The 121,896-nt window shown below is 42.3% G+C and overlaps 1 long non-coding RNA gene across 1 annotated transcript; it reads right to left on the reverse strand.

The window, feature by feature from the left end:
- Nucleotides 1-32,995: 32,995 nt before the first annotated feature.
- Nucleotides 32,996-117,566, reverse strand: LOC123343332. The gene is made up of 3 exons (XR_006572202.1): nt 117,309-117,566; nt 53,383-53,431; nt 32,996-33,558 (listed from the first exon to the last, which is right to left on the reverse strand). It is a non-coding gene; the product is annotated as an uncharacterized LOC123343332 (long non-coding RNA).
- Nucleotides 117,567-121,896: the final 4,330 nt, after the last annotated feature.

The raw sequence follows: 121,896 nt of genomic DNA on the forward strand, positions 1-121,896 counted from the left end.
TGCACAGCTTAGAAAAACATCCAATCTTGATTTCAAAATTGGTCAAGGGTTAATGACTCTCACTGTTACAATTGCAAGGCCTCTGCTTCCTGGAGCCATAGAACTTGAGCAGCGCACATCCGTTTGTCCCTGCTGGAGTCGGGTAGTGAGAAGCCCACGAACTCAACCCAACATTCTACTATGGGGGAGGAAGGGAGCTATCAGGGATGTGATCGGCAAGGAAAGGAAAAATAGCCGGAAAGGTTTCTTAATGGCATTGATTAGATCAGGCATATGGAACGGATTTCCATGGTAAGCCATGGGAGCTCTATTGCCTGAGCCATTTAAAATTGCGCCAACTTGTGATAACTCCATTTTTGAAGCCTAAAACTATATTGGCTTTTTCTTTGCCACCAATTTGCACTGATAGCCCCTCTCAAGTTTGCTATCTACAATCACCTCTAGCTTTCTTTTGGCTTTACTGCATTCCAAGTACGGCCCTTCCTTTAAATGCCTGTGCTTCATATTCTTTCCCTATAGATTTATTAGCCTGCAGTTTTCCATTTTGTTGCTTACTCCCCCTGTTTCAGCCCTCTATGCATCCTTTTGTGTTATTGCTCTGTCTTCACTTGGGCTTTCAACACCTCCCTATTTAGTTTCCTCCTCAGATTTAATTAACACAGTTTACCCTTGTTTCCAAACCATTAATAAAGATGTTAATTAAAACCAGGCCCAACAAAGAACCGACACCACCACACTGCTTACTTCCCCCTGCTTGAGTCATTGCTGTTAGGCATTACCCTTTATTTATGATCCTTAAGATAACTTCCAGTCCATCTGACAATGCTCCTACTCCAGCTAATTTGAAAGTGTTTTTCAAGTATTTCTTAGTGCTGTACAGCTGTAACTTTTGCTAATTGTTCACGAAATGACTTTAAGTAATATTTTTATTGAAAGGTTGAATGAAGAAGGATCACAAATGAAGTCCAAGACTAAAGGCAATTTAATAAAATGAAGAAATAATTGACCAGTTTAGACTCCTAAATCCATATTTTGGTTCTTTCAAGCAGTGGTTTGATTTTCAGAGGGGCTGCAGTTTCCATGACTGAAATAGCAGGCCACGGTGCAAACATAATGCCAGGCTGAATAGGGATGGAGAATACTGACAGTGTTGAGTTGTTAGGGAAGTCAACAGTATCTCTTCACCAGGACTGTTCAGTTTTGTTACTATATTTTTAAAAAGGATATAGCCAAGCAGGTGTTTGGAAGTGTGTGATGAAGATGACTACAGGCAGGCAAGGAGAGACTTCAAGAGAAACTGAGAACATTGGAACTGTTCAGAGAGGAGACGAATAGATGAGGAGATGATAAAGGTAAACAAAACCAAGTTATCCTTTATCAATGCTTATCCCACAGAATTCATTCCCACCAGATACCTGAGGCCAACAGCTTGTCAGGATTCAGAAACAGGATCAGACATTGATATGGTTAGACAGTTACATTACATAGGGGAAAAATTAGAAAGGATATAAACCTCTCGTGATTCTGGGCATATGCCAATCTCAGTACTGTTTTCCCAATGAGCAGGTTATTCCCCAAATGTTTACCACAGGGGTTTTTGTACCTTCCTCTGAAGCAGCTGATGCTGGCCTCTGTCAGAGGGAGAGAACGCTGAACTAGATGGACCGTTAATCTGATGCATTCTGGCGATTCCAGTGGGAACTGCAATGCAAAATCCAGCCGCTTTTACTGAGAATCCTAAGTACAGCAATAATAATACTGCATTGAGGAGTTTAACTGTAGGCTCTCAAATACTACAGCGATGAGTGCGGTGGAAGAACCTATATAGAATGAAAATTGAAGCCAGCCGTCTCTTGCTAATCAATTACAAAACATCTAGCCCTGTTTCCAGGACCATTTCATTCAGAAGCCTTAGTGTTCTGCCATGGGAGGGCAAATTGAAATCCAACTGGGACTCTGGGTAGGATCCCCACTGATGGGTGGTCCAGCCCCTGGTCAGACACCACCCTGGAGCAGGAATTGCAGACAGCTTGTACCTCTTTGCTATTTCTCTTGGCAAATCTTCTGCCACTAGCACCCAATTAGTAAATCTGGCCCTGCCTTTGCATCACTTTTGCTTTCCCCCCCTTCCCTCCCAAGTACAGATCTTCCACTGGAACCTTACTTTTTGGCAATGTGCTATTGTCATTGTTGATGAACCAATGCCATGTGCCACAAGAGGTGCTGTCTTTCAGATGACACTTGAATCCAAGTCCCTGTAAATTTGATCTAATTTAAGATCGTGTTTTACAAGAATACACACGCTAATCCTGATCTTCTGGCCAAATTCTTTTTTTGGGTAATTACCTTCCCTATGAAATTATCCCTGTGACTTGAATTTGAGAAAGAATTGTTCGTGTTCTTTACAACTGTTCTGTAATGGTTTTGATTGCTAGTGAACTCATGATGTGTTTCACTACAAATTGCTGCATTTCAGTGAAATAGGAAGGTTAGGGTATGTGAAGTGATGCCTATATACATAAAACCAGATTTTCCAAAGAAGTCTCTAAATATATGCCCATAATTTTGGATGCACAAATTTGTGTGTTCAAAAACCCCACATTTGCATATGCAAGGAGGTGTTGGAGCTGTGTGTTTTTATGGAAGCCAGTAAGTGGCGGGTGTAAGATTTTTAAACCAGGTTGAAGCCACATTGAAGTCAGTTTATGAATTAGTGTGCGAATTTTTAGCTATACTACTGTAGCGGCCAGGAGCCCTAGTCAGAGCCTAGGACCCCTTTGTGCTAGCTACTCCACAAACGCAGAACAAGACAGATTACAAACTGCTTTGCTGGGGCAGGAACTATCTAGTTGAGAGGTATTATATACTGTACATGTAAGTCATTAAACTGTATCATTTTCTGTATTCTAATCTCTATGCCTTTTCAGATTGCAGAAAGCGATAGCCAGGCTGGTGAATGTACAACAAGCTACCGAGTAAGAAGCAGGGTTCTTACTTGGTCACTAGGCTGGAGAAGGATGCATAAATCACAGTGGCAAATTGTTTAGATGCTGGTATGGGAGAGAATTTGTGCCTTGTACAGTGGAATCCTATGCAACTTGACAAAGAAAGCATGTGTCAGCTGCAAAGACAGACACTCCCCTTGTCATCCTTATTGAAAGAAGTGCTAGTTACCAAGCAATATATTCTGTACAGCAAGAAGTTGAAGGGAAGCATCTTCACGGGAAAGCAGGTTAGAAAAAACACTAATGCTCACTGAAACAAAAAAAATGTATTTTAAAATACAAGCAAGATATTTTGCTGGGCATACACAGTTAGTCAGCATACCCCCTCTTGTGCATGTTGCACATTGGAAACCTCATGCAAGATGTAAAAAGCTCTCCTGTCTAGCTATCTACCTAGACAGATAGATGGTACATGGTCTAGGATTTAAAAAAAAATAGTGATTTTTTGATACTGTACTTGGGTCTCCTTTAAAGGGCCTGATTTTTAGTGGATTGTCTCTGTGCTTTCTGAAAAATCAGGCTTCTTTAACACATCTCAAGTTGGGCACCCAGAAACTGAGTCACCCCAAATTACTCATCTCTTTTGAAAATGTAGATATTATCTTTCTCTCATTCGTATAGAGATAACTAAGTGGTGGATGGTTGGGGAGAGAGACAGTGGAAGCAGGAGCATATCCATCTTCTGAATCTATAGAAAAGGGCTCTCAGCTGGTTGGTTAATATCCCCATGCTTTCTGTTTATCTACAATGGATGCAGTGTAGGTAGATATCAGCCATTATTTGCAGGACTTAGAAGATGATATCATAACACAAGTGGTAGAGCAAAGTGGAGTGACAAGAGGGTTGTGAAGTCAGCTATTCACTTGAGCCAACTGATCTGATAAACACTAGGCCCATTGTGTTTTGTTTATAAAACAGTAGTCTGTCTATTGTTGAATTCTTGTTTGAGTGGAACAAAAATGTCACCAAAGCATGAGGAAACATGTTATGGAATCCTTATCCTGAAAGAGACTGGTCCTTTAGAGCGTGGTAAAACAACATTATTTAAACCTCATGAATCGGGCACTTCAGTGTGTAGGTTGAAGTTTCCAGTTCTGGTCACCCCATCTCAAAAAAGCTATATTAGAATTGGAAAAGGTGCAGAGAAGGGCAACAAAAATGACTGGAGGATGGAACAGCTTCCATAGGAGGAGAGAGTAAAAAGACTGGAACTGTTCAACTAAGTCAAAAGATGACTCGGGGGGGATTTGATAGAGGTCTGCAATTATGAATGGTATGGAGAAAGTGTATAAGGAAGTGTTATTTACTCAGCCACATAACACAAGAACAGGCTCACCCAATGAAACTAACAGTTAGCAGGTTCAAAACAAACGTAAGGAAGTACTTCACACAACACACAGTCAACCTGTGGAACTCATTGTCAGGGAATATTGTAAAGGCCAAAAGTAAAACTGGGTTCAAAAAAGAATTAGATAAGTTCATGGAGGGTAGGTCCATCAAAAGCTATTAAACAAGATGGTCAGGGATGCAACCCCATGCTCTAGGTATCCTTAAACCTCTGACTACCAGAAGCTGGGACCAGATGTCAAGGGATGGATCACTCAATAAACTGCCCAGTTCAGTTCATTCCCTCTGAAACCAGTCACTGTTGGAAGACAGGATACTGGGCTAGATAGATCATTTGTCTGACCAGTATAGCCATTCATATGATCCAACTGGAAAAGAAAAAAAAGCAAAACCTAGAACCTGTATTTCTTGCAAACTAGAGCCCTGATTCAGGAAAGCATTTAAGACATTACCAGGACTTAAGTGCCTGTTTAACATTAAGCACATCATTGCATGCCTTTCATGAGTAAGGATGGCTCCCAGAACTGGGGCTTAACATTGTTCCAACTTTTAGTTTGATTTTACTTGACTATAGCCTTGGACATTTCCTAGGCATGTAAATCTACCTTCTGTCATCTCTGAGGCATCAGATGGATAATCCTAATCCTAAACCTCCACTAATGTAACTCATCTTCACTCTCAAACTTCCCTCCTTTTACAGTCTCTCTAGTTCAACTCTCCAAATTCCAAAATGCAGCAGCTCATTTCTTTGCTTTATCTAGAAAGGGGAACATGTTATCCCCAGCCTTGGAAACCTGTATTGATATCTCCTTCATGTCAGAAACAAGCACAGTGTCTCTCTTACTGTCTACAAGATCTTCTACTTTTCTTCCTATTTTTTTCAGGCTGTTCCCTACACTCTTCTTCGTCACAGGAGTGGATCCTTCTGCCACGTTACTTCCACCACCTGCAACAACTTCCTTGCACCTGTGCAAGTCCCTGGCTCTCCTTCTACTCCTTTTAAAAACAATGTCTTCTGCTTGACCTATATTACTCCTCTACACTCTGACAATGGTTTCCAATGTCCTTGGACAAATCTCCATAATTTCCCGAGTTTGATCGCTGAATTTCTTGATACAGACAGGCCCACGATATAGCAATCAGCTTCCAAAAAAATCACAAGCCTGCTCTTTCACTTCCTCAGTCATTATGTTCAAGGCTGAATTTTCTGTCACTTTGTTCTTTTCCTTCCCAGCGACACGCTGACTTGTTTTCATAACTGGTCAATGGGTGGTTTGTTCCTATTGGGCTTATTGCACAGTCCATTTAGACTCTATTTTGTTCAGATACTGGTAAATTGTTGCATCCACTTTTATTTCTGTAGCTAGTTGCAACTCTAATATAGACGCTGCACACATTGACTATCTAACGTTGATATACTTTGGACCAAATTCTGGTTACTCAAAACCATATCCTTGTAACATTGGCATAGGCATGCACAACCAATTTGTGGTTTACACTAGTGAATTCAGGTACAAATAACAAAGCCATCCACAGGAAGTTATCCAAGATCCCTTTATGCTGCTTTGTACCCAGGCCACGCCCAATGGTGGCCAAAATAAGCTGCTTTTCTCCACACATACACACCTTGCTCACACAAATGTGTATTTCCTTAGCCCATCCAGAACTATAGCACTAAAGGTGAGTAGCAGATTTTGACTCGTTCCTGCTCTCAATAAAATCAGTGGCAAAATGCCTATTGGCTGTATGAATGGGAGCAGAAATGGGGCCAGTAAGCTTCTGGGTTTATGGACATCTCTGTGACTCACCTACCTGAATCTGACGCCTTACAGTTTATAATTTTAAAACTGTTATTTTAAGTGGTGAATTCAGTCCTCCTGCATGGTAGATGATGCATTTTTTGAGATGAGTGGTGTGATTTCAGGGGGAAATATATAGTTATAATTTTACTTTTAACGAGCAACGCATGCTATACTAGTCACATTTTTTCCTTATGGCTTATTTGGTAGTTTTCTGTAACTATACTGTTATATGGCAGAGTTAGACCAACAAAGTGTCACACTCTTGGGCTATTGGCAAGGCCCCTTCACCCTAACAGCTCCCACATAGGAGAACACACTTGGCATAAAACAGTCCCTGGAATGTCTAACTTGCCACTGGGAAACAAGATCTACCATATACGTTAATTCTTCTTCTCTGCCCTAAGCACAAGATATAAATCAATAGTCCCACCCTTTGGGCCTCAGTGTACTGCCTGCCTCTGTGCGGCGCTTCCATTGACATTGATGGGAGTTGTGTGTGCAGAGTGACAACATGGGATGGCTCTAGACATTAGTCATTTTACACTAGTAACCATAGCAAAAGAGAGGGGAGGGGAAGAGAGTTCTAACAGGCACTTTAGTGTTGCCATTCCTTATCTTCGTTTACTAATTAGAGGCTCAGCTCTGCTGCCCCTACTCACCTTAACAGCCCCTTTGACTCTAACAGGGTTACTCCTATAGAAGGTCTCCAAACTGTCTGTCGTTCTCAGGCAAAGTACTGTATTGCTTCGAATGGAAATGTTTTCAACTAAATGTGTCAAATATTGAACAAGGAACTATCATATGGTCTGGTATTAAACACAACCCCAGTTGGGCCCCACACTACAAGAAGGATGTGGATAAATTGGAGAGAGTCCAGCGGAGGGCAACAAAAATGATTAGGGGGCTGGAGCACATGACTTATGAGGAGAGGCTGAGGGAACTGGGATTGTTTAGTCTGCAGAAGAGAAGAATGAGGGGGGATTTGATAGCTGCTTTCAACTACCTGAAAGGGGGTTCCAAAGAGGATGGATCTAGACTGTTCTCAGTGGTAGAAGATGACAGAACAAGGAGTAATGGTCTCAAGTTGCAGAGGGGGAGGTTTAGGTTGGATATTAGGAAAAACTTTTTCACTAGTAGGGTGGTGAAGCACTGGAATGGGTTACCTAGGGAGGTAGTGGAATCTCCTTCCTTAGAGGTTTTTAAGGTCAGGCTTGACAAAGCCCTGGCTGGGATGATTTAGTTGGGTTTGGTCCTGCTTTGAGCAGGGGGTTGGACTAGATGACCTCCTGAGGTCCCTTCCAACCCTGAGATTCTATGATTCTATGATTCTATGTATAATACAGGAATAATTCTGTCAGTTAGGCTAGTTGAAATAATAAATCAAGGGACTGCAGCTTGACTCGCTGGTTACTACAATCCTACTATGTAGAAATCCCTGTATTAGAGAGCGGCATATTTGTTACATGAGCAATATGGAAAGAGACATTTGATTGCTTGGCAGAGATTCCACTCCAGATCTGCAGCTGGTCTAATTTGGTGTAGATCCATTGACTTCACTTCATTTACACCATCTGAGGATTGAGCCAAGGAACAATCCTGGTAGGTATAAGGTATAACTACACAATTATGAGCTCTTTCGTCTTAACAACGCAAATCCCTTCACACTATTACTTGTCCTTCCCCATGACTTTCCCAATATCCTGCAGAAGGAAATTAAGAAATCTGTCCTGCATACCTTACTCGTCTTCAACCAATTCCATTAACTCCCATGGGACTACTCCCATGAGTAAAAGTGGTGGGATTGGGGCTGAAATTTCTAGGAGAAATAATTGTGGCTCCAAAGTTCACCAGTTTTAGAAAGCAGAATAAAGAAAACCCAATACAAATGAAGTGCAACTAGTAGGCTGCTAACAGAAAAATAAGCAGAAATTAAGAAGGCATAGAGGAGCATAATGGCAAAAATCTACCAAGGCAGGTTTCGAACAGAGCTAGTTCATCTAGTGCTGAAATAACTAAGATAATGAGAAAATGCACACCCACAAACCACTGGGCCAAATCCAGAGGTCCATACTAATTCCTCCATTACCAGGGACTTCATTGGATGTTTGCCTGAGTAAAAACTGAGCTCCCTGTTTTGATCTTACTTTGGAATAACTTTGAACATTGCATTTGCTTCCTTCAGATGCAGCCCAAAGAATCTCTCAGATCTATTGAAGACAAGAGGCATCCACACAGAGAGTCTTGTCTCCATTCTGCTGCTCACAATCCCTTCCTCGACTTGCAGCGGGCTGTGCACAGCATAGAGCCTGCAGAAGCCCTTCTCCCCGTGTCTCCTCAGATTCCACAGGCTACCCCAGCACCTCGCTCAAACTGACAAATAGGACGTGGCGCCGTAAATTGCGCAGACTGTTGGGTTGTGAGGAAGGAATTTGGTGGAGACCTAATGGCTCCGTGCCCCACCCACTTTGTTTTCTCCCAACCCACAGATGGACTTACACAGGATAATAGGGATGTTCGCCCTGCTGCAGAGACGATACTCTTCCATCCACGCTCCACCCCAGCAGGGATCCACAGGCATAGACACCCTGGGGCCCAAGTCTTATTTACATTAAGGCTTCCTTACACTGCCTGATAGCACCTCTGATAGTAGACAATCCATATATAAAGTTATAACCGTGTGAAAAAACGTTTTTGGTCCAGATCCTGCAAAGTTCCCATTATGTGCTTAGTCCCTGCTCACTTGAGTGACTCCATTAAAAGTAAATGGAACCACGTGCGAGAGTAAGGTTCACAACATCAGCATATCCTTTCTCAGCATATCCTCAAATGCAAAACCATGGGATCAATTCTTCTTCCCCTGTTGGTCTTTGCATTCTGCCCACTAATCTATGCTGGGACTAGTTCTGAATATCCAAACATTTGAGTTGCTTTCCAGTAGCTACCATATATTAAATATAAATATAAATCTGCCACAAAAATATTTCTTGGTCCATAACTGGAATTACTACACAGCTACCCATTTTCCCTTGCAGTTACATGGAATTTAAAATGTTTACTCCCTAGCTAGTAACATGTTTTAGGTCAGCAAGCATTCCAGCTAGAAACATCAATGGCATCTCATTGGAGAATCTTAAAATTTCCCCCTTAAAACGATATCAGGAATCTCTCTCTACCTCTGATAGGTTGTTAGACTGCCAACCTTAATTTCAAAATACCTGATTTACAGAAAAGCTAGTTTGCTATTTTTGTGATTTAAAATCCATTTGTTCTCATTTTTTTCTCTCTGCAAGGCCAGGAACCTTGAATGTGCGGTAAGGCAATTTAACTTAACAAGCAGAGACTATGAAAAATAGTACCAACATTTTTTTAAAAGTTCCAAGATGTTTAAACTCTTGGCACGAAAGCCCCCTTTAATGAAAACAAATGTCAGATAGTATGTGATAGTGTGTAGGTTTTACTGGCTCTCATTTTGGATAGCCATATAAATCACTCATAACTTTGCTATTCATAAGAAATTAATCAGTCCTCAACTCATGAAATGCAACTAACACTGCTATGTACCAGCATGTAAAACATGTGATCATGCTGTAGGTGTCATAGGAATACCCATGGGATAAGCTGAACAGGCATTGAGACTACCAATCTCTACTAATAATGTGAGAGTTGCATTAATTATGCACGTTTGACGGTTTCACCTGCACTCTGCCCCCTAGTCAGTCTTCCAAGTTAAACTCTGAACATTCAGAACTTCAAACATCTTTAAAATATAAACTTCCTTCCTCTCGAATGTGCTCCCATCCCACAAAGTTATAATGGTCAGAGGTGCAAAAAAAATCAATCCTTGCACATGTGGGATTTATGAGATTGATGTCTCACAATCTTGTAAGGTGTGAAATAGGAAGTTTATGCCATGGGAAGGAGTGATTTCCAGCCTCCCAAAGGGAGGCACAGAATTTACTAAGCCTTGAATAGTTCCAAGATACCAGGCCATAATACTGTGCCCTCAGTATTGGTCTGGCTCTGCTCCCATTGAGGTCAATAGGAGTTTTATCATACTCTTCAGTGGGATCAGGTTTAGACCAATGTTGAGTGCTTTTGAAATGTCCCTAACAATTGTGAAATTGTTGTGTATAGAAATAGTATATTAGGCCCTGATCTGGCATCTGGCTCCAGGAGGGCAGGGAGGTGCATCTCTACAGAGCCATTTGCAGGATTAGGGCTTTAGGTAAGTTTTGGAAATCTTGTGTGTGTACTGATCACAATTTTCCTCTTGCTGGACACCAAGTCAGAACCAAGGGACCTGGCACGAGAAGTGGATAGGATAGCTTTTTTTCCTGGTACCCAACATTTACAAAAAAACCCTCTCCAGTGTTTCCATATTGACTTTTTTTGGTCAGATGCAGACCACAGGATGGAGTGGCATGATGCAAAGAACCACTTGTTCAGGATAATTTGTACAACTCACTCATGGTTTTGCCAGTTGAAGGATTTACGGTTGCTGTGTATCAACAGATCATTGTAAAACAGCCAGGGTGTAACAGTGAATCTGACCCAGGCTTTTTCAGATATTTTTCATAATATTCCTACATGGTGTATCCTTGGAAATGCCTGTAGTGATTTCCATCAACTCAGCCCAACAAAATATCTGCTTAAATCTATGTCAGTCACACTTACAAACCTGGGCCTCAATCCAGCAAGGAGTTAAGCACATGCTTAACTCTGAAGTCAATGAGTGAAATTCTGGTCCTATTAAAGTCTCTGTCAAAACTCCCCAATGGAAACTTCACTGTGCTAAAGTTCTTAGAGTTAAGCAGGTACTTAAGTCCTTTGCTAGATCAGGGGCCTTTAAAGCATATGTGCGCGTGCGCTTGCTAGATGAATGCACACAGCCAAGTATAATAATATCTGTTTAGAAATCATCATGTTAAGATCAAATTGGCCAGATCTGCTCTTCTACTCATTCAAAGCCAATGAACGAACAAGTGTAGGTCCTTAGAGAAAAATCTGTATTTTTATATGGGCAAAAATTTAACATCTCATTTGAAACTATTTGTGTATAATTTAAGAATTATGTTAAGCTGGTATTTACTCGGATACTCTCTCATTAAGTCTCCCTCCATTGGATAGATAAAGTTTTATTTTTATATAACATTTTTCCCCTCCCTGTAGCAATGTCATGTAAATAGCTTGCTTATTTATGATTGTAAACGAGATGCAAAATCCAGTGAATCTCAGTATTAAAAAGAAATAGCTGTAGTTACTGCCTTATAGAATAAACTTGATAAATTTGAATAATCTAAATTTTTATTGCAGCCATCTTTAAAATAACGGGCTATGATTTCTTTTCATTTTTAATAATGCACAAAAATTCCAACAATTTAATCTGAACTACAGGGAGAAACGAAAGGCTATTTAGAGGTGCTGACTCAATGGATTGTTGAAAATGACTATATGCTGGAAATACTTTGGCTTGACACTAAATCTTTTTTTCTTTTTATTAACAGGATCATTGTGGAGCTTTTATGGAAAGTGAAATGTCCCGTTTGCCGACAGAAATATTTATGTGCTGTGAGAAAAATACAACTAAGACAACCATCACTTTGATGAGAAAAATTTAAAAAAAAATCCGTAACATGCACACTTCTTAGATACATGAATTGTGAAACTCTGTCTTTATCTTCATGCTAGTTTCTTTATCAGTGTGCTTGGCTTTCTTTCCCCAGACTAACTGCTGATCAAATTTTGTGTGTGCTTCTTCATTAAAAAGCCTCCCACAAAAATGAAACATGAGGTTTGTAATTTCTGTGGGAATCTCTGCTGCCACTATGTATAAAACAGATGTAAATTTCAGTGCTGCATCTTCTGTTCTGCTCTGTGACATTAACTAGATTATGCCTCCCACTACACAGAAAACCACTACCGTCAACATTATGCCAATTTGTTAATAGTCAGCTTGAATTCTGTTTTAAAAGCATATTTACTCTTAACCACAAGACAGACAGCTGAGCAATGTTTCCCTCTAACTGAAAGCACATATAGCCATGCGGACACCTGGATTGTATCATCTCTAGGCGTATAAAGAAAAATCTAACCTTGCTAATTCACTTGCATGTAATCTGATTTTAAAACAACTTCATTGATGGAATAACGTTTTCTTCAAAAATAATCAAGGATTGGCTGCTGGGTTCAAAATGAAAGTGCTAGTATTTATGATCAGTTGTCGTGGAGAGAAGAGACACATGAAAAATCTTACTCTGTGAGCAAAGATGTATCTGTTGATAAAGGCAAGAATTTCAGAAATACACTAGTCTCAGTAAATTGTGTTAATTGATGAATCCTGGTTAGTTAAAATTTCAATAGAAACAAAGTTTCACTGAACCAGTCCATTAAATTCCTCCATTTGCTGATCCAGACTCCAAGGTCTGTTTCAGCAGCTGTTCTGTCATGTGGTTATCATGTATATACTACTCTTAATTATTGACTGATACGACTTATTAATTCGGCATTGCCCAATTTGAAGATTTACTACGTGATGCAGCTGAGGTGGATGTTTCGTAACAGTCAAACCTCATTTATAACCCAGAGAACATTAACAGTTTTATTATAATGCTCAATTCCTTTAGTAACGTTGAGCAAATTGCCCAGTGTTGAAAGCACTTTCCTCTAAGGTCTCAGTTTTGCTGGAGTTGTGTTGAATCACCACTGAAGAGAATGGAGTTGGATCACCTTGTTGACATGGTCCATGTTGCTCAGTACAGAAGAATAAGGCAGACTACTCTATTATTAATAGGATTACTAAACATCATATTAGACCAAGACACAGCTCCACAGCATATTCCATGGAAAATAAACCACCGTCTATAAGCAAGTCAGACTGCCATGAAATACAAGCTGTTTCTGCAAGGGACTTCTTTCTGAGAAGTCTTCTGAGACTTCAAACAGGGAGGAGCCAAGAAGCCTTCATTGCTCCTGACAACTACTCAATCTTGAGATGTTTTACAGGAGCAGGAGTCTTGCCTTGGGCAAGCCCTGAATGTACATTCAGAGTACATTAGTGCCACCAAGCAGAAGACATTAATTGATAGCACCCACTCTAGAGTATTACTTAAGATGATACATCTTGCTAGACCACTGCTTTTTTGCTTTCTAATTTTCACAAAAGTATGATGATTTCAGAAGCATAGGAATGCAGAATGGGAGCTAGAAAGAGGGGATGAGTACTGCTTTTGAAGGGTTTATTCAACTAAGGAGTTGCACAGAAGCAGAACTTGGTCCAAATTCTCAAAGGCTAACCCAGAAGAATGTAATAATCCAGGATAATTGTTGTCGTACTTGGCTAATTCATTCTGTTTACCTTAGCAAACTTTCTGGAGCAGGAGGCTTATAGCAGTATAAGCTTCAGGTATTAAATATTTCCTAGACTCCCTTGAATCAGAGGTTCACATTCTGGCAGGGTCCACTTAATCCTTTATCCTTTCAAGGTACTGATGAAAGACTTCCACAGTTTTCTATATAGGAGAAGATGAGACCTGCTTTTGCAATCTTGAATGCATTATACATCAGAAAGCGTGGGAGTTGGGGGCTAACCACTCATTGTACCTCGGAAAATGCCACCCTATCTGTGGCAAATATGTTCACTGATTGCAACTATCTAGAATTCTAGAAGTAGTTAAAATCTTATCCTTCCCTCCCCCTCCCTAAATGTCAGTGTCAAAATACTGCACAGGAGGCGTTCAAAATGTAGCATCTAGGGCTTTGCAACAATGTTCTAAACACTTTATGCCACTCAAATTACACATTTATTCACAGCCCATTTGCTCTTCTTCTGTGGCTGATCTCATGAGGCTCTGAGCAACCTGACCTCCAATTTTGCCAGATTTTGATTGCATTTGAACCCCCATAGATCAGGAGCAATTTTTCCTAAAATAGAGTTACGCCGGATTCATACTGGTGAAAGTCAGATCAGTCTGCCCCACAGCCTTCAATAGAAATTGAGGGCAACTCAGCATCTTACAGGACCAGGTCTTTAAAACTGCTGGAAACTTTGAGTGCAAGGAAATAAAAGGGAAACTAAGGGGAAAAAAGGGAGATAATAACTTTTGACCATCTAATTTGAAAGTGAGTGACAGTAAGAGGTTCATATGCTAATGTAATGGCACAGACATGCTGCATGAGCTAAAACTAAAGAACGGGTTATAGAATGTTTATTTTGAGGTGCTGTAGCCAGTAAGGCTGTTTGAAACAATATTGTTATTGGATCAAGGAGCTCTTGTGAATTAACTCATTTCAAGTGCAACTCAAATATACTGGGCCAGACTTTGATGGTGCTGTGCCAATGTGTAAAGAAGCCCAATGACGACGACTGTGGTCCTGAGGATTTTGCTCATTGCTAATTCACAGGCATGCAGTATGTGGCTTTGTATAGTCTACGTCTCTCATAAAATATGGGCGTGCCCAGGATTGGCAGTTTAAAGAACATATTCAATTGCTAAATAAATATACTCTTCTCAATTGCTCTGTAAAAAAACCACCCTACAGCTTTTAGACGCTATTTCTTAACATTGCTTTTATATGGGTGCTGCTGGACAGCTTTTCTGCTGAGAAGTTCCTTCTACCCGCAATCCCCATAATAAAATTAAAACAAAAATTCTTCAGATATTGTTGTTGAATGTTGACCTTAGAAACCATACCAGCAATTTTGCTCTATTCTTAATAAACTATTGCACTCATGGTATTTCACTGCTGTAACAGACAAATCAGTTCCTGTTCCAGTGCACTATAGATAGGAACATCCTGGGTTGCTGGAAAGATAATTTCTAGTGCAAAGTACAACATTGTCCCCTAGTGGGCTATATGCTGAAACACAAAAACACCACACCACCATCCTTTTGGATACATACAGCAAACCCTATGAAATAAGGTAAAAATGTCAGCCTGATTTCTGTTCAAGGTTTTACAGTAGTCATATGCCACAAGCGGTTTTAAGATTCAGGTCTAAATGAAGAGGTGAGTCTATGTGAACCTAAAGAAGCCTGAATTGGTGTAATTTACACCTTATTCCAACTCGCTCTATCTGTAAATTACACCGCCTTAGACTCATACCCACTTAATTACTGTGCAACTTGCACCCACTTACAGTGTGATATTTACATTACATGTCATCCTCTGACTTTAGCCCATGGAGTGCAGAAGAGCATAAACAGGTGTAATTTACATGCTAAGGGTTCAGAAGAGCAGAATATCAGGACACGGTGTAAGAAGGTATACATTAAAGTTATCTACTTGAGTGATGTGTATGAGGAGTGTAAATCCAAGGGCACCAGAGGTGGCGTAACTTACAGGAAGAAGGTTCACATTCCAGCAACCTACTAGTCCCTTCAATTCATTTTGGCCTTCAGTGTTTCATAATGACTGAAAATTTCAGTTAGTGTATTTTATCCCAGTAAATAGATACTGGGAGTAAAATCCTGCTTGCCTTACTCACATAGACTTGGGCCCCAATCCAGCAGCTCTGATTCACATGAGGCATCCCCATGAAATCAATAGGATTTCTCAGATGAAGAATGGCTGCAGGACAGGGCCATTGGCACTATGGGTTATATTCTTTGTGGCTTTATAATAGCAACGGCTTAGAAAAATTATTCTTAAAATTAGAGACGGGCCAATTTAGGACCCAAAGGAACAAAGCATGTAGGTCATATTTACAGGATGGGAAGCATTATCCTGGGAAGCATTGACTCTGAAAAAGACCTGGGGGTTGGTCAGCTGAACATGAGCAACCAGTGTGCCTCAGTGGCCAAAAGAGCTAATGCAATCCCGAGGTGCATAAACAGGGGAATCTTGAGCAGGAGGTTATTTTACCTCTATTTGGCACTGGTGTCAAAACGATGTCCAGTTTCGGTGCCCACACTTTAAGAAGGATGTTGATAAATTGGATAGGGTTCAGAGAAGAGCCACAAGAATGCTTATAGGGTTAGAAAACATGCCTTGTAGTGATAGACTCAAAGAGCTCGATCTATTTAGCTTCACAAAGAGAAGGTTAAGGGGTGACTCAATTACAACGTATGAGAAAGATACAAGTCTCTCAATATTTAATAATGGGCTCTTCAAACTAGCAGAGAAAGGAATAACATGATCAAGAGGGTAGAAACTGAAGCTAGACAAATTCAGATCAGAAATAAGGTGTAAATTTTTTTTACAGTGACAGTAATTAACCACTAGAACAATTTATTAAGGGTTGTGGTGAATTCTCCATCACTGACCATTTTTAGATCAAGATTGGATATTTTTTCTGAAAGATCTGCTGTAGGAATTATTTTGGGGCACTTCTCTGACCTGTGTCATACATGAGGTCAGACTAGATGATCACAATGCTGCCTTCTGGCCTTGGAATCTATAAAACAATACTATAGAAGAATTTAGAATCCCTCCAAGGTGCCAGTAGCGAAGATGGATTCAGGTGACACCAAAATTTAAAGATGACCACAGAAAACCACAATCATTCCAGGTTTGACCTTCTTTACTTCTGAGTCTGTCCCCTTTAAAATCTCCTTGCTCCACTTAACAGCCAATGAGATAAAAAATAAAAACAAACTACAACTGTTTCCTTGTTTCTACTGCACACTTGTGACTTTCAAACTGAAATACATTTGTTAGTATCACTTTCCCAATCACAGAATCAATCTCTATGCACCATAACTCTGATTCTCCACTCTGTTTGCCTGGTTTTTCAATTGAGTTCAATATTCTAGGATAATCTTCATCCTAGAATATTAAGGGAATTGGCGAGTGAAATTGCAAGCCCGTTAGCGATGATTTTTAATAAATCTCTAAACTCGGGGGTTGTATCGTTTGACTGGAGATTAGCTAATATAGTTCCTATATTCAAGAAGGGGGAAAAAAGTGACCCGGGTAACTACAGGCCTGTTAGTTTAACATCTGTAGTATGCAAAGTCATGGAAAAATTTTTAAAGGAGAGAGTGGTTATGGAGCATGAGGCCGATGGCAACTGGGACAAATTACAGCATGGATTTACGAAAGTTAGATCGTGCCAAACCAACCTGATCTCCTTCTTTGAGAAAGTAACAGATTTTTTAGACAAGGGAAATGCGGTGGATCTAATATATCTGGATTTCAGTAAGGCGTTTGATACGGTACCGCATGAGGAATTACTGGTTAAATTGGAAAAGATGGGGATCGAAATGAAAATCCAGAGGTGGATAAGGAGCTGGTTAAAGGGGAGACTGCAGAGGGTCGTATTGAAGGGGGAACTGTCGGGTTGGAGGGGGGTTACCAGTGGAGTTCCTCAAGGTTCGGTTTTGGGTCCAATTTTATTCAATCTATTTATCGCTGACCTGGGAACCAAGAGTAGGAGTGGGCTGATAAAGTTTGCGGATGACACCAAGTTGGGAGGTATTGCAAATTCGGAAAAGGATCGGGATATCCTCCAGGGAGATTTGGATGACCTTGTAAACTGGAGTATTAGTAACAGGATGAAATTCAATAGTGAGAAGTGTAAGGTTATGCATTTAGGGATGACTAACAAGAACTTTAGTTATAAGCTGGGGACGCACCAGTTGGAAGTAACGGAGGAGGAGAAGGACCTAGGAGTCCTGGTTGATCGTAGGATGACTATGAGTAGGCAATGTGATGTGGCCGTTAAAAAAGCTAATGCGGTCTTGGGATGCATTAGGTGAGGTATTTCTAGTAGGGATAAGGAGGTGATATTCCCGTTATATAAGGCGTTGGTAAGACCTCATTTGGAGTATTGTGTGCAGTTTTGGTCTCCCATGTTTAAGAAGGATGAATTCAAACTGGAACGGGTATAAAGAAGGGCCACTAGAATGATCCGAGGAATGGAAAGCCTGTCGTATGAAAGGAGACTTGAGGAGCTCAGTTTGTTTTCCTTAACCAAAAGAAGGATAAGAGGAGATATGATTGCACTCTTTAAATATATCAGAGGGATAAATACCAGGGAAGGAGAGGAATTATTTCAGCTCAGTGCTAATGTGGACACGAGGACAAACGGATATAAATTGTCAGTGAGGAAATTTAGGCTTGAAATTAGACGAAGGTTTCTAACCATCAGAGGAATGCAATTCTGGAACAGCCTACCGAAGGAAACAGTGGGGGCGAAGGACCTCCATGACTTTAAGATTAAGCTAGATAAGTTTATGGAGGAGATGGTATGATAGGATAACGGGCTTAGTCAATAGGTCAATTAAGTGCCACACTGGTAATTAGTACAATGGGTCAATGAGAGGATATTGTTAGCCTTTTTCCAGAGGGTATGGCTGGAGAGTCTTGCCCGCATGCTCGGGGTTCAGCTGACCGCCATATTTGGGGTCAGGAAGGAATTTTCCTCCAGGGTAGATTGGCAGTGGCCCTGGAGGTTTTTTGCCTTCCTCCGAAGCATGGGGCAGGGGTCGCTTGCTTAAGGAGTGGGTGGATCGGCTTATGTGGCCTGCATCTTGCAGGAGGTCAGACTAGATGATCATAATGGTCCCTTCTGATCTTGAATTCTATGATTCTATGATTCTATGATCAGTGAGTGCAGAATCAGATCCCATGAATCCAAAACCACTACCTAACTGAATTTTGCAAAAAGAGACTAATCCATCTTGGTTTTGGCCCCTATTAGAATACTCATAACACAAAGTGAAAGGTGATTTTGCAGAACAGAGTTCTGTTCAATGTTACCGTTCTTCCTCTTCATTTATTTTCAGTGCGTGTGGTATAGCAAAGAAAATAGATTGTGAACTAAAGGGTAAGCAATACATATCCTGTTATAAAACATATTTCTCAAATTATTCATTGACATAAGTTAATATTCTCTAGCCAAAGATTTTTAAAAAAATATTTTTAAAGAGAAATGCACAAAGGAAATCAATTTGGAACTCAAGAAAAGGAACCCTTTTGATCAATTTTCCCCACCAAGCAGTCAGTACATTTATGAAACTCTTCAAGGAAAATTATAGCATTTGTCAATCAATTTCAAAACCATATTTGTGAGCAAGATCAGATTGATTACATAAATGTCCTCCCCCTTTAAAAATGAACTTTTCTAAAAGGTCATATCTGGAGCTCAAATGACTTATGCGTTATTCTTATGGGCTTGCTTGCAGCTAAGTTAGAAAGTTATAAAAGCGAAGTCAATTTCTGACTCCCAAAGTGTGGATAAAGCAATGTAATCCAGTGAATCAGGTTGTAGATTGTGAGTTGGGAGATTTGGGTTCTATTCCTGCCTCATTCACTGACCTGCTATGTGATCTTAAATGCATCATTTTAACTCTGTGCCTCTGTCTCCCCTCTTCGTCTGTTTAGATGGCAAGATCTCTTATTATATGTTTGTTCAGTGCCTAGCAAAATGGGGCTTCCCAGGACTATTAGAATGCAAATAATAGTCAACCCCCCATTCTCCCTGTCTCAGTAAGGGCCTTTTGGCTCTACTGAATTTCAAACAAGAAAGTTTAATAGATCTTGAACTTGATAAAGCTTCTTCGATAAGCAGGTGGCTACACTGCTGCAGAGAAAAGGGAATATTACTTCTTGGGTGTGTAAAAAAAAAAAAGACTCTACAAAATTCTATGTATTTCGGCCATTGTCTTGCCTAAGAGCAGAGCTCACCAACAGTTCATGAACCTCAGTGTTGGTAACAGAGAAAACAAACCTTCCCTTTGGGCAGCATTTGAATTCCGACAATCTGTAAGAAGAGTATAAAATTGTTGAGACATGCTTTGTGAGGTTCTCTCCCACTCTCATTTCTGCCAATAAATGTATTTTGCAGATACAATTATTCAGTGGCAGAGTTTAACCCAGTGCTCAGAAGTATGAAGGTAAAGTAATTGACCATATTAATCCTTGTATGTCTTTTGCTGCTCTCTGGGATCATAAATATAGGGCAAAATATCACCCTGGGACACCAGTGTTTGACAAAGCACTGGGGAGGCGGCTTATTTTTAAAGCTAATTAGAAGGGGTGATATGCCGGAGGAGGATATTTGGGGCTCCCAGGATCCCCTTGTTAAAAAAGTCCCATCACCAAATTTAAGGGTGGATTGGGATGATTTCTCTGCATTCCCTGGAATTCACCACCTCTCCAGATGCTACTTAATCATCCTTGCTGGCTCAGACGTATCCCTGGAGCTCATCAAAATACTTCTGAGAAGGCAATAGCCCTTGGAATTAATCAGGGTAGGCTGAGCTGTGTTAAAAAATAATGCGGCGTCAATACAAAGCATTTCATTTCAAGGTTTTATAGACTTTCTTAAAAAAAATTTGAGGGAAATTCAGAAACACAAACATCGTTCCAAATTGAAATGTCAAATTGTTTCATTTCAGACACGCTGAAACAAACCATTTTGATATTTCTGAAATTTATCTCCCCCCGCCCCCCCCTACACACACACACACCCGCCACCAATTTGCCAGAATCAGCTCAAGTTAGGGAATTGTTTTAGTTTATCTGAATCTGTATTTTTCAGTGGGGGAGGGGAAGAGATTCCACAAAAAGATTTTTGCCCAACTCTAATTGGGAGCCTCTTAAAGGTCTTCTCCCTCCTCCAACTCATTTCCAGTTACATAAACGGAATGCTAGGGATATTGGAATTGCCAGAATGTCTCAGACCCAATGCCCATCTAGTCCACTGTCTTGATTTTGACAGTAGCCAGTACAAGATGCTTCGAAGGCTGGTGAAAGAACCCCATCTGTGTTATCAGTACAGGTGAACCCATGACCTTCCGATCCATACCGCAGACCTATTCCAGTTCTCTTTTAGGCCTAATTAGCTCTTAAACTAGATTATGCAAATGTGATATCAGAAAGAGGCCCACAGTTGGCAGCTGTGGGATAATCTGCCTCTTAGGGATAAAAACCTTAGATTAAAACCTAACTATTAGAGAGCAGGAAGAGACCTAAAGCACCTGATTTAATATCTTCCAACATTTTCATTGTCAATTATAACTCCTCGGGATAGTCTTGAATCCCATAGAATTATCCAATCCCTTTTTGACTTTTGTTAAGTTCTTGGCCTCAACCGCTACCTGCGGCAATGAATTCCAGTTTAGTTACACATGGCAAATTGCTTTTGAATTTCTCATCTTTTAATTATATTGGAAGTCCTCTTGTTCTTGTATTATGAGACAGAAAGAACAGAAGTTCCCAATCTACCTTCTCTATCCCTTTCAATATTTTATACACTTTTACCACATCCCTTCTTATTCATCTCCTTTCTCAGGCAAGCACTTGGTTTTTTCACTTCATATGGCCCTTGAACATACTAATTGTCCTCCTTTGAACCCCGCTCTAATTCTGCAATATCCTTTTTGAGATGGGGTGCCCAATATTGCAGAAGAGGACACACCATTGATTTACATCATGGTGTAATAATATTTTCCATATTATTCTCCATCCCATTCCTTATGCAGCGTAACATCTTGTTACCTGTTTTGACCACAGATGTGCATTGAGTGGTATACAAGGGACCCAGGTCCCTTTCTTGAGTTGGTAGTTTTGAATCCTGTAAGGTATAAGTAGTTTACAGTTTTCCCTCCAATGTGCATTACTTTGCATTTGTCAACATAAAATTTAATTTGCCATAAGGTTGACCATTGACTCAGCTTGTTTACGTCTCTCTGAAGTCCTTTCTGGTACTATGAGCCTAAATAACGCTGTCTCATCTGGACATTTTGCTACCTCACTCCTCACCTTTGGAAACAGTGTTCTGGCCTAAGAATAATCTCAGTAATGGTTCAGGATCATACTATAAATGTTCCCAACAAATGGATAACCACTGCCATTACTCAGTCAGCAATTCTAGGCATTGAATCCAATTTAACTAAAATCATTTTCCGAACCCCCTGATTTAGTTTGGTGTAAGCCTGGATGCGGACACCCTTATTTCAGAATAAAAGGAGCTAAAGACCATTTAACTAAGGTCAGTAATAAGCTTCGCTTTTCACCAAGGGTGGGGGATGAAAGGGCCGCCCCTGTGCAAAAAGGGGCATTGATTCCAGCAGGGTGAGCCAGCCTATCTGGGAATGGGCTGCATTCCCTTTCCCTTCCTACTACTCCTGAGGGCATTCTGTGCCAAAAAATTAAAAATGCTGCAAGTTTTGTCAAATAAGTGTGGCAACTCCAACATGACATCGGGTATCACAGGCCACTGGCTGCACAGAGGTAGATCGCTGTGCAGCTCCCCACTCCTGGGACACGGACTCAGAGGTGAGGCTACACCCAACTCTGATGCAGCGCAAGGACCAGGCCTGCCCCAGAAACACCCCAGAGCCCTGCCCTTCCGTGCCAGGTGCACCAGGTGTGGGCAGGCAGGCTCAGCAAGGCAGGATCCAAGTGTGGGGGGAATGCAGGTGTGGATTGAGAGGGTTCTGTGTAGGGCAATCTGGGTGGTAGGGGGATCTGGGTGCACAGGGGCTTGTTGGAGGGTTCTGGGTGCAACGGTAATGGGACTCTGCAGGGGGGTCCAGGTGAAGGTGGTTGGGGCACAGCAGGGGGGGTCCAGATGCTGGGGGAGTGGGGCTCAGTGGGTGGGGATCCAGGTGGCTTGTCAGGTTGGTCCAGGTGCAGGGGAAGTGGGGCGTATTGAGGGGGGAGCGTCTGGGTGCAGGTGGGGGAGGCTTGGCAGGATGGTCTGGGTATGAGGGGGTTTGCAGAGCTTCCTAAGCCTGGGGAGAACTCGGGGGTAGGACTGACCCAGCCCCAGATGCCATGCAGGGGGAAAGTCAGTCCTGTCCTCTCCAGCCCAGCTGGGACTAGCAGCAGAGCCTGGCACAGGTAGGAGCCACCAGTCGTGTCTTCCCCAGTCCCGCCCCCTGCCCCACAGTGATTTAACCTCAGTGCCAGCTGCCCTGGGCACCTGAAACATATTGCTGTGGAGGGTCGCCTGACTGCTCTTATGGCTTCCCTTTGCCTCTCTGTTGGAAAGTCATTTTTCTGTGGGAAAACAAAGAAATCTGCAGGGGACATGAATTCTGCACATATGCATTAGCACAGAATTCCCACAGGAGTACTTCCTACTAACCAACAGCAATGTGCCATATGTAACCCTGCTGCCCCCTGGAGGAGAATTATTATAAACCTGCAAGCATGTGGGACATAAGGAGGGAAGAGAGCATCTCAAGGGAACATATGTACCTATCACTCCTTGAGTTCTCTCCAAAGTCTAGAAGTCCAAGGATCCACCCATAAACTGCTGGTGGTGATTGTCTGCATTAGAGATTACCTCCATTCTTCCTGAACAAATACAACTAGACCTTATTAGTAGCATTTCTCTGTAATCTCTTGACTCTCATCAGACTAATTACATTGTGATCATAGATACAAACTCTATGGGTAATTTGGGACAGGAGGCTGGCACCAAGTTCTGTGAAGAGAGAGGAGGAACAGATGCTACTACAGATTCACAAGATAAGCACGAGAATCAATGGCATTCACGTGGTCATAAAAAAAGTTTACACCTGCAACAATGTTATTTATTGTACACCTGCTACTTGTTATCCAGAAACCCATGGCTCACACATGCTTAAGAAGGAATAAGATCCATTCTGTTTCAGCACAAAGTAGTTATTCTCTGAAGCAATTACTTGTCTATATCTGTCCATTTTACAATTATCATCACCATAGTATCCAAGCAAATTCTATAAGATACAGGAAGCGGTAGTTGTTGGTAAACCCATCCCTATTAGTTTATGCCTTCAGAAAAGGTCTAAATTCCACCTATTCTAGGTTTATATGTCTCTAGATTATTAGATTGTGTCTATGCTGGCAATTTTTAGGAAATCTATTATAACTAATGTGATATAGCGCCCCCTGCTGGTACAATGACAGCACTAATGCAACAAGCTGCCAATATTTATACTTCTGCGTCTAACCCAGAGGTTTAAAGTAGCTATTCTACACTAGTTCTCCTGCCGTTGTTATCAAGGAGCGTCAGTAGTGCTGTTGCACTGGTGGAAGCTTTCCTGAAAAACAAAATAACCTGTTTGTTAGGCTTAGTAGTAAATGGAGTAAAAAAAGGATCATAGGATCCAACTCAGGTGTCTGTATAGAAATCTTCAATCTGATTTAGCTGAATTTCAGACTGTGAATGTGCATAACAGATGATAGATCTAAATTAATTAAGTGTGGGCCAAATTCTGCACTGACATACACCCCAAGTATTTCCATTGTTTTAAATGGGGCTTTATGAGAATTAGAAACATGGCCAAGTTCTCTACTGTCCTAAGAATAAGGCTATTAAACTAGCTAACTAGAACCAAAGGCTGCTTCTCTTCTTCTAGCAAGAGTGAGGAATGCAGACAAATCCTATTACTGCTTGAATCAATCAGCAACGCAAAATCCATCAAATATTTAAAAAAAAAACCTTAGTCAAAGCTCCAAATAAAAGAAGTTTAGGTTTAATGCTAAAATTCCACCACCGATTTATCACAGTGTGCGCATATTATAGTGGGGTCATGACATTCATCAGATCAATAAGGACACCTAGTCTGGTGAGATCCTCCCTCTGGTGGTGGCCAGTCTGAGATTCCTCAGAGAAAGGCAAAAAAATGCACTCTAATTTACAGATTGTTGCCAAGTATATGTTGGCTAAGTGCAGTCAAAAAAGCCATCCTGCTCTCTGCAAGGAACTAGTTCATATCTGGAAGCTGCTTGTTTTGAAGGAGGATGAATGCATTTTGATACCTTTTTTCTCCACCCCACAAAGCACTACAGCCAAGAAACCAAAATTAGGCATCAGTCAAGAAGGGTGAACTTTTAGGTGAAATGAAAATCTAGGTTGGCTCAGGTTCTACTATATCCGAACCACTGAAGAAGGAGGGAGTTCAGATAAAAAGTTCCAGTTTTGGCAAATCTAAAAAATAAATATTAGACTGGCTCTGGTTAGCTGAAGTAGATCACCCAGAAAGGAGTCATTTGCAGTTCACTGCAGACATGCCAGGAGACAATACCGCTAGTACCTACTGCTCACCATTTGTTTAATATTGCCAAGTCTGTTCCTCTTCCTCTGACAGGAGTCAGTAGACCAGAACCAACTTTAAATGCAAACTAGCTATTTCTGCTAAATCCACATTCCTCAATAAAGAGGCTACCCAAAAGCTTGGCCAACGTTCTCAGAGAGACAGACAGACATTAACTGTTTACTTGGAACTGATGGGACTGTGTTGCTGGCTGATGGAAGTGTAACTCACTGAACGCCTGATCCAAAGCCCATCAAAATCAATGAGACCCTGTCAGTCTACAGGAGTTTTAATTTTCTCAGGCAATGCATGCCTGATGAGCAGAGTCTACTACTTAAAGTGAGAGCTTTGTAGGCCCTGGTGCTGCCAGAGATGCTTGCAGAAAGGTGCCTATGAACCCGCTTAAGTCTCACAAAACACCACCAATGGATCGTATTCACAAAAAGACAGTGTTTTCACTTCTGCAAAATGTAGCAGTTTAGGAGCAAGAGATTTGGAAGGTAATGTAGAGGGATAGGTCTTCATGCAGGTGGCTTTTACCTCTCTGCAAGTCCTCCCAGCTATATGTGGCTTTTTGGGGAACCATTCGAATGAGGGCCTTAACTCCCTGTGTGGTTCATGGGACAGGGAGCACAAAATTTAGCCCCGCCCTCCTCCTTTTCACTGCATAGAACGATTCTATCCGTACAATCCCAGCAGGACTCAAGTTTAACCCACGTAGGGAACAAGATGTTTTATAGGAGTAAACCCAATAAAGGTACCTCTGAACTGCATTTATTTTAGCCACACTTCACCAAATGCCACAAATTTAAAAAGTCCCAGGAGACTTTAACCTTGGATCCACCTACGATAGACGGGACATTTGGCTGGTGTAAAGGGGCAAAACTCCATTGGCAAGTCAATGGAACTCCACCACTTATGCCAGCAGAGAATTGGACACAATTACACTATCTGCCTCCACATACACTGCAAATATTCAGCTCAACCACCACCTTGAAACATAAGGTGACTGTTGTCATCAGGCCCTTGTCTTGGGATTTGGTTTAGTTTGTGAATGTCTAATCTAATATAAGCCAAAACATAATGGTTCCTTCATAGTACTAACAGATGACATTATAAGACATTACATTCGAGTTTATAATGTCAGTAGAATCATTTTGCATCAAGTGTTACAACAAAAATCCTTGATAGAGAAAGACATTAGGAAAAGTAATTACTTCACATCCACAGGAGCTACTATTAAATGTTAATAACCCATATGTGTTTTCCACTTTTTTAAACAGTCAGTGTAGCTAAGAATAAAGTGGGTTACCAAGTTTTTGCAATTTTTTTAATACTGCTTTTATAATGGTCAGTATGGAATACCAAAAGATCTAAAATTGTCCAAAATACATTGGTTTTATTTCTTTAGACCTAACAAAGATCAGCTAGTTGGATGTTCATGAAGTTTTGAAAGAATATTTGCTCCTTAGTTAAAGCCTCATATGTCAAGTTTTGGCTGAGGGGCAAATTTGTGTGTGACCTCTAGTCCCATAAATATAGTTACTTAAACAGGAAATTGAAAATGACCCATAACTGTAGTAATAAGAACAGAAATCTATAATATATATAACATATGAAGTTCAATAACATCCACTGTGTAATGGCATGGCACTCACCTCTCATGAATGGTCCCTTGTGTTCAGGTGTGTCTGCAGCCCTAGCATCTGGCTGTACAGCAAGTTAAAGAAGTATGGGCTGGATGAATGGACGGTAAGGTGGATAGAAAACTGGCTAGATGGTCGGGCTCAACAGGTAGTGATCAATGGTTCCATATCTAGTTGGCAGCCAGTATCAAGTAGAGTGCCCCAAGGGTCGGTGCTGGGGCTGGTTTTGTTCAATATCTTCATTAACGATCTGGAGGATGGTGTGGACTGCACCCTTAGCAAGTTTGCAGATGACACTAAACTGGGAGGAGTGGTTGATACGCTGGAGGGTAGGGATAGGATACAGAGGGACCTAGACAAATTAGAGGATTGGGCCAAAAGAAATATGATGAGGTTCAACAAGGACAAGTGCAGAGTCCTGCACTTAGGACGGAAGAATCCCATGCACTGCTACAGACTAGGGACCGAATGGCTGGGCAGCAGTTCTGCAGAAAAGGACCTAGGGGTTACGGTGGACGAAAAGCTGACTATGAGTCAACAGTGTACCCTTGTTTCCAAGAAGGCTAATGGCATTTTGGGTTGTATAAGTAGGGGCATTTCCAGCAGATCGAGGGACGTGATCATTCCCCTCTATTCAGCACCGGTGAGGCCTCATTTGGAGTACTGTGTCCAGTTCTGGGCCCCACACTACAAGAAGGATGTGGATAAATTGGAGAGAGTCCAGCGGAGGGCAACAAAAATGATTAGGAGGCTGGAGCACATGACTTATGAGGAGAGGCTGAGGGAACTGGGATTGTTTAGTTTGCAGAAGAGAAGAATGAAGGGGGATCTGATAGCTGCTTTCAACTACCTGAAAGGGGGTTCCAAAGATGATGGATCTAGACTGTTCTCAGTGGTAGAAGATGACAGAACAAGGAGTAATGGTCTCAAGTTGCAGAGGGGGAGGTTTAGGCTGGATATTAGGAAAAACTTTTTCACTAATAGGGTGGTGAAGAAATGGAATGGGTTACCTAGGGAGGTGGTGGAATCTCCTTCCTTAGAGGTTTTTAAGGTCAGGCTTGACAAAGCCCTGGCTGGGATGATTTAGTTGAGTTTGGTCCTGCTTTGAGCAGGGGGTTGGACTAGATGACCTCCTGAGGTCCCTTCCAACCCTGAGATTCTATGATTCTATGATACCCTGGACTTCCTTCCAGGAGACAATAATTTCACCCTCTGGGTCTGTTCTAACCCCAGCTCTCCACCTGGGCAACTTGACAGTTCAGTCCCTTTCAGAGGGATGGGTTCACTGCTATCCAATTGTAGGCCTTTCCCCAGTGGCCTATGGGGGGAGAGAACCAGGCCTGCCCACTACTTCCCAGGGACCCTAAGAATAGCAGCCATGCACTGCCGTGTCCCTTTAGCAAAAGGGACTTCAGTTCCCTGTGCCACTTCCTCATTGCCCCTACCTTCACCGACACCTTACCCTTAGCTCAGGGCCCTTCTAAGTTCAGGCCCAGCAGCCAGCCAGGAGCTCTTCCTCACTACCCCAGTCTCTACTAGCACTGAGCTGTCTGTTGTCCTGCAGTTCCCTTTGACCAGCCAGCCAGGAACACCATCTACAGTCTTCTAGCTCCAGCAAGGAGCTGCCTGTCTCTGGTGCTGCAGCTCCTTTTTAATAGGGCCCTCCTGGGCACTGATTGGCTGCTCCCTGCAGCCTCTCTCATTGGCTGCTTCCATGCAACCACTCTAGCCCTTTGGAGGATTTCTTTTCTGCTCTGCTTCTAGGATGGGGTGTGGCAGGACCCTGAGGCCTCCAGCAACTGTGCTGGTTTTGTAGCTGATTTCAAGAGAAGGCCACTTTCTCAAAAGAAAAGAATACTACAGAGCACTCATGTGCGTTAAAAAAAGGCACTCAATTTGTGGTCCAACCTACTCAATCGGTTCTAATTTCTACTTCTGATAAATGATTTATTTTCCCATTTGGGTCATTTAGTATCCACCAACCCTCTAAACCCAGCTGAGAAATGGAACGATTAATGGCAGTGTAACAGGCCGATCATCCCCTCAGCTGCATGATGCAGGGTAAATGAGGTAGGAGAAATTCTGCTACACTATGCCCCATACTGTTGGAGCTTCTCTTTAGAAGTTCTTTTAAACAAGTGCTATATGACAAAAGCTCCATGTCTATAGGGATGGCTGGGACCAGCTGCTCTATGATGTATCATTCCCTGGAAACCCTGGAGAACTGCTTGTAGAAATACCTCACCTCATCCTGACCGACATCCGACTCTGGACTTTCTGCACTGAAAGGGTCAGGATATTGGGCCTTTTGAAACCCAGCGTAAAACTCTCATTGAAGTCATTCGGGCCAGGATTCCATCTCCACTCTCTGTACTCAGGGCCTTTATAAGGGGTCTCTAGTTGAGCCCCAAAAACAGAGGCATCCAAAATCACTAGTAACTTATTAAAATCTTGGCCAGCTGACATATACTGTATGTGTTTACACTCGTATTCGCGTGCACACAGGCATTCTATGCTTGTACTTTCATCAAGTACTGCTTGCAACACAATAAACATTATGATAAAAATGTTTTAAATGATGCAGCCACATGATTTATTTATATCTGAATTTATAATGATCTTCTGCGATACCTTATTTGAATTGGCCTTAAAGTGTACATTAAAGCCAGATGTTTTTACTTAATATTTAATCAGAATTTATACTGACTTAAGTGTTTCAGGATTTGCAGAGGCATAAATAAATGAGTTTTCTAGTGGTTGGACTTCATAAAACAAACCTACAAGGAATTGCTTTGAAAACCCTAATGTGCTTCCGTTCGCTAGGCAAAGTCGTGTGTTTTATGATGTGTACTATTAATTTTACAGAATGACTAAGAGTCCCCTTAAGCAGAAAAGATAAACCTGGACCTAATCATGCCATTATGTTTGTTCTGCCATTTTCATGTTGACCTTTTTAAAAAACACCCAACACTTTATTAGTCATTTTATGATGCCAATTAAAAATTACCTATCTGAAGAAATAGCTGTCACTTGCAAGGACACTTTCCATTTCTCCATCAACAATAATTAGGGAAAGGTGATGAAATAAAAGCTTCATTAATAATCACAACTGTGGATTTAGTTGCTACGTTTTTTAACCTCAGTTCTGAGAAGCAGCAAGGCGATAAGTACTTTGCATAAATCAGGAAGACTGTAAATGCTTCAAAAGAACAGGCCTGCATCCCATTAACCACTTTCTAATAACGGTCCCTTACACATAAACCATGGTAGGTCGAAACTGTTGTCCTTTGTTTAGGAAGATGCTTAAACACAAGTTTAGGTTCAAGCATGTAAGTTGTCCTACTGATTTCAAGACAGGCTTAGGGTACTTGAGACTTCTCAGTTTAAAGTTTAAACTTGAGTTTAAGAACCTGTCTGAATCAGGGCCTATATTAGTGATTTATCAAAAACGTAAGTAAAATGCAGAGGTGCGACAACAAGAAAAAAAAAAAGTTGACCCTTTAGAAAAAAGTCTAACATGTACCTAAGTCTACTCTCCATAGCCATCTGGTCTCTTGCAGCAGACTTATTCCTAACATTACAGCGATAAGAACATCTTCCAATTTAAAGGATAATGGACTGTTTTGTGATATAGCAGAAAAGCACTCTTCGAAATGCTAAACCAAAAATTGTCAAGTGAAAAACAAGAGTATAATAAATCAAAAGCCAGCAATTTCTTTTAGTGGGCTGCTTAGAAGTAAGAAACAAACATTTAACATTATGAACAGATATCATGCTGCCTGCTTATTTGTACTAGAAAATGTTGTCAAATCAAGCAGTCATTTCTGGTTTTGGAATACTGTATTTGGCACATGGTGACAATATGGTTTTTCTTCAGTGTTCCCTTCCACAACTCCACCTCTACCACCACCGCCAAAAAAACCCACAAACCAAACCAACAAAAAAAACCCCAGCAATCATGCTTTCAAAACAAAAAGAGTAAAGAAAAAAACTAGTTAAACCAGGGGTCAGCAACCTTTCAGAAGTGCTATGCCGAGTCTTCATTTATTCACACTAATTTAAGGTTTCGTGTGCCAGTAATACATTTTAACATTTGTAGAAGGTCTCTTTCAATAAGTCTATAATATAGAACTAAACTATTGTTGTATGTAAAGTAAATAAGTTTTTTAAAATGTTTAAAAAGCTTCATTTAAAATTGAATGAAAAGGCAGAGCCACCCCAGACTGGTGGCCAGGACCCGGGCAGTGTGAGTGCCACTGAAAATCAGCTTGTGTGCCACCTTCGGCACTCGTGCCATAGGTTGCCTACCCCTGTGTTAAACCCTTATGATTTAATTCTCCATTTGATGTCCTCTGGAAAGCAAGAGGTTATATGTAAGCACAACTCATCATTAATTCCCACTCATGATTTACATCATCCCCCAACCTAGTCTAGATAGAATAAATGATGTGTGTAATACTAAGAATCCAGGAAATAAACTTGAGCTTCGTAAATGAAAAATGAGTTCAGCAACGGCTGCTTGTACCATACAATGGCTCTTTAAATGAAAGAAATCCCTTCTTCCTCTTGTCCTTCGTATCAATGAGGTGTGGATATTTCACTTCAGTTGGGTCTGAGCTATAACAGCATTTGATCATTTTACTAGTGTTTTCCCCCCAATTCTTTATTTCAAGCCACCTCCTTCGAAGATGACAACCCTGATCCAGAAAATCACTTAAGTAATGCTTAACTTTAAGCATGGGAATAATCCCGTTTCCTCTGAGTCTATTCACATGCTTAAAATTAAACATGGGCCTAAGTGCTTTTTCCAGCTGGGATCTAAACTTCCTCAACCCCACAAACTGTCCACACAGATCCACTCTACATATACCTGTCTATATTCCGCAGCCCTTCTGCCAGCAGAGATGTACACACACAGCATACCAGGCAGAGGCCACACGGGAGAAGATTTATGTAGAAAGGAGCCTTTTCAGGAACTATTATCATGGATTTATGAAGTTTCTTCCATCAAGAACCCCAAGTAAAGCAGAAACACACACACACACAGCATTGTTCTCCACCCCAACATCTCAAATAATTGAGGCCTTTGGGCGTACATTACAGGGAAAGCGGAGCATAAATCAGAGCAGAACTCGGGACTGGCTCTGATCCTGGGGACTATGCCCTCAAACTGCTCGAAAACAACCCCAATGTTGCCCTTCAACTGCCTCTCGAGCTGGGTGGATTTTTTTCTAAGTTTACTTGCCCAAAAAATACAGTTTCAGTTTGATCAAAACTATTTGTGAATGTGGTTCAAATTCGGTGGATAGTTTTGGGCGAATTATTTTGTGTGGAAAAAGTCAAAATGTTTCATTTAGATATTTTCCAAAGAAACCATTTTGAAACAATTAGAAATTTAAATTTTTAACTCAATTTTATTTATTTTATAAAAAAGGAAAACCCCAAAAGGGAGACAAACCAACCCCCAAATTTTGTTTCAGCTTGACCTGAAACAATTTCCCCTGGTGTTTTGGTTTGATCACTAGGCAGAAAAACCAGTTCCTTGCTCAGCTTTAATATCCACAGTACCCCCTCCCACACCCCCGACCAATGCAGGGAGTGTTATACATGGAATCCGAGTCAGCATTTTCCAGCTGGCTCTAGGACTGTAGCACTGCTTTCAGAGAAATGTTTACTGCCGCCTTCCCCTGCTGTTGGGTTGCTGAGATATGGCCGTCAGCCTACAGCCCAAGGCCTTTCCTGATTTGCCTAAAGTAGAACCCAAACTTTGAGCCAACTACTGCTATGGGTCTTCTGTGACCCAACCACTGGGCTAATGCTGAACAGGACATGACTGACTGTTAAATGTTTGAAAGGACTTTGGACTAGAACTGCTCAAAAACAAGTCAGGAAGTTTTTGTTTTTAACAGGTATTTGAAAATTGTCAACAAAAAATCACCAACTTTGATATTTCATCAACATTTGTAATTGCTAAAAATGTATGAACAGCTCTATAGTTAGTCAAAAATATTGGGGAGGGTGGGCAGGGAAATCGTTTGGCCCCAAACTCAATATAGTGGCCTGAATCTGAGCCCTCTGAAGTCATACATTAATTTGAAGTTCTTATGAACAACCTGGGTGCCTGTACTTATGAACAACCTGGGCTAGTCACCTAGTATCTCTGTGCCTCAGTTTCCCATTGGTAGAATGGGGCAATAGCTCTTGTCACAGGAGTTTTCTGAGGGGAAAAAAACATTAAGGTCGGTGAGGTGCTCAGATATTATGGTCACTGAGAGCATGTAAGTACCTAAAATAGATAAAACAAGCACAGCTGTGGAGTTTAGAATGACACAAATGAGCTGCAATCTGCAGTGATGGGAATGCTAGGTAGTCAGAGTTGGGCAAATTATTTGCAGTGATTGGTATGTTCATTTTATTTAATTATTTTTCCTATTCATGAATTACCCTGAGGACCATTTTATTGAGTTAATGCTACTAGCAAAACACATCTCAGGCTGCCAACTGCTTGTGAACTGTTAGCTCCGGGTGGGGCTACCATATTTTTGCTTTTGAAATGTGAGCTGTTACTCTGCCCTGAAACAGACAGTGAATGTTCCTGCAGAGCAAACACAGAAGGGTTATGAACAAACTGAGCATAAATTCATTTAAAAATGGGAGCAAATGTTCATTCGTTCTCTTCAATATCCACCGAAATCTAAGCAGAACCCTGGGTATATATAGCATTACGTGTCAGCTGAATGTCCCTCGTTAACATTTCACTTGCCCACTGCACTAAGACCACAGCCAGCTGTAAAGAACAGAGAAGGTGACAATTATTTTTGTTTAAATTCCTAGTGTAGGGGGAACAATCTTTATTTTTTCTCTAAAAGTTTTGGCAGAATTTTTAAGGTTTTCATCAAAAATCAATTTTTCTTTTCATTTTGGAAACAGAAGAGTTTCAAAGATGGAAATTTTCATATTAAAATCAAAGCAGCAAAAGTATTTCAACCAGTTTGTTCTTATGTTATGTTCTGCTATCTGTTCCTGCAAAACTACCTGGACTGTTCCCTGACAGACATCAACCTCAGTCCTCTTCCTAGTTGAACACCCTGGGTAGAGGGGAAGAGAGGGGATTTTCACCTGGGGAAGATAATCCAAACCCTTCTCAGGTGTTTCCCATCAGGCCAAACAGTTCCCCCACAAGCCACACACCAAAAGAGAAACTCCAAAGCAAACTGAATTCAAGAGCTCGTGATCCACTCTGAGGTCAGTGTGGGGATGACTGTTCATGCCACTCCCAGTTGCTGCACATCTGTGGACCTCAGCATAGCTGCCAGGAGACTACCATGCTTCCAGTTTAATCCCTGCATGCCTTCAGTGAACATCGCTGTGTCTGCAAAAATGAAACCAATGGAGGAAGGTAGCCTCTTTGACAGAGGCCAGGCCATGTAGATTGCACACACACTCATTCAGGGACTCTCTCATCCCCTTGGAGTTCACACCAAAATCCTATTAATATTCCTAATGGTAGGAGAGAGAAACACACACCCAGCAAATGAGTGTGAGTATTTCCCTCCTTTTCCCCTACCCACTGTAATACATTTATATGCCCAAGAACATTAGAGTCTGGGTTCTCCTGAGGTAGAAAATGGGCTGCTCTTATTATGGATTGAGGACTGGTGCATGGTTGGCACAGCAGTAGCTACCAATGACATCGATGGAGGGAGAATGTCTGAATACCTACATGGGTCAGAATGTGTACTCAGACATTCCTGTTTTTATCCAGCCAAGCAGAGGTGCTTCTTTGGGAAAGAAAGCTGATCTCCCTAAAGTATTACTAATTCCCATGTGGTAGGTGTAGGAGGGAGATGAGAATTGACGGGAAAAAGGAGAGCCAGTGTACTTAATACACAAAGCTCCATACAAATACCGGTTAGCAACATATTGCGAATGTTACTGGTTTTTCCCTTAATCCATTTCTTTTAAAGAAACAAAAAAGAGACAGGTTTCAGAGTAGCAGCAATGTTAGTCTGTATCTGCAAAAAGATACAGATAGGAATTTAAACTGTGTACTCTGTTATTATTGGAGATGGTTTGAGGAAGAAATGCTCAAATCCAGATTAGGATTAGGATGAATGTTGGCCATACAGTTAGAGAAAGGTTGCTGAGCTCTCAACACTACAACAAGATGAGCCTAGCAAAATTGTGCTTCCAATGCCACCCCTGAAAGCCAAATCACCTGCCAATTCTACCTCTGCCCCCAAACAGCCCCCACCTGTATTTATAATCACTCCATCACCCTACACACTTGTAGCCCGGAATGCTACCTGCATCCTGCTTACAGCTTCACAATGATGTGGATTCAAGACAAGTCAAGAATGGAAGAGGAAAGCAGAGCCTCTCTCTGGATCCGAGTGTCTCCATGTCGGAGCTCATGGATAACTCGCTGGAGACCACCTGGCAAATCAGCTCCCTCCACCAGAAATAAGCCATTTTTTCATTGTTCATAGCCCTTTGATCTGGTAACTTCGAGCTTTGACAAAACAAGGTATGCAACTGGTTGAAGACAGGATCCTTGAAACTAACAGGTTGTTTCATTGTCTTTCAGGTGTGTACTTGGGTGTTCTTATCTGGGAAGACATTCCCTCACCTTCATGTACAGATCCCACTGAATTTAGGCATTATAGGCAGATAATTAACATTCCACTAGCCCGATTATAAATTAGATCAATACCATCATACCAGATATTCTAATAACCCAAAGTACAATAACTTCCTCTCGCTGACTCAGTTACCTACAATGTTCATAAAATTGTTACATCTCAGTATTCATAACATTATTACATATCAGCTCCAAATCTGTCATAGAGAGTACTACTTCCTTTTAAGTTTTAGCAAATCTCATAATTCAAAGGATTTGAGTCTAAGCAAATGTGTAGTTTCAGGCACTAGATGTCACTGTTTCACTTAAACTTATTGAAATTTCCAATCAGAGTGAAAAGTCACAGGAAATTTTAGCATCTTCCAACCCCAAAGAAACAAGAACAGACATGCAATATTAGGCAGGTCAGCCTCTCTCTCAGTAAGTTAAAAGTTTCCAAAAGTCAATAACAATGTTTATTATTTGCTTATGAAAGGAACATTGGGGGAAAAAGGTACCTAAGTGAACCAGATGTATGAAACCAAGAATTTCTAAAATTCCAAATCATACAATACCTACCAAAACTACCTACATTTTAAAAATTATTATAGTTGTTAAAAACTGCTTATTAATAAACTTGCCCAGCCAGCCCTCTAGGGAAAAGGGAAAAGCTCCTGGTATAGAAGATCAATTTCCCAATATTTATGCCACATTTCATGTTTGTGTATCTTGCATAGTGCATCCCTGCTCCATATAGCCATCATTTTCCCTATAAATCAGAAATTGTAATAAGAACATAAGAACAGCCATACTGGGTCAGACCAAAGGTCCATCTAGCTCAGTATCCTGTCTGCCGACAGTGGCCAATGCCAGGTGCCCCAGAAGGCGTGAATCTAACAGGTAATTATCAAGTGATCTCTCTCCTGCCGTCCATCTCCACCCTCTGACAAACAGATGCTAGGGACACCATTCCTTACCCATCCTGGCTAATAGCCATTAATGGACTTAACATCCATGAATTTATCCAGTTCTCTTTTAAACACTGTTATAGTCCTAGCCTTCATAACCTCCTCAGGTAAGGAGTTCCACAAGTTGACTGTGCGCTGCGTGAAGAAGAACTTCCTTTTATTTGTTTTAAACTTGCTGCCCATTAATTTCATTTGGTGACCCCTAGTTCTTGTATTATGAGAATAAGTAAATAACTTTTCCTTATCTACTTTCTCCACACCACTCATGATTTTATATACCTCTATCATATCCCCCCTTAATCTCCTCTTTTCCAAACTGAAAAGTCCTAGCCTCTTTAATCTGTCCTCATATGGGACCTGTTCCAAACCCCTAATCATTTTAGTTGCCCTTCTCTGAACCTTTTCTAGTGCCAGTATATCTTTTTTGAGATGAGGAGACCACATCTGTACGCAGTATTCAAGATGTGGGTGTACCATTGATTTATATGAGGGCAATAATATATTCTCCGTCTTATTCTCTATTCCCTTTTTAATGATTCCTAACATCCTGTTTACTTTTTTGACTATGTGCCTCTGCACACTGCGTGGACGTCTTCAGAGAACTATCCATGATGACGCCAAGATCTTTTTCCTGATTCGTTAATAATATAATAAATAATGAGACCTTTGTGTGTTTAGCCCCGGTAAACTGTGACCATAAAAATCACACAATCCTATGGATAAAATGATTTTAGAGGTTTCTAAGGTGTATTCATTTTTTATTTCTCACTCAAAGGGCCTGTTGGTTCAACTCATGGTACAAATGGAGTCTGGATCTATAGAAAGTGGAAAAAATAGTACCAACAATTCCACTGTAAACATTTGTAAAATATCATTTCTATAAAATGTGGCATTTAGGGCTCAATCCAGCAAGGTGCTGAGCAGTCTAGGCAAAAATCCAGCAAAGCATGTGCTTAAAGTAAAGCATGTTCTTATGAGGTTTGCTGAATTAGGGCCTCAGATAGCACACTGAAGTCCTGATCCTGCAAACACTCATGTACATGCCCTTTTCTGGATATTTGAAGATGGAGTCTGAGGGATATGCAGAAGTACTTTGAGGGTATTGTTTTCTATTTTCAATGATTTAGGTTGGTTACAAATTATTATATTATTATTATTATTATTGCAAAACTTAAGCCCGATATGTGTGTCCTTTGGAATTAAAAAAAAAATTAATTAAAACACGTTTCTAAACAAACATACAAATGTGCAAGGGAAAGAGCAATTGTTATTTATTATTTGTTAAGTCCTTGCTTCAGCAAAGCAGAGAGTTAAGCACATGCATAAGTCTTTTATTGAACAGAGATGGATTTAAGCACATATTTGATTAGCAAAGAATAATTCTGCTAAGTGGAAGGATACACTTCATCCACTCAAAAGCTTAAAAGAATAGAATTAAGAAAGAAATGCCCAGGTTTATCTCCAGATTGCCTAGAATTCAGTCAATAATTCACTACAAGCCCATCAGGCTTTCTCTTCTAGCTCTGCCTGACACCAAAAATAATACTGTTATGCGCTGCGTGCAGCCTTTGTAAGGGTTGAGTGGAAACGTCTTCCAACTGATGTGGGAATGAATCCTCCATTTGAATCAGTTGTAAGAGACAGTTAAGGGACCATAACCTCAGTAATTTTCTTCAGTGCCTCTATCAAGGAAATCGTCCTCCAGCCAGATCTGGGGCCTTTAGGGCCCCTTTATGTCATTCCAGCTATTTCAACCAGTGTAAGGGCTCAGGAGCAAGGGTGGGGGTCCCACCTTAAGTTCATAATTCTCAGGGGATAGGAATTTTATTTTCTTGGTGTTGTGTTGCATGACGGAGGACATAGATATTAGGGAACAGTAACTGAGCTACACTTATGAAATAACAAAACAGCCTCTCGTTCAGCAAGGTACTTAAGAACATGAGTTGTATAATTGACTTTACATTATGTAATGGTTGCACAAATTGTGTATAAGGATCATTGCACTCACTACTGAAATGCAGCCAATCTCTGGCTTGTAAAGCATCAGCACAACGGGTTAAGACAGCAAGTGATGAATGTCATAGCCAATGATAGTACGGGGGGAGGAGTTACATTGGGGAGGGGTTACATGGGCAGAAGGTCATCACCCAAATGGAAATTTGGGGTTAATATTACTACTGTAAAAAACTGTTATGGAATCTTTAATATCCATAAATCATCAGGTCCTCAATTATATGTCTCATCCAAAATATGACCCTGTGACAGAATACACCCGTGTTCACACTGTATACACAGTTCTAATCATACTTGTGCAAGCTATGCCTTGTGTGGTATCATTTACGAACTCATAACGTGTTGTTCAATATCATCATGGCAAAATGCATATAGCTCCATTACATGTAAAATTGTAAACATAAGCTGAAATCATGACTGAAGTATGTTTGCCAGATAAAGCTGGGGCCTGGCTAAACCAGTTCCTCAGAGACAAAGGACAAGGTGATACCTCAGCCAGGCTGATGGACAATTACCTGCTAAGAGACCATCTTTGGCAAGGACAAAAAAATCTACATCTTAGCGAAGAAACAGCGTGGAATTTCCTTCCTTCCTTCCACATAGACACTTTGTTTCCTGGGTCTGAGCTGGAAATGTTTTTCAAGAGGGGACTGAAACTATAAAAAGGAGGGACAAACATCCCAAGGGACCCCTCTCTCTCTATTCCTGCTAACCTCTCCAGTCCTTTGCATTGGCTATTTAGACTATCATTTATTTGAGACAGCAGGTAATACAATGGGTCATTGATCCCAGTTGGGACTACTATTGTAATACATACAACACAGGGATCCTTATACTTAATTTGTTTGAAACAAATATAGATGCAAGAAAGTAACTGAAAATGCCCTTATGTTTTTACAGTGTCTAGTGGAATAGTCTTTATTTCTCTTCCCTTTGTTAATATCTTTATGTTGCATTTCACCCCCACCACAAGCCTTGACCCAGAAAATTTGATCACTGTTCACTGGTTACTGTGGCGAAATAAATAAAACAATTCACAAGGCTGTATATATAGTAAGCTAAACGTTTTTTTTTAAATATGTATCACTAACAGTACTAAAAGGCTGGATAAGGACCATGGGGAAAGGTACTATAGCCCATTTGCTGTAGAAAAGTCAATATTAACAATGTTATGTCACTCCTCAGAAGACAAGTATTGCAAAGGTCATATAAATTCGCAGCTAATGCAGAAAATTGTAAAACTTTCCTGAAAGGACAAGGGTTATGCTCAAATTTGAAATGAAATCGAAGACAAAAGTTGCTAGAAGAACATGTCAAGGGTCTTTTCACTTTAGATGTCATTGGTAATGAGACAACCAAATAATCTGCTATATCTAAGTAATCACGATGGCTTATTTTTAGACAAAGATTAACAAAGAATCCAAAGAAATCCAATTTTCTGGTCTACTTCCTAAAAAGAAGTCGCATAGTGAACATCTAATGATCAATTTATTGCATTATTGTTCTTCCTAGCCATGTGAGTCTAGACCTAGAGTCAGTGCAGGTTGAATGTGTCAAGGAGATAAAATGTAAAGGTTACATTACAAAAGTAAATGTTACATTATACTATAACACATTTGAAAGAGATAGTGTCATCTATTGCTCGTGTGTCTGGTGGCAGCTTTCTTTTTACCAAAGGAAAGCATATGCTTAGCAGTAAATTGAATGACCTGGGGACAGAATAAGTGAGGGAAATAAATGAAACAATAATAGTTTCACTTTTTCTGTGGCATATGGCTTTTGATTAAAAATTTGTAACATTCTTCTGGGAAATTAATGGATATGTTGCCTAACAATATTGTGAGGTTCAAAGTAGCCATCCATTTCCCAGTCAGACAGCAGGTGTCTTTCCAATTAGCAGGGTTCTCAGAAAGAAAAGTTTCTAACAAAATAATGTAGACAAAACCCCACCATTAACACAGATAATCTGGAAGAAAATAATAGCTATGACAACAGCATAAAGAAATTTGGCTTATGGATTTGCTGACAGCTGTAAAATCAACATAATCAATTACCATAAATCAACTTTATACTGTAGGACACAATATCCCCACTTCAATGGGTTTGATCAGACATATGCTTTTGTTACGCATGCACACCCATACACACAAATCAGCTCACTGAAAGAATCACAGATCAGGTACTGCAAGAATTCAACATGTCATGGGATTGGCACTATCAGAACTAAATTGTCATTTGTGTTTCATTAAAGTCAAAACTCTCATTGACTTTTCAAAAGTGGAAGATCGGGATCCACACATGCAGTATTGCAGACGGGAAATGCATTGGCCTTTTCTTTATGGACAGTCTCAGATACATGGAGAAAATGATTTGTAAGGCTCTCCTAGAGATCTAGGCTAGGTTTTGTAGATTTTACTAATGTACAGTGAGGTGCAGATCTAACCACAGTTTTATCAAAAATATATAATAGTTTCAAAGTAGGTGACATACTGCATGATACTCACTTGTCACAGGACTTCATTTCTGATAAAGATTAGATGTCACCTTGGTGAAAGAAATAAAAAATGCCTGCAATATGACTGTCTAAGGGGTTTACTAATGAAAAAAAATTCATGAGTGACCAGTGAAGTGGATACTGTTGGAAAAAATTCATGAATGCAAAAGAAGCATTAGGAAACACTGGGCTCACTCCTTAGAAAATATAAGTCAGTGAAGCTCCATTCACCTCTGTAAAGCTGTGCTGATTTACACCATCTGAGGATCAACCTCAATGGCTTAGTCTCTCCTTTGAAGGATTGCCCAAAGTCCATTAAAAGTTTCCAATAGGTAGAAATCATTTGGGTTCTTCTCTTGCTCCCAGTGTTTTTTGGAGGGTTTTTGGTATTGCTGGCCACCCTTCCCACAGCCCCCATTGGCCTGAAGCAGCAAACCACAACCAGTGGGAGCTGTGATCGGCCGAACCTGTGGACGCGGTAGGTAAACAAATCAGCCTGGACCGCCAGGGGCTTTCCCTGAACAAGCGGCAGCCCGACTTGGAGAAGCACTGCTCTAAGAGTCTCATTACGTATTTAGACAAGGAATTCCACAATTTAGATACCCCAACAGAGAAGAAAAATTTCCTGAGAACTCTTCTAGTAAATTGCATTATTTACTGTGGGTTTTTTTATTTTGTATTTTTATATTGTGTTGTTTACTTCTACTTCACTTCCATACACAATTAGTTCAGAGAATTTGTCTAATATTTATTTCGGTCATGATGTCATCGTTACCAAGAGGGCTGCTGAAAATGAAGATTATTTTTCTATTTTTAAAACTTTGTCTTTGTCTATATATGCAAATATAAAGCTTTCGTGTTTATTTATTCAATGTCCTTCCTGTGGAAAAATAAATTCATTTTTAATGGTATGGGGCCTCTTACACTTGACGTAGTTTAGGGCCTCAGAACGTCATAATCCGGCCCTGGTGGAAGTGCAATGACCCCCAGCTCCATTTTCTGAGCAATCATTTTTTTAACTGGGTTTATCAATGTCCATACTCACTTGGATCCTCAGTAAATGGTTTTTCCCCCCCCCCTTATCACATTTGTTTAAATGTGCTTGTTTGTTACATTGTAAATTCGATGTGTTCATTATTTATTTTGAATTGTTAGTAATTTTACTCTGGGTTTTATATAAAAAACAAATGCTCGTTATGCAGCTGGTCCAAAGAGAAATTATCTGTGTTGATAACTTTCCATTTGCTGCTTTCCTTTTTTGCAAAGTCACTTTAAAGGTTTTTTAAAAATGTTTGCAAAATATGTCATGCTGCTCAAATTCCTAATAAAATATTAACAGAAAGAACTGCACAATAAGGGTTGACTTGCTCTTATTCTGGTCTTCTTGAAGAGTTTCAGGGGACCAATTCAAAGTTAGCTGCAGAGAATCAAACATATCCATTTGCATTACGCATGCATGTCTCCGATGTATGCACACAAATCAGGTTTTTGTCTGCACACATGCCGATTTGGGGTAATTTTGCAGTAATAGTACATTGAGTATTACAAATATAGACAAGATACATATAAATATATGTATGCAACTACCTTTGAAAATCTGGAGTTATTTTATAGTTAATTCACTACTACTTTGCTATAACCAGAATATAGGACATTTTGTTCTAAGTGTAAGAGGAGGAAGAAAACAATAGTCTTTTGCTTCTATCTTTTGCCTTCTCTATTTAGACTGTAAACTCTTTTGGCGAAGGGACTGTCTCTTTATATGTGTATATACAGCACAAATACAATAGGGTTTGATTTCCTTTCAGGCCTCTAGATGCTACTGTAATACAAATAAACTCTTAATATCATTACTTTTGATCTTGTACCATGTGTGGAATTCCCGTAATTGGTAATGGACATTTGATGCAAAGATCAAGGACAGAATATGTTACATATTTAAGATCTGTGCAAACAATTCCCAGTTTATTTGCTAAACTTAACTCTGCCCCATTTGCAAATTTTTCCAGGCACATGCTATGGATTTCACAAATTTGCTTGCTACTTGAAATTGTTGAAGAGATGTTTTGTCTGAACACATTTCAGTTTAATGGATTGCTCACATGGATTACTGTAAGTATTCCTTTTATAGAATGTCAGGGTTGGAAGGGACCTCAGGAGGTCATCTAGTCCAACCACCTGCTCAAAGCAGGCCCAATCCCCAGATCTGTTTTTGCCCCAGATCCCTAAATGGCCCCCTTAGAGATTGAACTCACAACCCTGGGTTTAGCAGGCCAATGCTCAAACCACTGAGCTATCCCTCCCCCTATTTGAGTATATACACTTGGACATGTTGGCTGCATCAAAAGGCATTGCTTCTATTTCCCGTGTGGATAATCTAACCTGTATCAACTGCTTCCATTGGAAAGGAGTTCCACATGCCCATAAAATAAAATCACATTTCAGGATTAAATACAGTTTGGCTAAGACCAAAATTCTGTTTTCCATTTGCATGAACAAATCTTCAATCACACGGGTCATCATGAAAAAGGGGCCAAGAGTGTGACTCATGATTTTGCTATGGAAACAGCAGCCTTTAGTCCCTTTTGGTGTCCTGGGGCTGATAAAATCTCTTCAAAGTCTTCCTGGAGCCACATGTCAGAGTCTACATAGCAAAGGCAAATGCTTTCCTGGGCAATCCCAACTGAACTCTATCAACTATGACAGGCTATAATGTGAGCCTCGGTTAATTTCCTATAGAACGGAATGGATAATTTCATGGCTCATTAAACTGATAATTTCATTCTGCATTGCTCGACTTGTGTGGTGGTGTTTTCTCTCCACTCAGCTTCCTACAGTCGCAGCCTGATTACTGTAAAGTTGTATAAATTAAACAGGAACATTCTCCTCATCAAGCTACTGACTAAGGAATGCCAACTTCTGTTTCTTCAAATGCCATAAGGAGCCCAACTTATCTAAAAGCTTCCAGAAAGTACTGCACTGCCCTGCAGTTGCAATACTGTGAGCCTGCATGGGATATTTTCCATAAGGCTTCCTGCTAGGTTTCAATTGTTTGATGAGTGACAAACTTCCCCAGTTGAATAACTCCATAAAAGACAATATGGGCTCACACCTTCATGATGATTTAGAGCCAAACAGACCCTATCTTTCAGCCTTTGCTAATTATAGTAATGCCATGTAGCCTGGTAAAGCAAAGTCCTTGTGCTACCATAACATGGATGTCTGTCCACAGTTGCACCTTCTCAAAAAGCAGCTGGAAAAGCTGCATGTGTTGTTTCTGCTGATTGGGAGGGTTATTTCTCTAAGGTACCACTACTGTTGAAAAGCAAAATAATTGTATGTGAAAGCCTTATTGTACAATGCAGAAGGAATATCTTCTTCATAACTTTCTTTAGTCAGGACTATACCAGGATCAGAAAGGAAAAAGGGGGAAAGGCCTGAAACATTGCAAGCATGTCTTTCAGAAAGGTTCATGGTGAAACTCCAATCTAGTAAAACTCATGGACTGTATAACAGCCCAGCCATTTCCCTCTGTCACCACACACAACCCCCTAGCCCTCCTCTTTACCTTTAAATGCTTTCTGGGGTGCCTCAGCTGAAAGCAACCCATTTTCTCAGGCATCTTCCAAGAGTGGGCATGTACTCCCTTTCTGCTCCTGGGCTTTTCAGAGGACCCTCAACTGGTCCATTTCCTTTAGCTAGAATGTTTTGTTGGGGGAGGGGAGGGCAGTAAGATGGCCTATTACATTCAACTCACTAGAATTCTCTTCAGGCAGGGAGCTGCATGCCTGCTCACCTCACCCACCAGCTGTAGAAATGCTGCAGCTCTAAAAGCCATGTGCCTTCCTGAGGAATAGTGCAGTCCAGAAGGTTGTTAGAGAGCATTCTGGGGTGTATGGTACTACAGAAACCCCAAGGATTCCCCATTACTGTGTCATGCATGCTGAGGGAGGGACTCAGACGTCACAATAATGTTACATCACTGATGCACCAGCAATAGAAATGGAGGATCTGTTCACCGGGCCTGCTGCTACTCAGTTAGAGGTGGAGGGGGAGAACAAAGTAGGAAGAGTGATGACTCCCATTAAAGTATTTCTAATGGATTGGAGGAGTCTCTCATAGACTCCACCTGGAGGAGTGAGCCAATCTGATACAAATTTGAAGAACACAAGGGTGTGGAATAGGTCAGCCTGCAGGGAAGAAAGATGATCCAGAGGTTAGGGGCCCAACCTATGGCTGTGCCTGGCTTTCTGTGTGACCTCAGGCATTTTGTGTAGGCGAAGAGCCTCAAAGGTATTTAGACTCCTAACTTACATGGAAATTAGGAGCCTAACTGTGAGGATTTGGGCCTTGGTCTTACTGGGCTTTAATTCTCCTTCTGTAAAATGAGGATAAAAGCACTTTCCTGTCACGCAGAGGTGTTGCAAGGCTAACTACTCCAACTGGTCAGAGCTTTTTCCTCCACAGTAAACTTTGACTTTTTGTTGAAACCCCAAAGTTAAGTTTTCAGCCATAGAAAAAGGAATATTTTCAGTTTGGGGAATTTTACTTTTCCAATGAAAAACTGACACTTTGAGGAAAGCAGACACTCTTCACAAAAAATTTAGTTCAGTTGAAAACTCCAATTGCCAACAAAAACATATTTTGGTAGAAAAATTTCAACCAGCCCTAATGTATAAATTAAAGATTGTGAGGCCCTCAAATACTACAGCAATGGGGCCAGATAAGTATCTTAGCCAGATAGCAGGAGTGGGATTCACAAACATATTTAGGTGCCTAACCCTCTTTGAAATGAGACAGAGGAGAGGGTTGTAAGCCATTGGAACCACACAGAAGGAGGTTCTTGGAGCCTGTTAAGTGCTGATGGACAGTTCTACATACAGGAGTAATGGATAATACCTGCCGATTTCATTGCAAAACTGGCGAGTTTTACAGAATTCCCATGAAGTTTCTCTTGAAATTTACAGACTCCCACATGAGAGCAACCTATCTGCTCTTCTTCTCTGACAGTCCTCAATTGCTGGGCTTTCCTCTTCTTAAGTGCAGCAGTCTGTGCAGGTATAGCAGGATGGGACTAACTGAGGCCAGGACTGCTTTTTAACCCCTTTTCATCTGGCACAGGGTGTGTGTTCCCACTCACAATCACCTAACACCTTTCTAGAGCAAGTTTACAGTTTCTTTCTGTAGCTGCACTCCCTTGCCCTTCACATCACTTTGTGCTAGGTGCTGTACAAACAGAATTGTGAGCCTGTTGGGAAGAATAAGACTAAACATAATGGAACTCTGGGGGTGCAGCTACAGAAATAAACTGTAAACTTGCCTTAGAAAGGTGCTAGGTGATTGTGAGTGGGAACATACACCCTGTGCCAGAAACTTCATGGGAACTCTGTAAAACTTGCCAGTTTTGCAATGAAATCGGCAGGTATTGTCCATTACTCCTGTATGTAGAACTGTCCATCAGCACTAAACAGGCTCCAAGAACCTCCTTCTGTGTGGTCCCAATGGCTTACAACCCTCTCCTCTGTCTCATTTCAAAGAGGGTTAGGCACCTAAATATGTTTGTGAATCCCACTCCTGCTATCTGGCTAAGATACTTATCTGGCCCAACTTATCTAAAAGTTTCCAGAATGTATTGCACTGCCCTGCAGTTGCAATACTGTGAGCCTGCATGGGATATTTTCCATAAGGCTTCCTGCTAGGTTTCAATTGTTTGATGAGTGACAAACTTCCCTAGCTGAATAACTCCATAAAAGTCAATATGGGCTCACACCTTCATGATGATTTAGAGCCAAACAGACCCTATCTTTCAGCCTTTGCTAATTATATGAAGCATAGTAATGCCATGTAGCCTGGTAAAGCAAAGTCCTTGTGCTACCATAACATGGATGTCTGTCCACAGTTGCACCTTCTCAGAAAGCAGCTGGAAAAGCTGCATGTGTTGTCCCACTATTATTCTATATTTAGAAAAGGAATCAGCAGCAGTATCTCAGACACTACTCTGCAGTAAGAGTGGCCAAATGCCAATTTTGCAGCGTGGCCACTGTACAGCACCTTTTCACTTTGCTCCCTCACCTTAAGTTCCTCCACTTCTGTTTGTTCTCTTCTTGGGGTAGCTGATTTTTGGTAGCTGTAGGCTTTACAGGTCTTGTGACCCCACTCATTTGAGGTTTTACCAGTCTTAGGTACAGAGCTGATCAAAATTTGTTTGATTTCTTTTCCTTAAAAATATGTAGTTTGGGCTAAATTGAACTCTTCTTTTCTTTTTTTGGTTTTTTTTTAAAGCAGTTCAATTTTGACATTTTTCAATGGAACAAAATAACTTTGTTTTCAGCTTTCCATTGAAAACTGAACTTTTTCCATCAAAATATTCTAATGAAAATGTTTAATTTGAATTCTTTTTTGCACCCCTAGCGCCTTGTGTTGACATAGCTGAAAATGGCTGGGGAGGATGGAGGCAGGGTAGAGCTCTGCAGGAGATTTTCAAAAGTCACAAAAGTCACAAAGGGCAGTGGGAGTTGGGCACTTAATTCCCATTTGTGCCTTTGAAAAACTCCTCCATACATCTAAGGTTGCTAACCTGCCTTGACAGAAGCTGACGACAACATTTCTCTCTCCAAGTGTATGGAATACTCATTGCCAATATTCTGACCTTCTGCAGTCTACCAGATAAATGACTATTATAGTGGTGTCCCATTTGTCCTCTTGTTGTATAGACACTCACAATGGCTTTGGTTTTACATCATTTAATACACCCTGACATACAATATAGTTCTTGAAAGGTATTTTTTAGTAAACCAATCTGTGTCTAGAGCCAATATTTTTCCCTCTGAGAAGTTTCTGAGTGTTCAGTACCTCACACAGTCTCACAAGCCAATTCTTTGTTGTCCCTCACTGGAGGAAAAGAGCACTGGGGATCAGTTTAGCATGCCTCAGTGGTAGGCTGTCATCCAGAAGTGATGGTTCATATTGAAATTTAGCAAAAAGTTAGTATTAATTTCTCAGGCTGGTTACTATAGTCTATTGGTTTCATACCAGTTATGTATCTTGCAAAGGACAGCTACCACAAAGCCATTTTTCCTTCCTACAAATTTCTATTTAAAGGGTCTTTAAATATCTTTGGCACAAGATTCTACATAGTTCTGTACTCGTGATACTATTTCTTCTCCACTTAGTAAGGGGATGCCTTGAAACACGTCTGTACTTTCTTTCCCTTGCCTACATACCAGTTTGTAATTTTATCATCCACTGATCATGGATGTAGATGTCTGCTAAAGTTGCTATGGGTATGTCTACACTGTGACATAAGACTCATGGTCTGACTCTGGCAGGCTGGGTTCAGCTGACTCAGGCTTGCGGGACTCAAGCTATGGGGCTATAAAATTGCAGTGTAGATGTTGGGGCTCAGGCTGGATCCTGGGCTCTGAGATCTTCCCCTTTCACAGATTCTCAGGGCCTGGGATCCAGCCCATCCCCAAACATCTACTTTACAATTTTATAGCCTGAGCCCTAAGAGCCTGAGTCAGCTGACCCAGGCCTGAGACATAGTGTTATGGGTTTTTTTCATTGCAATATAGACATACCCTATGTCATGCTAAGTCTCATTAAAGATCTATGATACTTGTATAGGTGACCTTGTTCTGAATATACTGGTGCCCTGGTTTGTAATGGAGAAATGGTATAATAGATGCTGAGTGGAATATGCTTGAGCTGGGTTTATGTGTGCAAATATAACATTTTCTCTCTTTATTCCAAAGAAGGCAAACCTAATTCTGTCATTAGGAAACACAAAACCCCTCTGATTGCTATAACATGTCTCTTCAAGTATTTGCACCAGTTTAACCAAAACTGGACCTCAGCAGTAGCAGCCAGGACCCACCACTTCCCATTTAGATGTGCATGCTCTAAGCCACAATTCCCTCACTTTTCCTAGAGCTCCACACTGACCCAATGCATGGCTGGGCCGGAAAGACTCCAACTGAGAGCAGGCAGGAGTGCCTTAATTACCAGTCACAAAAGCTTGAAATACTATTACCAGTAAGTGTCTCACTGACTGGGAACCAAGGACGTATCCAATATACTGCAACATTATTAGGCCAACTTCTGCTCTGTTACATCATTGCAACTTTGTTAATGTCAATGGAGTTAAATGATTCATTGATTCTAAAGGGCAGGAGGGACAAATATGATCATCTAGTCTGACCTGTGTAAAACAGGCCATAGAACCTCAGCCAGTCATTATTGTTGTGTTAAGCCCATAAATTCTAGTCGAGCGACAGCATACCTTAGGCACATCCAATCTTGATTTAAAGACGAATCTACCACATCCCTTGATAAGTTGTTCCAATGGTTATTTACTCAGACTGTGAAAAAAATGGCTACTTATTTTTAGTCTGAATTTGCATAACATTATTTAGCAAACAAAAGCAGCATTTGAACTATTGTATCTTGTGCATGATTTCCACAGTCAATATATTTCTTAACGTTATACACGCTGCAAATAACATTGTAACCCAATAGCAATAAGATTGTGCCCTCATAAGAAGCAAAAGTCTCCTGCTTTTAAAACCACATTGCAATGTTCATTTTATTCATATTACCCCTGCCTGTAGTTGTACAACTTTGAATAACCATCTGTTTGAGCTGTGTAAGTCACTTGCAGGATTCTTCTTCTCTTCATCTGTGACCAACCATGAAATGTAGTATTTTTGCAATGAACATGCTGTGAAATTTGTCAACTTTATCAGTGATTTCCATGAAGCCCTACTCACGTAGTAAAAGTTTGTACATAATTTCTTACTCCCATATTTAATCTTCTGTGTCAGATTAAACTATTGGAAAGGGCATTTTGCATGCTTAATTTTTAGGGTAGTTACAGGTCAGAAAATTGTGTACATATTACATTGTGCACCTCCCTATTGGCACGGGCATGCACGTGCACACACACACACACACACAGAGCTAAAGAAGCTTCTCTTTTCTTCATAACAGACACTCAACTGTTTCAATTTAAGAAAAAAACAGTGTCCATTTCTCTGCTGAAGTAGCTCTATTGACTGTGTATAGGCACACATTATTATTTGCATTACTCTAGTGCAGGGGTGTCAAACACGCAGCCCATGGGCTGCATGAGGCCCATGGAGTTATTTCCTGCGGCCCGCCATAGCTCCCCTCACCCTCTGCCCTTCGCCTCTGTCCCTCCAAGCGAACTGCGTCCCACTCCTCTGCCTACCTCCCAGCACTTCCCCCCACCAAACAGCTGTTTGGTGGTGCTTAGGGCTTTCCAGGAGGCAAGGGGGAGGAGTGGGGATGCGGCATGCTAAGGGGAAGAGGTTGGAATATGGGCAGGGTGGGGGTGGAGACTTTGGGGAATGGGGGTGGGGAATGGGCGGGCAGAGGCGGGGCCTCATAGAAGGGGTGGAGTGGGGGCGGGGCCAGGGGCAGAGGGCAGGGCTTTTGTATCTTTGTATGAAAAGGTGTCAGTGATGTGGCCCTCGGGCCAATGTACTAGTCCTCATGTGGCCCTCGTGGTGATTTAAGTTTGAGATCTCTGCTCTAGTGCTTAGAAGCCCTAGTAATAGACCATCCCGTCACCCTCCCTTGTGCTAGGTGCTGAACAAACCCAGAAGAAAAGACAGTCCCTGCCCCCAGAGAGCTTGAATAGTTACAGACAGATGTGGCATACAAGGAAACAATGAGACAATATATGTCAGCATGATAGACTGTGGTCACAGCATATCTGCTACCTATATATGACCATACAGATGAGAATCTCTCTAACCGGAACATTTACAAACTATGTTTTACATAGTTAAATAACAAAATCTGAAGCCTGAAGATATAAGAATAAATTATACTGGTGGCAATCATAAAAAAAGGAATAAGCTTATTCCTTTACTGAATGGAAAGATCGCGTTAGAGGGGTTTTTTTATGATTGCCCCCAAATATAATTTATTCTTGTATCTTCAGCCTTCAGGTTTTGTTCAAGTAGATAATGGTTGAATAGAAAGCTTCACAATGATCCAGAATGTACACTCCTTAATAATAGAGAGATCATTTACTGGAGAGTAGAGCATATTCATGCATAATCCTTTCTTTTGTATTAAGAAGTTTCAGGGATATGAAAGAAACAATTGTTTTCACCGTGGCTAATGCAATTAAGCAATTTTGAAGTGCTGGAAGAAAATCTGAAGCAGTTAGACCTTAAAAATCAGGGATCTATGATTTGTGATTTACCAACGGGCTAAAATTAAACTAGAATACAGGAGTCTGATCCCAAACCCATTGAAGTTGGGGGAGCGGCATGTCTTGCCATTGACTTCAACAGGCGTGACTCCAAAACACTATGTTCATCTATGTTCACTATGTTCATGTTCACGTTCACAAGACAGAGCCCAATTTAATTTTTTTTAAAAGCAAGAAAATCCAGAGGAAAGGCAGAAAATTTGACTTACCACAGTATCTATCACCTTGAGGGCAACCAGTGTGAAAAAGATAGGATGCTATGTCAGTTTATGGAGTTTTTAGTTCTGAATTTCTTTGATTTAATGTTTTTTTAGCAAGTGATGGGGAAAAAATCACTTAAAGGCTAAGTTCAGATAAGCATCCAAGTGCTTAGATGGTCATCTTCACTTAAAAACACATTTGTCTTGGTTAGCCTGTTTCTATGTGATTTCTTTTTTCCACAGGATTCTGAGTCTTCCTGTGGCTGTACAAAATGTTGGCAACTACATCGGCATTCAGCCACCACAGTTATTACATCACTTATGCATGTGCACACTATTCTTCTTGTGTCGGCAGTGTGTGTCCTCACCAGAAGTGCTTGTATTGATGCAGAGTGCAGTGCAGCGTGGGTACGTATCTTACTGTGCAACTCGCCACCACCCAACACAGATTGTTTGGGGAAGTTTTTGCAATCCCACCTGGGGCTGAAATGAGTCACACAGGGGTGACTGGGAGCATAGGGTCAACTTCCCATAATGCAGTGTTCTCCATCCCATAATTTCATCAGCATCTCATAATATTTCACACCTTTTCAAAATGTGCGCAAACCCACATGTCCCTCCTCGCTGTCCACCATCTCTGACAGAAGCACAGAGCTTACACAGCCTTGCACTATTGTGATGAGCGTTGCAAGCACAGGATGCCTGATCCTGCAGTAGTTGCAGAGCCACAGGGGAAGCCGCAGGGAACATGACTGGAGGCTAGATTGCTATGAGACATAGAAAGAAACAGCTCAATGATGTTGGTGCTCACAGAGCAGCTGGAGGTGGTGGAGCACCTGTTCTGGGCCTGAGAAACAAGCACTGACTGGTGGAATCGTATCGTCATGCAGGCTGGGGATGATGAGCAGGGGCTGCAGAACTTTTGGACGCCCAAGGCCACATTCCTGGATCTGTGTGTAGAGCTGGCCCCAGCCCTCCAATGCAGGGACACCAAAATGAGAGCTGCACTGACAGTTGTGAAGTGAGTGGTGATTGCACTGTGCAAACTTGCAATGCCAGATTGCTACTGGTTAGTCGGCTTAGCAGGGCATTTGTGTCTTCAGGGGCTAAATTTCAGTGTGAACACATCCACAGCTAGATGGATGTAAGACCTAACCTTGTGTTGACCTAACCATGTCATTGTAGACCAGGCCTTAGATCGCCACCAAAGGTTGATAAGCATTATTACAGAGATGGATAAATTGTATCCTTTGCAGAGAGGCAGAAAGATTAATGGGCAAATTTGCACAATTGCTCAGAACTCAAAATGAAATATGGCCACTGATTTTGGTACCTAAATGGGAACTGAGCTCTTCTGAAAATCCTAAATAACTTGTGCAAGGCCACACAGTAAATCAGTGGCAGAGTCAGGAGTAGGTCAGTTTTCTCCCAGTTCCCAGCTTGCTGCTCAAACAACTAGATAGCGATGTCTCCTTATTAGGCTACAACATACTCAGTCTGGTGCTGCACATGCAGGGACACATTTTTTATAGAGAAGAATGATAGTCTTGTTACGGCATTGGAGTGAAAAACCATGAGATCTAGATTCAATTCCCACCTCTGCCGGATCCTTGTGTGACCTTGGCCAAATCACTTATTGTGTCTCATTTCCCCATCTGTAAAATGGGGATAAGACAGACAAAGGGTGGAAGAAAGTATTATCTATTTAGACTGTAAGCTCTTTGGGAAAGAGACTTTCTCTTCCCATGTGACTGCATAGTTTCTAATTCATTGGTGTCTCCAAGTTCTAGGGTCACATACATACATTTTTAAACCCTTGACAAAACAGATACAAAAACACTGGATGTTTGGAATAATTCCAGTTCCTATTCACTCAACCCTTTAAGTATTTATACTCTGCTTGTCATAATTGTATCAGTTTACACCAGCAGTGAACACCACTGCTGTTTTAAAAATGCATTTCGACATGCCCAATCCCTATACCCCAGCCAAGAATAAATACTTACATTCTGGAAAGTATTGGTCATTGACATATATACTTGCTAAGTATTAACAAGGGTAGAACTCATTTACCTCTTTTATGCATTGGTCAGTTTAGAAAGCAGCAGGGTCTTCCTTCTGCCTGTAATAAAAACAAGCAGCCCAGAAATTAATCAAGGACAAAGACTCAATGTCCATATCTCTATATGGCTTAATACTTTAAGAGCCTACAACAGATTTCTTGATGTATACCAAAGGGTAATAGTCCAAAGAGTCTGATCTCAGTTATGCTAGTGTATATCCAGAGTAGAGTCATTGATTTTTAAGACCCAAAGGAACCATTATGATCTGCTACTCTGGTCTCCTGTATAACATAGCAATCAGTGAAAATCCTAAATCACTTCAGTGATGCTCTAAATGTGTGCTGGTGGAAGAGTAGAATTTGGAAGAATATGCAAAGAGGGAAATGTATGTTATGGTAACCCAGGAAAAACTTTTCATACTTGTTAGCATAACTCAGGGGTAGGCAACCTATGGCACACGTGCTGAAGGCGGCACGCGAGCTGATTTTCAGTGGCACTCACACTGCCCGGGTCCTGGCCACCGGTCCAGGGGTCTCTGCATTTTAATTTAATTTTAAATGAAGCTTCTTAAACATTTTAAAAACCTTATTTACTTTACATACAACAATAGTTTAGTTATATATTATAGACTTACAGAAAGAGACCTTCTAAAAATGTTAAAATGTATTACTGGCACGTGAAACCTTACATTAGAGTGAAAAAATGAAGTCTCGGCACAGCACTTCTGAAAGGTTGCTGAACCCTTGTATCAGGGTGGACCCCTGCTCCTGCCCTGAAGGGTTAAAAACAGCCCTGGGAGGGGGATGTGGCTGGAGAAAGCAGCTTTTAAGATGGGCTGATTGGGAAGTGGCTGCAGCCCCAATCAGGCCCAGCTGGCCCCTATAAAAGAGGCTGTGAGGCAGAAGCCCAAAAAGACAGTCTCTCTCTGCATTCAGAGGGAGATGGGCCTGGCTGCAGGGAGCTGAGCAGGGTACCTGAGGGGAGCAGGGCTGGGGAAAGGCAGAGGAGCTGGGGAGCTCCAGCCTGGAAAGCCCCAGGCTGCGGCCTAGCGTTGGGCTAACAGGTACTGGGGGTTGCAGAGGCAGCCCAGGGGTAGGCCAAGGCAGCAGGTCCAAACCCTCCTTGCCAGTGATGAGTAGCAGGCTGATACTGCAGTCCGCCCCAGGGTGTGGGGCTAGACAATGACTGGCAGTAGCCATACACTGAGGCAAGGTGGGGATAGAGGGTGGGGGTTCCCTAGAGTTGGGAGACCCTGAGAGAAAGGGGTTACTGCCAGGGGGCAGCACCCCATGTAAAAGGGCACCGGGGTCCAGGGAGGGACTCGGGTCCAGGGAACAGGCAGATCACTGGCCTGCAGAGGGCGCTCCATGCTGGAAACCGAGCTAATTCCCAGGAGTCACCAGCAGGAGGCGCCGCAGGGGTGAGTCGGCCCATCTACCTCCCTGGCATAACTAATTGTGATATAACAATGTTTTGTGATTCTTTCAAAAATAAAAGTTTTGAAATAAATACCAAAGTTCAGTGGTGATTTTCCCCTTCAATATAGTAAAAGCAGTTCAATCCACCAGAGGGAGCTGGGGAAGGGTTCTGCACAGGTGTAGCCGGATCACACAGGAAAGAATGACTAGGTATACATATTTTTTCTCTGTTAACCAGTTGCCATCAATGCAGACCAATGGGACCCAACTAACAGCTCATAATGATAAGCTCAGCGAAAAGCAAGTTGAACTTATACAATTCTTTTACCTTCAATAATGCAAGGCCCTGATTCTGCAAATAGATCCACATGAGCTGGTTTTACTGAGTCACTTCAGTCCTCCCACCCAAGTTATTAATAAATAGTTACAGTAACATATTTGTTTGCACCATATGATTTAAGTTAATATTTCTGTTCTTAGGAAAAGATCTTCAGTGTGAGCTGGGGAAAAAGCAACATTTATATGAGCTTCTTTGTCCTGATGGGAAGATAGGGTGAGGAAGCAAACAGAGAGATACCCACTGTTCCTGAATCACTAAGAACAGCAACTGCTGCCAGACTCATGGACCCCTTCAACCATTAACTATAGGAGGAAACCAAAAATTGTTGGCTGAGGATTTCAAAGCCACCTAGGGGGACAGGGCACCAAGTTCCTGTTAATTTAATGCAATTAAATGGACATCAACTGAACTGAAAATATACTCAAGTCAGTGGAGTTCCTTGCTGTGCAGCTGTCTACACCCATGCTAATAAGGGCAAGATTGGGACCTGAGACTGATTCGTCCAGCGAGGGTTCCTCTCGTTGTAAGTTTTTGTACAGCACCTAGCACAACTGGAACCCCACGATGCTGACTGGGGCTGTTGAGAGCCACCATCACCTGACTAATGACAAACAAGAAGCTGTATTAAACTAACATTATTTGGGATGCCAAGTGAAGTAGCTGAATGTTAGGAAATGCCAGATTTATGGCTGCCCTTGCAACTGTGCCCTCTGTGCATCCATCCTGTGCACTGAATGAAGCCAGAGTCCTGGTGGGGCGGGAAGGGAAATCCGATATAAATGATCATATAAGAGAAGACTGTGCAATAAACCATTCATACCATGGGCCATGCTGGCAAGTTTTCCGGAGGATTACTAGTGAGAGAAGGGAAATTGCAAGTAACTGTCTATATCTCAGCAAAAGCTGAATGGAATTTCATGGGACAAGGAAAAGGTGCTTCTGTAGCCTGAGAGCTATTCGCCAGCCAAATATCAAAGGCCTGCTGCAAACAATGGAGGCATAAGAAAAGATTGGGGGGAAAAATTATAATGGAACGTGTAAGACAATACAGGTCTGTCCCAGTGTAATGGGTCACACAAGACACCACACTGCAGGAAGGGGTTAATGGGCTACTGAGGTCCCAACTAGCTCAGATTAAGACTCCCAGAGCAGGAAGCAAGCTCCAGGCAGGGTCTTACAAAGGAAGAACTTGGCTCAGTTGGAAAGAGCAGGCGGGGGAGCAGACGTGAAGCTCTCGGTATGAGGCAGAAGGCTGGGTTGGGCCAGGGACTGTGGAAAACTGGTGTCTAGCAGACCTCCTAGAGGGATGGGAAGCAGGGTCGGCTCCAGGGTTTTTGCTGCCCCAAGCAGCAAAAAGAAAAAAAAACAAAGAAAAAAGAAAAGCTGTGATCGCGATCTGCAGCTCTACTGCTGCCGCTTCAGTCTCCAAGAGGGAGTGAGGGACCCGCTGCCGAATTGCCGCCAAAGAGCCGGACGTGCCACCCCTCACCATTAGCCATCTCAAGCAGCTGCTTGCTGGGCTGGTGCCTGGAGCCAGCCCTGATGGGAAGAGTTCGTGTTGTGTTATATTAGTGTTGGACTTTAAATACCCCCGGGAGGGGTAGAACTGTTAGAAGAAGAAAGCTGGGGAAATGAGGCTGTGTGGCTGCTACCCTGCACAGTGCCAGAAGAGGGCACTCTGGGAATGATACAGAGTAACAAACACCTTCCCCTATTATTTTTTTATTATTTTAAGTCATCCATGAGGCAAAAATATTTTTAAATGGTGCTAGATGTTGCTGTAGAGAGACTGAAATATTTAAGTAATGTCTTAGTGGATGCTGTTTCACGCCAGTTGTAACTACTCCAAAATCAACATGGTTTTGTGCTTTAATTAAACATTTCTAGTGGCACAAGCCACATCTAGAAAACAGTTTGTTTTTTGCAAGATGAAATACTGAGTAATCCACAGGGTGCAGAAAGAGTTTGATCCACTTATTTCATTACAATAATCAAAAGTATCAGTGTTCGCAACTTGAAAAACATTGTAAAGGCCACTTTCAATTAAGTGCATTTTCCACTGCTCTGTCTTCTACAAACATTCAGAGCTATGTTATGTAGTTATTCAACCCCACGCCTTTGTTAGATCACAAGCCACATGTTGGCTGCAATGCATGGCATTATGTTGCTGGTTTGCATTCAATTGCTTATTCCTGCTGCACCTGTGTTCTAAAGAGCAAGTAGTAGCAGATTTCCACTGGAATGTATGAACCTTTCACAGAACCCAGAGCTGTTGGTGAAATTGTGGTTGTCCCTTCACCTGTTGTGGGTGATGACACCACAGTCACTTTGATCTCCACACTGCATGGACACAATTACACTTAGCACCCACCACTGCCACCACCCACGGTCATAGCAGTAACGGTGACTAAGAGCAACCTTACTCTCCTTTCCAATTTCATTGAAAAGGTTTTACTGTTAAAGTGTGGGCATGGTGAGGATATGGAGAATCAGATTCTTTTAATTAAAAAAGTGTTTCCATTATGAATCGTAATTTCCTGATTCATCAGCAGTTGGGTTTCCTGTCTAGTGACATGAAAGAGAATATAACACGATTAACCCTTCATTTACTGTACTTCCTTTACACAATATTATGCAGCCCACTCTCAAGCCAATATTGAAATTAATTACATAAAAGAGGCTGTAAGTAACTATCGCTGTCCCTCTACGTCGGTAGCTATCACAGTGGTTCAAATGGTCATCTCTAGAGTTCAGGACAAGTTGCCGTACCAAGAGCCAGTGGTTCTGTTGGAAGCAATGGCTTACAGCTTCAGGTAACGCAATGCTACCTTCATTAAGCTTTCCAACCCTTATGGGAAAGGCCTATGGAATTTAATAAGAAGAATCTAAAAAAATTATTCTAAGAGACAGGAAAAAAAATATACCACTTGCTATAGTTTTTGACCCATCCTATAGAATTGTATAGCAGTGTTTTCCATTTAATTCTATAGGGTGGGTTTAAAAGCCTAAAAAGGGTTCTCATTTATTAAACTCTATAGGACTTTTCATCATGGTAAGGGATTAAATAGTAAATTCATTATGAGTGCTTGGGAAAAACTGTGCTCTGCATCATGGGAGGGATCATGCAGGAAGCCTGTCCTCACTTCAAGCACACATTATGAGCTGGTAGGGAGAAAAAATTCTCCCCTTCAGAAAGTGTCAATTTTTGGCAGAAATTCAAATTCACATTCCTGAAGATGAAAACTGAAATGTCAGTTTGGAAAGGTTACTATGGTGCCTCATGGGGAGGTGTAGCTCCTCATGCTTCCCAATTTATATAGGCTGAGCTCCCTGGTTGGCTACATCTCCCATGATGCACCAGAGTCTTCCTTCTTGTAAAAGGGAGGCTGTGCATCAAGGTAGTCCCTGGCTATGGTGCATGATGGGAGACAAAGTCCAGCTGGGGCGGTTGGCCCATAGAAGAAAGTGAGGACTAAACGACAACTCCCATGGGGCACCATGGCTGCATTTCCAAATTAAAATATTATGATATATGGCTGAAATATAATGGACCTTAGTGGTTCTTGATGAACAGTTGAAGTCTTCTGCAGAATGCAGACACTTTTTGTGAAAAAATTGTATTGAGTCAAAACCCCTTTGCATTAAAAACTGTTCCAACAGCCCTACAATGTGGGTCTTAAACAGTTGAATTCAATCATATATACAGAGTCTGCCCAAGAGCTCTATTCTTTTTCAGCACAGGTGATCACCCAGTTGTTCAAGTTGGGCTAAAACACCTTTGTGCCACTCCACAAAGGAGCCATTCAGTGTACAGCAGATGGCTGAGAAATAATTTATCTGATTCAGAAATGGGGTAGACAATGCATGCCATCCACTGAGGAACTCATTTATTTGCAATATTTCTTCATGCAAGTCATTAGAAAGTATGGAACAGGCAATAGTTCCCCCCTTTCTGAACCAGTGATTTAGGTCACTGGTCTTCTTGGATCAAGTTAAGACTCTAGTCACACTTAAAACTGTCATTGATTTCAGTCAGAACAGGACTGGACCCTAAGTTCCCACATGAAAAAGAGGGGTCAATTTTACAAATTGTGCAAAACCACAGTGCCTCATTTTCTTCACAAGCTCACAAGGATGCCAGCTAAATGGTGGTATTTCTCAGCTTGACTTCAGTTTCCCATGGTTTTCAGGAAAGAATGTAGAGTTTGCACTATTAAAATTTGATCACTTAAAATGTTTGCTTACTATAATGGGGCTCTGCCCAGGGGCAGGATTCACCTCCATGGATCAACTTGCCAGTTCATCAGGGCCTCATGCAGTCAGCTGTTCTGGGGCAGGACTATGTCTTGGGAACTGCCATACTGGATCAAACTCTTGATCCACCCAGTCCACCATCTTGTCTCTGAAAGTGGCCAGTGTCACATGCTTCAGAAGAGGCTGCAAGAAAAACTGCAGTAGATGTTGCCTTAAACCGGGAAGCATAAGGATTAATATTTCTTCCAAAGTGTATATTAACATTAACTATTTTAACTATGGCTAGTCTTCATAGTCATATAAACATCCAGTCCTTTTTTGAATCTTGCTAAGTTTACCAAGGTCAAAAAGCCAGTCAGTGGCAGAGCTGCAGAACTCACAGCTCCTATCTCCATGCCCTGTGCCCCTTATTTACTCTGCCACACAACCTCTCCTACTTAGAAGTATTACATCTTTGTCTCAGAATTCTGTGCTGTGCCTACTACAATCTTGGGTTCTACCAAATAAATAGCACACCTAAGAGGTCGGCATTGCTTACAACTTACAGATGGTTTAGCCAAGGCACGGAGAATTCAAAGCTACCGACAATGGTTAGGAGCACAAGTTCCATTGACTATCTACCTTTGCAAAATCCTACACAGAGAGGTTAACGGATTTGCAGACTTCCCGTGTGACCGTGGGCAACAGACGGGAGAAGAAACCCCAAGACCATGTGAAATTGTAGGGTCTGGTTTCACAGATTTTCCAGCAAAGTTTTTCTTCAGTTTCCATGTGCCTCAGATTATGCGCCAACCCAGCAAGTTTTGTCTGAACCGCAGGTTTGAACCAACTCAAAATCTCAAAGCAAAACTCAACACTGCCAAAATTTGCCAAGTTTCCAAAATTTGGCAAAACGGTAAATTTTTCATGCCTATAATACAAAACCACAATTCTGCCAGAGCAGCTCAAGAGCTTTAAGACCTTTAACAAGCATTGGGCTGTACTAGACCTTTATGGTCCCATGCCCACCCTCCAGTAGCACTGGCTGTTTTTGCCACTTCAGCCTACCCTCTTCCATGGTGGACTTCCTTTCACCAGAGACCCTGCATTCTGAATTAAATCTGGTGAAGAAAATGAAAACCCGTAGCAAAACTAGCTCATAGTTACACTTTGGGATCTTTACGGTGAAAGGTATTACATTAATATAAGATTTTATAGTTATGATCACTTGGACTGAAACAGAAATCTAGACTTTGAAATTCGGGCCTTAAATCTTCAGCCAATCAAGGGATCCTTAGATTCGGTAATTTAAAACTTATAATAATGATCTACTAGCTGTATTTAAATGTTAATTCTATTAAAATAATGAGAAGAGGAAACAATTAGTTGTGTACATATTTTCAAATCCCATTGTGATCTGTAACTCAGTAGAACTAATTGGAGATTGGAGTCTGTTTTCCATGGAAAATGTCAACTTTTCACTGAAAAATTTAAAGCTTTCAGTTTCTGGTTTTCAGATGAAAAATTAAAACAATTCATGGAGTTGAAATGGTAATTTCCTGTTGAGAAAAGATGCAATGGAAAATTGCCTACCTGACCTATAACTTAGATTGTTATCTCTTCAGGAAAAAAAAGAGTCTTTTTATTCTGTTTGTACAGCACCTTGCACAATGGGGTCTTGGTCCATGACTTGGGCTCTTAGGTACTATGGAAATATAAATAACTCATTAATTCTCTTTGTGTCAACTCATTAGTGCTATTTGACAGAGTATCTTGTGATAGATCACTAAATTGACTTGAACGTTAACGTGTGTCACCAATACAAATTAGCCACACTAAGAAAGGTAATCTCCATTCCAAACTTGAGATCAGGTATTCAGGTTCAGAAAACTTTAGCATATCGGGATTCCTGATACTTGTTCAGAATTATTAGGAGGCATGTGCAGTTATAATGTTTGCCACAAGATGGAGCAGATGTGTCATTGTTACCCCCTGGTTTTCTTGTAGATGAACAAGACCTTTCCTTTTTAAACTTCTGCAGGATGAGCCATATTTTCAAGGGTCCTTAGCTCTTAGCTGCTCCCAGGGTGACATTTTTGGCCAGATTTTCAAGTGATCTCAACAGACATGATGAGGGATTTTTTGGGGTGTGTGTGTGTGTGTGTAGTATTGTGCCTAAAGTGGAGATGAGCTGTTTTGTCTCCTTGTGCTCACCCTGTGTGTTTGTATCCACCTGTCATCTCTTATCTTCCACTCAGACTGTAGATTTTTTAGGACCGGGACTGTCTTTTGTTTTGTCTGTACAGCACCAAGCACAATCCTACACTAGGGTGCCTAGTGCTAGTGCAATATATTAATAGTATTTTGGAAACCTTGGCCCCATATGTTCAAAGGACAATGTGCTGGGGAGATTTCACACCCTTCAACAATGCTTGAGAGTGAACAGCCCTTGGGCAAGGTGACGGAACTGGAAAAACCTCACCCCTAATAGGATTGCATTAGTGTCAGAAATATCACGTCGGTGAGGTGAAAATATTTTTGGCTGAAAGGAATAATGCGATTAGAGACAGTAGCCTTCATGCAGGCTGACTCAAAATGTAGTCAAACGTACCTGAAGATTTTTGGCCCAGAAACTGCTGGAAAGCCCACAGGAACAAGATTTTTAACACCTTCTGCTTTTCTCTGGGTCGGAAACACTACAAGTCTCAGTCTCCTGGCATCATCTTTCAGGTTTCAAGTGAGCAGAGGCAAGTGAGAAAGAAAAAATGTGAAGCTTTTTGAATTTGAAGGGATATGGGCCGAATCCAAAGCCCACTGCAATGAATGGGAGTTTTCCCATTGACTTCAGTGGGCTCTAGATCAGGTGCTATGTTTTCCAAAGACTTTGGGAGGGAGTGTTAAACAGCCCAGACCTAGTAGCCCCCTAAAGACCTTATTGGGTACAGTGGAGGGAAACAGTGACTTGGTCCGAGAATAAAGGATGAGGGGTAGTTAGGCCATCAATCCCTTTTCTTTTCCCACCCCCAGACATCACCAGCAAGACTGCAGAGGCTTTAAGAAGGATAATAGCCTGTGGGGCATTCTCCTTAGTCATCTGAGTCTGCTGAAATTGAACCAAGCAGAAAATATGCTTGGTTAGGTGTGACAGTCTGTACCCTCATGTTCCATCCTTTGTACAAGATTTATCACAGTTTTGTAAAACGTATACCTTATAAGGCATCATTTGAAACCTCAATTTGCTGATCATTAAAGTCCTGGTAAAATGTGTGTAGCAACACTGTATGTCAAGTTATAAGATTCTACTGTATGACATGGCTGAGACATGCTCCAAGTCTGGAAAAGCAGGCACAAACCAGTTCCTCAGAGACAAAGGCAAACTTTTGCCTCAGCCAGGTGTCAACAAAAATCAAATGAACTATCACTTGCTTTAGCAGCCATTCTTTGGCAGGAAGAAGTGTGTGAGCGAGAAATGTACATCTTGTGTAAACAGACTGGCTCTTGCCTGAACCCCAGCTGGAGATGATTGTCAAAGAGTAGGAAAAGATATAAAAATGAGGAACAGAGGCCTCAAATCTCCTCTCTCTCCTCGTGGCATCAACAAATGTTTGAAAGACAAAAGGAGTATCAATGAACTGAGGGGCGGGGGTGGGAATCCTGGCTGAAAGATCCAGCCAGACTGCTGTAAGCATATGGTGAGAGAAATCTTTGCTTTGAATTCACTTAGCTTGATAAGTTAAAATGCAAACTAATACCTAAACTAATTCTTTGTAACCAGTCCTTAATTTTATGCCTCATTACCTGTAATCACTTAAAATCTATCTTTCTGTAGTTAATAAACTTGTTTTATTGTTTTATCTAAACCCGTGTGTCTTTGGATTGAAGTATTTGGGAAATTTCATTTGAGATAAAAGAGTTTGTGAATATCATTTTCTATTAATAAAATGACAGACTTTCTATGTGCTTGTACTGCACAGAAGGACAGAACTGGGCAGTACAAGACACACATTTCTGGGGACAAGTCTGGGACTGGGAATTTACTGGTACCACTCTGCAATACAATTCAGGAGCTGCTGGCTAGAAGCACTCATAACTCAGCTGGGAGTAATTTACAGGCTAGAGGCTGTGTGAAAGCAAGGCAAAGAGTGGTTGCTCCCACAGCGAAGCAGTGCAAAAGGCACCCCAGATTGGCAAATTGAGGGGACAAAGCTGTTTCTCAGTCCAGATTTTATGTCACACTAGCAGCCACAACAAACAAATTGGCCCTAAACACTTCAGTGTTTGCAATGTTCTGGTTTTAATTTGCGAACTAGGACAACAATGGTATTTAGTACTCCAGAAGTGAAAAGTTGGTGTCTTCCTGTCCACACCACTCCATTAAACAGATTACTGTAGGATTCTCATCAGATATTAGACTCTGTTGGGAGGCAGCAGAACTACCAATCTAAATCTGACCCACAGGGCCGGCACCAGGGGTTTTGCCGCCCCAAGCAGCCAAAAAAAACAACAACAAAAAACAAACAAACAAAAAAGCCGCGATCACAATCTGCGGCAATTCAGCGGGAGGTCCTTCGCTCCAAGTCGGAGTGAGGGACCCTCCACCGAATTGCCGCCGAATAGCTGAAAGTGCCGCCCCGCTCCGGAGTTGCTGCCCCAAGCACCTGCTTGATAAGCTGGTGCCTGGAGCCGGCCCTACTGACCCAACATGCTTTTTGATTATTTTCTCTCTCTCTCTCTCTCTCTCTCTCTCACACTCACACACACAATAATGCATAATAAATAGTATCAAAAGATGGCACACGGTTGCAAATAATCATGGGGGAAATTGACATAACTTGTCCCTTCTCCATGCAAGTAGGCCCTTGAGAATCAAAATGTTGTATGCATCTTAAATCCACAGGGCACCAAACAATCTGCATTATATGAAGCCAAGTTGTCAAATGAGGCTTAAAAGTGTGCATGTAAAATATTATATTATTATATACACACACACACACACACACACAACCTGGATCCCTGCATGCCTCGCTCCTTAAGTTGTGCACACAAATACCCAGTTGCTCAAACAAGTGTGTATTTTAGACACAGATGTGTGCACAAAATCTGAGTACAGTTGTTTGCCCCTTAGTATCTCCTTTAAATGTACAAATATAAGGAAGTTAACAATTAAAATAAAAACCCATATTTTTAGCATGCCCCATTGTACCTGGATATTATTGTAAATATGGAAGGTGCTTGGCCTACAAAGCTCATTGAAATTGGATGTAGATGCACACTTCAATTAACATGTCTGTCAGGGTGAGTTAATCAGAAGCCCCCCGTCACCTTAAGACAAAAGGGGGTTGTGAACCCATCCAGGAGTTTGCACTGAGTGGGCAGAGGGGTTTTGCAGAGTATAGTCTGTGGGATGGGATGGGCAGGGGAGGGGAAAGAACAGAGAGCTGCAGAAGCAAACAGCAAGAAAGCCAAGCAAGCAGCCTGTGAGCACAGTGTGAAAGAATGGAGAGGGAGTCTGGTGCTGACTAAAGAGAACTGGGGCTGTAACCAAAGAAGTGATCCCTTGATTTTGGTTCCTCCCACACATGGAGATGCCAGACTTTATGCATGCCTTGTAAATAAGCAAGATTGCATCAAAGAAAATATCAGATTCTATCAATGTCTATTTCCAAGTGGAACATCCTCAGGGCCCTGAAATTTGACTAGCCTCTCAGGTCAAAAAGGAGCAACTGTATTTAGGATAAAGTTCAGGAGGTTTCCAACTGCAGACAACACCATGAGGCAAACTAGAGACTCACTTTTTATTTTAGCTTAGAATTTGTTTGTGGAATCTCAATATTCTTACCTTACTTTAACCCCCAGTGTGCCATTCAATATTCTACCTGTGGCCCATAAAGCACACCAATCATGCTTGAACATCCTAATGACCTCAGTGGCATATGGGTGGAACAGCAGCAGCACCACACCCAATTTGGTTGATCAGCAATAATGGGGCAGATTTATATTTTTCTTTCCATTCCCTTAGCTATTCTATTGAGAATGTTGCCCTGAAATGATTTAAGATAATGAAGTTTCTGAATGTTAGCGGCAGTTAACCATGCTCAGAGAAGGGAGACTAAAGAGAGATGTGCCACTTTCAGCAGTTTCAGTTCACAAGGTCTAATGCCAAGTCTTTTTTTCAGTTTCGCTTTGAGTTTCACATGTGAGCGAAACTATACCGCCTGTGATCAGAGGAAAACCATTTGAAACCGCCAAGTTTCACATGTTTTCCGCTCTCACCTGTAAGCCAGCCCTGGTTTGCATGGTTGAAAGCCATGTTGCTAACCTGAACCAGGATCTTTCCTCAGGAAAGCACTTAAAACTAAATGCACCCTTGAAGTCAACAGGGCATATGCCCATGTGTAAGTGCTTTCCTGAATTGGGGCCTAGAACAGACCCATATATTCTGTTAATTTTCTACAAGGAATCTACATCCTGCCATTCAGTTGTTCAAGTGAAGGTGGTTTATGGCTATATCCCGAGCAAATCAGAGATGGGTCTAAAACAAACCCTTGATCTGAACCTTCTCTAGTTTGGGGAAGTTAAGACTTTGATCCATACTTTGTAGTTCAGGAATATCTTCTGTGCAAATCTTCGAAAGCATGACTGGTTCTTGCTGGATGTGTGTAATGGAACATGAATGCCACAGACTAAAGTAAAATCAATTAGCGATTTGATTGCAAGCAACAATTACATTTTAGGAAGATATTAAAAACCCTTCCCCTTAATAAGTCACCAGTATGTTTTCATTCTTATGAAATACCGAACAGGATCACTAACAGCTCTGATAGCATCTCCATTTATTCCACTTTTCACTCCAAACACTGTTCATAGCACTGAATACTTCTTCCATTGGACTACTTGTAAACACAGGGCCAATTCTATTCTATAGCAATAGGCTGTAAACAACCAACCTGCAGGTATAAAGCTACTACAATTTTGATGGATTACATTAAAAACCAGGATATTCCAGGTGTCCTGAAAGATGTTTCTGGGACATTTATGAAAAACTAGGACATACCATCACTTTCTACACTTTCTTTGAAAAAAAAAATACATCTATCATCATGGTTCAGACATACATACCTCTCCATACCACAGTGATGGTCACAGCATAAACACCTAGATAGATTCCATAAAGTAGAGGAATCTAAATGATTACTTTATATCTTGCTTTTGAATATTCAGGGATAGCTTGTGCCACAAGCTATGTTGAAAGAGATGGGGGGTAGTGGTGCTGGCCCAGGAACATTCCCATGGAGGGCCTGATGCTAAAGAATCCATAATTCCTCTGGGAGATGTAGTGATGTGCTTCTGTCCTGTGCCAACAGCAAGTCACTCCTCCCTTGTAACATGGCCAGCCACCTCCAGCGCCTCGTGGCTCTTTGAGGGTTATGCTGAGTGCCTCTCAAGTGCCTCTGTTTTCCCCCTTTTCAGGCTCCGTTTGGCATTCACTCAGTTCAGAGATAGTTCAAACTATCCCTTCCTGAGGTTCAGTCCTCAGATACATGTTGACCCTGTAGGCCTCTCAACCCCACTTCAGAGTCTCTGCACCCAGTAGTCCACTATCTCACAAAGTCTTTTAAAAATGGGACGTGAACTCAGTCTTCATCCTAGTTTCAGCTGAACACAGCTGCCACCTCCCTGAGGAAACTTCTGCTTCCCCATGCCTCCTGCCCGGAGTTTGTCCTTCTATAGAGGCCTTTGCAGCTGGGCCATTGCAGTCTCTCCCCTGCCTGGACAGGGTCTCTCCTAGACCTCCCCACCTGAAGAGATTTCCTCACCTGTTTCCTGCTTCTTGAGCTTCAGCCCTGGAGGACTTTTTGCTCTCCACAGTGTGTACAGACCTAGCTGCAGCTTCTTGTGCTTCCCTCTTCACTGCAACTGCCTGCTCCTTTTGTATTAGGATCACCCGATTCCTCTCAGGGAGAGCCCATCCTGTTACCAGGGCTGGCTTAGTTCCCAGCTCTCCAATGTATCAGGCAAGCCACCCTGTTACATCCCTGAATATGGCTCAGCTCAACTGTTCAGCCATTGGTGGGGCACAGCCAAGGACCTGAAGCTGGGAGAGCAGCCACAACAGCAAATGAAGCAGGGACTGCTTCACTCAGGGAGATGGGAGTGAGCTGAGGCTTTTCCTTCTCACCAGCTGCCCCAGAACACAGACCTGTGTAGGAAACTCCTCTGGGGCACTAGGACTTATGTGGCATCCTCACTCCCCATAGGCAGGTGACCTCTGGGAAAGAAATTGCAGGGAGCATATGGACTGCTTCCTACAACTCCTGGTTCCCCTCCTTTCTCTGGGTGTACCACCTCCAAACCCTTCTCCCTCTTCCCAGGGAGGGACTGCCGCCTACACGTCTCCGCAGCCTCTAGACTTCCCAGGGAGTGACGGCCTTTTCCCAGCAGCAGCCCGTTTCCAGGTTCCTGGCTTTATAGGCCCCAACTGTTCCTGCCCAGCTGAGCCTGCTTGTAATCAGTTCCCTGCTCCCTGGCTCTCCCTTCAGCCCAGGAGCAGCATGTGGAGTTAATAGGCCTACCTCACCATCTTAACCTCTTCCGATCCTGTGTGGGGTGGACACCCCATCACAAACTCCCTGAAGCCTATCTGTTTAATTGTATTGCCAATATAGTTACAAGATGCAACAGGCTTGTATAGAGCAACATGCAGCTGTATATTGAAAGAGTTGTCATAGGGAGAAAAATCTCTCTGTTTTGTCAGGTCATAGATACCGATTGTATAACAATCAGTATAATGCAGTACCTCAAAGAGAAACATTTTTTCTAGCAGATAACAGATAAATCCATAAAAAGCCACCTACAGACTCAAGCGAATGTTATCACTTTTAGGTTACTATTTGATTTTCTGTTACTCTTAATCCAGAAATTCCACCTGCCCTTGGAATCTGATACCAGCTTCTTGTAATTTACTGAGCTCTCCCTTGCAACAGTTATCAGCACAGGATATTTTTCGCTCTCCTTTTCCCCTCCCTGAGGCGCCTGTGTGATCTCCACCCACAGAAATGCGATACATTAATGTCTCCTCAGAGTTATAGCCCAGATTCAGTGAGGCACTTAAGCTCCGGCCTAACTTTAGGCATAAGAATGCTTCCAAACTGACTATTGATGTGTTTCAAGTTAGGCACAGGATTAAGGATCTTTCTGATTTTGGACCTTAACATGGACGATTAGGGCCTATTTCAGCAGGGTGCCGAGTGCCTCTTGCCAATGCTTTCAACTCTCATTTATGTCAATGAGAAAATAAGGCCCTATATTTTGAATCCATCATTAGCCAAACTTTTTATTGATTTACCTGGATTTCTAAATGATGCAGCCTTACAATCCAACAGCAATACATCTAAGCTCCTTCACCCTTTCTTCCTGTCAAGCTTCAAGAAACACCTCCTCCTTTAACCCTGCCCACGCATCTCTCCAAGCCCAAAATGGGATTACACAGGCATGCTTGTTCAGATGCCTGATCCTGCTGCATGCAACCCTTGTTCACTTGAGTCGTGGGGCTACTTGCATAAGTAGGAGCTACTTGAATGAATAGGGCTACTTATAAGGGTCTGAGCCAAAGCCTACTGAAGTCAATGAAGTTCTTCCTGTTGATTTCACTGGCCTTTGGATGAAGCCCATGATGGCTTGCAGGATCATGTCCTAGACTCAAAGCTCCCTAGGGCAGGGACTCAGTCTTGTATTTGCTTATGAAGCACCATCTATGGCATTAAAGAAATTAATAGATTATAAGGCCAGAATGGGGAATTATGATAATCTGAGCGCCTGCATAACACAGGCCATAGAATTTCACCTCGTGATTCTTAAATCAATTTTTAAAGTCCTGATTCTGCAGCTATGGATAGTCCCATTCAGGGGGACCTTCTCCCCCCCCCCCCCCGAGACTGAAGAAGAATTCACAGAAGACTCATGGCTTAGTCCTTTATAAAATGCACTTGACTAGGGCTGCCTAAATTATTGTGTTTTTACCCCACAGGCCAGAATTCTAGATCTTGACCTTCCTATATTTGCATGTTATAGTGATCCCCTCTGAAACCTCTGTGCAAAGGAGTGAATAGTTCTGACAAGGACAATCAGAACCGGGATAGGAGGAAGTCAGGCCTTTCGGGAACATTAGAAGGATGAATGCCAGGATAGCGATTATTCTGGAGACAGCCCATTGCTTTGGGATGTTCTGCTGGTTCAGATGGCTCAGTAACACATTCTGTTGTTTTCTTGGTAAGACAAGAGCTTTTATTGACCTTTGTTTTACTGCCCCAAGGTAAAACTTAAGACTATTTCAAATGGATGTTTAATTTTGTAAATATTTATGTCAGGACACATTTGGCCATTCCAGATACTCCCCAAGCCACTCCCCCTTTACTCATTACATTTTCCCCAGTCCTTTTACTTTATCCCTCCTTTCATTTCCTACACTTTGTTTGGTGATCTTGGTTTTGTTATCTTGTGTACTTTGAAATAACTGCACCACATGTTCTTGATTCTTTTCCTTCACATCCCTTTGTGAAGTCCATCTCTTCAAACAGTATCTCCTGTTTTATCATTTTATGCTCCCCACAACCTCTCTTACTTTGTTTAGAGTTTGTCTCATCACCAATATGGTCCAGTACATAGAAGCAATTAGCACATAGACGATGAGCCGAAGTTTCAAGGAGAAAATGTCAAGAATTGCACAAAGGAAGCCATTTGCAGTGCAACCAACAAATTGTATTGGTCCTACAAAACCCAGGAACTATGCCACATATTCCTGAGTGGCATCTATTGGCATCTGGCCTATTTACATATATGCATACATCTCTTTTTCACAGCACTGCTGTAACAATCCACATTGCTTTTTAGCAACAACTTAAAATAGTTACACTCCATCAACACAGTCTGAAAATAGCTGGCCACATTTCCTGGAACAACTTTCAAGTCTAGTCCCTAAAAACCTTTCAGGACAGGGGTAATTTTGTAACATCAGTAAAGACAAATTATCACAGAAACTAAGCAAATCTTAAGCCACCCAGTGCCAATTAAACTTGCAGGGAGGCAGCTCTAACTTAAGCCCTGTGGGAGCTTATACCACTGGAGGATCAGACAAAGCAGAGCTATGCTCTCCAATACTGCCTTCTCACTGTTGTCATAACTGGGCCTACAGATTTACTCCAATTATGAACTCAACTGTAAAAATTATGTAAAAGTTGATAAGATGTCACCAAAGCTTGACTTTAGTAATGCTTTTGATACTGTCTCACATGACCATCTCATAAACAGTAGGGAAATGCAGTCTAGATGGAGCTACTATAAAGTGGCTGCAAAACTGGTTGGAAAACCATTCCCAGAGAGTAGTAAATAGGTGGTTCACAGTCATGCTGGAAGGACATAATCAGTGGGGTCCTGTAGGGATTGGTTATGGGTCTGGTTCTGTTCAATATCTTCATCAGGATTTAGATCAGGGGTGGGCAAACTATGACCCACGGGCCACATCCAACCCGCAGGCCTGTCCTGCCTGGCCCCTGAGCCCTCCCCTGCTGTACCCCTTCCCCCGCATCCTCAACTCAACATGCCGGCAGTGCGGGGGCATGGCTGGTTCCGGCCGGGCGGCCCAGCTCAGGGGTGAACACAGGGTGCCATGACACACCCCTCACGCCTCCCCCCCAGAGCCGGGCACTCGGGCAGCTCAGTACCGGCTCACCCACCACGGGGGGGTGGGAGAGGCTGCTCTGTGGGGGCAGGGGAGCAGGCAGGTAGTGCAGGTGGCGGGAGTGCGGGGAACACGGCCCGAGGACTCAGGAGAAGCACTGGGTGGCCACGCAGCCGGCCGGAGAGAAGCGGCGCTTTGAAGGGGAAACCGCCGCTTCTCTCTGGCTGCGCGGCTGCCCCTGCTCCTCCTGAGTCCTCCACCCATGTTCACAGGGCCACATTCTGAAAGGGGATGGAGAGGTCCCAGGGGGGCAGTTAGGGACGGGGGTCCCGGGAGGGGGTGGTAAGGGGACAGGGAGGGGGAGGTTGGATGGGGGTCCTGGAGGTGGTCAGGGCAGGGGGTCCAGGAGGGGTGGTCAGGGGACCAGGAGCAGGGGGCATTGGATGGGTCAGGAGTTCTGAGGGGGGCAGTCAGGGGGCAGAAAGTGGGAGGGGGCAGATGGGAGTGGGGTAGGCTGTTTAGGGAGGCACAGCCTTCCCTACCTGGCCCTCCATACCGTTTCGCAACCCCGACGTGGCCCTCGGGCCAAAACGTTTGCTCACTCCCGATTTAGATAATGCTATAGAGAGCACACTTATAAAGTCTACAGACGATACCAAGCTGGGAGAGGTTGCAAGTGCTTTGGAGGATACAGTTAAAATTCAAAATGATCTGAACAAACTAGAGAAATGGTCTGAAGTAAATAGGAAAATTCAACAAGGACAAATGCAAAGTATTCCATTTAGGAAGGCGCAATCAGTTGCACACATACAAAATGGGAAATTACTGCCTAGGAAGGAGTACTGCAGATAGGGATCTGGGGGTCATAGTGGACCATAAGCTAAATATGAGTCAACAGTGTAACACTGTTGGGGGGGGGAAGTGAACCTCATTCTGGGATGTATTAACAGGAATGTTGTAAGCAAGCCACAAGAAGTAATTCTTCTTCTCTACTCCACACTGATTAGGCCTCAACTCGAGTATTGTGTCCAGTTCTGGGCGCCATATTTCAGGAAAGATGTGGACAAATTGGAGAAAGTCCAGAGAAGAGCAACAAAATGATTAAAGGTCTAGAAAAATGACCTATTAGGGAAGATTGAAAAAATTGGTTTGTTTAGTCTGGAAAAGAGAAGACTGAGAGGGGACATGAAAGTACATAAAAGATTCTTACACGAAGGAGGGAGAAAAATTGTTCTCTTTAACCTCTAAGGACAGGACAAGAAGCAATGGGCTTAAACTGCAGCAAGGGAGGTTTAGGTTGGACATTAGGAAAAAGTTTCTAACTGTCAGGGTGGTTATACACCGGAATAAATTGCCTAGGGAGGTTGTAGAATCTCGGTCATTGGAGATTTTTAAGAGCAGGTTAGATAAACACTTGTCAGGAATGGTCCAGTACTTAGTCCTGCCATGAGTGGAGGGGACTGGACTAGATGACCTCTCGAGGTCCCTTCCAGTCCTATGATTCTATGACCAATAACAAACGTTGATGGGGAAATGTATGAAAGGGAGACAGAAAGACTGAATTAGTCTACAAAAAGGCCTATTGATATAATTCAAGGACTGTGTTAAGATCATGCTTGGTAAACAAGAACCTGTGGGTCCAGAAAATCAGTGAACCAAAATTGGTGTGTCAGAAACTAGGCCTAATTGGTGGACAAAATAACGATGGACTATTCCACCCATCACTCCCTTTTTGGATCCTTAAAGACAGACTTTGGAGAGAAAATGTGGAAGAAAGAGTCTACTGGAGCAAGCTTCATCATCATGGCTGCCACCGTCATCATTTTGTGGGCCCTCAGGCTTTCATCATCCTGATCATGTGAGTTGTCCTGACCGACTGGGCTAAAGAGAGGGATCCAGATGACATCGCCCCCACTACCAGGTTCAGCTGAATCCCAATCACCACCTGGATGAAACGGGATCAGACTGCAGCAGCAACTTCAGCTCACCTCAACTAATTTCTTCTACTTTACCCATCTCCCACCTCCCCCCAAAAGAAAAACCCAGTTAAAACCATCTTTAATACCCTCTAAAAACTGTCAGGCAAGGAGTTTTTTCCTTCTAAAACTCTCTCCAGCTAAAGAGACAGGGAATAAAAAATGTTGTTAAAGTAAAAGCCTTACTTAATATTTTACATTTCAAATATTTTACTCGTTTTTTCTTTTTTTCTGTATCGTTCATAAAAAAAGTTAAAAGGATTTTTAACAGTGTGTTTGCCATAGTACTAAGCAAGCTAAAGTCTCTGTATACCAAACCATGAATCTGGTTTAACACAGTTTAATGTTGGACGGTCACTGGATTATGTTAACACCTTTGGCACTTATTCAGTCCATCTAAATTAGTATGAACCCACCCTGACCCACTCCCTCTCCCCCCGCCCACGCGCTGGGATCTGGGGATGGTATGGGACTGTTGGCCCAACTTCATGCCAGGAAAGCATTCCGCACACAGAGGAAATTCTCCCATGGCATTTTCATCCATGTTAAGTTCATCTTTGCAATGCATTTATGTAGACCAGGGAACCTGGCCCAGAGCCTTCAGCCAAAGAGCAGGCTGTGAACTCAAGACAATTTAGGTGAGTGAGATTTAAAACATTATATAACTGTGTAAAGTCCTCCCTGACTATTTGAATCACCTTGCAAACACCTTCTACACAAAGTGAGATGCTGTCCATCAAGGACAGCCTTCAAACTGAGGAGCTAATCTTGATCCTGCTCATGCCAAATGGAGTTAAAGGCATTCGCTCTCTTTCAAAGGATGCTCAGAACCTCAGAGGCCCAGCCCTGGAGTGAGATTTGGCAATTCTGCATAGCTGCTCAGTTCACAGCGTTCACAAGTGGCTCTATGAATGGTTCTTTTTTCTCTGCTTCCCAAACTGAATTCTCCAATGATCCCACCATGCCATACATTCTCATGTTGCTTGGTTACTATTCCACATGGCAGCATTTTCTGCTGGAAACAATTTGGGATCTTGCTGTGGCCTAGGTATGTGGGTCCTTGAGCAATCTGCCATTGAACCCACACCCAGCTTGCTTAAAGAAGCTAAGCAAGACCGTTTCAAGAGGGAGTCACTGAATTCAGAACCAGCAGGAATTGCCATCATGACATGAGTGTTATGAAAAATAACGATGAAAACATCTAGCTGAACCTAAAAGAGGACAGAGGGAGAGATGCCATAAGTTTGATTTGGAGGAGTCCATGAGAAAGAAAATGACAGAAAGACACAGAGAGAGAGAGAGAGAGAGAAGAAAAAGAACTGTAATAGGGGGAAAGGAAGAAGCAAAATATACAGAAAAACAATTACTCTGATTATAAGAGTGGGAAGTAAAATATTGCTGAAGACCAAGATTTAGGGTGCCTAACATGAGACACCCAAGAGGGGTCTTTTTTTCCAGATACCGCTGAGCACCTATCCTCTGAAAACCATGTAACCTAACATATACATTTCATACTAGAATCAGTGCAGATCTGGTGTTGGTTTGAGAGGGATGGGTATCCAAAATTAGGAGTTTGTCCATCCATAGTGCCAAATCCTTAGTCATCCAAGGCAATGTTTAGAGTCAAAATGCATTTTTCTCCTGGTCTTCAAGTCCTTATACAATAAAACAGGGATCCAGAACTTGAAGGAAAAAAAAATCAAATGTTTACTAATTATTATTGTATTATCGTAGCACCTAGGAACCCCAGTCATGGGACAGGACCCCATTGTGCTAGGTGCTGTACGAACACAAAACAACAAGCTGGCCCCTGCCCCAAAGAGCTTATCATCTAGATAGAGATGATAAATAAAATTAAGGTGCAGTTTTCTTCTGAAAGTAAATGACTGCTCTATTCTCTTTATTGCCTAGCTACCACTATGATCTTCCCCCCAGTTGCTGGGCAAAGCAACTACAGCTCCAGTTAAAATGAACTGTGCAAAAAGTGGTTTTTGCTCTTCTGCTGTGTTACTGCATACTTGAATAAAAACTTTTTTTGGGGCTGCAAATCTATAGCTTCCTGGGGTTTGCAGAAGGGACTTCCCCACTAACCTATAACCAGCACTTCAGACTGCTTGGGCGTTCGTCCTACATTGAAAGAGGCAGTAGGAAGTGCTTTTTCTGAGATCTGTCTTGTATGTTCATTATTTACTGAGAGGAAAAAAAAAGAGAGAGAGAGAGAGAGAGAGAGAAACACATTTGTAATTGTCACATCTGCTTCATTAGAAAGGTGAAGCATAAACATGTCTAAATTCACAGCACACAAATTATATCAGCCAAGAGTAGGATTTGAATTTAGATACAGAGCCAGGGAATCTCAGGCTCTAACAGCTCTTTCTGGTTGTTATAGCTAATATGTTTTAGTGAAATTATTCCAATATAGAATGCCACACATGGTGAAAATACACCAATAAAAAATGAGCAATAATAAATTAAAGGAAGATCAGATATTTTTCAGAGATGCACTAATTCAACCATATGTTATTTGGCTTGATGCAGAAGATCACCCAATGACTTCTAGGATCTGTGTTATGTAGAAGGTTAAATTAGATGACCATAGTGTTTCCTTCTGGCCTTATAAATCAATGAACAATGTAAAGATGTCAGTCTGCTATTAACTGAAAGAATCAGTATATGTATGCTGCCACGTGCATAATTTCCCTGGATGTTGCCTTGCTTCCCATAATTATTTATTTAGTTTAACAGGGGGAGAGGGGAAAACAATTAAAAAATGGTGGTTCTTGCAGATTGCTCTTGAAAGTGGAACGATTCATAGCCAGCTTTTCATCCATGATTAATGGTGGGATAAAGAAGCATTAACTCCTCCCTACTAGTTTCTAAAGCACCAGATAGCATTCCACATCAGTAATAGTGCCACAATCTTACTTCGCTCAGTCCCAGTGATTTTAGCACAGCTGTTCATAGAGTAAACTACAGCCCAACATGAGTAAGGGTATCAGAGCCTCCCCGTATATAAAATGGTATGCCCAATTATCAGAGTCATGAAAATACTGCAAACCGGCGATTGGGATGAATATACATTTTAACTCCAAAAACTTTTTCGCTGGAATGTCTTCCTGTTCCTTTTTATTTACTGTTTGCAAACATTTGCCTGACTGAGGTTTTTTTCCCCCCACAACTAGTTGGGGAATGATGTTCTTTGGGTCTGAGCATCTTCATATTCAAGCAATGTTAAGCTAAAAGAATACTGAAAAGACTATAATGCCATTATGTAAGTCACTTCTACACCCCTCCCTCCCCCCTGGACTACTGTGTTCCATTGTGGTTACCCTATCTTGAAAGAGAGATCACAGAAATAGAAGGGGTTCAGAGACTGTTGACAAAAATTATTCAAGGCATGAAGAGAGACTGGCAAGTCTGGCTCTGGTTAAGTTTAGAGAGGAGATGAATAACTGGGGACTTGGTAGTGGTGTGCAAGACAATGAATAGGACAGAAATGCAAATCTGGTATGTTTGATTATCCTGTAGTTTTACCCTGAGGTGAGGCCAGCCCCAGGCAGGGGTACAGTACTGACCTTGCCTAATTTACCTTGTCTCCATTGTTTTTACTTTGGGATAACTCATGTTAACACATTAACCACCCCCAACATATCCAAATATACCATTTTTAGCAATGGAGACAGAGGCCTAGGAAAGCTGTAAGAGGCGTGGTTTTGCCACTCTGAAAGGCTAATTTAACAAAGCCATTTAAATGCGTGTAGGTCAGGAAGCTGTCTGATACCCTCCTTTGCACACATTTAAACAAGCAGTTTTGGCAGCAGCTGTCAAACCCCCTTGATTCACCCGTCTGAAATTGGATGGTCATTGAAACAAATATTTAATTGAATGTTAATGCCACTTAACTGTATTAATTTCACTGTTTTGCAGCAATTTCCATGATTCACCCAGACAGGATTAAGCGCTAACATTGCAGCAGCCTGCCCTATGTGTCACTTGCAGCCAAGATTTGAAACATATGTAGTGGTGCTAATTGAATTCAGGTGATACTACTGTAGGTTGAAAGATAATTTTTCACACCTTATCAGCGCTAATGAAGTGTCTAACTGCATTCAAGAGACACCACTGCTGTTACAAAGGTAATTTCTTGCACTTCGTCAGAGCTTGATGCCACACACTTAGCAACTTTGGCTAGCCAAAAATATCATATCCTCGGAATTAATGAGGTGCTTATATGTTTTTAATGAATGGGGGAGTTTTAAAATAATCCCTTAGGAACTCCTATGAATGCCGGACTCATGATGATGGGCTTTGCCTAGCAGCGGAGGGGCTCCTGCCTGAGTGTGCATGTGCCACTACTGCCCTCTAGGGGATGGCATGTCAGACCTCATGTACGATAGTCACTTGGCCTACAGAGGAATCATATAATCCCAAATTATACTCCACCTAAAGGACAGCCTCCTTTTACTCTAGTGGTAGAAGCTTGTGCTCCTGGAGCCAAGGAACCCAGTTTCTCTCTCTGCTCATGAATGCAAAGTAGCAGCAGTGATGCAGAGAAATCCTTCTTTGGTCAGGGAAGAATGACCAGGAAAGGTTAAAGCTGTCGGATTCTGCAATTGCTCCTTGACTCCCTGGATCTCAGCACTAGACACACTGTGTGTGCACTTCGTTGTTCCTGTAAGAGAACACTGCATAGTAGCCATTACCTCCTTCAGCCCTCCACTGTATCTCTTACTCTTTCTACCAGTAGGCTATGGTACTGCTGGTAAGAAAGTTGAACATTTTTTTTTGCCAGGGAGAAGCCAGCAGATGGCTTGGTGGCCACATTACAGCTGGAAACTCATTGACCTATTTGCTTCCAGTATATGTCACTGTGCTCAAGAGAGTTAAGAATTCTCTCTCCTTCTGGGCTACGTTTTGAGGTTCACTGCACCAGCACACAATGGGAACAATACATTCTTGCTCTTCTCTGGAATGGGTCACAATCAAAACAGCCAGTTAGCTATATGTCACCTCCTGGGGTGCCTTCTAAGGTCAACAGGAAACAAATAGACTAAAGGATAGGATTCTGTCATTCAAAGTATTTCTTATGGAGAGACAACATTTATTTGACAGACATTCTTTGCATAGAGCCCTTTCTTTATGCTGGTGTCACTAGGGTCTCACTGGCCATGCTCAGTCAAGGTGGAATATCCAGTCCCAAGACTATCTTTAAATACAAGTTCCTGGTGAGGTGGGAATCTACATGTTTTACATGAGGGGGTCAATGATGGAGCAATCTGCACCTCCAGGAATAAGGAGGAAAAGCACCAAGCACTCCTCAGATGCAACCAACAAACTAGCCCCTATGTGTTTCTTCATGGAAAAATCTTGGGCATGAAAGGTCTCCTGTTCCACTTTCTTGCCTTAGCATGGTTTCCTCCTCCATCTTGGGAAGCAGACTTTTGGACCAAGAGCTGAATCAGATTCTATTTGTCACTGGACACCAAAATTGACTGTGTGGTGATGAGACAAAGTAGCAGCACATATTTGACAAAGCCCCCCGGCTATGGTCTTGACTACCACTGGCATCAAACTTTGATGAAGGAGACACATCTGAGAGGCACTTAAACGGGGCTAATATGTGTAATGTTAGCAGACTATGGGAACAGGGTTGGGAAACAGGAATACAACTAACAACAATAAGCTATAGCTATAATGGTGAACTATGTTTACCTTTAACACTTGTGTACCATTATCCATCTCTGAAATGTTCTACAAACTGGTGTCAGAAACAAACAATGACTTAAATGAAGTTAGGAGAGTCTAGAGAAACCTCATTTAAAATTAAAATTTGAAATTAAGTGCTTGCATTAAATAGTATAATATGAACTAGAATGTAAGGAAATGCCAATCAATACAAAGCATAATGCTCCCTCCCCATCTTGTCTCCAAAATGCTTGAACAATTGGAACTAATCTTATGACATATGCCTTAGAATTGCCTAAGGAAGATGCAAGGCCTAATTTGGGGCTATAATACATGTATACAACTCCCTTGGAGCACCGGGCAGAGTCTGACCAACTAGATATAGATCAACCAGAGGTGTCCTTGGCGCTAATATTTCCCACTTTTGTACTGAACAACCTTGTCCTGAAATAAAAATAGGATACAACCTCCCCCTGCCCCTTAATTCTCTTTACCTTGTCAGTAGGTGTCTTGACTAGAACTGGGCAGGAAATCATTTTGAGATTTCAAAAATTTTTCCTAGTCCATATCAAGATGAGACTTGAGAAAAGGGAAAAGAAACCCATACCTTACGTTCCCCAGAATAGCCAAGAGCCCAGTGTTCAGGTTCAGGTGCAATCAGCTGAGATGCCGGATACACAGGTTCAAGTCCCTTCTCTACCTGATTTACAGTAGAGACTTGACCTAGATCTCCCACCATTCCAGCTGACTGCTTGAACCAAGCAACTATTGGCCAGACTGGAGAGAGTAAATGTGGGTCACATATCCTGGACCTCTGGAAAGTTTCACCAAAACTGATACATTCCAATTAGAAGTTTTAGTTTTGAGAAAGTAGAATTTTTTAACAAAAAGTGTTTAACTGAAAAACAAACTAAAAACAACAACCAAGCCTGCTCAAATATTCACCCTTCTTCTAGTTCACTAGTTCCTTAAGTTCCTTAATCTTGCATCCTAAAGTTCTTTAGTTCCCATATCCCACAGCTCTTCAGAGCCTCAAACTCTAATTGATTTGTCCTTTCACCACAAATCAAGGTGGTTCTGACTGGCTGCTGAACAGACCTCTTCTCGGCTCAAGCTGTGTGTCCTTCATCCTCATATTCTGGAAAGAAAGCTTTCTGATTCATGTATGCTTAAGTTATGCAGATTTTTATAACTAAATGAACTAAAAGACAAGTCACTATAGGTCCAGAACAAATATCTAGAATATAATAAACAACTCATTAATTAAAGAGTTAGTTTCCCTAAACCAGACAAAATTAGAGCCACTGAGTGTACAGTAAAGCTAGAGCTGGCCAGGCACTGAGCTTTCTGTTCTGCAGGAAATTCTGACATTTTAAAAAAATGCTTTGAATTGGAAGGAAATGAAATTTTGAAGTTTCCTGGTGAAATGAAATTTAAGAAAGTCAAAATTTTGACTGAGCAGAAATGAAACTACCTATATCTAGAATTTCTAAACAGTCATTTAGAAACAAACCAACAAAAGTAATCAAAAAGTTCCATTCCAAAATTGTTACTGAAATGCTTCATTTTGACCTTTTTTTTTTTTAAAGAAACAATTTTTTCATTGAGAGATGTGTTCCCATAGTAGGGTGACCAGATGTCCCGATTTTATAGGGACAGTCCCGATTTTTGGATCTTTTTCTTATATAGGCTCCTATTACCCCCCACCCCGTCCCAATTTTTCACATTTGCTATCTGGTCACCCTATCCCATGGAAAGATTTGATTTCAGTGAAATGGCATTTTCTCATGGAAGACTTTCCATCAAAAGATTTTCTGCCAGCTCTAAGTAAACCAAGGCTTCTTCACTGTAGTTCAACCACATCATTGCTTTTTACAACAGCTGAGGATACAGAGCTATACCCACACCAGGAAGCTAGCACACAGAGAACATGTGGACTATTTCTCTTGCTGTCATTGCAAATTTCATACCATTTTGTACCTCTTCCCTCTCAACAGTACTGAGTTATAGTTTGGTTCCTTCCAACGGAGATCACTGGAGAGCAAAGTTAGAGTCAATATGGAGAGTGGAGGATGAAATTAATTCACGATTAAAAAAAATATCTTTCAGTTAAAGACGCTTCAGGTGACTTCTCCCTCTCTTGATCTTCTGTACTCTGTCAGGTGAAACATTGTCTCAGAAAGCAATTGGGGGTATAGACAAAGCTGCATGGATTAATCCCAAATCTGCTAGCGTAATGTGTCACACAACTGATAATGTAATTACCTCCAAACTAGCCAGCTAAAAGCAGCCAGCAATCCAAGGGGAAACCTTGTTCTTTATCCCCTCAGCCAGTGAACACACCTCAAGACCACTGCTGCTGTGCAGAATCCTGTTAATCAATGGCATGAGGATTGCTTGTTTTCAGGCTCTGCTCTAGTGAGCAATTATACCACCCAGTTCTTTGGTAATGGAAGGGCACCAAGATTTACAAAGGAACAACAGATGGCAGAGTACAAAGTGTTTTACAGAGGCTAAAACAGGAAAAGGGTTAAAGAGGAACCAGCAAAGGATTTGTATGGGCTAGTCATATTAGAAGCTGTCAAATGTCCAAACGTGTATCACAGGAAGATATTTCAGGAAAAGGTATATTGTTTCCTGTTGTGTAGTGTGTCAGGCCAGATCCTCAGCTGGTGTCAATCAAGGTAGCTTCAATGCAGCTATGTTGATTTACATCAGCAGAGGATCTGACCCTTCATCCTTATGAAACAGCTCTTCCCCAGGTATATATATTCCCCATTCAACTGAGCTGTCCCCCGCTGTTTGGGGCATCTCAGTAGAGATGATGTTGGCATTATAAACCTGAGAACCAAGGAGTCCATTCTATGCACCATTCTGTGCTTTTCTCAAGTCTTCTTAATCTAATATAAGAGGTTTCAAAAATAGTCCCTTAATATTGCATTAAACTGGGTTTAGTTTTTCCTCATAGGAAGGCTCCCTGATCTATGACTGATTATTAGTTATTTGTATTACAGTGGCACCTTTAGATTCCAGCTAAAAATCAGGCCCTCTGATACCTTGGAGATGGACCTGGCATACCAATGCGCAGAACAGACTGTTGAATTAGCCACTCTCCAAACACACAATAAGAGAGTCTCTCCCCCAACACGTTTAATCTAAATAGACAAGACAAAAAGGTGTCAGACAGGAAGCAAGATTTACCGCTGGGGACTGAAGCCCAGGTAGATTAAGCCATAAAAGGAATTGAACCCCTCTTCTCCCAAGTCCCACTCTAGGGCTTTAAAGCTCTAAGATCTCCCTTTTATCTGCTCATGTATGTTAACAGCTGGGCCATTACAACAGAGCAGATCATCACAGGAGAAACAGAGCCGTTGTACGGACCTGGGCAGCAAACAGACTGTATGTTAGTAGAACTCAGGAAGGGTCAAGTGCCCTTCAAATGGCATGTAATAACATAGAAGAAGTTTGGTTAATAAGATTGAACTAACAAAAATCACAACCCATTGCTGTTCATCTTTTCACAATGTGAGGCAACCGCTCTAGTCTTCGCGATATATAACTCCTAATAACTCATTTGGTCCATTTAAGCACAATTCTCTCCTATGGTATTTAAGTAATGAGCATCAGCACCAATATGTATTTTGACGTGGGCAATTCATGATGGAGTTTCCTTTCCCCCACTTTCATGAGATGACAGCATCTTTCAATCTGCATCTGAATGAGGTATAGCCACAAAATATTGTGCAAAGACAAGCACACCAAGCTATGACGTACAGAATATTCTTTATCAATAAGAAAAATAAACTACACACCCTTCTTGAGAGGAAAAATGCTGCCTTAAGAGTATTAATAATTTACAAAACACATCAAGTCTATTTAATGTTATACAACCAAAAATGTTGATCTACCAGTACCATGGCAATGACAGATTCTCAGGGAGCTTCCTGCAGCTCTGAAAGGTTCCATGCCATAGATATTACATTGCAAGATCTCTAGGGTCAGGACTTCAGCTTTCAGCTTGATCTGTGAGGCATGCTGGAAATGCCAACAAGATGACTTGTCAGCAATTTTGAATCAGTCCAGGCCAACACAAATATGTAGCAAATAAGTTTGTTCTGACACCACATCTAATAGCAAACAGTTCCCAGGATGGCTCTCTTCAGCCAATCTCTATCTCATCCAGGTACTCACAAGGTCACCTCCTTCCTAGCCAAAAAGGAAGGAGTCCCAAGCAGGTTTATAGTCTTCCTAGGTTGTCTGTCTTAGAGCTTTCCTCCTTCAGGAGAACATCTCTCCCTAGCCAGTCTCCTTTCTACTACATGGAGTAAACATTTATAGGTGCTATAACTAGCTCAAGCTGAAGCACTTCTGGCTTGCTGGCCTCCATATTAACCCCTTCCTTACCTGGAGTGAATAATCCCCATTTCACACTTAGCATTACAGGCACATAGCAATGCACATACCACACTTTTGGACTCTGTAAATGGATAAATAGTAATAATTGAAGACTAGTCTGTTGTGTGAACTAATCTATATAGTTCATACAACATGCGAAAATAAAGGATATGGATGCCTAATGCCCATTTAGGTGGCTTTGAAAAATCTCAGCCATCTGTATTTAACATACACACACAGGACAATATTTTGCACTCATTTTAAGCAAAATAAATAAGCTGTTTTAGAGGAAAATACATATTTATCACAGGGAGAGGATTGTTCAGGATATTGGCAAAGGGACTTAGAGCATTGCAACTTTGTCATTAGCCCCATGCAATGGACAATGACCTGAAAGTAACTGCAATCTAATGACAGTCCTGCAACCTATGTGCAATGAGCAACTCTGTTCCTAGATGAACTGAGTCATAGAATATCAGGGTTGGAAGGACCTCAGGAAGTCATCTAGTCCAACCCCCTGCTTAAAGCAGGGCTAATCCTCAATTAAATCAACCAACAGATTTTTGCTCCATAACCCTAAATGGCTCCCTCAAGGACTGAACTCACAACCCTGGGTGTAGTAGGCCAATGCTCAAACCACTGAGCTATCCCCCCATCACAAAACCCTTGTTGCAATTTGAGCACTAGTTGGGAATGGCATCCAAGCTGACTGGCTGAGCAAAGAAGTGAAGCCCTGCATGGGCATGCAGACTGAACTATCCTCCCACTTCTCCTGCCCATAAAGACTGAGGCACATTCTTGGGCCAGATTTTGTTCTTCCATTTTCTGCTTGATGTGTAGATCAAGAGGACTCTAGTCTACAGCCCTGGCATCACAGTGGGCATTCTGTGTAAATGCAGAGCACATCTCCCTTTACTCACACACAATACTAGCACTGAGCACTGGTATCTACCATGGGTTCCATTCCTGCATCACCCAGGGTGACCTTGAAAGATCGAGTCCAGCCCCCTGCCTTCACTAGCAGGACCAATTTTTGCCCCAGATTCTAAGTGGCCTCCTCAAAGATTGAACTCACAACCCTGGGTTTAGCAGGCCAATGCTCAAACCACTGAGCTATCCCTCCCCCCTTTGAACTTCCCTTGCCTCCACTCTTCCCTTCTTAGGCCTCTGCCCCTCCACCCCCTTTTGACTTCACAGGCAGTTCTTTCCTCTGTTCGACTGCTTGTGCCCCGGACTCCGCTCCTTGCGCCTCCATTCTTCCCAACTCACTGCTTGTGCCTCCACTGCCTCTGTATGTGTGAATCCATTTAAACAGTTTAATAGTTATAACAGATCTAACTATAAGTCATTCCTATCTATAGTATCATCAATTGTATTACCACATAGGTAATGAAAATATTCTGATAATACTCTTTATGGCATTCGTTTTTGTTTGGTGATGCGTGTCTTTTCTCCTTTTGCTCAAGGGTTTGCTTGATTTTCCTGCACAAAAACTCCCACTTCAGAAATGTAGTAGAGTATATGGTCTCCACACTGTACTCTGTGTGACTCTCTGGCTGTAGACGGTGTTAGAGCTCAGATTCAAATACAGAAGAGAAAAACATATGAGTGCCAAACCTTGTTTGACCACCAAAAAAAAAAGTGCACATCCTTCAAACTCCTACCCTTTAACACATCAGCAATTAAGGGCGTAGTTCTCTTGGAAGATATTTCCATCAGTTTGTGCAGCTCAAATGATGAATTACTACCATGATCATCAGAAATTCTGCTAGCACATTTGGGGAATCACAAGTGTACAATCAATAATTTTTCTGTGGAGACTCTGACATGATACAAGGTAAAAGACAAAGTAAGTGAAAATCTGCCAGGTCTTTTTTCCAGGAAATGTACTAGAAAGAATCATCTAATCCACTTTGACATGAAGTGCATTTACAAAGGCAATGGATGAAATCATTGTCTCTTTTGGGCAGGAAAAGCATCTTCCTATGTATGTGTAAACCTCTAGCACAATAGAGACCCAACACTGACTGGGCCCCATGGGCACTATTACAATGTCATTTTTTAACTCAAAATTCTACATCTCGAGGTATGGAGCAAGACCCCATTGCGCTAGACAATGTGCAAACAGAGAACAACCACCCAATCCCTGACCCAAGGAACTTAGAATATATAAACCATTCTTTGCCCACCAAATTTGGCTGGCACAGATCATTGTCTTTAATGGATACCAACCCTAATTCTAACCAACACTAATTTTTGAAAGATCATAAGGTTCAAAACTGCTCTGCAAATTAAATACTCAAGTTCCTAGCACGGTTGCTTTGTCATACATCTGTGTCATGAGGGTCCTTACTTAACTTACTTCCAAGAAATGAACAGAAATTTTACCTGAGTAAAGAGTTTAGGCCAAGATTTTCAAAAGCATCTGGTGATTTGGGGTACCTCATTTTTGGGTGCCCAACTGGAGATAGTTTGAAGGAAGCTGGGTTTTGGTGGGTGGGTGCTCAGCACTTTCTGAAAAATTAGGTCCTTTTAAATTGACATATGTTCAGAACCCAAAATCACAAGACTTTGAAAATTTTGGCCTTAAGTCTTTTGTCATGTAGGAGATTAATCATCTGCCTGAAATAAACGAATTTCCATAGGTTGAAAGGCATCAGGTTTTAATTCTCCATAATATGCAAAGCTGAGAGCCAGTAACCACTTACACCTTTCTAGTCTAGTCTATTCAGGTTCTTACACCTCAGTCATCTCTGTAGTATCTCAAACCCAGATTCTGAAATTAATTTAGGCTCCTAAGTTCCATTAAAATCAATGAAAGTTAGGAGCCTAAATACCTTTGAGGATCTGAGCCTAAGCACCTTCCATTAGTGCATTAAGCAATGTACGTAACTAACAGCTATCACACATCTGTTCTCTCATCCTCCCTCCAGGGAGAGGCCATGTGCAGGGCAGTGTCTTGTGTTGCTAGGGTTTGTTTGTATGTGTTTATAAATATGCATACTGCTATGTATTTATGTGAAAAAGGCAAGGTCAAGGAAGTGTGCCCTGCAGTTGGAATGGAAGGTGGGGAGGTTTGTGATGGACCTTCCCTCCTGAGAGGGTTCAGTCCATAATCTCAGACTGGCCCCCATGAAAGTTCTGTCTCCTACACAGATGAGCTTTACCCTTGTTATAGAGAGTTCCATTGCACCAGAGGAGCAGAGTTGTAACACTTTAGTCAGTCATGGAGTGCCTTGAACATAAGGATCTTGTGGTATACACCCTATTCATTACAGTGAATACCATTCCACATAGAGGTCTCCTGTAGCTACAGTTTATTGCATTAATATTAGGACCTCTGATTGATCTGATTTGTCCCAGAAAACATTACTGCCTAGAGCAATGACAGGTTCATCAGAAAGTACAGTACTCTTAGTGGTGAAAAATCCCAATCAGCAAGCATCTCTCACCTTTCTGTTGTAGTTTTGCTTTGCTTCTTGTCACTCGATGCCAATGAATGTCTTAAAGCAGAAGTCCTGACGAGGATTGCTGAAAAAGTCCTCAAATATGTGGAGTTTCTGGCATCTGTTAAAGATGCTGATCTGTGTTAGCCAAAGTTGATGGGCAAAGGATGGTTATAGAGTGTAAGCTCCTTGTTTTGTGTTTGTGCATTGCCTAGCACAATTGGGTCCTGGTCCATGACTGGGGCTTGTAGGTATTACATTAATACAAATAATAAATGATACTATTTGCAAACCTTGGAAGCTTCGTGGCTAATACAGGATACAAATGCATTGTGAGATACATTGCCACTAAGGTATGAGCTGCAGGATTTGCTAGGGCAGGAGAGATTACAAACTCTATTACTGTTGAGAGCACTTGCACGATGTGGCACATCAGTTCTACATTATGTTGTGGCGTAGCACTGTATTATGCAGAATTATTAAGCATGTGAATTTATTACAGAATGATTTGACTGGCTGCAGAACTCCAAAGTGGGGGAGTTGGAAGCACACAGTAATCAATCCTCTGCAAGCTACACTAGCTCCTCAACCAAAGGTGGAGGTAATTTTTGGTCTTCACATTAAAACCCCTGAATGAGCTAGGACCCAATTACCTATTAATTGTTTTTAGAACTAGTTCAGATTTTCAAAAATACAACTATAGGTGCCATCCTGTACTCTGGGGTGTATCCCACAAATTAAAAATAACAGCATAGACAAAATGACTGTCCATAAACATATCCATCTCAGCCCACACCATCCCCAACATTTGTAACAAAGAGGGGCTTTGCAGCATGCCTGGAATATTAACAAATTTGAGCTCTGGCAGACCAAGGTGAGGGAGTGAGTTTGAAAATCAAGGCACATAATGGACTATATCTCCATCCGCACCTCTCCAAGAATATTGATCAACAGGTGTGAAACAGCTCATTGTAGCTAAAGGATGGAGAAGGGATAAAAGTAATGGAATAAGAAAGCAAACTTTGCTGTAGATTTTCTCTCTTAAATGGATCGTCCCAACCACCTAACCTATAAAAAGTAACTAAAATACCAGCATATGGCACACTCTGCAGACAGACCAGCATGATGACATAAACTATAAAGGTGTTTGTATTTCAGATGTACTGGAGGTATTTCAATTTGTATTTACTAAACAGCTATTTAATGATCAAACTTGCACAAGGGATCACTCATCACCATTTGCCATACAGAAATGGCCACCCACTATATAAATAAATGTAGTCATCTTCACTCATCTTTGTCCGAGTCACAAATGAGGGGCAGAGGCACAGCTCGGGACATTTTATAGATTTATCTTTTTGATAAACAAGATGCTCAGCTCAGTACTATCACCAGAAAAGCAGGCTCCTTCTGTCTGCAGCAATAAGCCCTTTCACCTGGAACATGCGCTGTGTACATGACGGTTGATGGATAACTCAGCAAACAAACTATAGGGTGAGGGGTAGTTGGGATTTCAGGGGGACCAATAGGATGGAAAGCAGCAGATGTATTTTTTTTTGTTTCAAAAAAGGATAAGGTGGAATGTGGCAGGCAAGGACTTAAGCATAAACACTATAGCTGGGTAAATAAAAATTAAATATATACGAATATTCGTTCATAATGTAGCAAAATGTAGCAAAAAAGTGCTGGGAGAGTTATGGAAAATGATGTATTTTTTAAAAAAATATCAGAAAGTTTGTTAAATAACTTACCCAAAGATTATTTTCCTGCCAGCGCTAATAAAGGCCCAGTGACCAAACTGCTGCAGAGACTGAAGGGTGGCAGTGTTTGCTCACTGAAGACTCTTCCCTACCTGAAGGAACCAGAAGGGTCCAACAGAGAGAATGGCTAGTCAGCATGTGCTGATATTGCCCACTATTCCATCTACCTGGGGCATGCTGTGCAATGTTATCCACATTCAGCTTCATTGCAGGCTAACATGATGCATTTCCCAAATGCAGGCACGCAATAAAAGTGACACTCTCACTTCCTACAGTAGATCACAAAGGTTTCTCTCCAAGGCATCAGTTTGGCAAATCACTTAATCATGTGCTTAACTTTCAGCAAAAGTGTAGTCCACAGATATCAATGGAACTACTCACATGTATTGGGGCTCAAGGACTCCATTCTGCTTCTGCTGAAGTCACTGGAAGAACTGTCATTAACTTCAATGAAAAACGAGTTTCCAATCTGCTTTCTAGAGGCCACATTTAGGTATGATCCTGCTCCCATTAAAATATTCTTTTCCCAGCACAGTAAAACCTCACGGGAGAGCTTTCTGTGGGGGGTGGTCTGTTGGTTTTTTGGCTCACTGTGTATTCTTGTCATATATGTCATTATTCTTATGCTTGACTCTGCTGTCCTCTTCCACCTGATCATTTAAAGGCCACTCCTTAGATAATACATCTGAAAGTTCTTTAGGAGATTCTTGGGTGGAGTCGTTGCTAAAGTGGCTTTAATGGAATACAGCATTCAAATATTTGCCTGTTTCTCACTTTCAGCCGCCCTTAGACATATCTATCATTTGAGGGCAGATCAAAGCCTGTGAACTGGTTGCCTTTCCCAAAAGGTAAACCAACTGGTTTAGCTTCCCAGCTAAATTTATGTCAGGCAGTTATTACCACCAATGTGAGAACAAAAGAGGGAAAGTTGGCAAGTTTCTAGCTCTCTCTTGTAAAAGAAAAAAAAAACCTCTCCAAGTTCATTATGCCAAGAAAAGTATAAGAAAAGTTAATTATGTGTCAGAAGTGCTTATGCATTTAAATGCAAGAGATGTTGCCCTGTACCATCCCCCACTAAAATTTGGCTTCTGTCCTCAGATTATTTTGTTAGTCTGGCAGCTCAATGCTCTTTTGGACTCCTCAATATTCCTGGATATCCAAATAGCAAAAAAAAATCAACTTCCATCAACCAATGGCCTGAAGATTGAGCCCCATCCATCTGACACAGACCTGGTCACTGTGATCCATGTATTTGTGACCCCCAGCTTTTATTATTGCAACTTTAATCTATGAATTTATGAAGACATGCATTCTGAAATAAAGCTGGTACAAAACAGATCTTATCTGCTCAGCCCCATAGGTCACCATATCACTAGTAGTCTGCTTTCTGCTGAATATGTAGACCAGACCCAGGTATTTTGCTATTTGAGAGATTGCTTTTCCCTCCAGGACAACGATCTCCCATGACAGCTACTCTCCTCTGGAACCAAGGAATTGTCAACCAATAAAAGCCAGCTTGTGAACACATCAGATGGAATTTGCGTAGGCACTGAAGCAAGGCGATGGAACTTTCTGTCACATTAAATAAGGACTATTAGTCACAAAATCGTCAGATCTATATGCAAAAATGTATCTCTTTGCCCTGACTTTCCTTCTATACAGTTTTCTATTTCTCTCTCTCTCTCTCTCTCTACACACACACACACACACACACACACACTAAACTACCATAATGTTGAAAGGTACCAGTGGATGCCAACAGGGAAGGGTCTTGGATCTAAGGACAATCATAGACCTCGATAAAGCCACTGGGGGAGCCAACCACTCTTTCCAGCTCAACAAGAGCAATCAAGACCCTTTATGTAGTAAAAATAGGCAAAAACTGTGGGGCTACTCCCCAAGGCACCAAGTTGCCTGGCAGGTCAGAGCTAAGCTGTGTGCGCCTGGGGGTTTCACTGGTTGCAAACTCAGATTACACTGTGGCCTGTGTGCATTGGAGGCAGAAAGCCAGGAGATGCAGTTGCGAGTGTGACCCTGAGAAGAAGCAGTGCAACAGAGCTTCCTGGGCAAAGAGCTTGCTGGAATAGCAGACTTGGGGATTTCCGAGCAAGGAAACTACCAGCTGTTGTGTCTTTCTACTGTGTTCAGGGAAACAGGACTTTATGTACATTTTTGTAAGTAAAGCAGATTATGCCAAGAACATACCTGGTTTGAATGAGCAATTGCTCATCCTAATGGGAAAAACCTTGAAAGGCCCTGAATTTGGTTAATTGCTCAGGCTAAAGGGGCAACAATACCAATCAAGCTATTTCTTCTGTAGGCAGGAAAGAAAGAAAGATGCAATGTTATAGTTATTTCTATTTTTAGAGGGAGAGGCTCAGACATGTAGAATGATGGGGCCATAATAGATAATATACGATCAGACAGATGATAGAATAAGGTTAATTTAGATCGCTAAATATGATAGAATAAGTAACATACATATTATCTGGATTTATCTTACATCATAGTAGCACTCATGTTGTGCCAGGCATAGTAAAAACTCAACATGAGAAAGTTGCACAGGGTTAGGCTGACCAGACAGCAAGTGTGAAAAATTGGGACAGGGGGTGGGGCGTAATAGGAGCCTATATAAGAAAAAGCCCCAAATATTGGGACTGTCCCTATAAAATCAGGACATCTGGTCACCCTACACTGGATTTCTTATAGGTGTTATTTTAGATGAATGTTGTTAAACTGGGGGTGGGCTGTGTGGACACACTTGTTTCAGTTTAAGAGTAGTTTGTTTTGGTTTATCTTGAGCTGATTCCTAATCAGCTCAAGTTAAACCAAAGAATACCTGGTTTAACTTGAAACAAGAGCATTTACTTTATACCAGTTTAATTAAGTAGGTTTAAAAACTCACCTTAAATTAAGCTAGTGAAAGTTTCTTGTGTAGACAAGGCTAAAATGAAAATAGGCCCTTCCTTAAAAGAGGTGATTCCAGATATAGTGAGGAAGAAAATATGGAGTGGCAATAAATAATAAGAAGAGAGGCAGCCATAATAGCAGAATAAGGAATTGGCAGGGATAAGATGAGAATGAAACTCCCTCTAATGGAGAAAAGAGTGAAATTCTATCCCCATTAAAATCAATGGGAGTTTTGCCCTTAATGTCAGTGGGGCCAGGATTTCACCCTCAGTGATCCTTACTTTGTATTGCTTATGATCATATGAAAATGTTACCATTTACCTTACTAAACTTCAAGTAATAGAGTAATAGGAGACCTCTACTACCACTTAATTTTTTTAATTTGTTACAACTTTGATTGATTACATTATGAACAGGCTAATCATGTAAATGCTAATAACATAGAAACAGTCCCATACTTCTCCCATATCTACCTTTCATAGTCTTTAATGTGTCAAGATGGCATAACAACCACAGCTATCCTGGATAATCATTCATTAAACATGAGGTTAATTCCATGTCCTGCTATAATTACCATTTCCTGAAAATCTAATGATGACGACGTACAATAAGTGCAGATTGATATATTGCTTTGGAAGGTTATTTATTTATTGCTACCTCTAGCTATAAACATTTATAACTGGAATTTATTGGTCCATAGTCCTTTCATATAAATATTTTACGTTCAGCTTCAGGGATCCATGTCTTCACATTTAAATGTCTCAGTCTTGGTGTCTGTATCAGCAACACAAGCTCAGTAGACAAAATGTGATGCACTATATTATTAGGCTATTATGGTATGGATATTATTGTTATTTATTATCTATACAACAAGTGTGCACAGCCATTTACAGAAATATAAGATGACAAGGGAAAATATCATGTTATTCTGCTCTACAAATGTATCGATGCATCACTAGATTTCTCACCTACAACGGGACAGGCTCGGGTTCAGTTCCTACCAATGCATTTAACTTTTAGTGAGGCAATTCTATTGAATTGGAGAGATTGTCTGGAGTAACTGAAAAAGACTAATACACTATGGTGAAGTGGGAAGGTTGATTGCAAAGAAAGAGCTGAGCAATTAATTCATTGTTATTTCTGTTTTAGCACAGAGACATCCCCCCACCCCCACCCCCCGAGATACAAAGTGAGGAATACTTATGATTAAAAAAGGTTTAAAACCAAAGCCAATCAGCTCCCCCGAAAGGCTCCAGGTTCCATATGCTCAGCCAGCTAGATAAGGGAAATTAAAGAGTCTCAATGCATTCAGGAGAAGACTTTGTAAAGAGTAAGAGTTTAATAAACCAGTTTGGTGAATGGAGATACAGAGCAGGATGGTACAATCAATATGGACACAAATCCTAGAGCAGAGGTGGGCAAACTACAGCCCGCGGGACCACATCCGGCCTGCGGGACCCTTCTCCCCAGCTCCTGAGCTCCTGGCCCCGGAGGCTAGCCCCATCTCCCGCAGCCTCAGCTCACCCTGCTGCCGGTGCAATGCTCTGGGTAGTGGGGCTGCGAGCTTTTGCCAGGCAGCACAGCTGCAGAGCCGCAGTCTGACCCGATGCTCTGTGCTATGCGGTGGCATGGCTGGCTCCAAGCCGAGTGGTGCAGCTGCCTGTCCTGCTGCTCGAGGCAGCACAGCTGTAGTGCCGCCAGCCACCGGTGCTCCAGGCAGCGCAGTAAGGGGGAAGGGAGCGGGGGAGTGGGATAGAGGGCAGGGGAGTTTGGAGTGGTGGTCAGGGGGTGGGGAACAGGGGGGTTGAATGGAGGCAGGAGTCCCAGGGGAGTAGTCAGGAATGAGAGGGGGGGTTGGATGGGGCGGTGGGGGGCAGTCAGGGGCAGAGGTTCCCAGGGTGATCAGGGGAGAGGGAGAAGGGGTGGTTGGATGGGGCAGGGGTCCCGGGAGGGCAGCCAGGAAAGGGGGGGATTGGATGGGGCAGTGGGGGGAAGTCAGGGGCAGGGGTTCTTGATCAGGGGACAGGGAGAAGTGGTGGTTGGATGGGGCAGGGGTCCTGGGGGGCAGTCAGGAATGAGAGGAGGGTTTGGATGGGGTGGCTGGGGGCAGTCAGGGGTTGGGGTTCCAGAGGTTGTCAGGGGATGGGGGGGTTGGATGGGACAGGAGTCCCAGGGGGCCATCAGGGGGTGAGAAGCAGGAAGGGTCGGATAGGGGACTTGGACCAGGCCACGACTGGCTGTTTGGGGATGCACAGCCTCCCCTAAACCGGCCCTCCATACAATTTCAGAAACCCAATGTAGCCCCCAGGCCAAAAAGTTTTCCTGCCCCTGTCCTAGAGCATCAGGGAAACAAGTATAATAGTGGAGTTGTAGTGTCAGCCTCAGAATAACAGAAGTCAAAACAGAGCATCATAGGGGATAACAAAATCTATTGGAATAGTTGGAATAGTAATAGGCAACTTCAACCGCCTACATGTCAACTGAGATGAATACTGCCCAGATCTCTGAACAATTTCTTCTTGAAGCAGTTCATTCTGCAACACACAAGAGGAGAAGCTACTCTTGCCTTTATCCTAGTAAAAGCACTAGGCAAAGTAAAAATTTAGTTAGTTGAGAAATCAAGTGCACTCAAACCAGTGAGTGAAGCAGGCAATGGTGCTGTGTTTGAGGGAGAACTGCATTTGGTTTTGGGCATCAAACTTTGTTGAACACTGTGGTATAGACAAGGTTACATCATTTTCAACATCTGATGCAGAAAACATGATCTACACCTTATTCTGACAGGGATCCTATCGTACTTTCTGGGTCATGTGTTGGCCATAGTTTGGCAATGTCTATCAACAGCCAAATTATGTTCAGCCACAGTTGATGTAGTCATGGGGGAGCTGTGCTTCACACTGTGTATATTTCTAGTGGATATAGCGCGCAAATAACATGAAGACACAGATAAGTGAAGGTGAAGCAAAGTCAGAGGCATAGGTATCAATACAGAGGTGATTGATCTGTTCCAGCAACTAAATTATAATAAATCTGGCCTAATATGCTGGGACTGACACAGCTACAACTACACTGCATATAAAAATATCATAGATAATCAATCATTAAAAGCAGCTACTGTACTGGAGGACTGGAATGGGGCCAATATTGCATCAAGCTTTTCAAAAGGGGCTAATGGTTCTCCTAGGAAATTACAGACCCTCACTTCTGTACCAGGAAAAATAGCTGCAAAGGTCATGAGGGGAAGGGGAGGGGAAAAGGAGAGAGAGAAATGTGATTACCATAATATGAGAGGAACAAACCAGCATGAGCTTTGTAGATAAAAATTGTTCTATCCTAAGTTGTTAGAATTTACTGAAAGAGTTAACAAAGTAATGGTTATAGGAGAACCAGTGGGTATAATTTAGAGACTCAAAGGATTTTTTTCTTAATGGCCCCAGGAGACTATAAACCTTTACAGCATGAAAGACCAATACTTGTTTCAAGTTATTTGCCTCAAGGGACTGGAGAATATATTCATTTCCAAACGCTTCATTTTCATAAATGGAAAAAATAAACCACAAGAGTTTGTTCTTATTTTGGTGCCTTCGCTAGGAGACAGTAGGTCTGACTCTACTTTTGCTTTTACCTCTATAAATCAAGAATAACTCCAATGAAGTAGTCCTTGGAGTTCCACCAGAGTGATAACTGCCTGTAGTATAGGCAGATTCAAATCCTAAGTAGATAAATGCCCCAGGCACTAAAATGAGACTAGCCTCCTTCAGCCACTCCACTGCTTTTCCTCTTGTTTAATTTCGGTGTGTCTCTCAAGCAGGTCTTTATCAGAGTTTTTAGCAGCCCTGGAGCACACAAAGCTCCATCACATAAGGGTTATTGATCTCTTTAGTTTCTTCTCTAAAGTGGTTCCCTTCAAATGCCAATAAGTCAACCAGTTGGAGCTGTGAGGGCCATCTACAAAAATCAGGATCAGACACTCCAGTTTACCAAGGAAAATGCTTTTTTTTTTTTTTCCTAGGGGAAACTATGGTTCATTGGATATAGCTAACATACCATGTTTGCATGCACTTAATCATTTTATAACTATATTGAGTGCTTCTAACATTAAATAGGTTTTATAAGTAGTTGGTTATCTAGCTAGTGAGTGCTAAATGCAGTAGTAAATAAAACAAAGAATTCAAACATCTCAGAATGTAAGATGCTTTCTCAGCCATGCAGTAATTCCACCTGTCAAACACTGATTTTTTTTTAAATCAATTTGGTGACAAAGATTCCCATCTCATCTTTTGCAGTAGTTGCTACTCAAAATCTCGTCCGATTCTGCTCCCCTCAAGGGTGAATACAATCTTTTATTCTGAGTAAAGTGGGGATAATTTTTTTGGCTGCAATTTTGTTTGCACACACTTCTAAATGTCAAAATATTGTTAAATAGAACTGTCGTCTTAGCCCTGGTCAGTACTAGAAACTTTTGCTGATATAGTATTGTCTTTTGGGGAGTGGTGGTGGGGATTTTTTTTTGGGGGTGTGTGCAATATTTCTATGGCAGCAAAAAGCAGAGGCACTTATACTGACAAAAAAAGTGCTTTTGCTGGCATAGTTTCTCTCGCTCAGATAATTGATATAAGCTATATCAAGAAATGCACTTTTTCACCAGTAAAAACAATGTCTGTACTGAGAGGGATGGCCGGTGTAGCTATGCCAGCAAACCTCTCGCACTGATCTGGCTTTAGAAGCGAAGGATAGGGAGAAGAATCACTTTGCATTGGGTGATGGTCATTCCATGACACTGTATTTTACAGAACAAGTTAATCCAATTTTTGTTTGCAGAGATTGACTGGAGCCACAGCTTCTTCCTTTAGTGGAAAAACCCAGATTAAAATCTCTGTTTTCATGGGGTTAACCCATGAAGGACAGCGGTAACTGCTCGCGGTGATGAGAGCAGTAAAAGAAGTGAAGAGAAAAGGATCATTCTTTGATGTAGTGTTAATACTTTGCACTTCTATCCTTCCATACTGGGGACATTTCTAACATGCGCATCCTGATGCAAAGCCCTGTGACATCATCGGCAGTCTTCCTTACCACTAGCATTGCATCTTTCACACAGCGTGTCATATCTAGTAGCTACAAGACAACAGTCATTTGCTGGGATGGAGGGCAGGAAGGAAGGACATATAGTACTTCCATGTCCTTCAAAATCAAACATTTTTGTCACAAAATGAATCTAATATGTGGACCCAGCTTTCGTTTCCCACACTCATAAGCATAAAACTTTGTTTGCATGAACACTCTCTAAAGGTAAATAGAAAGTGATGCAAACACATTGAACAGAAATTTAAAATTTCCAATTCAACAAAATGTTAGCAAAAAGTTTTCCCCACTATATGCCCATTTCTAATCATATCTGTAAAAAACTCCTGCTGTTCTGAGGTTAAGGCAGTTAAAAAAAAAAAGATTGTGTAGTTGAAATCTGTTGGGTTATACATATGTTCATTAATTTTATGTGTTCTCCGTTCAATTACTATGTTGCTAAACATGGACTACAAATCAAAAATAGAGGCTTTTAAAACATGTGACAAATTTGTTTACAGACTGCCTATAATCTGAGATAAATATGCATTTTATAGCCCTCTACAAGAAGAGTTCCTTAATTAGTTAAATCTAATTTAAACACTAACATAATTGCCGTCGACTACTAATTGGTTCCTGGGACCTTTAAAACAACTATAATTTTGCCAAACATGAAATTACTATTAATAAATATTATAGCACACTATAGTTGTAGGCATTTTCCTCTTCTAAAAGCTAAATACCCTAATAGAACACACTGTGTAAACAAATAAGTGGCAAGAGATTAAGTAAACTTCTCTTGTTTTAATGCAAAATTGAGAAACAACCCTTAAAAGTGAAGTTTTCCCTCTGAAAAATGGCTGTGTACTGTGACAGACCCAGACCAGTGGGATACAGGAGTCTGGTAGAGACAGGGCCGCCCAGAGGGGGGGGCAAGAGGGGCAATTTGCCCCAGGCCCTGAGCCCCACAGGGGCCCCCACCAGAGTTTTTCGGGGCCCCTGGAGCGGGGTCCCTCACTCGCTCCGGGGGGCCCGGCAAACTCTTGTGCGGGGCCGGGCGCAGGAGCTTCTGCCGCTCCCGGTCTTCGCCGGCGGCGGGTCCTTCCGCTCCGGGGCGGAAGGACCCCCCGCCGGCGAATTACCGCCGCCGAGTTCAGCTCGGTCTTCGGCGGTAATTCGGCGGCGGGGGGCCCTTCCGTTCCAGGACCCGCCGCCGAAGTGCCCCGAAGACCCGCGGCGGGGCCCCCCTCTGCCGAATTACCGCCGAAGACCGGGCTGCGCTTCGGCGGCGGGTCCCGGAACGGAAGGGCCCCCCCGCCGCCGAAGACCCCGGGCCCCCGGAATCCTCTGGGCGGCCCTGGGTAGAGAGCAAATATACTGGTCACTGGATGAGTAGCTTTCTGTTCCCTGAGTGACCAGAGCAGGGGCTGCACTAGAGTAATCAGGAACCTGCTAGAACCAATTAAGACAGACAGGCTGATTAGATCACCTGCAGCCAATCAAGGCAGGCTAATCAGGGCACCTGGGTTTAAAAAGGAGCTCACTCCAGTCAGGCGGGGGGGGAGCCAGAGGAGAGGAAGTGTGTGAGAGGAGCTGGGAGCAAGAGGCACAAGGAGCTGTGAGGGAGAGGGTGTGCTGCTGGAGGACTGAGGAGTACAAGCGTTATCAGACACCAGGAGGAAGGTCCTGTGGTGAGGATAAAGAAGGTGTTTGGAGGAGGCCATGGGGAAGTAGCCCAGGGAGTTGTAGCTGTCATGCAGCTGTTACAGGAGGCACTATAGACAGCTGCAGTCCACTGGGTCCTGGGCTGGAACCCGGAGTAAAGGTGGGCCCAGGTTCCCCCCAAATCTCCCAATTCCTGATCAGACACAGGAGAAGTTGACCCAGACTGTGGGGAAGATCACTGAGGTGAGCAAATCTGCCAATAAGCACAGGACCCACCAAGGTAGAGGAGGAACTTTGTCACAGTACATATGGACTGTTTAGCCAGTAGCTCTTCCCTCTGGGTGTGTTGAAAGTCATATGCACTTACTTTCTCCCCGAACACTACTACATGAGAACTGCTCTGATGCCCCAGGCCACTTATTGAGCCCTGGCATCAGCACCATGAGGAACCCAAGATGCACTGATGCCTAAATGCAGCTGTCATGACTTCCCCAGCAGCAATGTAGGGACCAGAGTCTGTACACAGTAACCACTGGCCCTGGAAGAGCTCCCAATGGCACAGCTATTCATTATTAGGGACTATATTTTCCTAATAATGAAAAGGACAGAAAAAATGGCAAATTCCCTGGTTTGCAACATCCTGATGAGGCAGGAAAGTACTGTTTAGAGACGGGGACCTGAGGCACAGACTGGCTAAGTGACTTGCCCAAGGTCACACAGAAAGCTTGCGGTGGAGCAGGGAAGTAAACACAGGTCTCTCAAGTCCTAGTTTAGAGCCCTAACCACTGAACACCACCATTTCCTCTTGCTTTGCTCACTGGATTCTTTTATAATCTAGTCTTCTGTCAACTCGTTCAAAAACATTCTAAGAAATCAGAGGCAAGTTTTAGCCTTGCTGAAGACATAGTAATTAGAACCTACAAATGTTTCATAAATTGGTTCATTATACACGTTTCTCCTGGAAATGAGATGGAACCCAAACAATTTGTGGCTCACCCTGCTGCTTATGTACAGATTAGCATCAAGCTGGCCACTCTGCAGGCCCTGCTCTGGGTTACTGTGTTTTAACTCTACTTAACATTTGAAGATGGAAGCTACCAGGAAGCACCAAGCTTATGCAGAATTTGGTTGGCCACCTCCTTAGCAGGCCTTATCACCAAGAACAGCCTTCATTGGCTCACAATCTGCTTCTGATGTCAAATCAAGGCCTGGCTCCTGATCCTTTTCAGAACCGAGCTACACCAGAGATTGCTTTTCCATCAATCAGTTGCCCTCCTTTGGGACAAGGCAGCTGATAAAACCTAGGGGGAAGGCACATGAGCTAGATAAAGAATACTTGGTTGAGAGAAATGAGTTGCCAGAGGAGAGGTGAGTGAATCGAAGTCTGACTCATTTTAGAACAAGTTACAGAACCCACCTATTTAATTAATTAAGCTGTCGCCCAACAACCAACAGAGCTAATAAAAAACCTCACCAAACTGAGCTTTCTTCACCCAGCCAGGTTCTGGAAAAGAATCCTCTATGAAGTTAACTTCGGATGTCAGAATGCAGAACTGAGTTGGTTGTTCTTTGTTCAGACGCTATGGAGATAAATGCAATGTGGGTTTTTAGTGCTATGTTACATATTTTATCAGCAGCTTGGCTGCTTTGTATTTTATCTTGTACAGCATTCACAGATGAATACCATCTGGTCTGGTGATTTATTCCTCATGAGATTTTCAAGTTGTTCCATTACCTCTCACTTAAATTTTTCTCCTCCTAGTTCCACATGATCATTGGTTATAGAAATGCATGTGAGATATGCATTTCCCTAACATACACTCATGAGACAGACAGATGACTGCTGAAAATCATTTAACCTCTCTGCTGGTCAAGAGGGGCTATGGTCACATATGCTGCTCTTTCTCAGTATTATAGGAGAAACTTGTAGCAGGTCCTATGGAAAAGATGGTATGTGATCATGTAATTAAAGATTGTTTTATAAATTGTACACACAAGGAGGTAGAACTATGTTTGCAGAAGCAATCTTACCCTGGAAGTTCCTACCATGTAAGTGCTTGATCCTGAAACCTTAATACCATTGTTTCAATGTAATGTCATACTTTGGGCTATTTTCTCCTCATATTTTCTTTTTTACTGACAACTTATTTTTTTTACTAGAGCTAGTCAGGAATTTTTTGACAAACATTTTCTAGTTTTAGAAAATGCTGATTCATCAAACCTGAATCAGTTTAGTTTCGACATATTTCTCAACTCAAAAAGTGTTGGAAAAGGTTCAAAATTTGGCCTTTTTTTAAAATGAAAAAATTGACTTTGTTTAGAAATTTAAGTTAATTACAGTAAGATTTTTTTAATGAAATTCTCAAAATCAAAATGAAACATTTTGAAATTGTTGATATGAAATGCTCTGATTGTACCAAACTAGGGGTTTTTTTCTTCCCAGTTCATGAAAATTTTCAAGATTGACTTTTTGTTCCAATTCAGGATAAGAAAATATTTCAAAATATTGATGATTCTTGCATGAAGAAAAAAAAATACTCTCACTCATCTCTACAGCTTACTTCTATCTATCTTACAGCTTGTCTGCACTACCACTTAAGTCTATGTAATTTGCGTTGCTCAGGGGTGTGAAAAAGCCGCCACCCCCCTCCCCGAGTGATGTAAGTAACATTGACTTAAAGGTGTCTACACCGTGCTGTCAGCAGGAGACGCTCACCTGCCGACATAGTTTCAGCTTCTCTTTGAAGTGGAGTAATTACATCGATGGGAGAGCACTCTCCTGTCGGCACAGCACATCTTCACCAGATGTGCTACATCGGTGTGGCTACATCAATGCAGCTGTGCTGATGTAGCGCAGTAGAGAAGACAAGCCCTTAGGTTCTTATATTGCCTCTATCACCAAATATCTGAGCTCATAGATGCCAACTCAGTGGGTGCTCCAGGGTTGGAGCACCCAGGGAAAAATATATTAGTGGGTGCTTAGCACCCACTGGCAGCCAGCTCCCCTACTACTCCTCAGCACCTCCCCCCCCCATCAACTCTTCTCACTCCCTCCCAGAGCCTCCCACCCACCCGCCGTGACCAGCTGTTTTACAGCATGCAGGAGGCTCTGGGAAGAAGGGGGAGGAGCAGGGATAGGGCACACTCAGGGGAGGGAGCAGAAATGGGAGGAAAGAGGAAGAGCGGGGCCTGGGGTGGACGGGGAGTTGAGCACCACCTGGGCCCAGAGGAAGCTGGCGTCAATGTCTGAGCTAGTCACAAACTTTATTATACTGAACCTCACGACACTCCTGTGCTGTAGGGAAAGGCTATTGTCCACGTTTCACAAACGGGACTGAAGGACAAGAGATGCTCGAGATACGTATATGCCACAATAAAATACCTGCAGCTGGCCTGTGTGTCAGCTAACTTGGGTTCATGGGTCTGTAAAATTGCAGTGTAGACATTGCAGCACAGGATCCAGCCTGAATCCGAAATCTACACTGCAATTCTACAGCTCCGCAAGCCTGAGGTAGCTGACCCATGCCAGCCGTGGGTGTTTAATTGAAGCGTAGACGTACCCCAAGTGATTTGCCCAAGGTCACTCAGATGGGGTGGAATAGGCAGTTGAATCCTGGTTTCCTGAGTCCCAGCTTAGCACCTTAATCATTGGGCCATTTTTCTTCTCCTTAACGAACATAGAGCCTAACCATGAGCAGGGCCGCCCAGAGGATTCCGGGGGCCCGGGGTCTTCGGCGGCGGGGGGCCCTTCCGTTCCGGGACCCGCCGCCAAAGTGCCCCGAAGACCCGCGGCGGGAGCCCCCTGCCGCCAAATTACCGCCGAAGCGGGACCCGCCGCCAAAGTGCAGCCCGGTCTTCGGCGGTAATTTGGTGGCGGGGGGGGGTGTCCCCGCCGCGGGCCTTCGGGGCACTTCGGCGGCGGGTCCCGGAACAGAAGGGGCCCCCCGCCACCGAAGACCCGGCTGCGCTTCGGCGGCGGCGGCGGTGGGTCGTGCTTCCCCCCCGCCCCGGCCCCAGCCTCTTACCCGAGCGCGTCTCCGGCGGGGCCAAAGCTCCGTCCCGCTCAGAGCCGCGTGGTGAGGGGGCGGGGCTGTGAGCTCCACGCCAAGTGGAGGCAGCTGCCCCGCCCCCTCCCCATGCCGCTCTGAGCGGGACGGGGCTCAGGCCCCGTTGGAGCTCCCAGCCCCGCCCCCTCACCACGCGGCTCGGGGCGGGGCTCAGGGGCTCAGCCGGAGACTCGGCGCTTGATGCGCTGAGGCTCCAAGAGAGGGGCGGAGGCGGGAGCCTCCGCTCTTCTCTTGGGGGCCCCTGCGGAGCCCGGGGCCCGGGGCAAATTGCCCCCTTTGTCCCCCCCCTCTGGGCAGCCCTGACCATGAGTACCAGCACTGACGTCAGTGAGCGGTGCAGGTGTTCCAAGCTGCTCAGAAGGTGGTATGTAGTTTATGTTCCAATCCATAAACATCACTGGGCAGGGATTCTAGTCTTCCCACACCACCGTACTGACTCAGCGAAATGCTGTAGAACACCACTAGAATGTGCCAGGTTTAACTTTCTCCTTCTGTCTTTACCTTTTCCTTAAATATGCAGGTGGAAAAAAAGTAGTGGGCCGGCTCCTCAGCTGGTGTAAATGATCATAACTCTAATGCCTTCACAATCTTTAAAAAGCAACAAAGAGTCCTGTGGCACCTTATAGACTAACAGAAGTATTGGTGCATAAGCTTTCATGGATGAATACCCACTTCATCAGACGCATGTGCTCAGCAACCAGTTGTGCTGTGGCATCATCAGGGATACTGTTCCTGACAGCTTGTATTCCATCTATGTGTGGGATGTTTGTGTAGAGAGCCCTCCACATCCCTGGTGGCTAGGATGGTGTTTTCTGGAAGATCACCAATGCATTGTAGTTTTCTAAGGAAATCAGTGGTGTCACAGAGATAGTCGGGAGTGCTGGTGGTGTAGGGTCTGAGTAGAGAGTCCACATATCCGGCAGTCCTTCAGTGTGCCAATTCCAGAGATGATGGGGCATCCAGGGTTTCCACGTTTGTGGATCTTGGGTAGTAGACAGAATAACTCCGGTCAGGGCTGTAAGGGTATGTTGATTTGTTCCGGTGTTAGTATAGGGAGTGTCCTGAGTAGATGGTGCAGTTTCTTAGTATATTCCTCGGAGGGATCTGAGGAAAGTGGCCTGTAGAATTTGGTGTTGGAGAGTTGTCTGGCAGCCTCCTTTTGGTAGTCAGACCTGTTCATGATGATAACAGCACCTCCTTTATCAGCCTCTTTGATTATAATGTCAGGATGGTTTCTGAGGCTGTGGATGGCATTGCGTTCTGCACGACTTAGGTTGTGAGGCAAGTGATGTTGTTTTTCCACAATTTCTGTCTGTGCACGTCGGCGGAAGCATTCTATCTATACGTCCAGACTGTCATTTTGACCCTCAGGAGGAGCCCATGTGGAGTTCTTCTTCTTGTGCTGTTGGTGGTGGTGGGGGGTATCTGCGTATCAGTGCACTGTTCAGTGTTATCTAGGAAGTATTCTTTGAGTCGGAGACAGTGAAAGTAGGCTTCCAGATCACCGCAGAACTGTATCATGTTCGTGGGGCAAAAAGAGAGTCCCCAAGATAGGACAGACTCTTCTGCCGGGTTGAGTGTGTTGCTGGATAAATTGACGATATTGCTGGATGGGTTAGGGGTACCACTGTTGTGGCCCTATGTGGCAGGTAGGATTTTAGACAGCTTACGGTCCTTTTTCCTTTGTAGAGAGGTGAAGTGTGTAATGTAGATCTCCTGTCCTATTTTAGTAAAGTCTGTTTGTGTGGAAGGTTGGTTATTTATGAAACTCTCCAGGTTGGAGAGTTCTTTTTTGATGTTTTCCTGTTTGCTGTATAGGATGCTGATCAGGTGGTTCCTCAGTTTCTTTGGTAGTGTATGGCATAATCTCTCACTGGTCTGTGCAGTATGTAGATAGCAATGGATTTTTCACCTTCAGTCCGTTTGGTATGATGTCTATTTGTTTGCATTTGGAAAGGAAGACGATGTCTGTACATGTGCAAGTTTCTTCTTGAGGTTGATGGATTTCCACTCCATACGGCTAAATGCAATGGCTTGCATGGTGTCAAGTATCAGAGGGGTAGCCATGTTAGTCTGGATCTGTAAAAAGCAACAGAGTGTCCTGTGCATCTGACGAAGTGGGTATTCATCCACGAAAGCTCATGCTCCAATACTTCTGTTAGTCTATAAGGTGCCACAGGACTCTTTGTCACTTTTTACAGATCCAGACTAACACGGCTATCCCTCTGATACTTCACAATCTTTGTTACCCATATAACACACCTGAACTCAGAGCTAGACAAAGGGGGACCTGTACAGCTTGCTGATTTCATACCATGCACGGTGGGGGCAGGGGAGGGTTAATCACAAAGCAAGGATCAGCAATTGAACTGAGGAAAACAATCTTCCTTTTCTTTCAGGATTGAGTGTAACCCACAACACTGCACCCAGAGGTGCCAAAAAAAAAAAGATTGATGATAAATACTACTTGCTTAGCATTGTGCCAAGCTCTTGCTGTTGGACTACAAGTGCACTGTAAAATCATATCGGTATTTGCTAGTAGGAGAGACGAGCCGGAGGTAGGCAACGCTGTCTACATAGTGTTGACAATAGAAGGTGCTGTGCTAATAAAAACATTTACAAATTTTAATGACCCTTCATATTAGGAAACAAATGGAATGGACATTGTGTTGGAGAAAGAGGCATTTAAAGTCCAGTCTTACATCCCCAAATCTCCCGTAACCCAGCACAAGCCTCCCTAGTATTAAAAATTACAATTTTTTATTATGGGGCTGAGATGCAAACTGCGAACCTGGAGCCAGATCCTAACTGTCGCAAAGCTTGGGGAGATGTGGATCTGGGGTTTTGGTTCCATGTGTTCTAGAAACAGAAGCAAGTGCCAGGATCGCATCTGGATCCAAACTCCCGCAGAGTTCAGGCTCATCTTTCATTAACACCCTGGATCTCAAGAATGTGAAAACCTAAGAATGAGGTGCTAAAGGGTGGAAATCCAAGCCAGAGTGAACACAGGTTAGAGTAAAGTGAAAGGTAAACAGGATTACTGGTCACAATCACCCCATAACTATCAAGCTTTCTTTGCCTCTTACTTGTCACTGAAGAACATGTTAAACAGCTATTTTTCCAAACATCTCATTTGCAATTTTACAGAAAATTGTATAGTCTTCTAGCCTGAACGTCACCGGGCTGCTCTGAATCCAGCTACTGACGACATCTTTGATGCTGTATATTCACCGCTCAATGGGGCATTTTTGTGTGCCGGCACTAAGTGGACTGTTTGAAGGAGCCTGATACTAAAAGCCCTAGAGGGAAGGTCACAGGAAATCTGTGTTTGGGGAATGGCAGGCAAAATACACATCATTCAGACCCAGGACTCACCTGTGCCAGACAGTCATAAGAGATAAGTCAGACTTGGCTAACAAATTACCGCAAAGTGAATTATGGGATGGCAGGGCCCTACACCTGCCTCACAGCATTGCAAACAAGATTAGCTAAAACTCTTCATTTGTGACCATCACAGGTAAATCCTGGACTGGATTTTTCTATTCTCTTCCACCAAGACGATGCCTGTAATCCCAGCTGGTGTAAAGCTTTCCATACTACTTAAATTATAAACTTCTGTGTTTGGTTACTGCCCAATGTCTAGCTCAGTGGGGTTCTGGTTCATGACTGTGGCTACTAGGCACTACTGCAATACAAATGATGATACAGCATATTAGACACCGTCACCTCATTGGCAACCACAACTCTGAATCCCAGGGGTAATGTTTTCCCCAAAAAAACAGATGAAAACTATTGGGGAGAAAAATAAATCCCTAATTATTTACATTAACGTCTTGACTAGAATCTTTTTATCTGCTCTATATGTTGGGTTTTTTTAAAAACGAACCCTTTTGCTAAACTCAACACAATCTGCAAGAGTTGGTCCAGGTTCTCCAGAAATCCATTAGGGGCAAGGCAACTGATCTAATCCTTTCAATGTTTTACAGCCCAGAAGAGGTGTGGCAGCTTTAGTGGATTATTGTCTAGTAGCTGTAATGAAATTCCTTCTAGACAGACTTTAATAGACCCGCCAAACACCTCTGAAAAATGCAAAGGCCTGGGACTCAACTGAACTTTCTTTAACAGACTTAAAGTGGTCATTAAGTGATGGGGGGAGAGAGGGGTCTTTTCAATTAACCCTTACAATGCTGAACATTTCTTAAGCTCTAGCCAAAAATGCAGCATATGGCCATTATTCCATGTGTCTGTGTGGAACGTAGGATTCTTCCCTCCACTGTTGCGGGTACCAGTGAAGGAACTGGGAGAAGGTGGCTTGATCCCCCTCCTATTCTGGCCTTTATGGGGGCTGGAGCAGCCTCCAGCACACACTAGAATAGCCCTGGGGGCTCCCAGAATTTGCACTCTTGTTGTAGGTTTCAGAGTAGCAGCCGTGTTAGTCTGTATCCGCAAAAAAAACAGGAGTACTTGTGGCACCTTAAAGACTAACAAATTATGGCTCTTAAGGGCCATTATAGCAGTGCATAATGACCAGGGTGCAGGTCTACCCCAACCACACCTCCTCGTACATCCAGTACTCCCACCATGGCCTATGCCCTACCCTGGGGCAATCCTTGCACCCCTAGCTTCTTCAGAGGCAGCTCTGCCCCAGCATAGGAGCCTCCAGCATCACAGGGGCTCATGTCTACCCTCTGTACCCTTTGAACCAGTTTAGCTGGCCTGAAAAAGCACGAGGATGTTGATGAATCAAGCCCACAGTTGCAAAAGAAATTTTCATTTTGAGTAATCCTTTTAAAAGTTGCAACTATTAATGTCAATTAACTAAACGCTAAAGTTTGGAGGAAACCTGACCCAGATTAAACTGGCCTTGTTTGGCATTGTTACAAACCCAGAACTCTGCTCAGGTTTGCCTAAAGTTTTTCGGAAAGCACAAACAAGCAAAGCTGCCCTAAACTTTAAAGTCTGGCTCAAAATCTAAATTCCCCCTGTATCTGAGGATGGTTGGGTTCCATCTGCTGTTGGGAATCTGAGCGGAGGTTTGGGAAAAACGTTAGCTGAGTTTTGAGTGAACTCCTCACTCCCCACAAATGCAGGGGATGGAGTTATAACTTTGTTGGGAAATTAACCATAAGAAACTCATCGGTTTGGATCTGAGACCCAAACCAATCCGCACTGAGGCTAACACATGTGAAATAAATAACCCCCACCATAGTTCACCTCCAAGAGGAGAAGAAGTGTCATGAAGCTCTGACTGAAAGGCATTAAAAGGCAACTTTTAAAAACGTGGTTCAGTGGATTGGACGGGGTTTAGTAGACCTGAGATTTGCCTTTGTTTCTTGTTTCGTCTTTTGTCTCTGGTTTATTTAGACCATAAGCTCTTCAGAGCCCGGACTGTCTCCTACCCTATGCTTGCACAGCACCTAGCAAAACAGGGCCCCAGCTCAACCTCTAGATTCCAGTGTAATATTATAATTACCCACATAAAAGTATTCTAATAGAACAGGAAATTTGAAAAGTTAAGCACTCAAAAGTTAGGAAATATCACCATTAATGTTGCCTTTGCAAATTCAAATTCGCCCCTCTTGTAATTATGGACTGTACCATAATGCATACACACGATTACATGCTTTTTTCCCTTCCCACCGGACCCCTGCCTCATTCAGTCTACAATATGTAGGGTGACCAGACGTCCCGATTTTATAGGGACAGTCCTGACTTTTTGGGTCTTTTTCTTATATAGGCTCCTATAACCCCTACCCCCATCCCGATTTTTCACATTTGCTGTCTGGTCACCCTAACAATAATACCATAATGCCTCTAAGAGGCGTTACTGGAATACAAATAATAAAAACAAAACCAACAAATTAGTGATGTGTTGGATTGTAGAAGAAAAATTCCATAAAAAATACACATTTATAGTTCCAGATTATTTTTATGCACCTTTAAAAATAAAATAATCTGACTGTGCTAAATTACTAATAAACACTAATTTATAATGGGAAATGTTGAAGCAATAGAAAAGACTGAAATAGCAGCTATTTTCCCAGTCCCCTTTTTAAAACAGAACAATAAACTTAAAAACAAAAACCTGTAGGAATGTGATTTGAAATTTTCATATTGTTACCATTTATTTTCCTTAGGAAGAAAAGGCTCCTGCACTGTTTTAAATAGCTCAGTCTACAGATCACACAGACTTTCTCCAATTATAAATGATTTTATTAATAGAAAAGTACAATAAAAATTAATGTTGAAGTGGGAAGATTACGAGAGTTTTGGGAAGATAATCTAAGAGCTGTCAAAACTGTCAGGCTATTAAGGAACAAAATATTTCACACCCCTGTAATTGCTTATATGTTCATTTTTTCTGAATCCAGGAGCAGTGAGTCACCTTGTCCTTACAAAAGCCCTGTTTATCAATACCTTATATGTGGAATAAGCTATATCTTATTTTAGTTTCAGGGAAAATTGGTCAAATGTCTCTTTGCTTTAAAATACGAGAGTATTAATTTAAATAGATATTTTGAGAAAATTATTCTGTGGTGAAATTCACCAGCATGCAGCCAGCCAGCACAATGTTATACAGCATACATGTCCCACTTCCTCCCCATTATGAGGAATTCAGTGGGGCACAGGCTTTGGTTTGCTTCTCTGCACGGGGATACATTTCATTCTTTCTGAATATTGCACCTGATTCAAAGCTCACTGAAGTTAATGGGAATCTTTCCATTGACTCCAAAGGGTCTGGATTAAGCTTTTTGTGGTAACAGAATTTGACAGTGCTGGAGGCTGAAATCGTCTATCTATAAACAGCTGAGGTGATGGCCGGGTGAGCTTCGCCACATAGCACCTTACCCATATCCTGGAGGTGGAGATTTAGTGACTATTTCATCCTCCATGCCACTTCAGCCCTTGTCCTTGCTGTTGGGAGTGCCCGTTAATGTGGTGGTGGTTTCTCTGATGTGTCTCTCTTTGTTAGGAACCATCAACTCTCTCCACATAGACCACTGAACAGCCATCAACTTTTAACATGTAACAACTCTTAGTCACCTACCTTAGCCCCATTAGAACTAGTGACCCAGCCGTGAAAGGCTCTGGGTCCCATTACTAGTATTCTAAACCCGTGGTTCTCAACTTTTGCTGTACTGGGACCCTCTTTTCCATACCAGGCGCCCCTCCTCATCTAACAGTGTGGAAAGTGATTGTGACACCTTTCCATTTCCTCCCAGTTTGAGAATCGCTGCTCTACCAGTGAACATAAAGCTCCTTTAATGAAGAGCTACATCCTAATTTCCCCACTCCTCCCATTAAGTGGAATATCTTCTTCTCCTGCCAGAATAAGAGTATTTCAACAGGGCTTTAACACTTTGGTGCTTTTTGAAATCCCTGATGCTTTTTGAAATCCCACACACCAGTACCTGAAAGGTTTCAAAGGAACATACATGTAGGTGGCCTATAATCTAGGGAGACTCCTAGGTGTTTATAAAGCCTAGGCTCCCCAAGTGGAATATACATACTAAGAAGTCAAACAGTTATATGGCTATGATTTTCTGGTGCCCGTGTCTCTCAGGAGATGTACATTCACATCCCATCGAAGTCAATGGAAGTTGCTCACATACGTCTGGGTTTTTGACTCTGAATGCAAACATCTCAGACATGCAGTCGTCATATGGGTACTTACACAATACACTTAGAACATTAACAGGGATAATGGAGGCTGTCTGATGGTGCTCAACTAGGCATAGTCTTGGTGGACAGGGAATAATGGAGTGAATACAGGCAAAATTGTCAAAGATGCACCAATATAGCTTATTATATGAAAATCACCCCTATGTAGGGAGTCTATTAAGAGAGGCAAAATGAGCCATGTCACCAAAGAGCAGATGTCCAGTCTTTGGTTAACTTTACAAGTACCACTGAAAAAGTTGAGTGATATGATCCATGAGACAACATCCTGCTGAGATGATTACTCAGAAGTGATTGAAAACAATCACTGAAGCACCAATCATTTCACAGGTTGCAATTCTGCTCTTAGAGAAGAATATGGGACGCATACTTTTTTCTTTCCCCTTTTTAGTTTTACATCATCTCTGCCCTGTATAAACAGAAATGGATCTGAGCCAAAAAGTTGTGGAACCGAATCCGGGGGCAAACTTCTCCGAAATTTGGGAGTGTTTGGATCACAGCTTCCTTAATACCATGATGTAGCCAAATCTTTCTCTGGGATGAATTCAATAGACCTGTACCAATTTACACCAGTTGAGGATTAGGCCCTCAAATTCAACTGCATATGCATCAAGGCCAGCTGTAAAGTTTAGGTCTGCATCTGAACCCATTTTTTTTTTAAATCATGGCATTGGCAACCTTTCTGACTTACAAGGTATAACCCCAATTTTTAACTAATGGAGGCCAATTTGTTTAAACAGAGCTGTCTTCCTCTGAGGTTGTATTTCACATTTGTGCATATTATTATAATGTTTACTTTAAGTATATTATTCAGCCACTAGATGTCTCTGTGTGCTATAAGGAGTTCTGGACAGGATGTGGTTCATGGTAAAGAAAGGAGACAAAGCTGAGAGTCAAGCTGAGTGGAATCCTCATGGTGTCTTTAGTCTGTAGTTGTTTTCTTTGACAAATGCCTCCTGTTTAAAACAGGTTGTGATATTTGAACCTCATGTAGCATGATGGAAGTAAGGGTGGTGTAGAAAGATAGAAACTGATCTAAGATCCAGTTGCACTTAACCTATAACGTTTTCATTGTACTGAAAAACAGCACATGCAATGGTCATCCCCTCTCGCTGTGTGGGAGAGGGTATGAGGGAATGGAAAGGAGAACATAATGTTATTTCAAATTCCCCCCCCACAATATCTCATTCCTTCAGATACCCCTAATCCTACACCCACTAATAAAGTGGTTTTAATATGGATTGAATAGTTGTCGATAAATCTACCTACAGTTAAGTGATCCATGGGTTTTTAATCTAATGCATGTATATTCCCACCATTACTGTAATACCTGAACACCTCACAAGCTTTCATGCATTTAGCTGCACATCATCCCATTTTGCAGATGGGGAACTGAAGCAGAGAGAGATTAAGTGACTTGCCCAAGGTCACATAGGAAGTCTGTGATGGAGCAGGGGATTGAATCCACTTCTTTAGAGTTCCAGGCTAGTGCCCTAGTCACTAGAACAACCTTCCTGATGGGGAACCTGCTATTTTTCAAAGGGTACTTTGCAGTTCCATTGAGGACCTCAATATTCTTCACAAACAATTAATTTAGCCCCACAGCACCCTGGTGAGGTGGTTAAGCACAAATAAACCCTGGTTTTAAGAAGGTCTCAAACACATTAAAAAACTTTCTTAAAACATTCCTTTTGGTTTCAGTATGAACTTCAGATATAAGGCGGAATATGAATTTCTGATAACTCAGACACTGATATTTGGGGTTTAGAAGTCAGGGTTTACCAATATTGTTTACATTTCACAGATGAGGAAACTGGAGCACACAGCTAGGAAGCATTTTGTGCCTGATTTTGCCTCCCTCCAGTCCAGCCAAAAATATTGCTGCCAAAGTCATCTTTCGCCTCTTGCTTTAACTAGAGCACACTTCCCTGGCACTACATGCTGCTGTGCATGCATCTTGTCCTTGCTTTCAAACCCTACATCATACAACCTGGACGCCAGCCTCCATACCTCTTTTTTATCTGCTCACACAAACAACTCTGTTCCTTCTTCCACACTGCCCTTGATGCTTGGATGCTTCTAGAAGTTGATTGCTTAAAGAGTAAACACACTGGTTTTCTTAGGTGATGCTGCAGAAGCTGAGCTTTTGCAGTGACTTCAGTGAGTGGAGGGTGTAGGTTTGACAAAAAAATATTTGAACCACTGAGATGTACGCATGCTTACAAGGGGCAAACATGGGGCCGTGGATCTGTTACCTGCATCCTATTTTGCCCTGCTCCCTTCGTTGTGTATGTTATATCTGCACTTGCTTATCATGTCCAGAATGCAAGTGTTCTGGGACAGATATCTGTCTCCATTGGGTTTTCAGTGGCATCCGTAGCACATGTAGGAGTGTGTGTCCCTTGATAGGATGAGCTAATGGGTAAGGACCTATTTCACAAAAGAAGTGAAGAATTATTTAAGGCTCAGTAATACAGGTTGCCAGGACAATGTCATTACATAAACTGAAACCCTCCCATATCCTTAGTCATTTGTTTTGTACAAACCAACCAGTTTGCTGCCTTCAGACCAATAATACAGTGATATTAGACATGAGGCACATTAACAACAACTGGCTAAGCATCACATCATTTCATCTTCCAATGCAAAGTCCCACAGTGGGGAGCACAGGATCGTCTCCTCCCATGTGAATCATGTTGACATTTATTTAAAAAGTTCATGGAAGCAAAAGAAAAGGTAAGGCCTGCCATTGTACGTGGAACAATGTTGTAACTAATAAGGAATGTTTCTGGATATCTGCCATGCACAGCAAGGAACTTGCAACTCATGGCAATAAGGAATAATATCAGGTCAACCTTAGCAACCGTAGCTCTGTGTTCATCAGGGAAGTCATCCCCTTGTGAACCCACATGTAGGTTGGGCAGTAAATGCTGGAGTGCAGACCGTGTATATCCTTGTAATCATCTCCATGACATGTGATGCTAGGGCATTGAGTGGAACCAGCCTTCGTTTGCTCACTCCCAAAAAAAGAAACAAAAATACCCCTGAAGCACACTCTTGTAAATATTTGCTCAAGAGAGATCTTTTCTGATAACAGAACTGGGCGCCTTTTCAGGTAAAGGTGAGGATTAGGGTTGTCTGGGTGGACTAGGAGGGATTGGCAAAATATGAGGCTGTTACCATGGAAAGCTGGAATCTTGCTCTACTGGTGTGTTGGGTTGCCACTTTGGAATCTTTTAATTGCACCGAAGTCCCATATCTTTGAAAACACGATGGAACTAATAATTTTAAATGAAAACGAGGGAGAGAACAGGGAATCTCTCACTGCACCAAGACACGATGGGTAATGCCAAAAAGAAATACATCCTTCTCACTTTTAATTAACTCTTTGTGGAACAAGAAAAAAACCCAAAATCCTGGACTAAAGGCTTGGAGTGCCCCTTTAGCAAATATTGTATGACACATGGTGTGGGTTGTGAATGTGTCACATTCAGAGTGCATTCCCTCCACACTACTCACCTATCATTACAATTGCTTGTTGTGTCAATGACTTAAACAAGATTGCAAGCACTGCAGAGTGGACAGCATTTTCCTCTGTGTTTGTACAACACCCAGCACAACTGGGCCCCCAGTCCAGATCTTTGGGGGGCTCTTCCACTACTAATAAGAATTGAAGTTGTTCTGAAGATATTCATTCATGGCACAGATCCGGTGTCAAGCTCCCTTGTTTAATGACCTTTCAAATACCATATAAAAATGGACTTCTTTGAAAACACCTTGACTGTCACTCATCCACTAATCTGTCTCCTTTTTATGAGTGATACACTCAAAGGCGGAAACTAACAGTCCACGTTTTCTCAGCTCCACTTGTCCTACCGGCTGGAGTTGACGATTTTGACTTAGAATAATGCCACTGGCTAAATTTAACAATGTGGCTTTCATGTTCCCAGTTTCTGAATGCAAAGAGCGGTCAGAGGTGCCATGCTCCAGTTCTTTTAGAATCCACCCTTAATTACTGTATAAACACAATGAACAGAGCTGTGGAGTTGTTTCCATGGATTCAGGTATCAGCTTGTTTCAAGCGGAATGGTTTGTTTTCTCATTCCTGAAGGAACATCTTAACTGAAAAGCCTACACTTTTTAAATCAGATATGCCTGATTTACATATACTTTTGCTTAAGGTTATGATAGTCTACTGAAATAGTCCATCCCCTACTAGGGAAGCAGTTATAGTGATATATACTTTTGCTTAAGGTTATGATAGTCTACTGAAATAGTCCATCCCCTACTAGGGAAGCAGTTATAGTGATATACTTAATTGATCAGTATAGCTGACTCCTGGATAAGCTAGAACACTATCAACGTATTTATATTGATATAATTGATCCATATGAGAGGGTTGTACAACTGCTTTAACTATATCATTATAATTAAAGTTGTACAGCTTTTGCATATAGACAAGCCCTTACTTTATAACATAGCGCAAAATAAACCTATTGGGCCAGAAGTCTTATCTGATATTTGTCAGGGCATCTGAACTGACATCAATGGAGCTTCAAAGGTTTAAACCAACTCAGGATCTGGCCCAGTAACTCAGGGTGTGTAGCTTCAATATTGCAAAAATAAATATCCAAAGGTCATGAAACTGGACCAATATCATAAAAGATTTTCCACTAAAATTCATCTGGGTTTTTAAATTAATTCACCGTGGTTATGTTAAAACCCCTTTTGAGTTAACTATTCTAGAAACAAGTTTACTGTCAGCAGTATAGCTAATCAGAAAATATTCCTCCCTCCCCCATAGAAAATTTCTGAAAAAACATTTTCATTTTTCTCTACATTTTCTGCAGAAAATTTAGTTTCTTTTAAGGAACCTTTTGGCCAAAACCAAAATATTTTAATTCAAAATAACACTATGGTTCATCATGGGAATTACATTTTACATTCCCTATGCTCCCTCCAATTCTCCTCCACAGGCTGGACTCTCTGGCTGGACTCTGACTTCCGTGATACACCACTGCCAAGGACTTCTATGACTCACCACCTCCCCTCACCCACAGGAGAGAACATGGTGCATCATGGAAGATGTAGTCTGCACAGAAAGTCCAGCCAATGGAGGAGAATGGGCACACAGTACTACAACTTCCATGAGGCAAGGCAATGCCATGCCATTTTATATAGAAATATGGAGGGTTTCAGTATTTTGACAAAATATCAAAATTTTCGGAGAAAGAAAAATTGATTAATCAAAGACCCAATTTTCCATAAAAAACAGTTTTGACAAAAAAATTTGACCAGCCCTAGTCAGAATTTTGCCATTTCCTTCAGTGGGAGCCAGGATTTCATCCTAAATTTTTAAACACTGAAGAATATTCACTGAAAACAGATTTCATGTTTGCAATTAAAAATATTAACACCATACAATTGATTCTAAGATTTACACTTAATCTACCAAGCAATAAAAACTGCACTGTTCTGTGATTGTACAGCTTCTAGTACAATTGTGTCTTACTGCAGGATTATGGCTTATAGGTGCTATGATAAACAAATTAATATTAATTATAATATATGAAGTACATCCCATCATGACTGCTCTAATTTTTAATAGTTTTCTCACATCAAATATCTTGCAAGCCAGGCACAGACTAAGAATTATTCAGAGAAAATATATGGCAAATAATTTAATGTCTTGGTGCAAATATGGATATAAGATGCATGGTGTGGAGGCTCAACTACCCCGTTATTCCTAAAATAGTCGAATTGTTTCTCTACTGTCTTTCCATAGTTAAGGATACACCAAGATCCTATTAGAAAGCTGATGTTGACTCTCCCTTGTATGCTTGAAAAAAAAGGTCTTCATACTTTTCCAATGCTACACTCAAGTGTCATTGGAAACTAAAATTTGTTATCAAATGTTTGGCTAAATTAAGTAGATATATGTGGACAGACATTTTTTCTCTGTTTATATTATTTCTCAGTTGCACATACAGCAGGACTTCAGCAATTCTCACTAATGACTAGGAAACCCATAGCAAAATGACTAAATATGCTACCATTAAGTGCTACTATATCACATCTCAAGAACCTTAACTCTGACCTGTGTCTATTTCAATGTATTTTTGTTTTCTTTATTTCTAAATATTTCCTTTTATGGGATACTGTTGGTGAGAAATATAAATTAATAACTATTAATCAATAGTAACTTTTGTTTGGTAAAACTACTTACAGTTGCTATTTCTTGATGAAAGTGCTGAATTAACGTGCACGCAGACATACAAACACACACATACACAAGCACACCCCACCTCTGCTGTGTGACAGAAAGTGAGAATGGAAAGAGGATATCACGCATTTAGCAAACTAGCCCCATGTGTGCCCGGGAGCTCTTGAAGAAGCTGAGAGTGGAAGTGAAGGATATATGTAATGAATAATGGTATATCCTACTCTAGACTAAGAAATTGTCATGTTTGAAAACATTGTTGAAACATGGTTCTACTATTGTTCCCATGAAACCAGATCATAGGTCTGGTAGGGGTTGCTCTGTCCCCAACAGTAGGAGAAAACAGTTTCAGCCTGGTTTCAGTACTCTATATCCTTTGTGCTTTACTTGGGGTTCCTACTGGCAAACTGGAGGCTAAAATGATTTTGGGCTCCACTATGTATCCCTCATAAACTCACTGATCTGGTAATTTTACAAGCCATAATTAAACATCTTCTGACAAACATTTCACTAGTTTGTCTGTTTAATTATTTGCTAGCATGGACAGGACAAAGAAGCGATCCATCACTTATGCACAGCTGCTCAGAAATACAAGAAGAGTGACTTTACAAATTTGAGACAGCAGCTTTCTGAGTGCTGAACAATGACATGGTACCTGTGCTTTAAAAAGCAGTAGCTGTTGCAAGCCAGCCGAGCTCAGCTTCTCTTTCCTCCCCTGCATGTGTGTATATGCACACACACACCAGCAATTAGTAGGTTATCACAGTGAGTAGAATTGCCATTCTAACCACAGGAATTGGAAATTAGAGCATTGCCATGCAGTGGGAGTTGCTGGGCATAAGTGGGCAGGAAAGGCCTAAAAATGAGTCCTCATGGCATTAAGCTTGTCCTCATGGCACAGAAATGAAAGCTGTGTTTCATGCTGGAAGAGAAGAGCTTGGAAAACCCCACCTCTTGAGCAGCTTGTGAATGTGCATCATTGATTTTCAATGGATACTGTTCCATTATTTGTACTGGGCTCCCAAAGTGGGTCTATCCCTGATGGATTTTACAGTGTATCAAACTACTGAACCTTCAGCTTCTACACTGGTTTTTCCTTTTGAATGTAGGCTACAGACAGTCCACGAAAGGACTTAAGCAAGTGCTTAGCTTCAAGCACACAAGTAGTTCCATGAACTTCAATGGCATGTGCTTAGCTGGACCTTGATGGAGTAAAAAATAACAATAAAAATCAGTAACAACATAATGGATGAGTATTTCCAGGCCAGTTGAGAGAGATGTGTTCATCTGGATTTGACTGTGAGGTTGCCGCAGCACTGTGAAGAAGGCGTGGGTCTGGGAGCTGGGTGTGTGCGCATGTGTGAATGGGAGGTGGTGATAGGGGAGGGGAGGGCTCTACTCACTGCTAGACGATGCCTCCTCCTGGCGGTTCTGGGGATTCTAGGCCAACACCCCTTCCTGCAATTGCGCTCCATCACTCAGTCTGCAGCCCCGTCGTGCTCCAGGAGCTGCCGCTTCCTCTTCATGACTCAGCCCTGCGGCCTGGTCACTCTGCAGTTTCCATTTCTGGGGTGGTCTTTCAAGGTCTCTCTCCACAGGCAGCGTCATGCAGTCCTCATGCCCGCTGCCCTGACTATGTCACTTCCACAGTGACTCCTGCAGTCTTCATATCCACTGCCCTTAGCAACAGCACTCTGCAGTGGTTGCTAGGGGAAGCCAGGCCCACCCTCTACTCTGGGTTCCAGTCCAGGGCCCTGTAATGAACAGTTAAGGTCTGCATTTACCTCAACCTTACTGTGCTCCTGGAACTGGAATGGGTTACCTAGGGAGGTGGTGGAATCTCCTTCCTTAGAGGTTTTTAAGGTCAGGCTTGACAAAGCCCTGGCTGGGATGATTTAGTTGGGTTTGGTCCTGCTCTGAGCAGGTGGTTGGACTAGATGACCTCCTGAGGTCCCTTCCAACCCTGATATTCTATGATTCTATGCTCACTCCATGACTTCTTCTTATCAGACTTCTTCTCCCTTTCCTCAGGGAGAGCGGACTGCAGGCTTCCTCCATGCAGCTTCCCTGCACTAGTTCCAGCCTCCTGGCTAAATAGAAGCTGCACCTGTTCCCTCACAGGTGAGCTTCCTTCTAATTAGCCCCTCCAAACAGCCTATATCCCTCCCCCATCTGCATCTTAATTGGCTGGTTGGGCCCACTTGACCTAATTCAGCCCTTTCAGGGCCCATGTGGGGATTAGACCCCATTACAGGGACAAAGACAGGTGCATTGTCGTTTCTCCAACAAGCAGGTGCAGGCTAAACAACTTCCACTAGCAAGAATAACCAGGGCACAGCATGAAAGAATGGCTCAGGGGATTAATGCTCCTTTTACCTCTAGATTACTAATCTGAATCCCACCTAGGTTGGCCGTGATCTAAAGCTTTAACATGTGAGGGCTCCTGAGCAGCCGGTGTAGAGGAACAAACACTCTCAGACTAGATGCCAAAAATGGAAGAGTTATAGAGTCTGATGTAACCACTAGCAAAGCAAAGCAATGCTTATTACTACTGATTTAGCCTTACACCAATGTGCAAAATCCAAAACATATTACATGGAAATTTAAAACTAAATCTCAACTGATAAAATGTTACAATACTTACAAATAAAGATTAAGAAAGATGTACATCATTAAACTGTGCACTCTCACCATGCCATTTGCCTGAAAACAGAGCAACCCCTCAAATCACGGCTCCATTGTCAGTTCCTACCTAGTGTTTTATTTTCTCCAATGTCATAGAAAAAAGGCATCCAGGATAAAATACACAGAAAGCCATTTTGATCTCACATGGCAATACAGACAACAATGTACTGAATAATGGAGTAGGTCTTCCACCTGCCCTAAGCCACATGGACAGAGGCAGTTACATTTCTCAGTGCTCTCTATGGCCACCTGCATGCATTGAAACCACAGAGCTGTAAAGGTCCTTCTTAGAGTGCTGTGACACAAATTATCTAAATATCTAGTATATCGTACCCACTAGCCCACCTAGGTCATCATCTGTAGGACAGAGTTGGGTAATGGCAGTGGGGAATTTTACCCTTCTGCATTTTTTCTGATAAATAGAAGCCTTCAGTTTCCAGAGATGTCCATCTGGAACCTTGCACCTGCATAAAAAGAAATAGTCTTGGCTTTTTTTTAATTCATGATCTCTCAGCATAGAGATTGTAACCAAAAAAGTGTCAAGGGGTCATGAGCACTCTGCCCTTTCCATAATGCTAACTAGGAGCAGAGGAAAGGTGCTCTGTATGAAGAGGGTAGAAGACAGGAGCTCAAGAGACCCGATTTCAGTGCTTAGCTCTAACACAGATTTAGTGTGTGCCCTTGGGCAAGTTCCTTAATTTACCCCATGCCTTGTTTCCTCACCTGCAAAAAATGGGGATAAGGCTTCCAGAGCTCACAGGGATGATGGAAGACATCCATTAATGCGTTGATGAGGGTGATTCAAGTACCTAATATAGAATGGGAGAGCAGTCCCAGCTAGACAAAAGAGAGGGGTTCAATATGGAAGAGGGACCCTGATATACAAAATGGTTGAGAGTCATTGGTGTAGAGGAAGCCAAACAGTGAGGCAATGTCACTGTCTGCTGAGAGAAACCGGTGTAGCAACTCTGATGTTAAGGGAACTATCCCAATTTACACCAGTAAGCAATTTGGTCCCCAATTATGCATTGGGATGGAAGAAGAGAGAAAAGGAGTGGTCTTTAAGAGGGTAAAACAAGTGTTACTTGCTGTCTGAGGCAGCAACTTTTTAATCAGGGGAGGCAGAGCAGTTATCATGGGCGCACGGGACAGGTGATTGCACGCACTGTAAACGAAAAGGGAGAGTGCCGTGGATGAGGAAGAGAAAAGACATTAATTTACTCTGAGACTAGCAGAGACCCACCCATGAAGTATCGAGTTGGTGTAGTTCTGAAGGGATTAATTTGCCCTCACCCTTTGGGAATTCTCTGCGCTGTTTTTGTAATTGTCACTCAAAGGTGTGGTAGTGAAGGGGTCACATGAAAGGTGAGTGAGCTATTAACTGCTCCACTTCCCCGAGGATGGAGCAACACAGAGCAGTCAAACCAGGTGAATAACAAAAATGATCTATAGGTTTCTCTGCAGCTGTATGAATCCATATAATTCCTTTCAGTCAGCCTCTACTTTCCTGCTCTGGGCTGCTTCTGTGTCTCCCTATCTCCCTAGCCGTGGTAAGCAGTATTTTGGATTTTCTCTTTAAGGGTTAGATGCTAATACCCATGCTGAATAGGGTGTTGCTCCATTGAGTTCTATGGAATAATTCATGGAGTAAGGGTGGAAAATTCTAGTTCCAAGTGATTTGGTAATAACATTTTATTAAGTTAGGGGAGACAAAATTTTCAATGTTTTTTTGTCTCTCTTTCCATGCAGGACCTGAAGAGGAGCAAGGAGCCTCAAAAGAAAGAACAGGGTATCCCCAAAAGATCAAACAATATTGGGACAGCATTTTCCATTTGCAACTTCCCTGCTAATTCTCAGCTGAGTGCACAGTCTGTGACCATCACCTAGTTACAAAAAAGAAATCTTCATTTCATTTCATTGGCTCAGCTTTCTCCCCGATGCTCAGCTGGAAAACAAACCTTAACAGAAATAATTTCTGGACAAAAAATGAATCGTAAAGTGGAAATCATTTCTCTGCTTCATTAAACTTCCTCTCCCCCAGCTCCGTGTGCAGGTGGCGGAGTCCCCCACGGTGCGCCAGAGGTTGGTCCTGGCAGAAGCTACCAGGGTCGGAGACCTCCTGGACTACGATCGGGGAGACTGGCTGGATCCCCTGACGCTCGCTCGGCGTATGGGGCTCTCCAGACCTTGTACTCCCCGGCGCGTACTACAGGAGGTGAAGGCCGCTTTGCCGCCCACTGCTCGGGCCTACCTCGACCGGGTCCTACGTGAGGGCACGCCCCGCCCACCCCCCACCCCGAGCCCTCCGGACCTTTTCATCGGGCCCCTGCCCCGTGGACCCGACCGGCCCCCCCGCCCCTTCTCCGCAAGCCGGCTGCACGTCTGCAGCCGGTCCGTTTCCAAACCGCGCCAAGGAAGCATCTCTACATGCTCGTGCTCCACACCCTTCATTTCCTCACCCTCGTGTCCCATCCCGACAGCAAGTGGCGGGACCTCCTGCCACATCTGGAGGGTGAGGAGCCCCGGTGGGCCAGCCTCTGCTCTACCCTAGTCCCGAGGCCTGCTGGGGATATCAGTTGGCGGCTCCTCCATGGGGCCGTGAGCATGGGCGTGTACTTGGCGCGGTTTACCCTTGTCCCAGACACCTGCCCCTTCTGTGGCGTGAGGGAGACCCTGGTGCACGTTTATGTAGAGTGCGCCAGGCTGCAGACCCTATACCGGCTTCTCACCAATATCCTGTTACGTTTCTGGCTGCACTTTTCCCCTCACCTCCTTCTCCAGGCACTCCCTATCCGTGGCCCCACAAAGTCACAGGACCTCCTGGTCAACCTCCTCCTCGCCTTGGCTAAAATGGCCATCTACGCGACCAGGGAGAGGCGGTTGGCCAATGGAGACTCCTGCGACTGTGGGGCTTGTTTCCGGTCCTTAGTCCGTTCACGTATCCAGGCGGAGTTCCTCTGGGTGGCGTCCACTGGCTCCCTTGACGCCTTCGAGGAGCAGTGGGCGCTGTCTGGGGTTCTCTGTTCGGTGTCCCTGTCAGGCTCCCTTCTTATCACCCTTTGACCGCACTCCTGTCCCTGTTCTTTTATTAGTTGTCCCCCGAAATTAGTGGGTTTCTGAGGTCCTGTAGATCCTCCCCTTAGGCTGGGGGGGGGGATCCTTTAGCATTGGGCGGGCTTCCGCCCGCCCAGTTTCCCGGAAACCCAACAGATACTGGATGGGCCCAGTCATCTGTTGATAGCATTCTGGACTGCACAAAAATCTCCTGTTTGACATTTCCCTGCCTTGTTTTCCCACTCACTGAGC

This window comes from Mauremys mutica, chromosome 10 (assembly GCF_020497125.1).
Source record: "Mauremys mutica isolate MM-2020 ecotype Southern chromosome 10, ASM2049712v1, whole genome shotgun sequence".
In the NCBI taxonomy this organism is placed as follows: domain Eukaryota; kingdom Metazoa; phylum Chordata; order Testudines; family Geoemydidae; genus Mauremys; species Mauremys mutica.